Source organism: Artibeus jamaicensis, unplaced genomic scaffold (genome assembly GCF_021234435.1).
Source record: "Artibeus jamaicensis isolate MK-2021 breed Jamaican fruit bat unplaced genomic scaffold, CSHL_Jam_final scaffold_3222, whole genome shotgun sequence".
In the NCBI taxonomy this organism is placed as follows: Eukaryota; Metazoa; Chordata; class Mammalia; order Chiroptera; family Phyllostomidae; genus Artibeus; species Artibeus jamaicensis.
This window is the reverse complement of record NW_026522038.1, coordinates 2,994,551-3,116,446: the sequence shown is the minus strand read 5'-3', so window position 1 is coordinate 3,116,446 and position 121,896 is coordinate 2,994,551. Positions and strand designations below refer to the sequence as shown.

The following is a 121,896-nucleotide window of genomic DNA, read 5'->3' as shown; positions in this document are numbered from 1 at the left end:
TTCCATGTAGTATCAGAGCCTCTCTGTCTCCATGTGGCCTCTCCATGTAGTTCTTTTGGCAAGATAACCAGACTCCTTGTCAGTCTTGAGCCTGGAACTGATACACAGTCCCTTCTGTCACATTTTGTACAGTGTCTGGATTCGGTGTGGTGAGAACTACACAAGAGTGTGAATACCAGGGCGTGAGTCATCAGGGCAGAGGATGCACCTGGAAGCCAGTGGAAGCTACTACAGTGTAAAGATTCACTGCCTGGATCTTAAATTGTAAAATCCAGTGTTTCTCAGGATATATTTTTTGTGTAATCTGGGTGTCTTGCAGCCTATCAAGGCCTGGCAGGTTCACTCTGGATTCAGGCAGACAAGTTGTGGAGCCATGGGGAAGCTGGACATGCTTTGATTCAGGGGTGGGCAATCCAAACATGCTGCAAGCTGTGTGTTCCCAGGGGGAAGCCCTTTCCCCTTTGTGGACCGCTCTGCCTGGTTTCAGGAATTGTAACTCTACCCCCCGTGGCTAAGGATGAGTGAGTGACCTCTGGAATGCGAGCCACAGGAGATGAAGTTTGTTGCTGGTAGCAAATGCTGCCTCAGTTTCCTGCCTGCCCCCAAAGCTTGGTTGGAAGTCAATGATGGGTAAGTCTCCTCACAGCAGGAAGCAACCTAAGCCAGACTCCACCACTTGAGAGACCATCATGAAAGGACTGGGGGTCTGCAAGAAAGAGAGAGCAATGGACTCATGCCTCCTGGCTGTGTGAGATAGCCCGAGTTCCCATGTTCTCTGGGAGAAGCGCTTCCTGGCTCTAATCCCCTGAAACCTGAACACCTGATGGGGAGGGGTGCCTTGGGGATGAGGGGAATCTGGCATCACAGAGAATTCCTGAAAAACCTGTGAAATCTGCTCTGCTAAGAGTGCTTTCATTCATGTTAAGGGTTTGAGCAAGAAACCCTAAAACTCTGTTCCTGACAGATTCTGATTCATACTAAACCATCAGATTTCTTTGAAATGTTATCAACAGTTTGATCCTTGCCACCCTGTATTCCTGTGTATTACAACTCAATAAAAGTCCTTGGGGGAAGGGGCTCAACGCCTTTTTCCCCTGAGAAACTGGCCACCTCTCCTCCCCAAGCAGATCACAGCACGTCTCTGTCATGTTTACTTCATCCGTGGACTGGGGGTCGTGAGGGAAAAGTTGCTCCCACACCTCCTTATATACTAAATGCATACAAAGCCAGCAGGGTGCCAGAATACATTGTATAACACAGCGAGATCCTGCACGTGTGAGCCCACTCAATATTAAGGGAATCGTTTATCAGACCCAGTCTCAAGACTATGAGAACACAGCTTATCTTAGTTCCCTAGACATCTGGGTGAGGGAGCCAGACTGCCTCTGTTTACCCTACACTTAGGCTTAAGAAATACTTTTCAGAAAAAGAGCACTGATTTAATGTATTTGGGAGATAGTGCAAACCATAGCCCTTTACTTGAGCTTAAAAAAAATAAGGATTTTGCAGTATAAAATCTATTTACTTTGCTTGACCCAGCATTTCCCAAACATTTAAATGCACAGAAGCCCTGGCTGGTGTGGCTCTGTGGATTAAGTGCCAGCCTGAGAACCAAAGGGTCGCTGGTTCCATTCCCAGTCTAGGGCACATGCTTGGGCTGTGGGCCATGTCCCCAGTAGAAGGCATTTGAGAGGCAATCACACATTGATGTTTCTCTCCCTCCCTTCCCCTGTCTAAAAATAAATAAATAAAAATCTAAAAAAGATAAATGTATAGAACTGTGCCTGTCATTTCTTTTATAAATATTTTTTTAAATTTAATTTATTTATCTTTAGAGGGGAAGGGAAGGAGAGAGGGAGAGAAATATCAATGTAGGGTTGCCTCTTATGTGTCCCCTGCTGGGAACTGACCTGCAACCCGGGCATGTGCCCTGACTGGGAATCGAACTGCGATACTCTGGTTCGCAGGCCCGCGCTCAATCCACTGAGCTATACCAGCCAGGGCTCTTTTATAAATATTTATTGAATGAAATTTATCACAGGACCATTTTCCCACAAAACACCCATGGATATAAAAAAATGTTTCCAATGGAAAGAACTTTGGGAAGAACAGGTTTATTCTGTAAGAGAGTAGTGTACAATTCCAGTTTCTTTTTGACCTACGACCCCCATGTAGGTGCTTCCTAATGAATTAATTATTGTACTTTAGGTTACATAACCCTACTTCCTGGTCACAAGTGACTAGATTCTAGTTGGTCACATGACACAAAGGTAGCTATCTATAGGTTGGCCAGTAACTTAAAAGATATCCTGGCACAAGGGCTTCTAAGGTAGCCTAACTTGGATCGTGATAGGTGGACCAATGTAGAACCTGTCACTGAAGTAGTCGGAATGTGAGGACACCAGTCAGTTCATTGGGAGAGGTAGAAGCTGAAGAAGCAGAAGCTGATACTCAATGAATTCCCATTCGTTGGAGCCCCAGGTACTAGTTCTTCATTATCCCGTGGTGTGGCTGCGGAAAACACTTCCTCTTTCCCTCTCTTCCCCATCTCTAGGGGAAAACCTCACTCACCGAGGTTGCCCATCTGTACCTCCGTTTCTTACTATTTGAAAAAGTCTAATTACTACATGGCGTCAAGGAGAGAGGCCTAATGTTCCCATATTCAGAGTGAGAACACACTCTATGACTTGTCTAGTCAGGGAAGAAGGGCCACGATGACACACTCCTTCTCAAGCTTGCAACGCCAGAGGGAATTCTCACGAGGGAGTTCATGGTCGGTGGGACAGGGGAGGGCAGGTTGGCAAACCAGCCGCTCAGCCAGTGGTTTCAGCTGTCGTAGGAAATTCTTTGGTCAATATCTGCAAAAGAAACTGGCTACAGGTGAGAATTCTTCTTTAAAACAGTTGTCAGAAATATATGCTGAAAGGTTTACTTCTGGACATGTTATTTCCCCTCATTGACTAGCAGAAAGGAATAAGAAGAAAGTTAATTGTAGAAGAAAGGGGTCGGGTGGAAGGAGAGAGCGCATGCACAGCAGCGCAGCTGAAACTGTTGCACCCAATTTGGCCAGTTCTGGTTTCTTTTAGTATAAAGCAGAGCTGGCCTAGGGAATAATGGGAAACCAGCAGAAAGGTGTGCAGGCTGCTGGCCTAAGTCTGCGGCGGGGAGGTGAAAATGGAATCACTCCCTAGGGGATTTATTATGAAACATTTTTTAAAATCTCAAGGAGACTATTTTAAGGAGTCTCCTTGGGAAACAGAACCAAGAAAATGCAGTTTAAGTCCACAGAAATGCCAGGTCTAGAATGTCGGTGAGAAGAGACAAAAGACTGACATGTGAACACCAAATCAATCAGTGGGTGCAGTGGCAATTTTCATGAGGTAAAAGAGATTAAGTTGAGATGCCAGGAGCAAACAGAACTTGCCTGCTATTGTCTGGACAGACTCACTGTAGGCTGAACATTTGGGGATTTATCACAAGAGAGAAAGATGTTTGCTTTCAGGTGTCAGGATTCTTTTAAAAAATACTCTTTATTGCCCCTGGCTCATTAGTGGAGAAGTGAAGTTCTAGCAATGCCGTTGCAGGCCAGTTCAGGGGGGGCAACTGATATTCTCTCCCACTCTTTCTCCTTCCCTTCCCCTCTCTCAAAAAATAAATACATAAAATATTTAAAAAATACTCTTTATTTTTTAGAACAGTTTTGTATTTACAGAAAAACCGAGCAGGTGCAGAGGCCCATGAAGATGGTAAAGAGACTCCCCGTAAGCACCACATTCACTCCCCCTACTGTTATGTTTCACCTTAGTATGGGGCTGTTTACATTTTATGAACCAACAGTGACGCATTGCTATGAACAAGAGTCCTCAGTTTCCTTAGTTTTTACCTAATTTCTTGTCGTCCTCCAGGATCCCAGCCAGGCTGCCGCATGACACTTAGTTGTCATGTTTCCTCAGGCTCCTTTTGGCTGTGCCAATTTCTCAGACTTTCCTTGTTTTTGATGACCTCGGCGGTCTTGAGGAGGGCTGGTCAGGTATTTTGTGGGTCATGCCTCTATTGGGCTTTGTTTTATGTTTTCCTCATGATTCACCTGGGGTAATAGGTTTTTGGAGGAAGATCAAAGAGGTAAAGTGTATCTTCATTATGTCACATCAAGACTACGTATTATCGTGATTCATCACTGTTGATGTGGATCATGATTACCTGGCCGAGGTAGTGTTTGTCCAGTTTCTTCACCGTGACAACACTCTCTTCCTCTCCATTTCCGTACTACTATGTAGAAGGAAGTGTGCATAGTCCGTAGTTAGAGAGTAAGGATGATGCTCCCTCTTACTGAGAGTCAAGCGTCTCTATAAATTATTCGGAATGCTTCTGCGCGGGAGATGGTTTCTTCTCCCCATTTATTTATTTATTTTTTCAATCATTCATTTAATATCAATATGCACTCAGACGTTTATTTTATATTTGTGATAATCCAATGCTGCTTTATTCATTTTGTTGCTCGTTATTCCAGCTTTGGCCACTGGGAGCTCTCTCATTGGGCTCCTGAGTTCCTTTGACAGACTTCATGAATCGCCACAAGAATGTGGTGATTTTTTTTGTTTGTTTCGCTTTTGTTTTTTGTACTTCCTTACTTTCTGACATTCCAAGATATTCTAGGTTTCCCTTGTATATATTTTTTTGTTAATTCTAGAATAAGCTATTTCTCCAAGAAATCCTAGTTCCTTCTATTGGAAATGGTATTAGAAACCAAGAGCTGGGAATGAAGTGTACTCATTGCTACTGGGGTGTTTGTTCTTTTGAAACATCTCATCTGGCAGAGCAAACACATATACAGGTATATATTGTGTATATACACACACACCTATAAATATTTTTATATATAATCATCTTGATCTATATTAAACTAAACACGAGTTATTACTATTGTTTCCAATGCTTATCTGGTACCAGATGAATCATTCTAGCCTCCTTCCAACTCACACCCTTTGCTTACCTGAATCCTATTGCAACAATTGAGAAACTTGGCTTCCACGTTGTGCCATCTATTTACTTAACTATTTGATTCCATCACGAATGTACAGCAGCATCAGAACTGTTCACCTGTACCCTCATGGGGGATGACTTTACCAGTAAGAGTCCTGTGCCTATCCGCAGTTCCTTTTGCCTTCAGTTTTACAGGCTCCACTCGGTTCCACATTTACTTAGGTCAGTGCCCCACTTCCCTGTAGTGACACTGTAAGAGAATTAAAAGAGTGGAGGAGTAAATTTATAGGTTGAAATAGTTTTAAAGACGTATCATATGTTTTAATTTGTTACAACTAAATTACACTGTCTTGTCATATACATTTAAAGGGTGAAACTTAAAAAAAAAGCAAAGAAGTTTTTACATAGAAGTAACTTCATAAAAAAACAACTTCTTCTGAGCAGAAAAAATATCAGAGTGGATGTACTATCCCACTAAAAACAGCTAACAAAAAACCAATAAAATATATATAACACAATGGTTTTCAGACGTTGGAAACCAGGCCGTACATGACAGTGATCCCTGAGAAACGGGGATGTAAATGAGATAAGCCCTGCAGTCGCCTTAGCTTACTACCTGAAGAGAGTTTCCAGGCTACGATGCAGGGTGGGGGAACCCAGGCAGGGGACAGTGCTATCTTGAATTAAGAAGCTGGAGCTGGGAGGCTTGAAGACAGGGTAGAGGACTCTAGAGGAGAGAGTGACCACAGAGAAAGCTCCAGATATGGCAGGAAGTCCACCTGGCAAAAGGCAGTGAGAAAACAAATGCGGGGCAGAGACACAGCATGCACAAGGAGCAGGGGGAAAATGCCCGCAGCTCACAACTGGCGGTGGTTAGACTTCGTTCCCGCTAGCGAGTGTGGAAAACGTTGGTACGGAGCAAAGTACTCAAAACGGTGTTCTGCGTGGTGGGACACGATTAGTCATGGACTAGCAGCTGCTCAGATACTGCCTAATGATGCCAAAAACAAGCCTTGAAAGGACTGAACTGTTTCCAAATAACTTAACTGTGACCCAGAATGAAGCTCCAGACTATAAATAGAGGGATATAAAAACATGCAGCGTTTAACAAAGTAAAATTTACAACATCAGGGTCTGATAAAGAGGAGGAAGGGAAGATGTGATCCATAATGAAAAAATGAATCTATACAATGAGATGTAAACACAGGTAATAGAATTAGTAGATAAAGACATTAAAACAGTTATGTTACATTCATATATTCAAAAATATTTGAATTTATTCAAAATATTTTGAATATTAAAATATTAAAAACATTCAACAGATATTAAAATATTGAATATAACTGACATTTCAACAGTTAAATATTGAATATAATTGTTCAACAATTATATTAAAATATTTTGATATTAAAAATAATTTCATATGAAATGAAGCATAGAAATATATTTTTTTATTTTAAATATATTTTATTAATTATGTCTTTACAGTTGTTCTATTCCCCCCTTATTCCCCTCCACCCTGCACACCCCCTCCCCACCATCCCCCCTTTAGTTTATGTCCATGTGTCTCAAGTTCTTTAGATTCTATATTTCCCATACTATTCTTGCCCTCCCCCCTGTCTATTTTCTACCTACTGTCTATGCTACTTATTTTCTGTACCTTCTCCTTCTCCCACTCCCCTGTTGCTAACCCTCCATGTGATCTCCATTTCTATGGTTCTGCTCCTGATCTAGCTGTCCTCTTAGTTTGCTTTTGTTTTAGGTGTGGTTGTTAGTAACTGTGAGTTTGCTGTCCTTTCACTGTTCATCTTTTTTATCTTCTTTTTCTTAGATAAGTCCCTTTAATGTTTCATATAATAAGGGCTTGGTGATGATGAACTCCTTGAATTTGATCTTATCTGCAAAGCACTTTATCTGCCCTTCCATTCTAAATGAAAGCTTTGCTGGATAGAGCAATCTTGGATGTAGGTCTTTGGATTTCATGACTTGGAATACTTCTTTCCAGCCCCTTCTTGCCTGGAAGGTCTCTTTTGAGAAATCCGCTGACAGTCTGATGGGAACTCCTTTGTAGGTGACTGTCCCCTTATCTCTGGCTGCTTCTAGCATTCTCTCCTTCATTTTAATCTTGGCTAATGTAATAATGATGTGCCTTGGTGTGTTCCTCCTTGGGTCCAACTTCTTTGGGACTCTCTGAGCTTCCTGGATTTCCTGGAAGTCTATTTCCTTTGCCAGATTGGGGAAATTCTCCTTTATTATTTGTTCAAATAAGTTTTCTACTCATGGCTGTTCCTCTTCCCCTTCTGGTACCCCTATAATTCGGATGTTGGATCGTTTAAAGGTGTCCTGAAGGTTCCTAAGCCTCTCCTCATTTTTTTGAATTCTTGTTTCTTTATCCTTTTCTGTTTGGTCATTTATTCTCTTCTTCTGGTCCACTCCTTTGATTTGAGTCCCAGTTTCCTTTCCATTACTATTGGTTTCCTGCGCACTTCCATTCATTTCAATTTGTTTAGCCTTCATATGTCCCTCTAATTTGTGACTAAAATCAACCAGTTCTGTGAGGATCCTAATCACCAGTGTTTTGAACTGTGCATCCGGAAGTTTGGCTATTTCTTCATTGCTTAGATTTATTGGCTCTGGGGCTGTGAGTTGTTCTTGAGCCATGTTTTGATCTATTCGTACCTGTTACGTATGAGGAGCAGAGCCTTAGTTGTTCACCAGGGCGGGGCCACCGGGGTCCCTGTTTTGTGACGCTGTCTGTGGGGGCAGGGTCAGGGAGGGGCAATGGCGGTTCCCTCTGCCGCTTCCTGCTGTTGGGGCCTGCGCGGTCCATCTCACTGCTCGCTCCTTCACTGGTTTATCTGCCCATGAATGTGTGACCGTGATCAGCCCTAAGTGAGTCCACCGCCTTGCGCCCTCAGTGGGTCCGCCTGCTACTCCACACCTGGGATCTGCCCACAGCTGCCGGCGCACCCGGGTCTGTCCAATGGATCTTTCCTGCCCGACCCCACTGTGCTGCTGGCTCTGCCCCTCTTACCAGTTTGGCTGAAGGGTTCGTTGTTGTCAGACTTCAGTGTAGTTCAATTTTCTGTGGTTTGGCTGCGTTTTTGTTGCTCAAACTGTTGTTTTTAAACTTGGTTGTGCAAGAAGGTGCAGTGCTTCCACCTACACCTCCATCTTGGCGGAAGTCTAATATATATATATTTTAAAAAGACCCACATTGACCTTCTAGAAATGAAAAATAAAAGGTTCGACTTGAGACATACAGACAATTTTCACAGCTCGGGAGCCAACCAGCAGCCGTCCCTTGACACAGTTGGGATGGATGAGATGCATCTGCAAAGTAGAGGCAACTGTGGCTAGATTTCCTGTCTATCTCTCCTTGAATGCTTGTTTTTTCGATTAGTAGGTGGTGGGATTTTTAGACACTTGCATTTTAGGCCCAATTATCCACATAATTCCAATGAAGTTGTACAAAATAGTTTCTTGGCCAGAGAACCAACTCCCCCCTAATGAAGTAGCCCCTGAATATCTAAAAGTTGTTAGAGTAACACCCCCTCCTCTACCTTGGACAGGAGTAGAATTACACAGATAAGAAAAGCAGGACATCAAAAGCTCTATTTATACAGCTATCTCTAATTGTCTGACTAATGACTCTCAGTCAAAATAACCTTTGTTTAACATAACTTCAGGCCATGCACCTGCTCCTTTAATGTTATGTATCAATCTCTATAAAAAAATAAAGCTTAAATGAAACTCTGAGAGTTCAGTCAGTCCCACAGAGGCTGGCTGTTCTCTGGCATCCAACTGGGTGTCTGACTCTTCATTCATTGCCTGCGCTGTCCATCCTTTGGGGACTCTGAACCCTGCCAAGGCTGGACCCTGGAACAGTAATAAGAGAACAAATTAGAAAGTGGACAAAGGATCTGATCAGACACTTAATCAAAGAAGATACATAGATAGGCACAAGGCACATGAAAAGATATTTAATGTTGCAATCTTTAGGGAAGGGCAAATTAGAACCACAGTGAGGCACCACTGCATACCACTGCAGTGACTAAAATGGAAAAGACCAGCCGCACCGTGTTGGCAAGGATACGCAACCACCACAACTCTCTCGCACTGCTGTCAGGAATGTAAAATTATAGGACCATTTTGGAAAATGATTTTGGCAGTTTTCAAAGAATTAAACATATGCCTAGCATAAGGCCCAGCCATTACCCTCCTAGGTACATACCCCAGGGAAAGGAAAGCATATGTCTGTACATACACTAGTATGGAAACGTTCACGGCAGCTTTATTTGCAATCGCCCCAAACTGAAATTACCCAAATATCCTTCAACAGATGAGAAAACAAATTATGGTATATCCATATGTTAGGAGTTCAGTTCAGCCTCTCAATGGTGTCACTGCTTTGGCGTCTGTTCTCTTTGGCCAAGTGTCTGTGGGATCCTTAAACTGACACTAGCCCCCTTGTACAGCTGCACACTGTAGGTCAGTGATTTTCAGCTGGTGTGCTGTGAGAGGCACCCTGGTATGCCACAAGAATTTTTAAAACAGGTGACACCTGACTATTTAGTCAGGGGCACAACTTCTTTTCTCTTAGGTTGGCAAATAAGAAAATGACAGCAGCCAACACAACAATAACCATTTGGTATGAATGAATCAAAATTATACCTATTTTTTATTTGATCAGTAAAAAATGTATTTTAATGGTGAGCTGCAGAATTTTAGTAATTAGTTTATGTGTGCCGTGAGATGAAAAAAGTTGAAAATCGCTGTTCTAGATAATAGCTTGCAGAGTCACAAGCAAATGTAAGTTCCCGATATGACTTCCCCAATGGCCCTTGTGGTCAAGTCTCCCCTGCCTGCAAGACTTCCTCTTTGCATGTGTTTTAGATAGAGAAGCCCATGGAGCTTATCAAAAAATCTGCTCTTTTTAGCTCGAATTGGCCAATCTGTTCCTAGCTTGGGATACCCACAGCACTCCACTACCAGACTCTACTAAAGGCATGTGCTCCAGGCTTTACCACTCGGTCTGCACCCTGCCTTGGCCCCACCCAAGTAACCGCCTGAGGTGTGTTTGTGTACCTCTACCAGCACTGTGACTAATAAATGTCTGTATTTTGATTTCTCTTGTGGTCTGTTGTTGAATAGCAAACCACTATCCAGCACTCCGTGCTCTGCTTAAACATGTTAATTTAACAAAATCATGACATGGTACAATGGAATACTAATCATCAATAAAATGGAATGAACTATTGATATGTACAGCAACATAGATAAATATCATCATAATTATGGTGAAAAAATCTAGGAAAAGGCAGGGTGCAGACAGAGAGAGTGGTTTGGATGTTGTGTTTGGTGCTGCTTCCCATTAGTTATTACTCATTTATTTTAACATGTCAAAAAGATTTAACAGAACATTTTACATATAGCAGGAACTTAAAATAACTCTTGTCTTAAATAAGTTATTATTTTCATGTAAAAGTGCCATCTAAATTAAGAACCTAGAATAGTTTTACCACTGAAAAAATCCTTTAAGATAAATGTACCCAACAGATCAACACCCTCAGAAGTTACATGTTTCCCTGAGGTCATGTAATTAGTAGCAAACCTAGAATTTGAGCAAGTAATTTCCACTCTGAAGATCGCCTTTGAATTATGGACAAACCATAATTAAAAAATATAGCAATTTTTAGTAACTGGTCTTATGAAATTCACCATTTGGAAGATTTTTTTCTAAGCAAAAAAGTGACAACGATAACCACAGGAAATGCATGAGATGAAATTTGGTAAGCGATGTCCCAGGGCTTCTTTTGGCCCTATTTCTCTTATTTTACTTTTTATTCACTCAAATGCCTCAGTGGGGAAGACATGCCTTTGCAAAATTTCATATATCTTCTCCACCTATGCAAAATGTGGAGCAATGGTACTGCCCTGACTAGGGGGTTAGTTTTCCCTACAAACTGACAGGTCCCAGAGATTTAAAGTGAGTAGGAGAAAATAAATTTTCCTGAATCTGTAGTGATTCCTTCTAGAAGGAAATTCCTGTCTGTTTCCAAGTCATCACACCAGGTTCTCAGCTGCTGCAGATTTAACAACAGGGAGTATAGAGGGTGAATGACCATTTACCTCTCTGGCTTATGTGACATTTAAAAAACTCTATTGGTCCCAGACTAACTTCTGACACAGATGCTCTGATAATACCAAGGTAAATAAATGGCTTACGATATTATCAAGCTTATTTACTTACTTATAAATAAGTAAATACCTGTGTATCTGAAGGGTTAAAATATATTTTGCTCTGGATTTCCTAATTTTCATAGCTTCTCAGTTTAGCTTAAACTATTTAATTTGCTCTTTTCAATTTTGATGGCTTTTGTAGTATACAGTTAAATAATCAGGGAAAAGATCTCAGTGCCTAAGCTGATTTGGTTCTAGGTATTTGGGAATGCCCATTTGTTGTTTAGAACAGTAGCTCTGAAAGTATGGTCCTTTCTCACTAATGGCCCTGCTTCATACCTAAGTGAGTAAGTGAAAATCCTCAGTGGAAAGTCCCCATCGTCCCACCAGCTATACCCATCAGCTACCCTCTGTGCCGATCTCCTTTCACTTTATTTTGCAAGAGTTACCTTCCTCCTTGCAAAGGTCCATCTTCACTTGTGCTCTGGATTCCAACCCTCAAGAACCTCCATCTATCTGTTACCCTCTTGTGCCTTGTTGGGTCACTGTCACCGGCATACAATTTGTTTTAGCTTCTCCTTTCTTTTTAAAACATCTTGTCTTAATTCTTTATTTTCTTGCAGCTATGTCTCATTTCTCTGCTCCATTTTGAAGCCAAATACCGTAAGGATTGTTCTCACATGCTCACTTCATTTGACATCTAGTTCCCTCTAAGAAGTGTGTGCTTGTGTGTGTCGAAATTATATATCTGAATAATTCTATAAGGAATTTAAAGACAGATAGCAAAGCCCTAGTCATCTTTCCCTTCCGCCCTAATTTTTCTTCCATACGGGCAACCACTCTGAGGTCTATTAGCTAATTTGCTTGATATGTGTTTCCGTATCTTGAAATAGTGAGTATATGGCTATTTTTGTTCTTAATGTTTTAGGCAGTATCTGTTGGTTTCTCACTATGGAAAATGGGGATTTTATCCCTCTTTCCTCTCCTACCACCATCACACACACACACACACACACACACACACACACACACTCTCTCTCTCTCTCTCTCTCTCTCTCTCTCTCCATCCCCTTAACCTCTCTGTCTAGCCATGCTACAGTTTTATGATTTATATTCATAGTTTCTAGTGTTATGACTAAATATTTGTGATTGAGAGCTGAGCCCTGTAGTTAAACTATTATCATTCTTTCTTTCCAGCAAAATAGTTTCCCTCTGGAGATGGTTTCTTTTCCTTCCTTCCTTCCTTTTATGTGGGTTTGTTGTGGTTTTCATCATGGAATTCTTTCTTTTTTTCACTTCTTAAAAAAAGGTACTCTCTTCCATAAAAAGGAAAGAGTACAGAAATATATCACTGCTTTTCATATTCTAAAGGATACTTCATAAATGGTTAAGCAAACATGTCTGGTTCCCCATTCATATCCTTTCATTCCTTACTGTTGAGAAGTATGCCATTTCTGTCACCTGTGAGTATACCTCTATCGGTTTCTTTGGGACCAGCATCCTCTCTACCTATGTGCATTGCCACCCAAAGTACCAGGGATGAACACCGCTGGGAGTAGTCCTTAAATAATGACTAAAGGAAGTTGTATAAATACCCCAGCTCTGTGGTCTCAGGTAATATACTCTGAAGGACATGTTTGACACTTTCCCAGAGCTCCCAGGTAGGATTAAGCTCTAGTTGCCCACAGTGCTGCCTGATAACACACTCTTTATTGACTTCCTGTTCCTGTACTGATTTCACATTCCATTAATGGTGCTTTCGGATCACCTCCCAAATAAATGACTTGTACTTGAACCCTTCTTCCAAGCCTGCTTCTGGAACAAACCAAATGAAGTCAATTAGTGGTGAGTATTTCTAATGATATCACACTTTAAGGTACATAATACCTGGTGTCCCAGTTTTCTGATTGTCCTGATTAAACTAAGATTGATCAGTGGATGCAGGTAATCTCAGCCTGATGCCTCCATCATAAAATTCCCTTTTCTACCTGTATTAGTCAGGATTCTCAGGAGAAATAGAACCAATAAACTAGATAGAGATTTATTATAAGGAATTGGCTCATAGGATTATGGACATTTAGAAGTTTCAAGAGCTGTTGTCAGCAAGCTGGAGACCCAGGAAAGCTTATAGTGCACTTCCATTCTGAGTCCATAGGCCTGAGAACCAGGAGACCTGATGGCTGAAGTTCTAAACGGAAAGCCAGTACACTTGAGACCAAAGGGCCAGCATTTCAGTTTGAGTCTGAAGGCAAAAAACAAACCTAACAACAACAACAACAACAAACCCACCCAACCGACCAGCCAAACAAATAAAAACTAATGCCTCAGCTCTAGTCAGTAAGATAGGAGTAGTTTTCTCTTACTTGCCAAATAATTATTATTTTTTTTGTTCTACTCAGGCCTTCAATGGGGAGCAGGCCTGCTTGGATGAGGAGCACCCACACTAATGAGGACAATCTGCTTTACTCACTCTCATAATTTAAATGTTAATCTCATCTTGAAACACCCTCACAGACACAGCCAGAATAATTTTCAACCAAGTAGCTGGGCACCCTGTGGCCCAGTGAAGTTAACACATAAAATTAACTATCTTGCTATCTTTTACCTAATACATCTAGCAGCTGCTAATGATGACCTCATCAGTAGATCAATCATTAAAATGGTGATTTTTAAATGCCAATATTCCTTCTGCATTCATTAACCTAAAATTCTGTCACTATGAAATTTACCCCATCAGCTATTTGATTACCTTGAATACAATTTGTTCAGAATGGGTACGATAAATGTGTCCTTTGTGATGACGTCATTTTCTGAGTCGTTGCCATTGATTTGATTCCACACTCTGTCAGTTGTCCAGATCATTTTCAATATGGTCATTCCCATCAGATGCTTTATAAATTTCATCTTCCTAAGCATGTTCTCCAAAGACCTTCTGACCTCTTGCAAAGGCATCTAATTATTCTCTAGACCTGGTACATAGCACTCATCCTGGGATCTCCCTTCACCAAATCTGAGAATTCCCTTTGGTTGTCTCGTGTGCAGAAACTCCTGTTTCCTGGATGCCATGGTTTTTTCTTTCCATTTTGGTAAAGCATGTCCTCCAATATTTCCTTGAGAAAGGGTGTATGGTAATTTCAAATTCTAAGTTGGAAATACTTTTCTTTCAGACCTCTGAAGATATTGTTCAATTTTAATGTCTTCTGGCTCTAAATGTTTTTTTTCTTTTAAAGATTTTATTTATTTTTAGACAGAGGTGAAGGGAGGGAGACAGAGAGGGAGAGAAACATCAATGTGTGGTTGCCGCTTTTACACACTCTACTGGGGACTTGGCCTGCAACCCAGGCATGTGCCCTGACTGGGAATCACTCCAGTGACCTTTGGCTCTCAATGTTTCTATTGAGAGCTTCAATTCATTTTTATTTCTGTTTTTTTTGTGAACTCTCCTTCTCTTTGGAAGCTTGCAGTATTTCCAAACAATTTCAGAATGCTGGGGAACAGTGTTGTAAAATTTCATAGTGCTGTGCTTTGTGTTTGCTTTTTATCTGTTGAGCTGGATATTCAGGGAAGGACTCAAGGCCTTCAATGCTAGGGCATTTTTTGGGGAATAATTTCCTTGGTTATTTCCTCCTGTGAGTTTTCTCTTTATGGAACTCCTAACATTTGGATGTTAAATTTCTTGGACTGGGTTTTCTTTTAAAATTTTTTCTTATCTTTGGGATTTTTACTCTGCATTCTAGGGTATATCTTTACTTTCTTTTTCCCATTCTTGTTATCTTGTTTTTAATTTCCGAGATACCTATTTTCTTTCCTGAATATTATGGACTTGCCATTTTGTTGATAAATCTTTTATTATGTATCTCTAAATTTAATCCTTTAAGAATATAGTAACAATACTATTATCTATCATGCCAAAACATAAAAAATTTTATTATCAAGAATCTAGAGAGTCTTTAAATTTTTCCTATTTCTACATATATTTTTAAGATTTTTTGTTTGAATCAGTGTTCAAATAAATTCCATATATTTCAACTGCTTGATATTTCTCTTAAATTTTATTTTAGTCTTTAGTTCTTTCTCATTTCTTTTTTCCTATCATTAAATTATTAAAGAATCAGATCATTTATGATATAGCATTTTTCGGTTTGGATTTGGCTGTTTGCATTTGTGGTCATTTTACATCTTCCTCTTTCCTCTGTATTAACTGTAAACTGATAGTTAAACCTGAAGGCTTAATTAGAATTAGATTAGACTTTTTTGTCATTACTACTTCATCAGGAGGAAAAAAGTTCTGATGTTTTTTATTTCCATATTAGTAGCCACTAAAGATCTTTTTTAAATCCACTACTTTATTAGAAGTTGTAAAATGGTGATATTATAATTCTACATTTTTCTTCTTTATTTTATTTGTACTTCTACAAAGAGAAACTTCCCCTCATTAACTTTTCTATTACCTGCATACAGTTAGTGCAGGGAATGCAGAGTAAGTGCTTAATCATTTCCCTCTATCAGTTTCCAAAATAATAAGTTGGTTCACTAACATCTTCTAAGGGTGAGAATAAGTTATTTTTAAAATACCATTATTTTGAAAACCTAGATTTAAAAATATTTGATTTGTTTTAATGTCTTTTAATTATTACCCCTTAGTGCTCTAATTATACCATTTTCGACATGGGAAAGCCTCTTTGAGTTGACTCTTGAGTCCTTTTGACATAATTCTAGTACTTCTTGATAATTTCCTTGTTTCTGGTTTGACAAGGTGTTTCGGGTTCATTTGCATGACACATGTCTGCCTGGAATCATGAATTTGAATTGATAATATCAATGTAAACTAATGATATAATTTACTTTAAAAGTCTTTCATTAAAAAGACTAGAAATGAAGACTAAGTCATAAGCAAATGAGCACTCCTAGAGTGCAGACTGTGATAACTAACTACCATTTCCTTCTAACAAGAACCAGGACTCGTTGGAGAAATGGCTGATTCCAAGTATGGTAGTGTGTTTTAATCTGAAGCTTGTTCCTGTCATTGGAAGAATTCAGAATTTCCCGCAATTCAATTATGTATACAGACCTCTGACTAAGAATCCTCTAGAAAAAGCTGCAGGGAACCACTGACATTTTATCTGGTTTAACAAGACAGAATTTCAATTTTAGGAATACCACTCTGACACAAGTTGCAAGAATGTTGTGGGTGGCAGGTGTGTAGAGAGCAGCTGCACAGGTGGGAGGATATTTAGTTTAGGGGCTTAGTTGTCATTCAAGCTGGATATGGAAAAGGCCTTATTTGAGACAGTAGCAGTCTGGTAAATAAGTTGGGGACTTATTTGCTAGCTATCAAGAGGTAGCAGCTTCAGGTCTTAGAGAGCGTGTGTGTGTGTGTGTGTGTGTTGAAGGGCGAGGGTGTTGGGTTATGGAAGAACAGACCTTCTAACAACTGTCTTGATGCCAGGGGCAAGCTGTGGAGAAGCACTTACAGTAATGGCAATAGGAGAGGTGATAATGTGTGGAGAAAACTCCCTAATATCCTCCAGCTCATCCTCCTGTGAATTAGCCCTGGAATAATTGGGTGAATTTGAAAATGTCCTCCACAGGTGGGCATTCTGCTCTATGGCAATCAGCAGCCCTCTTAAGCCTAAATTTCAGTCCTCTAAGGATTTTCTGAGGAGCTAATAATACAGAGGCCCTCTTTCAGCCTAGTCCATGAGAATCACTGGACAGGAATTTCCTGATGTGCAGAGAGGTTTCCATGTGGGTGTTAACCAAAGAAGAGGTTCAGACTGCATCAAAGAAAAGGCATTTATTGGAGCAAAAGTTTTGCAATCTGAGACACTCAGATCTAGACAGCAACCAAACTGCTCTGGAAAGCACAAAGAAGGGAGAGGTTTGTAAAGGCAAAAACCAGTGCAATTCTTCCACGCAAATGAAGGATAGTTTCACAGGGATTGGTTAGTTCCACCATGTAAATGAAAGCAGGAAAAACTACAAGGAAGAAAGCGAAGTGCACCTATTGCCAGGCAGCAGATGCTCTTCTAGAATGTTTATGGCTCCACCTTGAGCTCAGTTTAGCAACAGGTTGGTGACTTACTAGCAGCTCTGAAAACTGAGGCAGATGTTCATAGGCCCCACTTCCTTAATATCTAGCCTCCTATTTTAAGTGACTGTCTTAGCAATACTTATTCCATTACATTTCCCCATAGGGAGGCACTTTGTAAACCCAGTCGAGGTATTAATTTTTGATGTCCAGAGATGAGGCATTGATTTTGGTAAAAAAAATTTTGTTGAGCAGAATTTTAAAGCGAAGAGAAACTTGTGGAAAATAAGTTCAGGGAATCAGTTCTTCCCTGTGCAAGTTTGTCTCGAAAATCCAGTTTTAAATGTGGCAACAGAGACTGTTGGCTGGGTTTATGAAGGAAAGGACGGAAGGGCGGGAATCCACGTGAGGTTTTCTCCCAAGGAGCACAGTCACCGGGAACCACGAGCTACTCTCCCTTCCCGGAGGCCTGTGGCTTGGACAGCCCAATTTCCGCGCATGCGCAGCTGACAGGCAGCTGTCTGGGCGTTCCAAAATTACCCATCCAGGCCCTGTCCCTCCCTCAGAATTCAGATGGAATAGCACCGTGGGTCTTCCAAGTCCTGCCCTCATTCTGCCTTTGGCTCTGCACTTCCGCTTCGCTCTCACAACACAGATCTGCCCTGGATTTAAGCCTGAGAAGCCCCTGACACGCCGCAGTCTGGAGCTCAAGCGTACGTCCACGCGCGTCCGCATGCGCGAGGAGACCCCGCCTCCCGCACAGCCCCGCCCCCGCCGGCCCTCCCAGCTTCGGTTGGCCTGCGGATCCCGAGAACCTCGGTACCCGCTCACGTTCTGCAGCCATGGAGGTTCCTGGGAGCCTGTGCAAGAAAGTGAAGCTGAGCAACGAGGCGCAGAACTGGGTGAGTGGGAACAGTGTAGGCCGGGAGCCTCCGCTGCAGCTGGTTCTGGAACTGCCGTCTCCCTTCCGCCTCCTCTGCATCTTCTGGAGCTCGGGGAATAGGTACCGGAGGCCACGGTGCCTTCCAGCCCGGTTGGTGGGTGGTGCGTGGTGGAGGTGGCGCGGCGGGGGTCTAGGGTTGGGCGCTGGTGCCTTCCGACCCACCCTCAGTTTGTCGGCTCAGAGGAGACCTGGAGTTAGTCTTTCCGGAGAGAGCTGGCGGCTGCTGAAACCTGCATCCTCGGCTGGGGAGCTGCTGGTGTCTCCTAAACTGCGAGGTCTGCAGAGGAGGTGGAGGCGGGCGTGTTTCGTGTGTTGCTCGTTTTTCTTGGCTCTGCCAGTGCAGTTAGCCCAGGTTTGGGTCCATTTCCAAGTCTTTCCATTTCTGCGTTTCAGTGTGAAGGGAGAGTACCCAACAATGTAGGCATTCATGAGTTGAGACTGCTCTGAACTGAGGTTTCTTTGTGGCTTGGTGTTAAATTCGAACGTCTAATACATAACAGGAATTTTAAGACTCGATTCCTGGAGACAGTAAGGTGTGGGAGGATTAATGGTTTATAACATTTAGCAAAGACAGCTAGTTGGCTTTGCTGGTGTCAGATGTCGTGTCCTCATTTAGGTTGCTTCCTTCCTGATTGTTAGATAACCAACAGTTTTAATCTAAGATTGTCAATACCCGGCATGGTGGGGATGTGATGTTCAATTTGGCAGTCTGGAAAGGCGCTGTGCTTGTAGGTTTAGGTGGACATTTTCATTAAACAGTACAACAAAATCATGAGGTTTAAATGCAGCCCTGCCAATCATTACCCTTGATGAGACAAGGGAAAAAGAAATAGAAGCCATATCAGGCAAATGTCTATTTGCAGTCATTCATTTACCTTATCTGCTGTTGCTAAGGATTCTCACCTTTTTTCTTCTTTTTGTAACTACCTCTTCCTTAGGTTTTAAGGGAGGGGAACTAAAAGGTGTGTTAGGACATTGGAAAGGGCACTAGATTACTGGCCTGGTCTCTGGTACCAGCTTTGCCATTTACTAATGTGTGATTTTGAGGAAAATACTTCTTTAAATGTCAGCTGACTAAAGAAGAGTATAATAGTGTGCACTTCTGTACTTCACAGAGTAAAGAAGATAATGAATTTCAAAGTGCAATGAAGCCACTGCCATGAAACTAATTGATATGGCTTCTGTTACCTTGAGTGTTTCCTAGTTAGGGAAATAAGGGACTAAATTAAGGTGTTTAAAGGTAATTTCAGTTACACCATCTCTTGCTCATTTATTTACTATTCCATTTGCCAAATAAAGTGTGCATTCATTGTAGAGATCTGTGGTAGAGGTGGAAAAGATGAAAAATGAAGGACCCAGGGTTTGCTGTCTGGTTGCTCCTGGCCTGATTAGGCTTGTAAATGACTGCCTGGTGATGAGTTCATCATTGTGACCACAGTGATGGTGTAAGACAAAAAAATTTTTTTTCAATTTAGAGGAGAGATTAATTTAGAAGGGCTGACAATAAGAATTATTATTCTTTTTGTATTCCAGCATCAACTGAGAGTAACTACTCTGGAGGGTTTTTGTTGAGAACTGGAGCTAAAATTCAATAAGGTGGGCTAGATTATGCAGTTGTCAATGTTTGCCTGCAGAGATAAGACTTGATTCTGTGGCAAATTTTTGATGAGGCTAGAATTTTAATTTTCTGGGCCTTGTAACTTTTTCTTTGCCTCAATAGGGAACACCTACCATTTTTCCCTCTCACATACTTAAATAAGTAGGTATACACATATGTGAAGAACCCATATACCTTTAATGTTCCCATTACATAATAAAACTGGTATTCCAGGAAGACTGGTTGCTGGAGAAATTAGACATTGTTCCAGATGTGGAAGCCCTGGAAAACAGACAGGGTTATAGAGAGATTTAAATGAATTACAGGTATACCTCATTGTATTGTGCTTCACGGATACCGTGTTTTCATCAACGTTGAGGTAAGACCCTCCTCCAGCAAAAAGATTACTACTCACTGAAGGCTCAAGTGATGGTTAGCATTTTTAGCAATAATGTATTTTTTAATTAAGTTGTGTACATTATTTAGACATAATGCTATTGCATACTTACTAGACTATATAGTACAGTGTAAACATAATTTTTATGTGCACTGGCAAACCAGAAATATCTGTGACTCCCTTTATTTTGGAGATCTGGATCCGAACCCGCAGTATCTCTGAGGTATGCCTGTAATAGAGTTGAAGCATACCCAGTACATGATTTTGTTCCACGTGTTAGGGATATAGGTGGTAACAACAACAACAAAACAAACAGACAAAACAGAAAGGGGTTCTGTTTTTATGGATCAGATATTTTACCAGGGAGAGAGTTACTTAAAAAAAAAACAAGTAAATGAATGAGATAATTTTCCCTTTTACCAGTTCTACCTTTTCTGAACAATTTGTCTCTTATACTGGTAGATGTCTTTCTTAGAAGGCCAGCTGCTCATTCTGGATTTTGGGGAAGACCGAGGTGGTACAAAAAAATGAAACAAGAATGCAGAAATGGAATACACAGCACATTAAAGGTCAAGCAAGATAGGAGCATTGGCCTGGCTATTGTCATGGACAGGTGCTGATGATCTTGCCCTAGAAGCCAGGGAGATGTTGCTGGAATAATTGCCCAAAGAGGAAAAGCTAGACTTTTACCAAGAATGTAATCTTAATGCTGACTAACAATAGTAATAAGAAGAATGATAGCAAGCTATAGATCTGCATTGTCCACTCTGGTAGCTGCTAGCCACCTGTGGCAACTTAAATTTAGTTAGAAATTAAATAAAATTAAAATTTCTGTTCTGTAGTCACATTTCAAGTTCTGTATTGCCCCATGTAGCTAGTGGCCACTGTATTGGACAGAGAAGTGCGGAACATTTGCATCATCTCGGAACAAAGTTCTGTTGGACAGAGCAGGTCTAGATAGTCACTTTGCGGTGGATGCCAGCATTTTTCAACTTATCTATGCATTTTTGTGTTCGTGGTTTTTATTTTTACTTTCTTTCTAGGACACGGAAATTTCAAGAGGTAGTGGCCACTGTCATGGTTTTAGGCAGTTCTGAGCCCTGGCTTTTGGCAGGGTGCCCAGCAGTGTTAGCTTCTGCACAGCATGGTTGCTTCTCTCAATTTGAAATGTGAAATAAGCTTCCCCAGTCTGGCTCTGTCTCATTGAATTTTGAGGAGTAGTTTTCTGCTTCAGTGGTTCTCAACCAGGTAAAATTTTGCCACCCCAAGGGGGCATTTGGCAATATCTGGAGACATTTTTGGTTGGTACAAGTTTGTGTATGCGTGTGTATGTTACTTCGGGCATCTCGTGGGTAGAGGCCATTGATGCTGCTAAACACCCTGCAGTACAGAGATGATCTGGTCCAGAAAGTTATTGTTTCTGAAGTTGAGGAATCCTCTTGTTCTCTTGGCTTTGAATTAGAAAAAGGGGGAAAAGTTATGCAAATCTGAAATGCCGAAATAGTATTCAAGAATTTAAAATAAAATCCAATTAATAGTAGAATATTCTCTTCCACCAGCCTGGAAATTACCATCTCTTGCTCTGAGATGGATAATTACCCATAGCATACCAACAACAGAACTACAACCCTGAATTGTTTTAAAAACACGTTACTAAGTAATTAGTTCAAATGAAGAGAATAATGGTTTTTTTTTAAATGTTTACCCAAGTGGTAATCACTTTAGTGAAATATCCTTTCCTAAGGACACAGTTCTTTACCAAATAAGTTGTGAGTAAAAATAGTGGAAATATTAGATATTATTTTATAGAAGTTCATTTTCTAAGTTTAGATGAATGCAGCCATTATTCAGGTTCTTTTCACTTATTCTCTCTAGTTTCTTTGATGTTTGCATTCCTTCTCTTTGTCTTTATTTCTCTTTTTTGGTAAGTGTGCAATTCAGTGTGGTTTTGCAACCATCAACCGGAGTTGTGCAGCCATCACCAATGTCTAATTTGAGAACATTTGCATCACCTCCACCAGAAACCCTGCAACCCACTAGCAGTTATTCTTTGTCATCCCTGCGTCTCTGCCTCCAGCCCCTGACAACCAGTGATAAGCTTTACATCTTTGGATGTCCTTATTCTAGACTCCTATAAGTGGAATCATACAGTATGTGCATTTTGTGTGTGTCTTTCATTTAACATGTTTTCAAGGTTAATTCAAGTTGTGACATGTATCAATACCTCATTCCTTTACGTAGTTGATTCATATTCCATTGTGTGAATATACCACCTTTTGTTCATTCATCAGCTGATGGACATTTGAGTTGTTTCTAGTTTTTGGCTATTACAAATAATCCTGCTGTGAGCATTCATGTACAAGTTTTTCTGTACAACTTGTACACAAGTTTCTCTCATAGTTATAAGAGTTAATTTCAACCTTTGGGGTAGACGTTCATGTAATTTTGGCTGCCCAGCCTTGGAACTCCCTTCGTATGTGTGAGAACTGCCCTGCTGTCACCATGGCCAAGGCAGGGGCCTGTCGCAGGGGGATGATTTCTTTATCTGTTTGCAGTCCGTGTCCTTCCCTGAAACGTCTTGTTGTCTTTTATCCCCAGTGTCTAGAAAGGAAAAGTCAACAACATTGAATGAATGAACAGGTACTTCCAGACTCATTTCTGACTTCTAGGCGTCTCTTTGGGCTGGGCTCCCCACCTGGAGGTTGTCCAGGGGACCTTCCATTGAAGTATTGCTATTTTAAAAATCTATGAAGTAAATATTTAAATATACTTTAATCTTTAAAACAGAGTAGCTGTGGAGACAAAATATGTGTGCAGAGCGTGCGTGACAGTTGATAGCGATCAGATAAGCAGGCTGCTAACTTAGTTCTTATTCAGGAGGTTTGGGGTAGGGCCCAGTTTGCTTCCTGCCACGCAGTGTTGCTACTCATGCTTTGTAGTCGAAATATTTAAGTGTAGCCATCTCAAGTTGTTTTCTCAACCTCAAGGAATGTATTATGGTATTCACTTATGCTGTTTGGCTTGTTAATGTTCAAAAGATTGATTTCAGTTATCAGTAATTGAACTAAAGGCTTCAGTTATCAATAGCTCTGTGTATTAAGTATTTCTTCTCATTGCGCATTTCCATCTCTTCAGTTTTATCCAAATTATGTTTTGGGACACGAAAGTAGTGTGCCAGTTACCAATTGAGGGCTTCTCTTTGGAGGGAGACACTGTTCAGCAGTCAGTTTAAGGTAGATTGTGGGATGGGTGATAGAGGTGGAAGTCCAGAGTTATGCTTGGTATTTGGTATGCCTCTGTGCCTTTACCAATTTCACGTAAAAATACAGAGTTCTTTATAAAATAGTAATCAACTCACAAAGAATGAAATTTTCTAAATGGCATCATAGGGAAAGTTAATTTGCCCCGTAGGAAAGTGGGTAAATGAACCAAACATCTCTCATGGAAATTAAGGTGGGTCAGAAAGGAGCACAGGGCCACATGTGTGGTTGATGAGGACAGAAGTTTGTAGAATGTGTAGGAAATGTAGTCCCAAATGTGGAAAGGGAGTGCATTCTTTTGAAATGAATTGTCCCAGTTCTCCTAGACTTAAGACTACTGAACGCCAGTCATTATTTCATTTGCACATTATACAGAAAACAAGTCATGCTTCAAAAGAAATGCCTTGTATCTAATTTTTAGTGAGCACTGGCTAGGCAAGTAACAGTAGGTGTTGTGGAAAAAACAACTCAGAGTGCTTGACCTGCCTTCCGAGCAAGTCAAAATGTATATGCACAAAAGACTCATAAAAGTACAGTATAAACAGTTCATAAATAATAAATGATATGGGTAGTAAATGTTACAGTGTCTATAATCTGTAACATATCACTAAACTGTTCAAGGCAGAGAATAGGGATGTAGACTCAGAAGGAAATACTAACTTAACTCTTGTTCTTTAGTGAGTCACTCATGTTATATTTTCCCGGCAGAGTTATAGGAAGGATCGTCTCCAGTGGGTGGAAAAGGAAAAGAACGGGTAAGGGGAGAGAGAAGAAGATTGCATGTGGAAATGGCCTTTAGATGCTTCATGAAGGTCAGGCATATTTCTACCACCTTGCAATTCCAGTCATTTTAGAAAGTGTTTTTTTATTTACTCTGAAAAACTGGGAGGAAGGAGAATGTGGCATATCCTTTTTATTTATTAATAATATCTTGAAATTTATTATTTTGTTTGAAAAATATCAAATGGCATACATAATAAGCCTCCTTATACCCAGACTGCCATATTTGTTGCCAGAATATTTTTTAATGTAGGAGTATTCTTTTCTAGTGATTAAAACAAAAGATCTCTGCTTGCCTATATTTGCTCTCAGCCATATTCTCAGTAGTTTATAGTTTGTCAGATAATTTTTATATACTCTACTCAATTTACTAAGAAAAGCAGAACACATGTTATAGGGTTAAAATGAATTAAAATTCATGAGAGACATGTTTCTTCTTGCCCCAAAGCAGAATAACATGGAGAAAAATATTCTCAAACAAAATGACCCAGTCAAACCTTTTGTGCAACTGTGGGAAACTAACTTATAAGCACCCTCCTTGTTGCTCCCCCCATTTCCCTTCTCCTCAGGCAGCCTGTCTGGGAGTTACAATGGGGGGAGGTGCCTCAGCCTCTCAAGAAATGCAGATGTTTGTGTTTGACATTAAGATTTTTTTGTGTAAGGTTTTGGAAACACAGCTGGAAAGTTATGTTTGCTTTATCAGGTTACTGGAAAGAAATGGGTCAGAGACCCTTTATTAGCATAAGTGATTGTTAAACATATAAATGCATACTGTATTTTTGCCTTGTATGATGCACTCCTGTGTGTAATGTGTTTGTGCTCATTATACGTGGGATTACTATTCCCATGGTATGTAAACATTATGCCTATGTATGATGCACATCCTTGTTTTTCCCCAAAACATTTGAGCAAAAAAGTATGCATTATACTTTATGGAAAAATGCAGTAATTTTACTGGAAGTACACATTAATGAGGTGATTAGTGGAGTGGTAGAGGTTAGATTTTGTGGTGTGCGTATTAAAAGAATTTTCCAGCCGTGCCTTTGTTCCCAGAGGATGTTCCCCATGAGGATACTGAGTGATAGTAAGACTCAGGTGACAGAGATGCCTTTCTCCTGTGCACTGCAGGGGGAGGGGTACAGTGAAGGAGGAGTGTGGAAAGAGATCCGGAACCTTAGGCATCTCTCAGGCAGACTCTTAGAAAAGACTACCTCCGGAAGTCTTATTACTGCATGGAAATGTGTTCCTTTACAACGTCCATGCTTACATATGTACAAGGGTGTTTGATCCCCATTTTGAAACCCTTTGTGCCAAACCACAGCCCTGGCTGGATTTGTCTCTGAATGTTCCATGCCTCAACCTGTGGCTTCTGGAAATACAGTCCTGGAGACTGGTCTTGCTTTGAGTTTATGGTTGTTGACTTCACGTGAGCCCTTCAGGCTGCCCAGAACACTCTAGATTCTCTAGGCACTTTTCTACTTTGTGCTTAATGATCCTTCTGAAAGGTGCCTCCTACAGGGGTCATCAAAGTCTTAAATGCCCTTTTTTGTTTGTTTGTTTTATAATGAGACAAAGACAGTCTCTTCAATAAACTGTGATGGGGAAACTGGACAAATACATGCAAAAAAATGAAACCTGACCAGCTTCCTACACCACACAGGAAAACAAATCCCACATAGATCAAAGATCCCAATGTAAGACCTAAAACTGTAAAACTCCCGGAAGAAAACATAGGCAGCAAACTCTTTGGCATTGCTCCCAAGTATATTTTTTGGGTACATTCTTTCAGGAGGGAAATAAAAGAAAAAATAAACAAATGGAACGATATCAAAGTAAAAGCTTTTGTACACCAAAGGAAACCATCAACAACATGAAAAGACAAGCCACTGAATGGGGGAAGACATCCACCAATGGTACATCCCATAGGGGGTCTGTAACCAAAACATATAGAGACACATACAACTTAACACCAAAACACCGAATGATCTAATAAAAAAATATGCAGAGGACCTGAATAGACACCCCTCTAAAGAGGATGCATAGATGGCCAACAGACACACAAAGAGATGCTCAACGTTACCAGTCATCAGGGAAAAGCTAATTGAAACCACAATGGGATACTGCCTCACACCTGCCAAAATGGCCACCATCAACAAATGAATAAACAAGTGTTTGTGAGCATGTCAAGAAGAGGGAAGCCCCATGCATTGCTGGTAGGAAAGCTGACTGGCACAGCCACCATGGAAAATAGCATGGAATTCTCCAGAAAATTAAAAATAGAACTACTGTGTGACCCAATAATTCCACCTCTGCGTAGCCACCTGAAGAAATCAAAAACACTAATTCAAAAAGATACGCACACCACGATGCTCATTGTAGCATCATCCACAGTAGACAAGATATGGAAGCAACCCAATTGCCCATCCGTAGACAAGTAGACAAGGAAGATGTGGTGCATACGCACAGTGGAACACCCCTCAGCTACAAAAAGGAAGGAAATCCCGCCTTTTGTGACAACACAGGCAGACCCGGACGGTACTGCGCTAAGTGAAATAAGCCAGACAAGGACAGACAAATTCCACATGATCTCACCTAAACATGGAATATGGAAAACAAACACAACAGAAATGAACTCATAGATACGGAGAATAAACTGATGGTCACCAGGTGGGAGGGGGTTGGGGAAATGGGTGAAAATGGAGAAAGGGACCGAGAAGTACAATATTCCAGTTATAACCATAGTCGTGGGGATGCAAAGCACTGCATAGGGAGTACAGTCAGCAGTATCGCATCAACTGTGTATGGTGTCGGGTGTGTACTGGACCCGTCTGAGAGGTCACTTTGCAAGGTATACCATTGTCCAATCACTGAAACTAGTACAGTATTACCTGCCAACTGTAATTAGAAAATGAAATTAGAAACCTAAAAAATATGTAGGTAACAGTTAATAACAATCCATTGTAATTGTTATTAATAATTATTACAGTGATATATAAAAATAATAATTATTAATACTAGTAATTAAAAATGTCCACACTCACTATAGGTGAAGGGATTCTCCTATCACTTTGCCCTATTGTGAAATCTAAAGAAAGCAGTGCTCAGCTACAGCATAGGAAGTGAACATACACAGTAATGCTTCTCTCTGCTGGTCTAATTACCATAATGATTTGGGTAGTTTCCATAATGATTAGCTTAGTCCATTCGAGCTGCTATAATGAATTGCCATAGGCTAGATGGCTTGGAAACAGTAGGAATTTATTTCTCCCAGTCCTGGAGGCTGCGTTGTCCAACATCAAGGTACCGGCGGACTGCGTGTCTAGTGAGGGTGTGCTTGTGGCTTGTGGATTACTGCGTTCTCCTTGTGTCCTCACATTGTATGAAGGGTGAGAGCACTTTTTGTTGTTATCACCTTTTTCATGTTATGTATTTACTTTTTACTTTAAATTATTTTTTATTTCTCAATTATAGTTGACATACAACATTACACCAGCTTCAGGTGTACAACCCAGTGACCAGACACTGTATAAATTCACTAAGTGATCAATCCTGGTAACTCCTATACCCACCTGACACCATACCCAGGTACCATAAGACTGTCGACTATACTTGCCACGTTGTTCTCCACATCCATGCGACTCTTCTGCAGTGACCATGTGTATAGATTTTATGTGGACATGCTTTCACTTCTTGTGAGTCTCTAGAAGTGGAATTGTTTGATCATGTGGTAACGGTCTCTTTAACATTTTGTAGAGCTGCTGTTTTCCAAAGTGTCTGTAGTGTTTTACATTAACATCAGTGAATGTATGCATAGGTTTCCAATGTCTATCTTCACCAGCACTAGTTACTGTCTGTCTTTTTGCTTATAGCCATTCTAGTGGGTGTGTAGTGGTATCTCATCGTGGTTTTGATTTGCGTTTCTCTGATGACGGCTAATGATGTTCTACATCTATTAGCGTGCTCATTTGCCATTTGTATTTTTTCTTTGGAGAAATGTCTGTTCAGATCCTTTGAGGCCTATCTAATTTTATGCCCTTTTTGCTTAAGAAGGAAATTTGGGAGAACAATTGCTTTTCACTTCGTTTGTGGAATTAGCACAAGTTATAACCAGTGTGTGCCCCTTCTCCCATTATGCGTTCGTGGTAGCTGCAGACCAGGCCTTCCGCACTTTATCCCGGAGGCTACTCAGATGCCAGCCTGGCAGAGGCCTTTCTTGATAATCGAGTCTGAAGGGGGATTATCACGCACTGTCTCTCTTTCTAGTTTTACCCTGTTTTGTTTTTCTACAGTGCACTTGTCACTCTCTGATACTAAGTTTTGTTGGTTTGTCTCTCCCAGTGGAATATAAGCTCAGTGAGGGTTCACACCCTGTTTTGTTCACGTAGTGTATTGTTCGGGCCTCGGTAAGTACTGGTTGAAGCAGTGAGTGAATGAGTGGACTACAGGCTGGGCTCCGTAGTCCACTGGCTTTGCGAACTTGGGCAAGTTATTTAACTTCTCAGGTTTAACATCTTCATCTGTAAAACCTCAGTAGTAAGAGTTTTTGTGTTTTGGGTGTCTGTAAGGATTACATTGATTGAGAATGTAAAAAACTAAACGCTACCAGGTACTGCAAAGAAAAAAGCTGTTAGTTTTCATCTTTTTCCTTGCTTTTGACGTTTCATAGGCTAGTGACTACAAGTGTGCAAGAAATATGTGTTTACCTCTTTTAAAAGATTCAAGTGAACAAGAATTCTTTCTTTCCCCCCCATTTTCCAGGGAATGCAGAGAGCAACTAATGTCACCTATCAAGCGCATCACGTCAGCAGGAACAAGAGAGGTCAGGTGGTGGGGACCAGAGGCGGCTTTCGTGGTTGCACAGTTTGGCTAACAGGTACAGTCAAAGAGAGATAAATTAGCTTATTTCAAAAGCATTGTTATAAACATCCTTGAACCTAGGAGTAAGCATATTTAAATTTGAGCTCAGTTCTTTTATCTGGAGTGTCGTAACATGTGACCAACAGAGTTGCTTAATAACACATTTCCTTTTGGTAATTGTTTTTGGTTTTATAGAATTGCTGTTAAAATAAAGGGATGCCTCTAAAAACTGCCTTCTAGTCGATAACTGTGTTACCTTCTGTAGACTTTTGCATGAAAATAAGACTTGTATTCTGCCTTCAAGATGCTAATAATGTAAACCATATGAAGACAAATAGTGATGATCTGTTTCTGTCATTTAGCTTTTGTCTCTGATTGGTTCTTGTGTTGGTTTTCTCAGTCTTTGGGCTTAGTCACAGCAGACTAGGGAGAGCATAAATTCATGCAGACTTAAGAACAATAGATACTTTCACTTCTAGGAATTGTGTATTTAATAATGTGTGTTTAAAATTTAGATACATCTCACCAAATTGCCAACTTAAATTTTATACTTATTTATTCTCCTACCAATAGTGTGGGAAGAGGGTCCATTTTCCAAAGTCTTCGTCAACATTAGATACTACTAACCCTTAAAATTGTGGCTGATCATTAAAAACATTTCAGTTTTGGTTTTAATATCAGATAGTTCTGTTTGTATGTATGAAGGAAGACAGTACTCTTACATCTTCCTATCTCATTCTCTAAAATTTTTTTTCTAGTGATTTCAGAGAGAAGGAGGAAGGGAGGGGAAATCTTGGGGTGTGGGAGAGAAAAAGAGAGAGAGAGAAACACCAGTTTTGTTCCCCTTATTTCTGCATTCATTTGTTGACCCCTTTATGTGCCCTGACCAGGGACTGCACTCTAACCAACTGTGCTACCCTGCCAGGTCCCATCTCCTCATTCTTTTTTTTTTTTTTTTTAAATATTTTATTTACTTATTTTTCAAGAGAGGGGAAGGAAAGGAGAAAGAGTGGGAGAGAAATATCAATGTATGGTTGCCTTTTATGCGTCCCCTGCTGGGAACTGGCCTGCAACCCAGGCATGTGCCCTGACTGGGAATCGAACCGCGATACTCTGGTTTGCAGGCCTGCGCTCAATCCACTGAGCTATGGCAGCAGGGCCCCCATCTCCTCATTCTTAAGATGACATTGTTAACTTGTTACTTTTTCATTGTCCAGGTTTGTAATGCATAACATTCTGTTCTCAGATCTTAGATTTCACAGTTTTTTGTATGTGAATTCTGTAAGTAAATTGATTTAATACTCACCTCACCATTATTTCTTTTTTATGGCATACCCACTCATGCACTCTTTCTTTGAGTCAAATTTTAATTTCCAGCATTTCATTGTTAAGTAGTTTTGTAAGATAGTTTTCTGCTGGGTTCTGAATTCCCTGAGTTTTTATTTTTGAGAATGACTATCTGTTATGACTTTTTTGTAAAATATATATTTGGTTCACACTCACTTCGTCTGGAATTCTTAAAACAGTACTCCATTGTCTTCTAGTCTTAAATGCTCTGTGAGGCCAATCTGATTTTCTTCCCATTATTTTAGGAGCTTTGCTTCTTTATCTGGATGCCTGAAGAATTTTCCTGTATTTTCTTTTTGCAGTTTGGTTTTCTCCTTTAGGCCCTTCCCCCACCTGCAGTTGGGTTCTGGGCGTAGCGCGAGGGAGGGATCCGTTTGTATTTTCCACACGATAGTCAGTTGTCCCAAGAGCGTGACTGATGAGGGTGTGCGGTGCTGCCTGTCATCAGGTGTCCGCTCTTTGTTTCTGGACTCTCTGGTCCATTCCACTGCTGTGCTTGTCGATTCCTCTATTACTACCACACTGTCTTCATTATTATGTTTTTGTAAGTCTCGAAATCCAGGAGGAGTAAGTCCTCTTACCTTATTCTTCATCAGGAATAAGATTTTTTTCCTCTATGCATTATTGTATAAAATTTTTAATCAGTTTAACCAATTCCTCCGAAACCCTGCTAGGATTTTGATTGGGATTACAGTATATGTAAAGTTCAATTTGGTGGAAAATTGATCTCTAGAATATTGGATATTGGGCATTCCTTTTCTTCAACATGGTATATTCCATTTAATTTACACTAGTGATGCTTATAAATACTGTTTGTCTGATTTTTTTGGTACTTATGTGCCTGTATGTATTCAGTTTTCATAAATGTGTATTTGAAAAGAACATGTATTACCCTGATATGTACAATATTTACATTGTTCATTAGATGAAGCTTGTTAGTTGTTGAACCTTCTATAGCCTTCACTGATTTTTTTGTTGTTGTTGATAATGTTGGAAGTAGAGGTCAAGATTGCTTTCTTTTTCTGCACATCAGTAATTTAACTGGGATCTGTCAGTGTATTGGGTAGTTTGTGTGCCATCCTCCTGGAGCATGGTTTGCTTTTTCTCAGATTTTATTTCAGATAAATTTTCTTGTTTTGTATCTTTACATTGGTTGGTATAATAGTATCTCAGGACTGCTTGAAGCCAATCTCTACAGAGCGGGTGGCTATAAACAATAGAAATGTACCCTCTCATAGTTCTGGAGGCCAGAAGTCTGAGGTCAAGGTGATGACAGGGATGGTTCCTTCTGAGGGAGAATCTGTTCTGTGCCTCTCTCCTTGCTTCTGGAGTTTGCTGGCAATCGTTGGAGTTCCTTAGCTTGTACTAGATACATTATTTTAACCTCTGTCTGTCTTTGCAGCACCTTCTTCTCTCTATGCCTTCATATATCTGCCTTATAAGGATACCAGTCATTGAATTTAAGGTCCACCCTAATCCTGTATGACTTCATTTTAATTTAACTAATTGCATCCATAGAGACCCTATTTCCATATAGGGTAACATTCTGAGATTCCATGTAGGCAGGAATTTGGGAGGACATTATTTAGCCCAGGACAGTTGATTTCTCTTTTATCATGTATGTCATTCCTTAGTTTTGGGTTATCTGTCTTGTTTCATCTGTCATTTTTCTGTAACTACTTTAATTTCTTCACATTTCTGTTCATGGTCACTACTCATCTCAGTAAAACCTGTGGCAGTAATTCAGTTTTCAGCAGTGTCAACTCTTACTTTGTTTCAAATTAAATATATGCATAAAATATATGTAAATATATGTGTTTATAAATAGGCACCTTTATTGTAATTAAGGTTGTCTTTACTGTGTAACAAGTTAGGATTTTCAGGTTTCAGTTTTTTTGGCTTCGATACTTGTTCAACTGGTAGTTAATAGCAACAACAAAAACCAAGAACCTGCTCACCTTCAGCCTCCAGCTCTTTATTTCTGTTTTATTGCTGTCTCACAAAGTATCCGAAACCCAGTGGTGTAAAACAATCATTTTAATTTGTTTACCATTTCATGGGCAAGGAATCCAGAAGGGCTCGGCAGAGCAGTTTTCGCTTAAGTCTTGCTTGGTGGCAGTCACGCTGGTGTGGGCTGCTGTCATCTGAGGGCTCAGCTGGGCTGGGTGTGTGCAGTGACTCAGTTGATGATGCCTGTCAGCTGGGATTGTAGCTGGCGGAGGCCATTGCCTGGAACATCTGCTTGTGATCTCAGGGTATTTAATAGCCAAATTAAGCATGCAAAGAGAAGCTGCATCGCCTTTTCTGATCCAGTCAAGGAAGTCACACATTGTCATTGTCAGTACATTTTTTTTTTTCATTCTGGAATGGAATGGTCTTTTTCTTTTGCAAGTCCAGTGAATCACCATGGTTTATTTAACAAGGTGGTGCTCTGAGCAGGAAGCAAACCCACAACCTTTTGGTGTACCAGACGGCACGCCAACCAACCGAGCCCCCTGTGCAGGGCTGCAAAGCTCTTTTTAATTAAGGTGTAGTTGATGTACAATTTTATATTAGTTTCAGGTGTACAGTATAGATTTGATGCTTATATACCTTACAAAGTGATCACCATGAGAAGTCTAGTAACTGTGTATGACCGTACAAAGTTATTGTGATATTTACTGTATTCCCTGTGCTGTACTTTACATCCTCATGACTTATTTATGTTATAATTGTAAGTTTGTATCCCTTAATCCCTTTTACCTTTTTGTCCATGCTCCTACCACCCAAGCATCTGGCAACTGTCAATCAGTTTGTTCTCTGTATCTTTGAGTTTGTTTGTTTTGTTTCACTTGTTTAAAAGTTCCATTCACTGTATTTTTTCAGACCATAAGATGCACCTAGGTTTTAGAGGAGGAAAATAGAAAAAAAATTGGAGGCAAAAAATGTGGTAAAATATTTAATAACATAAATAACATAATATTTCACCAACATAATGTAAACAGAATTCAACAGCAGCTTTAACAACCATTATTCCTCCCAAATTGGGGGCAGGGTGAGGGTCTTATAGTCTGAAAAATACGGTACTTTAAATAGCCATTCTGACAGCTGTGAGGTGATAGCTCATTGTTTTCAGCACGTTCTTTTTGGCCACAGGTGAATCCTAAGGCCAGACCCGATTCAAGAGCAGGGACTGAGGCTATACCTGTTGATGCGGCAGGAGCAAAGTTACATTGTAGAAGAGCTTGCAGGATGGGAAATAACTGCTGTGGCCATGTTTGGAAAATATAACATGCTATACTCATATTAATAAAGTATTTATTTATTTTTAGAGAGAGGGAAGGGAGAGAGAAAGGGAGAGAAACATCAATGTGTAGTTGCCTCTTGTGCATCCCCTACTGGGGACCTGGCCCACAACCCAGGCTTGTGCCCTGACTGGGAATTGAAACCGACCCTTGATTCACAGGCTGGCACTCAATCCACTGAGCCACACCAGCCAGGGCTAATACAAGTTTTTAATGTATGAAGCAATTCACACTGTATTGGTCCTCTCAACATATCCTCCTATTTTTTTTAGTTAGCCTTCCATACGACCAGGACGTCTTTCAAGAGCATCAGTACATTAGACTTCAATGCTCTATCTCTTGCCTCATAGCTACCTCAGTTACGAATTCTGTACTTACACACTTACCAAGGTGGCAACTAATATTGCATAAATGTGGTCTTGCCTTTTGCTTTTCTTTCCTTTCGTTTAGTGACTCAACATCATTGGTAGAGGAAAGTGAGTTGAAATGAGGTTAGTTTTTCAAGGTTAATTATATTAGAAATTGGATTCCCAGATCCTTTTAACTATGAGAGATGATGACCCAGGGATATACAGGGTGCTTAATAATACTTGTGTCCTTTTTCTTTTGTTATGAGTAATTTGGGCTCATAACTTTGTTTTAAAATTGTTACGCAGCTTTGGAATACTAGTAACAAGAAGACAGTGAATATCCACCCAACTTTGTCTAATATTAAAATTGATTAAGCTCTTTGAAGTTTATCAGTGACTTCTGGATACCTTTGGTCATAGATAGGAATTATTAAACACATAAATGCTTATTATGCTTTAAATATAGATGTTTTCCTACCTTAGAGGTAAATCTTACAGAGAAATATTTGTAAGATCGTTACTGAGAGACGATTATGCTGTGCATAATGAATGTAATTAAGCCTGTATTAAAATTCGTTATTACTGAGTAGTTATCCTTTAACTTGATGTCTGGATTCTGTGTGGACCGTGTTATTTTAGGCTTATCTGGAGCTGGGAAGACCACAGTGAGCATGGCCCTGGAGGAGTTCTTGGTCTGCCACGGTATTCCATGCTATACTTTGGATGGTGACAACATTCGTCAAGGTCTCAATAAAAATCTTGGCTTTAGTCCTGAAGACAGAGAAGAGAATGTGCGACGCATTGCAGAAGTTGCTAAGCTGTTTGCAGATGCTGGCTTAGTATGCATCACCAGTTTCATATCGCCTTACACTCAGGTATGTGTCCTTGTGCTGATTGTGTTTATTGGGAATATGGTATTAGGAAAAGCAAATAGTTTAAGCGTTAACATGTGCTTTGAGGCTAAATCCAAATCAGAATAATTAAACCACAACATTTTTATACCACAACTTTCTGAATAAACTCATTTTTAATAAAATCTGTAAACCCCCTCTCCTGCAAAGTGGAACCAAAGTTCTTGGCCTTAAGCCAGGGGCCAAATTATTTTAAGCTGACTGTTCTATTTAATATGTTTATAGAAAATATTCAACAGGTATCAGATACCAGGGAAAATCCTGTTTCTTACCATGTGTCCTACCATGTTAGCTTCTTTGCTTAACATTCTGGAGTCTCAACTTTCATCATACTCCTCTCATTTCAGAGACCATAGCAGCATCAATTCGCTTTTTTGCGTTTCCTTGAGAAAGTGTTTCTCACCACAAAATTTTGTTTCCCCCAACTGAAGGGCGCTCTCCTTCCTGCTCCCCCCCTTTTCTCAGCCTCTTTTAGTCCTGTTCATGCTTTCAGACTCCATTAGTACTTCCTCGTCCTGAATGCCTTCCCTTCCTCGAAACCTCAGGCTTTGTCGGGCACCTCTCTTTGCCGTCCTTAGCACATTGTTTTGTACCTTAGCACATTGTTTTGTTATAAATACCAGTTCTTTGGTTGATGGTGGTAATGGCAGCAGTCGTAAAAATAATAGAGATAGAAGTAGCTAATATTTATCGAACATTTACTTTATACTGGTGACCATTGTAAAGTGCTTTTATGTGAATTAACCCATTTAGTTCTTGTCACCCAGTGAGGAAGGTGCAGGTGAGGAAACCGTGTAAGTGACCAAGGCCACACACTGTGGGTGGAGGAGCAAGGATGTGCACCTAGACAGTGTCCCTGGAAGCCATGCTCTTGCCTGCAGTCCTTTGCTGCGCCTTTAGGGCCGGAACTGCATCTTATTTATCTTTGTAATCTTGATGCCAAGCCCTGCTCCAGGAACATAGTAGATATTTAATGTTTGTTAAACGATAGCATAACCCTTAGGATGCCCAGATATTAGGGAATAGGGAAGTTGGTTCAGTGGTTAATGATAGGTGCTTTGGAGTCAGACACCATGGGCTGAAATCTCAGCTCTGCCCACGACTTATGACTGTGGCCAGTTCCCTTCAGCTTCCTAGGCTCAGATAATGCCTGTCTCAAAGGGTCGCTCTGAAGATTGCATTCAGCAAGTGGCCTGGTGTGTAATAAGTATTGAGTAGGTATAATAAATACTACAACTCTAGTACTGTCATTAATGAATTTGGATGGTGACGTAGACCTTAAAAAACAAACAACAAAATTTGAGCTGTAACAAATTTGAGATTTATAGATAAGTGTCAGGTTGAGTGTGAATCTTAAAGGTTCACTTTGCCTTGGCTGGTGTAGCTCAGTGGATTGAACGTGGGCCTGCGAACCAAAGGATTGTGGTTTGATTCCCAGTCAAACATGCCTGGGTTGCAGGCCAGTTCCCAGCAGGGGATGCACCAGAGGCAACCACACATTGATATTTCTCTCCCTCTCTCCTTCCCTTCCCCTCTAAAGATAAATAAATAAAATCTTTAAAAAAAAGGTTCACTTAATTGAACCATGTCCAGAGTCCTAAAAGATTTCGTGAGGAGTAGCCGCTTTTCTTTTTGAAATGTTGGCTTCTGTGTCAATGTATCAGTTTAAAGTATATTGATAATGAAGTGTATAAGCAGAATGAGAGTTGTTTAGAGTTCCTGAATCCTTGGATATGTACAGAATATGTAGTTACAAAATAACAGTGCTAGTTGTACACCTTCTGGGAATCTTTGCGAGAGTTGGAAATGGAGAAAGTCGGTGACACCCGACCTGGAGAGCCCGGTGTCTGAAAGGGTACGCGGGTCTGAGTTTCGGCCCCTGTCGCCTGAGTGTGGGGCAAAGCTTTTATCGATCTCATCTTTCAGAGCACTAAGAATGAAGTTTGGATTATGGTTAGGGCGTATCAGTATCTATGATAGTATTTGGATTGAATCATAATATAGGATGTGTGCATTTTTCCATGTCACCCCTGAACTTGAGCATCTTGGTTTTGAAATAAATCCAATCATTTCTCTTCATAGGAGTTGGTATGGGGGTAGTGTGGTAGGGACATCAGATGTGAACAGTTAATCTTGAGGCAAGTGATTAGGTAAGTGTCTATAAACGGTGCTGTGGAAGATTCACAGAGGGGATGCTGGGAATGAGTCACGAAGGATGAATCGGATTATACCATGTACCAGACTGGAGGGAGAAAGCTCTTTTGGACAGAGCAGAGAGCACAGTATTTACAGAAGCATGAACGTGCGAGGGCATTTGGTGTCTGGGGGCCTCTAGGTGGTTTGGTCAAACTGCTGTGCAGGGTGAATGTGAGGGCGGTGAAGCTAGAGCCATTTGCAGAGGTCTGCTGCTGAACCCTGGTCCGTGCTGGCCCCACAGGTAGTTAACAGTTTGAGATTGTACCTGGGAGTGTTGTCACTGAGTCTGCCCCTTAGTGGGGTCAGCCTGGAAGCCTGGAATGGGAATGACCTAGAGGTAAAAGGCTGGTTAGGGGGCTTTTGGAGTGAATTTGAACAGCGGCCTTGGGAATAGGAAAGATGGGGACGTATTGAAGGGCCATTGAGCAGTAGCAGCAGAGGACCTGGTGCCTGGGTGAGTATTGCTTTTTTGGGGGGTAGGGTGTGAAAGATGGTGCTTTCTGAGGAAAGATGGTATGATTGAGTTAGAAAACACCGGTTAGGAAAGGAGAGGTTGACTATTTCACTGTAGGTGGGTTAGAATTGAAGTGCTAATGGAACGTCAAAGTAGATTGCTGAGTCATTGAAAAATTGGTTCTGGAGCTCAGGAAAGTAGATTTGGATACAGCTTGAGGAATCATTAACTCCACTGGCTGACACCTGGATGAAGCTGAGTGTACAGAAGAGTGTGGAGTGAGAGGAGCGCCACTGACGGAAGCTCAGGAACACCTTCATTTAGGAAAAGGACAGCCGCAGCAGTGAGGTCACAGCTTAATAATCACTCTGCCAGGCGCTGTGGTTATAAAGCTAGTGAAATGATTTCAGTACATCAGAGTAAGGTCTCTGACAGAGGTATGTGGTGGGGACTCTGAGAACCCAGAGAAAGCAGGGGCCCTCGGTCAGTCTGGGCATGCACCTTGGAGATGTGCCGGGAGGGAGCAGCTTGCTTTAGCTCAAAGAGTGCTGGGGGCGGGGAGGATGTTTCTTCTAGGGAGATGGCAAAGATGTAAGCCCGAACACCCAGGCAGAGATGAGGGGTTTGTGTTTCTCAGAATTCTGAATGGACCTCGTGTAGCGTGAAGTTGCGTTCGTGCCCCCTCAGGCTGAGGTTGAGCGTTACCAGGGAGTGGCCCGATGACACCTGCGTTCGAGCTGGACTCTGGCTCAGGTTCCTCATAAAATCGGAGGGGAAGTTTTTATGGGGCATCCATTGTTTTCCTTCTTATTGGAATTCCCCCCAGTAGCTCCGATGTTAAGAATTGTATGCCTTTAAAAATTGTTATGAAGAATGGGTATGTTATCTTAATAGTTTCTTGGATATTTTTGTTTACATTTTAAAAACAAATATTATCTAATACTTTATTTTAACTGGTCCTTGATATTTACATGGTACCTTTGATTTGTATAAGCACTTTTTATTGTTTCTGTACCTGTCTTTTTTTCTAAGGATCGCAACAATGCAAGGCAGATTCATGAGGGGGCAAGTTTACCTTTCTTTGAAGTATTTGTTGATGCTCCTCTGCATGTTTGTGAACAGAGGGATGTCAAAGGACTCTATAAAAAAGCACGGGCTGGAGAAATTAAAGGTAAGTAATGTTTTTTCCCAGTTTCTCTTGGCTTAGGTATTTTATCTTACCTTATCTGAGATTGATAACCTCTCCTAAGAGCCTTGGGAGTATTCAAATGACTTGGAGCTCCTGGAGATGAGAAAGTGGGTCTTATTCCACTGTTGTGGCTCTTGGGCCTAGCAGCAGTACCCGGCACCGTATGTACATAGTGACTGTCACTGATCACGTTGGACTCCTAATCAGAAGACAGCATTTTAGAGGGTTGGGACTTTGGGGGCTGGTGGACACCTACTTGATAAAATTAGGTGGCAGCATTAGATGGAATATCAGTGGCTAGTTGTTGCCCAGAAGTTCTGTTATTAACAGAAGCAGGGCCTGCCAATGTTAAAAAAAAAACCAAAGATAGATTACTCAGTCAGACTTGTTTAGAAATCAGTGATTCATGCAGGTAACTTTTGTTTACCTTTCCAAATGGGAGTGTGAACTCCTAGGAGTTTCAGGAGCTCTGCGAATTGAAGATGTTGGCATTCAGCTTCTGGCCCTGAAAAGAAACGGTGGAATGGGAAGGAAAATGCTTGTTATTCTGGGCTCTTTTGTGTTTTGAACATGGGAAGGCTTTTGCAGTTGGGTCAAATTCCACCTGCTGTTGGAAGCCTGGTTCCTTGGCCAAGGCTGATATCCACCAATCGTGCCACCATGGAGACTCAGATTCTCTGATTAAGCTGGTACTTTCTTGAGAGGACAGGCTGCAAAGCCTGAATAATTTATGACAAGTGGGAAACCATTTAAATTCTTTATCTTCTCTATCACCCTCTCTCTTTTGATGGTCAATTTTCACTTCAGTTTGTTGTAAGTGAGCTTTGGCAAAGAGAAGCCATAATCCAGGATTATGAGAAGTAGCCCGTGCTTATACTTATTTTAAATCTTTTACTTATTTTAATTGTAGTTGGTTTTGTTATTTTTGCAAAGATGGATCGTTGAGGGAGGTAGATTCTTCTGCCCAGCTGGAGTAAAACTACTTGTGAGCAGGGACAATACCTTGAACATTTTTATATCATTAGAATTTAGTGCCTGGCCCAAGTAAATTATGCTTGTTGGATGTCTTAGAAGAGAAGTGCACATCAGATGCTCAGCACACATTTATCAGCACTTTCTCTTTGCAAGGTATAAATTGGTGCTTGGGATGCAAAGATAAATAGTACGGCATTCAAAATACCCTGAGTCGCTTGCAATGTGCATTCTGTGTCTGGGCGTGTGTTTGTATTAGTTTAGTTTTCTTTGTATTACTTGTTTAATTTCCGGAGAGTTTCTCAATTCCTCTGTTTAGACACTGATATAATGCTCCTTAGGTCAAAATATATATATGTGGGCATATGCACACACCCTTATTTTAGGTTTGCCCCAGTGCTAGAGTTCCTGATTGTAGAGTTGTTTGCTTTTAAAAATTAGTCGTTAGATGACATTTTAAAAATTCCTTATCAGTGCTGTTTCTGAGCCTTGATGGTAAACATTCAGGACAGATGAGATTGTATACATTCAGCAAACCTCAGGATTTTGTAGGTCTTTAGATATTGCTCTGTCAGGCATTCAAATACCCAGATTATTTTCATGATTATTGTTCAAGTACTTATTCTCTACTTAAATATAAATGTTTTCCTTACAGCGTACATGAATTATAATCACTAATGGGATAGATTAGCTGGGAAGACAGTTCCTTGACTTTTAAAATGTTAAGCCAGGTTGTCTAGACCGATAGTCACGCTTTGCTGCACATTAGCATTACCTGGGGACCTTTTAAAAATCCAGGGCTCAGGCTGTCCCCAGACCAGCGAAATCAGAATCTCATGGGAGTGGGACCCAGTGGTTCCATTGTGTAGCTACATTTGAGAATTAGAGCTTAAGAACTAGTATTTTTAGAGGGGAAGGAAGGGAGAGAGAGAGAGAGAGAAATATCAATGTATGATTGCCTCTAGTGCGTCCCCTGCTGGGATCTGGCCTGCAACCCAGGCATGTGCCCTGACTAGGAACTGAACTGAGATCCTTTGGTTCACAGGCCCGCACTCAATCCACTGAGCCACACCAGCCAGGGCAAGAACTAGTGTTTTAACCAGAATTAGTTTTTCCCCAGCTATTTTATTGTGACTCACCACTAAGTACTGATGAGGATATTAGTAAAGCAGAGGGTTCTTCCTGGGTTTAGGATTTCATGTGGTACTTAAAAATAGGAAATAGAAAAAATGAAATAAGAGGGCTGTAGACTTGTAGTAAGTAATTTAGAACTCTTAGGAGAACTGGTGCTCTTAGTAGTAATGATTCTAAATTCATGTTTACCCTTTCAATCCAAGGATCACCTAAGCATTCCAGGGCAGACAGACCTTGGGTGACTTAGGTGTGGGTGGGGTCAGAATTATACGATGGGAATAGCATATCTCTAGCTCAGCCCATTCCTGGGAAATATTTGAATTCTTTCTTTTTTTGGGGGTAGTTAGGTAGGAAAATCTAAATAGTAGTTACTACTAAATTGAGTATATTTGACTGTGGAATATATTTTGTGATATAACAAAGTTGCCTTCCTCATTTGTGTTTTGCTTATGCTAATAGTAGTTTCTGTCTTCCCTCAACATGTAATCTGGTAGCAGAAGAAGCCTGCAGAGCTTGAGTGTGGCTGGAGGTAATCTTTGTGAATAAACTAGGCTGATGTGGGGCAGGTCTGCATTGAGAGAAACAACCTTGTGGATTTCAGTGTTTGTGCCCAGCGTTTGGGCCTGTTTCTGCATTCCTGTGGAGCAGTGAGGTGCTCCGGGTCGCTCGGTGTTCATTCCTGCGTCTTCCAGGCAGTTGAGGCACTGCAAGGTGCCAGACATACAGTTGATCCTCATTAATGGAAGATTCCGTATTTTCAGATTGGCTACTGACTTCAACATAGCAGACGCTTGCACTGATTAAACAAATGTAACTTATTTTTAGTTCGCACCCTCTTTTATTACCTGGTACCTTTTTACAGGTTTCACTGGGATTGATTCTGAGTATGAAAAACCAGAGGCCCCTGAATTGGTGCTGAAAACAGACTCCTGTGATGTCAATGACTGTGTCCAGCAAGTGGTGGAACTTCTGCAGGAGCGGGTAAGAGGTCACAGAGGGAATCACCAGGGACTAATTCTCTCTGTTGTGTAACCATGTCCTTGGAAAAAAAGTGGTGGTACTGTGGAGGAATATCTGTCTTTTAAATTCTTTGTACTGCTCTCATGTCTCTGTGTTAGGTGTTGGGGGACACTGTGCATGTACAACATATGAATGTCACATCAGCGTGACCCACAGGAGCCTTGACAGGCAGTAATGTTTTATTTTACCAGTGATTTCACCACACAAGTACCTAACATAAAATTGTGCTTTGATTTAGTCACCTTTACAACTTGGCATTGTTATATTTTTTTTCACTTAAGGTACATAAGGTAGTACCCATGGTAGCCAACCTCTCCTTGAACCTGGGAGGCCTTGGAGAGGGAATTTTCTGCATCAGCAGGTCCCTGGTTTGCACCAGTTCAGGATCCTGGGCCAAGAGTTTTCTCCACCTCCCTCCGTTTGGCAGGCAATATATAAATTCATTAATTTTTTTCTTTTATAACTATGTGGAATTTAAAAATACTGTTGAAGGAAGACTACACACACACATGTACATGACTACTTCTGTTCAGGAATGTGTCCTCCATTGATTTTCTCCGCACAGTTGAATCTTGAATGAGGATTAGGGCCCGTGGGAAACCTGTGAATGAATACCTGACATTCAGCTGAGAGTTTATGGTTCGTTGGTGGTCAAGGAGTATGTTTGCCTGCTGCACCCTTACTGCAAGGGGACTCAATATAATGTGCGTTTTCCATACCAGACGACTTCTCCTTGGTGATCGGGGGGTAGCAAATGCAGTTCAGCATCACAAAGGCGTTTGTGAGTTTTCTAAAGGTAAGCTCACACGCAGAGTTTAAATATAGATTAGGAGGTGAAGGGGTTGAATGCGTGGAGCGCAGTGGTGTTTTAAAGCAGGGGAGGATGACCAGAGCATCGTAGCTTTATCGTGTGTGAAGATTACAGCTTCTGCATCGCCCCTGTTGTGTGGGAGAAGAGCAGTGTGTGAGCTCGGAGCAAATGTCGGTGGCAGAGGCGGAAACCATCAACTGTAGGTCCCCCAAGTTGAGTTCTTACCATGGACAAAGCCCTGTTACAGGCACTTCAATAGCAGCATTGTGTTCAGTTTGTATTAACACTCTGGGAAGTACAATGGTTATAATTATCCTCATTTTACCAGTAAGGAAACAGGTTCAGGGAGGTGAAGTTGTTCCTCCCAGGGCAGTTCATTCGGCAGAGTAGGGTTTGAACACAGTCTGATCGATGCTACAGCCCACACCCTTGTCTTTCTACTACACTGCTTTCCTAATAGCTAGATGCTTTCAATTTCTTGCTTATTTCTGAAATACGAATTTTTTAAAACTCTCTTTTACATTTTTTGTCCATTTGTTCTCTAAGTGTAGTTGGAATTAAGAAACTGAGAAGAATGGGCATTTCATTAACTTAATATTTTTTAGAAGACTTTTAAAACTACTTCAGAGCAGGTCAAGATGACACCGTCTGGGCTGGAAAGAATGTTTACCATGTAAAGAAAGAAGCTGCTGTGCCTGTCCTTGGTTAGCGTGGAATGTTTGTTCTCTAGTGTGAAATAAGAAAAGTGTTTGAGGGTCATCTAATTTACCTTGGGAAGCTGAGACACATTTTACCAGATGAACGATGATCTTGGGTCCCAAAACCCAAACTAAGTGGTTAATGAGTTGACTTGGGTTTATGCCAGTATAACAAAAACTTCATTTCTAAAGCAGTCGAGCTAATGAAATTATCTCCTCTTCAGGGTCAGTTTGTTAGACTTCGAGGGTGTTTCCTCACACCAGGCAATTCTGTTTCTCTGGCAGCAGTGGGCACAATTCATCTCCGTTCTGACACGACGTATCCAGAGTTGGCCAGACCCCACAGACCTCGCAACGGTTGCCTCTACTTCAGCTGTCACTGGGGTGCCCAGGCCGCCTACGTTTCTGCCCTGCTGACTGCAGATTTCAGGGTGCCCAGGATGCTTGCCCCAGCTTCAGTAATTCCACTGGAAGAACGTGGGGCAGCACTTGACTTTCTATTACCAGCTTGTCATAAAGCGTACAGCTCAGGAGCTGCAGACTAGAACGGATGCACTGGGCAAGGGATGGGGTGGAAGGGGCGTGGGGCTTCCATGCTCTCTGGGCACGCTACCCTCAGTGTGTACTGCAGCCCGGCCCTCTGCATCTGTCTTTTTTAAAAAGATTTTATTTATTTTTAGGGGAAAGGAGGGACAAAGAGAGGGAAAGAAACATCAGTGTGTGGTTGCCTCTCATGCCCGTCCCCCCTGCAATGGAGACCTGGCCCCCAGTCTAGGCGTGTGCCCTGACTGGGAATCGAACCAGTGACCCTTTGGTTCACAGGCCAGCACTCAGTCCACTGAGCCCCACCAGCCAGGCCTGCATCTGTCCTGTAGGGGTTCTTATACAGGTTTTATCATGCAGGGATGACTGATTAAGTCTTTGGTTATTGGTGGTTAAACTCAATCTCCAGTCTCCCAGCCACAGTCACCTAGGATTGGAGCTGAAATCCTATAATGACTTGGTTTTCTGGACTGAGCCCCTCAGCCCACAGCAGCCATTTTCAGCCTTTTTCATTTCATGGTACATGTAAACTAATTACTAAAATTCTGTGCGCACCGAAAAATGTTATATTTTGTTTGTCTGACAAAAATATAGGTATCATTTTGATTCATTTACAGCGGAGGGCTGTTTTTGTGTTGGTTGTTGTTGTTTTCTTATTTGACAAACTCAGGGAAGAGAGAGGTTCAGTGCCCTCCACTTACATAGTCAGGGATCGCATGTTTTAAACATCTGTGCTGCACACTGGTTGGAAATTGCTGGCCTTGAGCCATCTCATTCTTCTACCAAAGACACTGTTACCACTCAGGACATTCCAGGGTTTCCAGAGCCCTATGCCTGGCCCCAGATGGTGTGGCTCGGTGGGTTGAGCGCTGGCCTGCCAACCGGAAGGTTGCAGGTTTGGTTCCTGGTCAGGGCACGTGCCTGAGTCATGGGCCAGGTCTCCAGTCGGGGGCGTGTGAGAGGCAACTGATTGAGGTTTCCCTCACAGATTGATGTTTCTCTCCCTCTGTTTTTCCCTCGCTTCCCCTCTCTGTAAAAATAAATGAATAAAAGCTTTTTTAAAAAAAGAGCTCTATGCCAGAACATGGAGATAAAGACCAAATATATATTTCCCATTGTACCACCATTTTTTAATAAAAGCAAAGCAAGTGGTATGTTTTGGGACTTAGAGAGAACGCAGGTGTTTGAGAAGTGCTTTCTCCGTGGTGGTAAATGGAAGTTTTTCTATGTGTTTGGTATTGCTTTGCAGAGACTCTTCTGAAGTGAATTCTGCCAGGAACTGTGTTGTTCATCTTCTTTACTAAGAAATGGCATTGGTTTCACTGTCCAAGAAAAATATGTTTTTAGTGTGCTGTGCAGTGGATGGGTGTTTTAGGAGGATGGGTATTTCGTTTAGCATAGTATCCTCCACCGTCTCTGGATCATCTTGTCTTTCATTCTGGCCTATGTGATGTCACGGGTGGGTTAATGTGGTCATTCACATAAAGACTGCATTTCTCAGTATTTTGTCATAGCATGTTTATTTCTTCATGTGCTTTAGGTGGCATATATTTATTCAAGAAAATGGAAGACACTGAAAAATACTGAGGATTTGGGATGAAAACTTTTCTCCTAAGCCCTGACTGGTCACTAGATGGCCTGCTAGGATTGTGTTCTAACTTGATGCGTTATGACATGAGGAAGTAGGCTTCTTACTGCTCATTTTAATCTAAAGTAGTATTTTAAATACTGTTTTTAAACCTACCAGGAACTCTAGGTTTACTATTGCTATAAATTATTTAAAGGTTTGTCTTTTTAAAAAATGGTGGGTTAGAGCTCTAAATGGATTTTATTCTGCACATAAAAAACCCAGACTTTGCAGCTCTGTTTTAAAGGGTTAGCAGAATATTGTTTGTGTTCATGCTTTGGATGCATGTAGTTTAGAGAATAGAAATTTAATATGTACCTAAAACTATGCATGAGCTCTAACATTTAAATCTGTGGAACAGGTTTGGCTGAAGAAGAAAATGGCACAAAATACTTAAAACTTAAAATATGGAATCACTGTTTATTAACATGTTCAGAGTTCTTCAGGAAGTTTCAAAAGAGAGGGCAAGAGCTACTATGTATTTTCAGGTAGTGAATGTAGTGAGTATTGTTTTTTGGCCTTCCATTTTCCAGATAAAAACCAACGGTTGTCTGTTTGAAGAAAGATGTGGATACATACACCACATGTTAGATGTTGGGTTGCATTTAGTCAAGCAAAACACATTTTGAGTACTCATGTTACATTTTTAAATTAATATTTAAACATTCATAATACCTAACCCACCTCACTGGAGCATGCAAATTGTTTCCTGACCCTGTAGTCGGGGGACTTGCAGGGTTGCCCCTGGACCTTCTTTACGGTGACGGTGGAGCTCTGTAGATTAGAAAAGGGGTTTAGCTATGAAAACACTCACTCCTGGACTGGCTCATGATCTGTTTTTGTTTTAAAGTAAATTCCCCGAAGTAAAAGTTTTTATATGTACAATTTGAAGAACATACTGTTTTTAATAGCCGACTGTGTCTCTGGAAGTCCTAATGAATCCTCCCCAAAATGGGAAGTTCACGCAGCAGGGATGCTGTATTCTTGTCTCATGCTGAGGGGGTTTTGCTCCTGTTAGACGTTTAGTAGTGGTTTTGGAAACTAAAGAGATTGGTTGCCACTGGAATGTGCCAGAAACCGGCGGTGTCTGCATTTAAAAAATTCTTTTTGTATTCTTGGTAGTTCTCTTCTCTCTACACTTAGAATCTGCCTAGAACTTGCTTTCTCTGAGCAAATGTTCCATGTTTGTCTGGATTCATGCTGTTATGTTTGTGTTAGTTACAAAAATATTCACTTTATGAATCTCTTTAGAAGAGAGAAACCTTTGGAACTTTTATTTGGTGTTGGTTATCAGAAGAATTTGGTATCTAAGTTGTGAGACTAAAATTCACTTAAAAATATTTTTGGATGTGAATTTTGAAAAATGAATTTTGTGAAATGCTTGTAATGAAAAATTATTTTTACTCAGAAATAGGAAAACATTTTCTTGAAAACAACGTCACTCTAGCATCTATTCATACAAAGCTGTACGTTACTAAAAAATGCATTCATAGTAAAGCTATGGCTTTTTAGTGCACGAAACATTAAAAAATAATTTGGTTGGGCTAATAGTATAAATTAGTATAAATGCTGCCCTTCCTGTTCAAAGTAATTCTCTTGGAGACACCCAGATTTGCTCACAAACTGTTTATACCTTTGTTTTTTTAAGCTCTGGGTGTGCTTGCAAGGACACTCTACCCACACTGTGTAGAAACATTGGCTAGTTCCCAGTTCCTGCTTTGAACATCTCTTCAGAGGGAACTGATTCACTTACTGAGTGTCCCCTCCTGTGCTGTGGCGTTCTGGAGAGGGCTGACCCCGGGGCGGAGGCAGGGGGCACAGACCCAGCCACCTGGGGCGTTGCAGGGACCAGTGTGCTGCTGCTGCTCTCGTCAGTGTTGATGGACTGACTGTGGGGGTGCTGGTTTAGGAAACCAGCTGAAGGTGGCCTGGCATCCAACGAAGACCAAGATTACTTTGTTGGATGCTGCCCTCTGACCTTCCAAGCTTGTTGACAGTTATCAGTGGTAAATGTTGGGGAGGGAAGGAGTACTCAGCCTCCAGCAGCACATAAGAAAGGTGTTCTAATGCAGGTTTCAGAGACGGCAAAAAATGCTTTATGCAGTTGTCATCTTGTTGAAGTTGAGAATGAAATCCTTCTCTTCCCCGGAGTCCCTGTGTCATTCGTTCCCGGATTGGGTTCTGGTTCCAAATTTCTAAGAAGTCTGGAGTGGTGGAAGTGACGGGATTTAAAAGCGTTGGTTGAAAATTGTTCACATGGAAATGCTTAGGCCCACCTGAAGTGTTGGGTGTCTTTACTTTTTGTCAAGGAGTTTATCAGCACAGAAATATCACATGCTGACTAGAAATCCTGGGAATTATCAATGTTTAATAAGCTCTTGAAAGTCAACTAAGAACAACTTGTATGACAAAATTTTTCATAACTTAGTTTTCATAGCTGAAACAGTAAAGGGTTTTTTTGTTTGTTTTTGGAGGAGAATAGTATTGAGATCTCAGTTCCAACACTTACCAATTAATGGTACACCTTGGAAAATAACCTACTTTCTGTGGCTTCACTTCTGTGTCCTGTCAAATGGGAAACAATACTAGTGCCTGCCTGCCTCAGAACTGTGCTGACGACTCTAGGAGTTCATGTGTCCAGGCTGAGAAATGTTCCTGGCATGCAGTAAGCAAACTGGAATTACTGTTTAGTGAGTATTTATTGTGTGCTAACTACAGTGGAAGACAGTCTAGGAGGGATTTGAGACAAGTTAATAACCATTCTCCTGGGCCTCAGTGTCCTCATCTGTAAAAGGAGACTAGCAAATGATTTCTGATGCCTTCATAGGTAGAACTGATGGTGTGTCCCTAAAGTTTTGTGATTAATGTAAATATTTAAGTTTAAGTCTGTTTTGTCATACCCTTTCTCACAAGAGTCCTAATGAACGTCGGACTTTTTGTCTGGAGAATTTTAATTCTTTATTTTGCAGCTGGGAAAATGTGTATGTCAGTGTTACAGATTCAAGAGGCTAATTGAACATACAGGGTAAGGGTGCAGTTCACTGAATGCACATTACATTATGGTTCCAGGAAAAGTTGATTCTGAATTTTTATTTTCTAGTCGATGAAGTTATAGGCTTTGTACAGACTGCTGAAGCTATTAATTTCTCTGTAACGTGCCTGTGGGTGAAAAACAGTTGGAAGGGAATATACAAAAATGATAATAACTGTATATAGGGTGATTTGTTTTTCTCATTTCCTAATTCTCTTTACTGCTATTGTCTACTTTAAAAGTCTATTAAATGTACAAAAACACATGTATTAATGTATTAAATATAATGTATTAAAATAGTTCCTAGAGCTAGAAGACACAGAATGGGCTGCGTTAAGTTAGTCTATTTCTCGTGTTAGATATAAAGAAGAGTCTTTTTTATATGCGATTTTCTCTTCACATGCACAGTGAAATCAAGTATAAATTGGATATATTTGCTTATCACTTCTTTGGCATCCCCTCTACCTTCAGCAAAAATGGAAGGCATGTCCTCTTTAACTTGGGTTCATGGGGATGATCTGCTTCAGTCACACAAAGTTGTGGAGTATCTGTGCCCATCAAGAGAAGACAGAGCTGGTGGACGCTGTCCTTCCTTCGCCGTTTTTCTCTGACGCCCTGATGTAGTCTTTACCATTGACAAATACCTTCGGCTGTGGGTGACTTCCAGACACTTAATTGCAAGAGATGGTCTGGAAGGTTTATGAAGTGTCCTGTGCTGCGTGGGATTTTTGCGTCACACACATACGTTTCCACTCTCCTCCTGTGAGCAGCGGGGTGGGCACCGAAGGGACACTAAGGGGCCTCCAGAAAGTGCCCTTCATATCTGTGCTCCAGGAGCAACCTGACTGACTGACCTTGATACGGCTGTAAGCAGTGTTTCCTCATTTCTTTTCTGTCTTTTAACTTCATTATTTCTTTTCTTTTGGTTTTCCTTAATGTTTATTCTCCTTTTGGATACTTGGGTTTAGGATGAAAATATCAGAGGCCTTAAATTTACGAGTAGGATGAGCCTGTTTTTGGCCCATGATTTAGCCAGTGTGGAACTGTCTCTCTTGTTCCTCTGTTGAGGGAACAGAGTGTTGGAGAAATGTGGAATAATCGTTCCCAGGTTCTCAGAACCACAGGGACTGCTTAAGCAATGGCACTGCACCTTTCATGAGATCATCCAGCTTTGATGTGCTCGTCTGGCTCTGCTTTCGTTCCTCTGCTGAAGATGTTAATGTAAGACCAAATACAAGTTGAAGTTTCTTTCCAAACTTACTCCTCAGGAAAAATAGTAGGGAGTGTCCTTAAAAACCCGGTTCTTCCATGAATACTTATTTTGAATAACCTTTTTTTGTTTTGTATTTTTTTACTGGACTTCATGGAGCAGTTTTAGGTTCACAGCACAGCCGAGTGGCAAGTACGGAGAATGAATTTACACACGTGCCCTGCTCCCCTGCCCACCATGCACGCCTCCCTGGCTGTCAACATCTGCCACCAGGCTGGCACACGTTAAAGTTGATGAGCCTCATTGACATGTCTTTGTCACCCATAATTTATAATTTACATCAGGATTGTACATTCTCTGGGTTCTTGACAAACATGTCCACCCTTATAGTATCATACAGAATAGTTTTATTGCCCTAGAAAATCCTCAGTACTCTGTCTATTCATCTCACCCTCACCCCCAAGCCTGGCAACCATTCCTTTTCTACTATCTCTGTAGTTTTGCCTTTTCCAGAATGTCATGTTGATAGAATTGTATAATATGTAGCCTTTTCAGATTGGCTTCTTTTTTTTTCAATGTCTTTTCATGGCTTCCTATCTCATTTCTAGTCTGCATTGCATGAAATCCCATTGTCTAGATGTACCACAGGTTATTCATTCGTCTGCTGAAGGACTTCCCAGTTGTTTCAAGTTTTGACAAACATGAGTAAGGCTGCTATCAATATCTGTGTACAGGTTTTTGGGTGAATATAAGTTTTCAACTTACTTTGGTAAATACCAAGGAGCATGATCGTGGGATTATGTGGTAAGAGTTGATTTGGTTTGTAAGGAACCACCAAATTGTCTTCCCAAGTTTCTGCACCATTTTGCATTCCAACCAACAAGGAGAGTTTTTGTTGCTCTGCATTTTCATAGTTTTTGGTATTGTCATTGTTTTTTGATTTTCATCATTCTAATAGGTCTCTAGTGGTTTTAAATTGCATTTCCCTGATGACATGTGATGTAGGGTGTTGTTCTATATGCTTATTTGTAATCTGTCTTCTTTTGTGAGGTGTTTACTCTGATCTTTGGCCCATTTTGTAATCAGGTTTTCTTATTGTTGAGTTTTAAGAGTTCCTTGTATATTTTGGATAACAGCCCTTTTTTAGATATGCATTTTGCAAATATTTTGTCCTAGCACGTGGCTTGTCGATTCTCATTCTCTTGAGAATTACTTTATTTTGAATAACAAAGTATTGCTTGGATGAGATACACGTATGAAAAGCTGTTAATCAGTGCTGGTTTTATATGCTTATCAAGATTACTTATTAGATTTGGCTTTAAAAATTTAAAGCAATTAAATACACTTAGTAATTAGCCCTAGGAGTATGACAGATGAGAGCAAGCCTTGCAACAGTTACCCCATGAGCAGCGTGTGAGTGCCTGTATCGTGGTAATTACAAATAGATTCTTGAAGGATAAATGAGGATGAACCCTGTCCCAGTGTTATGTAAGTGAGTACTTGCAGTTTGCATGAACTTTCCAGGCTACATTTCATCTGGGATCCAAAGTGCGGTTTCTCAAACCTGCCGTGGTGGGAGTGTGGCTGGCGTGCTCGGGAGCAGCGTGTTGCATCCGGAAAAGGTGGCTTAAGTGATTGGTTTTCTCACATGTTGAAGATAATGATTATGTTTAGAGCTGTTATTTTTTGGTGGGGGGGCTTGTTTACAAATTCTTTTTATCATTACCTCTTCAAGGTCATGTCTTCTCTGCAGTTGCCTGATTTAGACATATATGGTACATTCTAGGAATTTCTTTCTCACTGGATAATGAGACATTATAAGTAATGACTTCTTGTACGGGGGATTCTATTTGCTTGAAAGTGGGCCACCCGACATTCGGAAAATTGGGCAGGGACAGCATTCAGATCCCTCTTTTATTCTTATTTTTTAGGTCTTACTTTGAAATTTGAATTTTCTTTATTAAGATACCTTCTGAAGAACTGTACATTGTTAAATCAAATGTTTAATTGTACTTTCATTTTTATATAGGACATTGTACCTGTAGATGCCTCTTATGAAGTAAAAGAACTGTATGTGCCAGAAAATAAACTTCATTTGGCAAAAACAGATGCAGAAACATTACCAGCATTGAAAATTAATAAAGTAAGTACTTTGTTGCTTTTCGTAACAAACAATTTAGCCTTATATTCAGTCGGTACTCTATAAAAGTTGTAGTTTTGTTGTTGTGTTTGAGGGCGTGGTTAGCTGTGGTGTGCGTCACAATTTCCAGGGTAGGAAATGTGTCTGATTTGTAAGATCATATTCCCAACATACCATGGCTTTAATTTTCTTTTAGTCATAACATTTTATTTTTAAATATCAAAGAACAAAGATGGTACAAGATTTTTAGGCTTATCAGAACACCTGGGTTCTAAAAGGTTGAGAAATACTAATCTGTAATAATTAATTGAAAGCAATTTAAAAGTGAACCTTTTTTTGCTTTAAACATATATTCTTATTCCCCTGCCAAAACCCTCACTCTCCCTTTCTTATATTATTAAGAATATTTCTGTTGTATATCTCAGCTCTGATGATGTCACTAGGTATTTTCCCAGTAAAAAAACAGCTTAAACTAGAATGACAACAGTGGAAATGATCATTTATATTTTAAACCTTAGAGAACTTTAAGTCATCATTAGGTTGACTCTAAAAACAGACAGGCATGAGACCCTGGACTAGAAGAAGAATGACTGTGAGTGAATATGAATCCAGTGAACTTTCCTTCATTACAGTGGTTTATTCTTTGCAACAGGAGTATGATAAATAACTAATTAAAAACTTCATGGTAAGTCAGGTAATGTTATTAGCTTGGGCTGCCATAACAAATACCACAGACTAAATGGCATAAACAGTAGAAATTTGGTTTGTCACAGTTCTGGAGGTTGCGAAGGCCAAGGCCTAGGTGCTGGCAGACTTGGTTTCTCGCGAGGCTCTGTCATGGTGTGAGGATGTCTGCCTTCCCACCGTATCCCCACAGGGTAGAGAGGGAGCTCCAGCTTCTCTTCCTCTTCTTATTGGGGAGCTGGCCTGTTGCATTACGACCCACCTTTACAACCTCATTTAACCATTATCACTTCCTCATAGGCCCTACCTCCAAATACACTCACATTGGGGGTTAGGACTTGGACGTGATTTTTGGGGGACACAAACATTCAGTCTCTAATAGATACCGTCTTGAATTGTATTCTAATATAGACAAATAGTGGCTATGGTCAAAGGTGGAAGAGAAAACTAAAATGAAAACTCAACATGGATTGACTAGGTGCATGAGTATAATTTTTCCTATGCATTGAAGTAGGGGAATTTGATTTTTCAGCCTCTTTGGAAATAAGTAGTAAGCAACACTTCACCACGCACCACTTGGCCAGGTGCTTCATCTTTTCTCATTTGGGAACCACTGTTACATGTATACAGTACCTAGTTAAAAATGAGCATGCCCTGCTTACATTTATGATCCACAGATCATCATCTCTTTAACATTCCAATGGGACAGACTAGACATCTTAAAGTTCAAGTACAGTCTTTGTAAATGAAGGGTACTCTGTCCTTGGGGAGGGACCAATTTTGGTATTTTTAAGTGAAGTTTAGTTTAGGACAGTGGTTGTCAAAGTGTAGTTTTCAGACCATCATCATTAGTATTTTTTGAGAACCTGCTCAAAATACAAAATCTTGGACCCTACAGCAAACTGACTGAACCAGAAACTGGGAGGTGGAGGTGGAGCAGTCTTGATTTTAACAAATGTTCCAGTAGTTTCTTATACCTATTAATGTTGGAGAACCACTGTCTTGGGAGATGCTGTCCTTATTAGAAATGCTCGCAAGCCTAATGTTATTTAAACTTATTAAGAGACGTGTATTTTTCTAGTGCCCTTATTCTTTATTAGATTTGTGTAGTCTGCAGTCATTCTTGAGATGTTTCCATCACTTCCAACATTAAATTCCTGAAGGCCAGTACTGCTTTTGTTCACGTACACGACAAGTACATGACAGAAGATTTTCTTTTCTCCTTTACTAGGTGGATATGCAGTGGGTGCAGGTTTTGGCAGAAGGCTGGGCCACCCCACTGAACGGCTTTATGAGAGAGAGGGAGTACTTGCAGTGTCTTCATTTTGATTGTCTCCTGGATGGTAAGACATTTTACATTTGATACTACATTGAGTGCGGAAGAGATATTGCACGGTTGCAGGGACTCTTCACTATTTATGTAGAGTAGTGGTGCCATTTTAGTAAAGGTAGCATTTTAAGACTAAGTTATAGCAATACTAGACATTTTACATGGATAGTGAGATCTGTGCTCCACTTTCTGCTTCTCCAGTTGTGATTTATTGCAGGGGGAGAAGGAAAACCCGAGGAGTGAAAATGAATTTTAAAAGCAATAGTTCTCCTGTGCATTTCTACCTGATCATCTTCGTCTCCCTGAAAAGTGCACGTACTTTCTCAGTTTTGCTCTGCTGAAGCCTGAGCAGGCTTGAGCCAGACATTCTAATAGGGAGGCAGGGAGTCAAGTTAAGGAATCCTGAAGTCGGTGGTTAAAAGGATGGTTCTTCCTATTCTTTTAAAACACTAAAAAAAAGTGCCAAAGAAATGGACGTTCAGTATATTGTAATTCCAATCTAGCTACCTTACACTCTGTATACTGTTAGTAGGATTAGTTTGCCACCTTAAAGAAAATATTGTTAAATGTCACAGAACCCTAGTAAATTCCTACCATGTCCTATTGTATTATGACTTTTTAAAACTGGGGAGTGAAATACATATTGGAAAGTGTAATTTCTAATCATTCTCAAGAAATTTTATCACAAGAACATAAGGATTAAATACTGCTTTTTGATTTTCTTATTTGGGACTCATGGTATTGTCTTTGTGGACTGCATCCTGGATAATAATTTATCTTGGATTTGGTGCAAATCTACCTACTAATTTTCTACTTTGAACTGTACAAGTGGTGGTAATTTAAAAATAGCCAAGCAGTTATCAAAGACGTTAACACCATGATTTCCCCAAAAAGTATGGTTTGTATTTGGTATGTAAATAAGATCCACATAGGAATTTGAAGTGCATTTTATTTTTCTAATCTCTGCATGATGAATAGAAAAAAAAACTTTTAGAGCTTGAAAGGTTGGGAACTGAGAATGTGCCTTGAGTCTCAGTGGAACACATTTTTTTTAAAAGGAGCACTGATTACTTACTGCCTTTGTTTCTCGGCCAGCTGACATTGGTTCAGTTCTGATTAAAAACTAAGAAAAAAAACTTTTTGGATGTTTTTGTCTTCCTTTCTTAAGAATACCCTAGTATACATGATCAACTTGCCACTCAAAAGGTAGTTATCAGCAAGGATTTAAATTTTTCCTGAAAAATTTCTGAACCATAGTTCTTTGTCTTATTCATGTATTGGAGATGTTCAGTATGTGTTTGATGATGTTAGGCTTAACTAGTTGATTTTTCCTTGTTAAACGTTTTTTTTTTTTACTTTTCTGATTCTGTACCATAGTTTTTCCCCCAAAAGACAGTTTCATGAATTGTTATGAGGATTGCTACGCACATGGCTGATTTTCTTAATATTTGCTTTTTTTTTAACCTCTGTTGCTTGTTCTGTCTCCTGACTTTCCGTGCCAGGCACCAGCTGGACACTGGCAGTGTCCCCTGAAGTGAAAGGTAGGTATGTAAGGCCTGCCGAGTAATCCAAACTGTGTGCTCTTCTGTGCCCTGCAGGGGGTGTCATTAACCTGTCAGTGCCTATAGTTCTGTCAGCTACTCAGGAAGATAAAGAGAGGCTGGACGGCTGCACGGCGTTTGCTCTGATGTATGAGGGCCGCCGCGTGGCTATTCTGCGCAATCCAGAGTTTTTTGAGCACAGGAAGGAGGAACGTTGTGCCCGCCAGTGGGGAACGACATGCAAGAACCACCCCTACATCAAGGTCCTGTACAAACATTGCTGCATTTTCTCTTGATTTACAGATAATGTGTGTGCTGAAAGTGTGGGCATTACCTATGGGCTATTCCATTGGAACTGTCAATATTTTGCAGAATTCAGACTGGACCTTAGATGAGGGTGATAAGAATTTGGTGTCATTTGATCCAGATAAATATCTGTTCAACAACTGTTTAAGCGTCTTCTGTACACTGGCCACTGGGCACTGAGCTAGATACTGGTGCTGGGAACATGGGGCGGTGGGTGTGGCAAACACAGTCTTTACACTCTTGGAGCCTCTTACCTTAGGTGGTGGGCAGACGTTGAGCAGTCGTGCACTTACAGCAGGACCTGAGGTCAGGGCGCTGTGGGAGCCCTTGGCAGGGGGGCTTGTCTGGTCTGGGTTTCTAACTGCATATTGTGTTTCTGGAGTGAAAGCTGTGAAATACAATTAGTCTCCCCCAAGTGCCTTACAGAGTATTTTATATACTATATATGAAATGTTGTCATTGAAGTCAAATCTCTGTCAGTAGGTGTTTGAGCATGAAAAGAAATGGAGTGAAATTGTAGTCGCTTTATCAAGAACATTTCTGTAACATCTGTTTAGATCATGGCAATGTGCTGAGTCTCATTTTTCTTGAAGGACAAAAAAGTGATAACTTTTTACCATAGGGGATATATTTTTTTAGAAAATAAGGATGTTGAACTTGTGATGGTGTTGGGCATTCATGGCAGACAGAACTATTGGTATATTTGGAGTTTCATATACCTACTGTGTAGCCTGTATCATTGCAGGATACTCTTCATATGAATTTGGTGGACGAGACATTTATTTTCTGATCACTGAACAAATGTCAGTGCTGTTGTTACTTTGTCCCATTTTTCAAAGAGTGCTCTGTGGGACTTCTCTGTATTAGTCGGTACCTGGTGGCTGCCCGAGGCACCGGGAGGATGTGGGTTGGAGGGAGCTTCGTGAGGACTGTGGCTCTCCAGGCTTGCGGAGCAGGAGGAGCAGGGACTGGGCGTCTTTCAGAAACAGCTGGTTGTTGAGTGAGAGAAGGGGCCTTGAAAAGATGGTGGGCTTACCATTCTACACTAAAATGTTAAGACTTTGTTCAGTCATAATACCAATTTACATGTAGTTATGCTTGTCAAACCACATTTCAGGATTTTGGTCCTTACAGGGATCCTTGGAGGCAGACAAAGTGTGCCTGCAGACAGTGTTTCTTTACACTGAAGAATCTTAGTGTGGGTTCCACTTGCCCAGAGCTGCAGAGGCACCCGTTAGGAGTCAGGACTAGAGTCCGGACTAGAGTCCGACCTAGGTCCTTTACTATGTTGCATGCTGATTGGGAATGAAGAGGTCACGGGCAGGTTCGGAGCATGAGAGGATTACCAAGTAGAACTTTGAGGACCTCTTAGCCTGGTTGTCTGTGCAGGACGCCCACGTTGCACCTTCCCTCCCACCAGGACCGTCCAAGCTCTCCAGTTTTTAGGCTGGACTCTTGCAGTCATCTGCTGGCTGGAATCCTGCTTCATCTCTTACCCACTACCCTCCGTTCTCCTCAGAGCGACCAGAGCGGGTCGTCTAAAAGTATAAATCGGAGCATATCACTCTACTCTTTAAAACTCTCCAGTAAGCCGCTCATTGTAATTAGAATAAGACCCAGATGCCTGACTGTGACGTAGCGTGATCCAGCCCCGGTCTTACTCCTCATCTCTCTTACTCTACCTCTGCTCCTGTCCTTGCCTTAACCCTTTCTGATTCTCTAGCCACATTCACTTCTTTCTGTTCAAAGACTAAAGCCCAATGCTGCTCTAGGACCTTGTACTTCCTGCCCCTCTGCCTAAAATACTTTCCCTCCATGACTGGTTCCTTTTCATCATTTCAGGTTAAATGGCACCCTTCTCGAAGAGGCCTTCACTGCCTCCTTTTCCTAAAATGTATGCACTGGGCACTGCTTATTTTCTCTGTAACATTTGGCACTAGCTGATATTTCTCTGGTTTCTCTCCCGTCTCCCTTGCTGTAGTGTAAGCACCATTGGAGAAAGATCTTTCTCTCTCTTGTTTTCTGCTGCATTTTCCAATACCTACTGTAGGCCCTGGCACATAGCAGTTACTCAGTAAATGTTTATCGAATAAGTCGTTTGATGGATGGGGTGGACCTTCTGGGTAGGAGGACCGGGCAGGAAGTGACTGCAGCAGTTCAGGTACACTGTTAGCACAGAAGCCGAAGCAGTCGTAAGAAAAGGGTGAGTTGAGCTGCTCTGTGAGGGCGGATACGTCCCAGAAAACAATATCTCCTCTTCCCAGATTCAGGGAAAGAGGATGAGAGACGTAGGAAATTTAAGGTGGCTTGAAGATTGGAAGGCATGGCTTTGCATGCAACTCTATCATCATTACTTTGATTGCTCAAAAGTTTAGGATGGGAGAACGCAAAATAGGGAGTGGCCCAGGGTTACAGATTTTTCTGTTAATCAACATACAACAACAATGGAAAGAATGTTTTTGTTACTTAAAAAGTCATAATTATTCATGTTGGTTTTGTTTGCCTTTTTTTGGTAAATGTAATATTTGTTCCACAAGTCCTTTGAGAAATTATAAATATATTCTAATTCTGTATCATTTCCCATCTTGGCTCATTTGTTAAGCTAAATAGATTTACCATTAACCTTGGGATGAAAGAAAAAGTTTACAGGTGTAGTTGGCTTGTATGAGAGAACTCTTTTCTACTTATGTTCTCTTGGTTTCTGTTGAAAACAGTTATTTTCTTTTTCTTTCTATTAGATGGTTATGGAACAAGGAGACTGGCTGATTGGAGGAGATCTGCAAGTCTTGGACCGAATTTATTGGAATGATGGTCTCGATCAGTACCGTCTCACTCCTGCCGAGCTGAAGCAGAAGTTTAAAGATATGAATGCCGGTACGACGAGGGCCTGGTTATCGGACGCAGGACTATTGGGGTTTCTGCTTGACAGGGAAAGTTATAGAAGACCTTTTCCATTACTTAATGGTGTAAAACAGAATAATGAGTAAAGGTAAATGTAGCAACTGGAGTATGTAAGGAAAGGTGTCATTTGATTTCACATTATTTTATTATGTGGAAGATGGATGGTAGTAACAAATGGATCTTTTACTTGTTTATTATAAAACTCACCTGTTAAAGCCAAACAGAACTATAGAAGAGAAATTTTAAAAATTTTAATGTATTGATTTTAGACAGAGAGAGAGAAAGGAAGGTGGGCAGAGAGAGAGAGGAAGACAAACATCAATTTGCTGTTACACCTATTTATGTGTTCTTGGTTGATTCTTGTATGTGCCCTGACCGGGGATCGAACCCACAACCTTAGCGTATAGGGATGATGCTCTAACCAACTGACACCTGGCCAGGGCTCAAAGAGAAAGAATTTGAAGAGCTCACTCATACCAGTGTGCTTTCTGTCTTCAGAATATCTTATATGACTGGAATGTATCACTGCAGAAACTATTAGAACAACAGAAATTTTCTTGCGTTTGCTATTAACTCAGCAAATTTTTGTTGTTCATCTTTATAGGCCAGAGTACCAAGTGCTGAGATCCAGGAGCTTACTCTGGAAAAGGGGAAGACATTAAACAAATAGAAGAAAAGATTGTTGCAGAGTAGGTTAATAATGATTTTAAGTTTCTGGATTAGGATGAAATAGAACAGTAAGAGCAGGGTCTGTGGATGCGGTGCTTTATCATACTGCCTTATATATTATGAAGTACTCCAGGACAGACTTTTTATATCAGATATCTGCTATTCTCAGGTCTTTTCCACAGAGGTAGGGAAATGATGTTTACACTAGTGACCCATTCTCTTTTTCTCTCTACTCTCACGAGTTCCCGGTGCCATGTGAGGCAACAGCATTTATTGTAGATTTTAGGAGGCTGTTTTAAGATCTGAATAATTTGACACATCTTAGAATTATGCTATTAATTAATTCTCACCCTCTACAGAAATGTTTAAGCCCTGAGCTTTAGTGCTGCTTTTTAAATATATATATATATATATATTTTCTGTGTAGAAATCAGGCAGGGAGGGCTGAGAAAAGTCAGGTGAATGTGGTTGCTTTAGGAAATAGCTGGCCATTAAGCCGTATTTGTTCACCAGAAGCTTCCCTCCCAAGTGACTCTAGGAACCCGGGCAAGCGCGCTCATTCTGTCCGCATGCTCAGCTTCTGTGAGCCCCAGATCCTGGCAGTCAGTCACTCGGAGTCCTGTACAGCATCCCCCTGCCTCGTCGCCTAGTAGTTAACGGCTGTAGGAAATTGCTTTCATTTCTGAGGCTCACTTCCCTCAGTTGTAAAAGTGAGGACAATGATGGTGGTTCATTGTAAGGCATAGGATTTTATTTTAAAAAGTGAAGATGCTTAAGGCACTGTAAACAGTACCTGGCACATAGTAAGAAGTTAAGGTCATAATTTCTGTTACGTGAGTCTGAAGCTAGACTTAAGTGTGTTTGTGGAAAGGTTAGGAAGAGAATATCTGTTTCTTTTTAAGCTTTACTGTAGTGTACTGGTATTTGACATGCTAAGATCAAGGACTGGAGGCTGCCCGTTCGTCAGAGCCCCACAGTTCCCACCCAGCCTGCCTCCTTCATTCACATTTCCTGCTTGGTTCCTGTAGGGTATTTGAGTTGTAGGATTTCTCACTCTTTCCCTTGGAATTTGCAGCAAATATCTGGCTTAAACTACTTGTGCAGGAATTTCTTTGAATGCTTCCTTGGTGCTTGCCTATGCAGCAGCTCATTTATCCTTTCTCGCTAACATTTTTTTGGTCCAGTCACAGGGAATACATCATTCTTTATGTAAGTCGGTGATGCACCTCACTCTCCTGTCAGTGCAGGACAAGAAACTGCCTTAGGGCGAGAAGTCATCTCCTCCCAGCCTTTGTTCGAGGCAGGAAGAGCCTTAGATGCTGTCATGTAAAGGTACAGTGTCTGGAGCCCTGGCAGTCCTTTCGTATTCATGAGAATGGGATATCATTTGAGTTTCTGGTCCAGCGCTGGGCTCTTCTGTCCTTGGATTTCTTACTCAAAGACCTAATACATGTTTGAATAATTTAAGGCTCTTCTGATTTGGTCTTCTATTTGCATCCAGAAGCATCCAATAGATTTTTTTTCTGATGAATAGGAAGATGTTTAATGGAGGACTTGCTGAGACAACCTCAATTTACTTTAAATTTTTTGCCAAATTTGAACTCATACTTAAAAATTTATGTTAGTAAATTAAGCATTGGCATTGTTGAAGAGTCTTATCAGGGAATTACCATTCATAATTAGAGATTTTACTATTATATCTGTTTTACACTCTGAGTGGGCCAAACATTTTAAATCAGTTAGAGAATTCATTGCATAATGAGTGATTGCAACTTTGTTTAAAGTAGCTAAGAGCCAGTTATTAGCTTTATATTAGACAAAGATTGTGGAGTGTTATTTTATTTACTTTTCTATTTTAGACCCAGGCAAATAAGCAACAGACTGAGGTATTTTCTTTGTAGTTCTTGTCCACTCTTAGGAAGGCAATAATAAGTCATCTGTAGATGTGTATGAAACATAGTTCAAGGGAGAGAAAAGAGGGAATATTTTTTCTTTTACCTAGAGTTTTCTTTTCCTTAACTCTCTCCTTTCCTGGTGTTAGAAGGAGAACTGTGGTTACCACTTACTACATTGGTACCACATTGATAGGAGCAGTTTGGCAGCTCTGACTATTCTGTAGCAGCAGAATTGAGAGGCCTTTCGTACTAAGACCAGTGGCTGCAAGGTGACACAGTTCCAGGTGGCAGGTTCTGTCAGTCACTGGTGGTTGATCACTAATTTGGAGAGAAAGAATGAATCTCACCGAAGCCAAGTAAGAGCCAGTTAGCATTTATCACATACAGAACACTGGTGTCCTGCCAGGTTACAAAGGGAAAAACTGACATCATTTCTTTCAAGCCTAGTCTGTGGTAGCACAGTGTTGAATAAATCTAAGAGAGTGTTTAGAGTTGTTGAAGTAAAAAGTAGATTTTAAAAGAATGGATAGAGACATTAGATGACTGTCTTTAGCAAAGTTGGGAGTGACACAATAGAAAGCTGAGGCCGGAGCAGATAGTTTGCCCATGAAGGCATGAGGCGTTCTTACTGCAGGGTCACTGAGCTGGGGACAGTGTGATCTGTGACTGGGCGAGGAGGGACTGTCAGTGAAGTCAGAGCACACCCAGATGAGGCTCTGAACATAGTTGAACAAAGTAAGTGCTTCAGGGAGGGGTGGCCACGGTGCAGGGAGCCCTCAGGAATGTTGCCGCATCCGGGGAGGAGTGGTTTTGGGCAGTGTTACCACTCCTGACAGGGCACAGGAAGGAAACTGTTTCTGGAGCCTGGTAACAGGAGCTGAGGCTGTGAGGGGGGCTGCAGGACAGAGCTAGTGGTGGGGAATGCAGGCACGACCAGAGCCACACACCGAGGCAGCATGTGGGTGGTGCACGGGCCCCTGCGGATTCGGTGTCCTCTGTCTTCTGGCTGCCTGCTGAAGTCTCCCATCTTGGAGGCAGGATAGGGCGCCCCGCTCTCAGGTGTGCTCACGGACGCACACGCAGGCACAGCCAGAGTTGGTGGGAAGCAGCACAGAGCCCAGCTGGCAAAAAGCTTTATATTCCATATTTATAAATTTTAATTTGAAAGCATTTCTAGTCTTGAGAATGAAAGGCATTTCAGTGCTGCATGCTTTGGATTGTAAGAGTACCTGTTGTGAAGAATTCTAATTAATATGTTCGTATATACTCAAGTGGCCTATCTTTGTCTTACTGAGTTTTTTTCTCTCATAAGCATTTTAAATTAAAGAAACACTAGTAATTTATGCCAGTCCAGAGAGAGGCAAGGAGATCAAAGTCTTTCCTCCATTCTCCCCAGAAACCTCCCACAAAAACAAACATTACATGTGCACATGCTTACACGCACCCCTCCCTAACTCTAGAATTATTGTCAGTGCTCTCTGGTTTAGCTACTATATTGATTTAGGGAAAGCAGAGATGCCTGTTCTTAGAGCTTTGGGGTAGAAAATGTGGCAGATATTAAAGCTTGAGTAGGACTGGAAGAATAGACTTACTAATTACTGCTGTATGGAGGACAGTTTTACAGAGAAGAAGTTGAAAGCAGGGAAGCAGGAAGATGTTGTAATTCTGGGGTTTGTGGTTGGGATGCATACCAGGGCTCTGACTGTGGGCTGGGGAGCTAAGCACAGTTCTGAGAAATCTGGGGGAAGGGTGACTCAGAGTTAGGAGCCCTTTCTTGCTCATCATCCTATTTCTTGCTCAAAACAATTTTGCCTAGAGTACTGAAGTTGTCCTTGGGCACTCAGCTGAGAAATTGCAGAGCAGTGGTCCAACCCAGATTCGCTGCACAGTGCCCTGTAGTGTTTGATGCTATGATATTAGATTGGACGACCCATGTCCTACACTGTCCAGGGAGTGGGTGCCCACCCTCTCCCCATCATCAGGAGATGCTAGTGACCACTGTCGGCTGGCCCTGTTGCACACCAGCACTTGCTCAGAAGAACCTTTTCCACTTTCTTCTTCCCCTTCCACCTGCTGGAAGGAAAGCATCAGATCGTGCTTGTTTCCATAATGTGTTGCCTTCTAGTCTAGATGGTGTCCAAGCCGGAGGGAAAAGGGAGAACGTGTACTATGCCTTTATGTAGACATGAAGTATAGCGAAAGGAATGGGTTTGGGGGGCTAGACCTGTGTTGGCTTGAGATGTGACAGTAATAATGAAGGTGGAAGAAATGAGGGGATGCAGGGCAGTAATGAGCAGTATACATTGAAATGTTTTCAGTAATGTCTCTAAACTGCTGAATTGGAAGGTCAGGACTTAGAGATGCAGCTAACAGGAGCCATCTGTATGCGCAGAGTAATTGGATCCAGGTGAAGGAAGGGTGCGTTTCCTGAATGCGTATGTAGAGGAAGAATTTCACAGACCCAGCAGTGAACCCTGTTGCTCTGAGAGGGACTACGAGATGTCAGGAACAGGCGATCACACCAGCACGGACAGCAGAATAGAAACCGTCATACACACTCGATTAGAACTGTGTAGAAATGTACGCAGAGGAAAACAACTAGACTGTGCAGAAATCCAAAAACAGCCGTATTAGCGTAGTGCACTTGTGGGTGATATTTTACCAGATTTTCTTCAGTGTTTCATGGCTTTTATTTTTTTTAAAAAGGGCAGAGGCAGATGACAGAAAAGGTTGGTGCCATGGTTAGCAGGCCTTGAGACTGTGAGGACAGCGGGGCATTATTATTTTTTTAATGTCAGAAGCAGCAGAGAGGAATATTTAAAACAGGAAAATGCCTTTGGGTCTGGCTGGAGTGTTATACCATGTGTTGGAGTAGGAAGGCATTGGTGGAATGAATGAATCCAATCCTGTTCTGTTCTTCCATCATTTCATCCTTCACGCTGTCACCAGACTTGTCTTCTGAAAACAGAGGTATAAGTATATCCTGTCACAGTTGAAGGAAGTACAGCATTGCTTTGCACATGAATTTATTTTCTAGTTAGTGAATGTTTGCTTCTCTTCCTCCGACCAGATTGTAAGCTCCAGGGGGCAGGACCAGTTTCGCTGCAGCCTCAGGACAGCATATCTAAAATGGAATTTTCCTCCTGTCCCAGACTGGTTTCTTCCCTGCCCCTGCCTGCTGTGGCTGCTGCGTGGAGGCTGGACATGGGGAGGAAGACCAGTTGGTGGACACGTCTGGAGAAGAGGTGGTGAAGGGCTGCTGTTGCACTGATAGTGAAGAAAGTAGATTTGGTGAGATCTAGGGAAGATGATTCCTTGCCTGTGGAGGATGAGGGCACGGAAGGGCTCTGGGCTCTGGGATGAGTGATGGTGCTGTGCTCCCCGAGAATGGGGAGGAGGACCACTGGCGTGCAGGGAGGCTGGGAGGAGTCCACTCCCAGGTGTCCGTGGGGCACTGAGAGGTGTCTGGAGAGATGGTCTGGAGCGTAGGGGAAGGTTTGGTCAGCAGACGAAGATTTACTGGTCACTAACTGAGCCTCGCTTAGTGATGTCTAGAACAGGAGGGGATAGGCAGTGCCTGTCTTTACTCTGGTCACAGTGTGACCCCACTGACCAGAGTGTGGGTGCAGTCTGTCAGATGACCCTGTACTAGTCCTGGGGGAGGAATACATTTCATGGGTGGAGAGAGGGGAAGAGTTGGTGGAAGTTTTATTTAAATTGAAGTGCGGGAACATGTTCTTCATCGATGGTCATCTTCTCATTTTGCTGTCTCTTCACTCTACCCACCTACCCACTCTACCCACCTACGCTCTGCTCCCCCCATCCCCACATCAGTCCTGCACAGCCCTAGTGGACTAGTTTTCTGTAGCACACTACTGAATGCAGCTCTGTTGAGCACCCTGGCACCTGTCCCTGCCCTCTTCCTCCAGGTGTGTTTTCCTGGCCTCTCCCTCTCTCCTAAGCCCTAAGGGCCTGTCTTTGCCTCTGTAACTTGTTCCCTGAGCCCACGCAGCCCAGCTGGCTCACTTTTCCCACCTCTGTGACTTTCTAAATAAACTTTTGCTTGAAAAAAAGAGAAGAAACTACTGGTTAACTCACAAACCTTGTTAGGTACACCGTGTCCTTTCCAACCTGGCATTTGCTATTCTACGTGCTCATCTTGTGCCAGGTTTTATATCCATCTTTGACAGAATGAATGGTCCTGTTTTCCTCAGACACATCTCTGCTTTTCTGCATCCACATTTTTGCTCATGTCAGCTGGCTTGCTTAGAATGCTGATTTTACTTCTATCAGCCACATTTCATTTGTCTTCTCAGAGGTTCGTACACTATAGCCTGCAAGCCAAATCTGGCCCACTGCTAGGTTTGTAAATAAAGTTTTATTGGAAGACTGCCACGTTCACTTGTTTATGCATTGCCTGTGACTGTTTTTGCAATGCTGTAGGCTGCAGAAACCCATTGCCTGCAAAGCCTACACTGTTCCCTCTGGCTCTTGAAGGAAAAAGTTTGCTTTTATTCATGGTATCAGCAGCTTTGCACTGCAGTTACTATCCGTCAAAATTACAGAATGCCTGGTCCTTTCCCAGGAACAGGAGTACAGAGGGCTAGGAAGAAATGGAAATCGTAAATGTTAATATTGAATTTCAGTCATCTTGTAGGTCACCTCCTGTTTTCAAACACAGTTGAAACTGGTGATCTTAGGTAAAGCAGTCTTATACGAAGTCATAAAAAATTAGAAATGAAAAGGCAAATACTTTACTGTGATTATAGTGTGACAGTGGGGGAAATCACTGTTTTTTAGAAAATGGGATGAGAATGCGAGGTGTGAATGAAAGTTGTTTGTAAGTATCTGTGGCCCCAGGTTCATAGTGGTCCATTATTCTTTTATTCTTGATGGAAGAAAATTTAATAGTTATGCATATTGATTGGGTTCTGTTAGTTAGGACTGTACCCTGGGAATGTAGTTTCCAGTAGATTGGATATTCCTATTATATTGTTCATTCATGGAGGTTCTCTAGTGGAGAAACCAGGGGATAGGGATGAAAATACAGCCTGGAACTACAGATAGTTAAAGCCATTTGTGTAATTCATTGATAAATCAGTACAAGGAATTGAAAAGACTGGAAGTTGGAGAAAGACCTGGTTCCGTTGGCGAGAAAAAAACTGGGCAAACAGATCAAATGGTCATTGGACTTTTTAGTGCAACTGGTAGTAAGGAAAGAATTCTTCCTGGAAGAAATCTTGGCAGTGAAATCCTTTATATATTTCTAAGGTGAACTTTTAATAAGTCATCCATCTTAACTTTATCTGTTAAATGTCCAATGTGGAGCTAGATTAATTCTTTTTGGTAAGAAAACCTAGGCAGATACATTATTAGAACCTGTGAAATATGTGTATTTGAGACAGGATTTATCTTTTATGTTTCCTTTTGCATATCCTGTCTTATAAATAATCCTGCTAAATGGAGATCTTACAGAATCAGATTTGACCTGATGAAGTCTGGGAATGTAGTCATCATACACCTGAGATGCATTAACCAGGGATCGTATTCAGAGGTGGACCCCTGTTCCCTGTTAAACAGGACACAGGTGTGTGTCCAGCACAGCGCTCACACACCCTCACCCTGGAAACACTCACCAGGAGTACAGTTCACACGGCAGTGGACCTTGAGTCACCAGTGGAACAGTGGGTTTAATTTCCTGCCAGGAACTTTGTGGGGGGTGTGCGTGAGTGTGTGTTTAAAGAATGAACTGTGTTAAGGAACTTCATTTTATTGAGTGCACTGTGCATCTAACTGTGCTGTGTGCTAGATATTTTATCTTCCCAATAGTAACCTTAGTATCATTCCCCTTCAAAGATGCAGGAAGTGAAGATGGCTAGCGTAGTAGTCCAATGATAGGAACCCAGGAGTATTCTTTCCCAAAGCAGTGCTTCTTCTGGTACCCTACATATGTCTGCTCTTTTGAAACGTGTTACTATGGAAAATTTCAAACATCTACTACTTTCGTTGGTGAGTAGAGATAATAGAGTAATGACTCGCTGTGCACCTCCATGCCAGCGTCAGCAGTCACCGACTCCTGACTGCTTCTGTCACCCGGACCCCCGCCCCGCCTGCATGTGACTCTGAAGCGTATCTCCAACCCCATGTCACTTCATCTGAATGTTTCAGTACATAGTCTTAAGTGTAAAGACTTTAACAAGCACAGCTATGATACCACTGCTGCACCCACATAAAAATAATAGTTCCTTAATATTAGCCAGTAACCAGTGTTCAGATTTCTAATAATTTTATGACAGTCACATTTTTTTTAGTAGGTTTGAATCAGGATCTAAATAACAGCTGTACATAATAATTGGTTCATATATCTCATGTCATAATTTTTTACTTTTTTAACTTTTTATTTTGAAATTTATTCTTTTTTAAATTCTTTTTTTATTATAGTTCAAGTACTGTTGTCTCCCCCCCCCCCCACCGCTCCTCCCTGCCGCACTCATCGCCACCTCCCTCGGTCAGTCCTGCCCGTGCCTGTGGCTTTGTCCGTGTGTCCTTTATACATGTTCCTTGATGCCCTTCCACTTTTCCCCCGTTACCCCTCCCTTCTGGTTACTGTCTGTTTTTTATTTCAATGTCTCTGGTTATATTTTGAAATAATTTTAAATTGCAAGAAAAATTGCAAGAAAAAGTACCAAGAACCCCCTTATATTTTTAACTTAGATTCCATAATTTTTTTTAAGAGAGGAGAAGGGAGGGAGAAAGAGAGGGAGAGAAACATTGATGTGAGAGGGGGCGCTGATAGTTTGCCTCTCGTACACACCCCAACCTGAGACTGAACCCACATCCTAGGCACGTGCCCTGACGGGGGATTGAAGTGGACGGTGGCTTTTAGGTTTGCAGGCTGATGCCCAACTAAGTCATGCCGGACAGGGCATGATTATTAACATTACATTTTATTTGCTTTTTCAGCCTGTTTGAAAGGTAAAGACATGATCCTTCATTACCCCTTCATATTTCCTAAAAGTAAGGACAATCTTCTCTCTAACCCCACTATGCTCATCAAATTCAGGAAAATAATACTGAAGTGCTGTTTGTTTTGAATAGTCCATTCAAATTATGTGGTTGTCCTAATAATGCCCTTTATACAAAAACCAGTAGCAACAATAAAGTCTTCTGTAAGCCCCTTTTTCTTTCTGGTTCAGGATCTCATTGTCTTTCAGTCTCGAATAGTCACGTAGTCGTTGTGGTGCCTTTTATAAGTCATTTACTTTGTTGAATGTCTCAATTTGGCTCAGGTTACACGTAGGAAGCACTGCTGAGTTCTCAGTGCGCTGCGTGGGGGCTCACAGTTCTGACTGGTCCTGTTACAGATGAGGGTAACCTTTTTTTAAGTTAACTTTTATCACTTAAGATTGTGTTTGCCAGGTTTTTCTGCTGTAGAGTTAGCAAATTATTTTGTACTTACTAACAGGTAAATACAGATACTGCCAAATGGTGAATTTCTAACTTCATCATTCCTTTTACATTTATTAGCTGACTTTCCACCATAAGGTAGAATTTCTACTTTCCCCATTGGTTTATTCATCTGCTTTATTCTTCAGGGACTCACAGATTTCGGTTTTGCTCAGGGGGTGTCACGATCCATTACTCTTGCTTACTTTGATGTTTAGCTTGTTCTGGGTTCCCAAACTGGTTGCTATGTCCTTTTGACATATACCCATCATTCTCTGAGCACTTTCTTTCTTGTCACACAAAAGATGTTTCAGCAGCTCTTCAAATAACTTCAGTGTTGTTTCATTATAATGATGAGATGTCGTAGGAACTTAATTCTTAATTAAATCAATTAGCCTGTGGTATCCTGATACGTCATTTCATGGAAAGTTGCAGAACCTGTTAATGACATTAAGTGGGGACGTACTGTCCTCCCCTTGCCTTAGCCCGAGAGTCAGCCGTTTTGCTAAGGAGCCCCGATGTATGTAAGTGGGGGTTGGTAAGTACCATTCTAAATAGAATGTAAAATTGGGGATTTAGTTTTGCTCATTGCCGCTGTCTAGTTGTTGCTTGTAGGACCTTTCAGTGGACGGAGCTAAGAAATATCATTTGTACATATATTCATAAACTCACACATACTTACATCTGTCTCTATATCTGTCCATCCAAGTAGCTGAAAACCATGAGGTTACAGTATTTTCAATTATAACCCAATAATGCGTAGTTTGTTCTAGGCTTTCTTCTTTCGGTGTTTATGCCTTCCTTCTCCTATAGTAAGAATCCTGGCTCCCATTATTTGCAATATATTTACTTATTTGCTATACCTCCCTGTATGTAAGCAGTCTGCCAATCAGACGGGCTCTCTTCTAGGCCCCGGCCTGTTGGCCCGAACCGTGCAGACGTCTGCTTGGTCCTGGTGCTGCTGGTCTGTGGCAGGCCAGTGTTTTGCTTCTTCCCCATGGTATTGCGTGAGCTTGGGCCCTCCCCCAAACCTTCCCAGCAGTGCCGCAACTCACAGCAACCCAGGAGGAGGATTCATTAATGCTTAGTAAGTGTCTCTGTTGAGATTCAAGGCAGTTTATAAAGAACGGGCAGCATGAAGTGAAGGGAGGAGAGGTGTGAGAAGGATCTGAGTGGGTGATGAGATTTAGGCCAGGATCATTATGGCAGGTCAGGCAGTAACCCCCTAAATGGAGGAATATTAGTATTCGTATTAATGTCAGGAGAGTGTCATAAGAATATCGTTCTTCATCTGTTCTGTTTTGAAGAACCATAGTACAATAGAGTCACAAAGTAAAATTACTTCTTGATCTTGGGGAGAGGAGTTCTAGAGTTCTACTTGATGGTCAGGAAGGATGTTTTAGAATCTCTTTATATCATATAGAAAACAAAATTGATGTGAATTCAGAAGGAAAGAAAAACTTTCAGGTCTGTACCTCTCTTCCCATTTCCTAAAAGCAGAAATGCTCATATATTTGTATCAAGACTTTCTTTTTCTTTGTACCTTATGTCATATCAGTTATGTGTTGGGTGAAAACCGGCCTTGTTCATGTATAAAAGGTAACCTGAGACACTTCAAAGCATAATGCTGTAAATATTAGAATATCGGAGGATGCAGTGACCAAAAAATCCTGGTCACACAGGGTGCCAGGAGGACAAAAAGGTCCTCTGGGCCTTTTGTCATGGGATAGAAAAGGGCTACAAGGGAGAACAGGTTGGAGAAGATGTACCGTTTGTCTTAAAATTATCAGGGGAGGGGAAGACGCTCCTCTCTCTGCGACAAGCATGGATTAACAGGGCGTGGCGCTGTACCAGATCCTGTGAAGGCAGAATAACGCGGGGCTGGGTTGTCACTCGGCTCTGTGAAATTGGGGTTTCTGTGACCCCAAAGAACCATGCCTTCTAAGAAAGGTCTCCTAATTGCAAGCCCCACATAGGAATGAAGCCAGGGCTGTAAGCTGGAGATAGGGAGTTAATCAGTCTAATTAATCTAGTGGTTTTCTTTTTTTGGGTAATAGCAGTGGCCCTCCTAAGGGATACTGGTGTTGCCCAGCTGTCATTCAGAGTCCCAACCTGGCATCACAGCGCCAGGTGGGGTTCCAATCACGCAGAGTGATCAGTATAAATGAACACTATCTAAATATAGTGAGTACACCTTCTGCATTATATTTCTTTAGCTTACTGTCTTCTTTTAATGAAGAAGTATCTTAAGTGCTGTGGAAGGATTAACTGGATGGGTAGTTAAGGCATTGACCAAGAATTTACATCCATGCAGGCAGCTGAACCAGGATGTTAGGAGCCGGAAGTCTGATTGTTAATTCTTAAGTTTCCCATGAATGCAGAAGGTGATTGTTGTAAACCCGTGGCTGTTACATTACACATTCTCAAGCCTGTAAGATTTGTGAAGTAAAAATAGAGTAGAAGTATAAGGTCATGTTGGCAGGGTCAAAGCAGTACATGTTTGTTTGTTTTTTTTTACCAGTTTCTGATTCTGAGAATGCATGTTTGCTTAATCCTAAGCATCAAACTTCAGGAATTGTTGAACCTTTGCAAGGTAATCTGTTAGACACATGCTACTCTTAACTCTGGAAATTCTCTTTTCAGATGCCGTCTTTGCATTTCAGTTACGCAACCCGGTGCACAACGGACATGCTCTCTTAATGCAGGATACCCATAAACAACTCCTGGAGAGGGGCTACCGGCGCCCCGTCCTTCTCCTTCACCCTCTCGGTGGCTGGACCAAGGATGACGACGTTCCTTTGATGTGGCGTATGAAGCAGCACGCCGCGGTGCTGGAGGAGGGCGTCCTGAACCCGGAAACCACAGTGGTGGCGATCTTCCCGTCTCCCATGATGTACGCGGGACCTACTGAGGTAGATCGCTTTTCAGATTTTCACAACTAGTGTCAGCGACAGTCTCTGATCGGCAGGTCTGTCGGAAACATTCCGTGTGCCTGGAGCACTGCCCCAAGGTGCAGCCTTCTTGGGAAAGGGCAGGCAGGGGGAGGCATGCTCCTCTTGCTCTTATTGCCCTTCTTGGTCCTGGTTGGGGAGCAAGTCTCTAGACGGAGGGCTTGGTGGGCTCGGTGGGCTTGGGAAGGTGTGACACAGGCGCCTCTTGTGGCCGTTGGTCACATTACAGACACAGCTCTGACAGCACTGATCTTATCCCTTCGCAAAGTCTGAAGTCACTCCTCCCAGGAAGCACATATGGTCTGATTTTTTCTTCTGAATTTAGGAGAGGCCACAGGTATTTCAGGAGGAAGAAAATGATGTTATCTTAAAGACATTCAGGGGATATTCCTCATCTTTTCAGAGCATAGTAGAGTCAGGAAGTAAAATTGCTCCTTGGAATTGGGTGAGTGAGGGTTCTCGAGTTCTGCTTAGGGGTCAGAACAGATAGTTTGTGATCTTTTCAAAACTGTGTATAAAGAGGACTTTCATTAAGTTTTGCTTTAAGACAGAGTAGGCTTTCAAAAATATTTGTCGAATGAATGAATAAATCGGTGAAAGACCTAAAAAATAGTGTGAGAAATTTCTAGGGAGCTTCTTACTCAGTGTTCCAAGGTAAAGAATGGAAAGCATGCCAGTATCGATGCTTCGTCATCTCCACTTTGAAGGGCATGAACTTACTTAGTTACATTGATCTGGGAGGCAAACCCTTTTTGAAATGATTAAATACCTTTGCTGAATATACTCTATGATGTCTTCCTAAAAAAAAAACCACACCAAACCAAAACCCAAAATAAAACAAACAAACAAACAAACAAACAACTTAAAGGGAATCCAAGCATGTTTGGCTATTCACTGGGGTCAGTCCTAAAAATTTTTATTGGAGGTTAGTTGTGGGGTTGTATACTTTGATACCTTTTTCCAAGAAAAACACATAAAAAAACCACAGTCATAAGAAGCTGAAAGATTAAAATGTATTTAACTCTTCTCTTGGATCCCTCCAAAGTAATGCAGTTTACATTCCTCATACTCTTCCTTCTTGGTTGGTGTAAAATGTTCCTAAGAATTGGGTAGTGATAGACCTCTGAGTTTCTAGAAACTACTGTGACCTTTAGCTTTTACATCTCGAAGAGGAACAAAATTGTTTTGGAAATGAAGTAGCTATTTTGTTATAATAATTTCTCACCCTCTCCTTTGGGGCTGTCTCTATCATCATCATCATCATCGTCATCTACAGGGATTCGTTTGGTCTGAAGTTCTCCACAATTATAGGATGAATGGTTCTCAATGGGAACATGATCCAAGTGAGTCTAGTGTCAGGAGTGGATGGATGTGTGATCATAACCTTATTACGGGTCAGATAGGAGAGTGAAGCAATGTACCTTCCCCGTTTAGGGCATATTTGGTCCTCTTTGTATTTCTTATTCTCTTATCTAAAAGGGGAAGAGATAGGACATTTTATTAACTACATAAACTAAAAACTGCTTCTTAAAAGGTGAAATGGGGGAATAGATAGATGATAAATACAGCCAGCTGTAATAAATAAGTATCTTTTCTTGAGAGGACATCACAAAGGGTCATACATGCTGTTTTGTCTACATTAGAAAGATTTTTGTCTTCCGATTTCACAGCAGGGCATGTTTCTAAAGGAAGATTCAAAAGTGGAGATACCTAAAGGTTCCTGTGGGGTGCTTCTGTTTCGGCTTATCTTAGTCTTCCTCTGTGCAAGGCAAAGCTGACGACTCGCTGGCCAGCTGGTTTCAGGAGGCCTCACCCCGACCCCGCTGTTGCCCAGGACAGCATGGTCTGACCGTTGTCAGGAGGTCAGGGTGTGGGCCCGGTGTGGGCCCCGTGTGCCCCCAGCTGGGTCCGGACCTTGGGCTGGACTTCTCCGGGCTGTGTGAAGTGCCCAGTAGTTGGTTATTGAAGGGATGTGCAGGACGTGGGACTGAAAGTTTTCTAAGGTTCTGTCCCATTCTGATCATTTTCTGTTTTGTTTCATTTTCTTTTCACTTCATATTGAAGTATAATGACCATCAGAGAAAGCACACACTTCATAGGTATGCAATACAATGGATTTTTCCCATTTGATCATAGTCATACAACCAGCACCCAAAGTTTTTTTTTTTTTAAAGATTTTATTTATTTATCTTTAGAGAGGGAGAGAAGGAGAGAAACATCAGTGTGTGCTTGCCTCTTGTGAGTCCCCTGCTGGGAACTGGCCCGCAACACAGGCATGTGCCCTGACTGGGAATTGAACCTGGATCATGTGGTTCACAGGCCCATGCTCAATCCACTGAGCCTTGCCAGCCAGGGCCCAAAGTTTTTTTCAAAGACTGTTACACACCCCAGAAAGCTCTTCTTTCTCTCCCATTCATTCCCTGCCCTCCCCGCAGTAGTTTTCACTATCCTCCCTTCTCACATCATGAATACAGTTTGTTGGGTTGTGGTTTGGATACTGTGGGAAGCAGACTCAGCGAGATCAGGGTTCAGGAAATTCCTTAGGGAGAGCTCTTGGGGTCAGTGTTTGTGGGAGGGAAGGAATGGGAAGGGAGCAGGATGGGGCAGAGGGAGGAGCTGACTTGCCATGAAGTCTCATGGAAGCCTAGTTGATCCCGCGTGGAGTTCTGGGAGGGCCTTCGGAGATGTTGCACGTTGCACAGGAAATAGGCATTTCTGCCCTGTGTTGACTGGTGACTGGCCACCTGGGGGCGGGGCATGCTGCTCTTTTAGAGGCAGTTCCTAAGGAGGGTGACAGCTGCTGGGCGTGTGCGGGCAGCACTCCTGGCCGCAGGGGACCCGAGCGTCACCTCACGGCATCCAGTGCTGCCTGCTGTAAGGCTTGTTACAACTGGAATTACATACTCTCGCGTGTCTGACTTCTTTCACTTTACATTTGGTTTGTGAAACTTGCCTTTATTGTTGTGTGGAGTTAGTTGCATGCAGGTTAGTCCTCAGTACCGTGGAGTGTTCCACGTGTGATGGCGTCCAGCCTGTTGTTAGGTTTCCCGGCGGTTTCCAGCTTTTTGCTGCTAAGAATAGTGCTGGTGTGAAGGTATTAGTGCTTACCTTTTCGTGAACATTTCTGTTGGTGAGCCTGGGAGTGGAATTGCTGGGTCCTGAGGCGTGCATTTGCTCAGCATGACTGATTTTCCTCACCCAACAACTTTTTTTTCATTGCTTTTTTTTTTAAAGAGAGAGGAAGGGAGAGAGAGAAACATTGATATGAGAGAGGAACATTGGACTGGTTTTCTCCTGTTTGCACCCGGACCGGGAATTGAATGCACCTGGACTGGGGATCGAACCCGCTACCCAAGCATGTACTGTGATTGGGAATTGAACCCACAACCTTTTGGTTGTGGGACAACACTCCAGCCAGCAGGGCCCCATGGGCCAGGGCTGCTGTCCCTTATTAGATGCTGTCTGTCAGTTTTCCAGGGGGTGACTATCTTACACTTCCATGAGCAGTGTGTTTCTTCACCTGTATTTTATCATTTTAGCTGCTTGATGCTTTAGCCCTGACTGTTTATTTAGCCAAACATTTTGAAATAGTTTTGCTATTTCTGAACCAACCTCAGAAATGTTTTTATTGACCTGGTTTCACTGACGAGGAAATGGAGCATTGTAAATGGGTTGTATTTAGGTAAGATCATTGAGAGGTGGGATATAATAATAGCCCATTTTTATTGTGCTCTTACTGGATTTGTCAGGCAATATTTCAGGTGCTTTACATGAATTGGCCACCTTAACCCTCAGAACAGCAGCACTGAGGGGAGGTGCTATTGCTTTTCTCAATTTAAAGGTGAGGAAACTGAGATAGTTAAAAAGTTGTTGAGGGTCACAGAGTAGTCTGGCCCCAGAGCCGTGTATTTAACTCCCACAGAATATTTTTTATCTTACTATATAATAGTAAAACATTTAAAAAATACGTGGTCATGTGTTTTTTGAAAAGAGCCTGGAAACAAATTCTTCAGCTATCCTGCAGGTGTCCAGGATGGAGAGTGAGGATGGCCCTGGCTGACATTCGTTAGAGGCGGGATCTCTGTCCAGTGGTGTTCACTTATTTTTTGATGATCATAGCCTAGAGTTGTGGGTAATGATATTCTTTATGTCACCGGGACGGCGTACCTCAGAGGTGTCGCTGGTTCAGTTACAGAGTTCTGCAAGTTAGTGTCTCGGTAAAGCGCATCACATAGATTTTTTGTTCCCTGGTGCATATAAAAGTTATGTTTATGCTATACTGTAGTTTATTAAATGTGCAATAGTCTAAAACATGTACATTCCTTAATTAGAAAGTATTTTATTACTAAAGATGCTGTCATCTTGGCCTCCAAGAAGTTGGAAGATGACACTGAGACTTGTTCACACCAGGGTGGTCACAGACATTCAATTAGTAAAAAAAAACACCACATGATGTCTGCGCAACATAGTGAAGAAAAGTGCAGTAAAACGAGCTGTGCCTGTACTGATGCTTTTTCTACTCTTATGATGGCTGCCTCATGGTATTAGTAAGAGCTCACTGTGTTTTTGTTGCTGTGGGAAGTGGATGGGATAATGTAAATCCTTTAACACCAGCTAGCTCCTGTTAGTACATGGCGATATCATCAGCCACCTTAAAAACAATAACAAAGTACTTTGCTGCAAGTTCTCAGCCATCCTAGGATCCCGTCGCACGTCAAAGGAGCTGCCTGCACCTCATCGCTGCCTGTCAACCAGGGTGAAGTCCTAGCATTTGGGTTATGACAGAGAGCCTGGAATGGCCTCCTCCCTAACAAACTACTTGTCAGAGCAGACACCCTCTGACTTGGAATGTCCTTTGGTGTTGGTTAGTATATAAAAAAATATGGAAATCAACAGTACATAATGAAAGGAAAATGAAAATAACTAGGTTTCGAGTGCCTGTGTACGTGTCATGCATGGAACAGATGCTTCGCATACATTATATGCCCTCATCCTCACAGCAACTCAGTGAGAGAGGCTTCATTCCATTTACAGCTGAGGTTAGTGAGGCTTAGAGAGGCCAATTCATTGTGGTCTGTCCGAGAAAATCAGAGCGGGGCAGTAGTTAGAATGGTAAAAGATTTTACTCAGGAACTGTTGTAATTACTAGAGGAAAAGAGACCGCAGGCTGGAGCTGGGCTTGATTCTGAATATGGCGTGGGCAGACAACTGGGGGTAATTATGGCCAAGGAGGGGTGCGGTACGGATGGAAAACTAGTAAGCGGAAATGTCAGAAATAAGTCAAGGGATGATTCTGGTTAAACAGACCTAGCAGGGCTTCTTGCTGAAAGCGGCCAGTCTGAGCAAGTATCACTCGGGGGGATGGCTGGGGGTGAAGAATTGGATCAGAAATGGAGGATGGGGAATTCCCAATAAACTGACTTAGCAAGACTCTTGCCACAGCTGGGCAGGATAGAGCCTGCAGGGCTGCACACTGCAGGTCGAGGCTTACAGGGCTTCAGAGAGCCTGAGTAGAGTCTGTCTGGTCGAGGAGAGGGTCTGCGTCAGATCCTACAACCAGCAGGATGCAGAGGTGGGTCTGGAACTCAGGATGTGTGGTCTTCTCCCCAGTGCTCCTTGCTGTTTCCAAGCCTCAAAGGGGTCTGTGCCTTGGTGGTCAGTGGAAGGGGAAAGAAGTTAGGTGCCCACCCAGAGCTCCCAGGTTTGCTATAAAGGTATAAAGGCACCTTACAGTTGTAGCTGTCTGTCTCTGGAGGGTCGGCCATGAGCTTAGGGGTGCGGTTCTTATCAGGAAGATCAGATCAGATCTGATACACAAGCAAAAGGCATTATTTAATTTCTGAACTTACAAAGACAAACTTTAGAAATTCTGGTAAACCTCCTCGTATTTTAAACCATTAAGTATAATAATGTTTATGACCTGGCAGGATTTAAACTCTGAGATTGAGTGGTTTATAAAAACTGTCCATTTCTTTTTCTCAAGTGCCTCACTTGTTTGACTTATTTGGCTTATTCACAGCCTTAAGTGAATTTTTTTTTGTAATTAAAAAAATAACACACTCATTTTTGTAGCTTTTCCAGTGACATCAGGAAGAAGTCTGCCGGTAATGCTTATTTGCCAACTAATAATAATAAAATAAAAACAATGACTCTTCCTTTAATCATTTTCTGTGGGTCATTTAGAAGGCATTGGTACCAGATTTGTTTCCCCAGCACAAATGCTTTTCAGAACAATGAGCAGCTGTCCAGGCTGTTTGGTTATCAACAGGATGTCCCTGGCTTTCTAGTCTGTAAGGATTTAATGGCTGGACTCCTAAATTCCATTTTAGGAATTGGGTGGGTGGGGCAGCATGCGGACAGAGGGTTGCTTTTCTAATGCTGAAAAGGTGTGACACATGTGCATTTATATTCTTTTGAGACACTGACTGTAGAAGTTGTGTTTGTCCCCTCTCACCGAATACCAAAGGACAAATAATGCTTCCTAAGACCTGTTACATGAAAATAAGATGTATTTTGGAATGTGGATATGTACAGCTAACAGCTGGACCCTGGTTTAAAACGTTCAAATGAGAATTGCCAGTTGAATTTTGGAGAAAACACAGTATTGGGGTAGGAATTCCTTGTCATGAAAGGAATTGTGCACAGATAAGTGGCTCCCTAATAGAGACTGATTCTGCGGAAGTGAGCACACACCCTTAAACAGGGGTGGTGGAAACAGACAGTAGGGTAAGGGACCAGCCCCCGTCATCCTTGGGGTATATGTTCCAGGGCTCCCAGTGGATGCCTGAAACCATGAATAGTACTGAGCCCTCTATGTATATAATGCTTTTTCTTGTACATACATGCCTTTCCACTTAAAGGAATCACCTTCTGTTTGACATATCCGATTTGCCAGCATCACTACACATATTTTGCAGCCATCATTAATAAAATATGTAATTTTACTTTGTTACTCGAGCACCACACTGTGATTCCAATAGAGCCAGCCACTAAATGGCTAAGGGATTTATGTCCTTGGTGGGACGGAGTGGGAGAGGATGAGGTTTCTTCATGCTAGTCAGAATGTAATAGAAAATGCCAAAGTATTTATTTCTGGAAGTTTCCATTTAACATTTTCAGATCCTGGTTGACCACAAGTAACTGAAACCATGGAAGTGAAAGCCGCAGATAAGGAGGGGACTACTGTGTTGCCACTGGGTACCAATATATCCATTTAATTAATCCAGCTTTTCTCTAGTATCTGTGTGGAGCAGAAAATAGAATGTCTCTTAAGATATAAATCTGTTGCTCCCTATAAACACTTGCAAAAGTTCTGGTCACCTAAAGGGATATTGTTTCTTGAGATCTGAGCCTAATTATGGGAGCCGCAGACTCCCAAGTTTTCATGGTAACTTTTGACCCACTCTTGGGCCCTTGATAATTTTGTCTTCTACTCACTTATTTTATTCATTTTTGTGAAATAGTGTGACACAGATTCACAGTCTGTTATCCAAAATCTTTGGGGTCATGTATTACTTAATTCTGCCAGTGGGTCCGGGACATACAGAACATAGAAATTTCTATAGCAGAGTGAATGATTTTTCATACTAAGTAGGATCAGTAAAACCCATAAATAACTTCATCAGTTTTGATCATGGTTTGCTACTAAATTAGTTTAAAAACTAGGTTTTGGAAGTTTTTGAATTTCAGATGGGTATGTTAACTAATCTTATTGTGGTAATCATAATACACACACACATATCAAATCATCACATTTTAATGCCATAAGTTTACAGAGCGTTTGTTATATGTTAATTATATCAATAAAACTGGAAAATGGTGGATTTCAGATTTGGGGATAAGCAGTTTGGGGTCAGCACCACAAAAACATTTTAGATCTGTTGATCTGTTTTGAAAGTAATTATTGAGGTCTGTATAGTCTGATATCTTATGTCCTTTTAGCTTATATAGTATCTTGAGAACTGAAATAACTAATGTAATTTATAGACATTAGATTTTACAAGTCCATTTCATCTAGGGTGTTGTTTAATGCCTCAATATCTTTGTTGATATTTTGTTTGGAAGATCTGTCCATTTTTGATAGTGGGGTGTTAAAATCCCCTACTATAATTGTGTTGCTGTCTATATCTTTCTTGAAGTCCTCTAAGATTTTCTTAATATTTTGGGTGCCCCTGTGTTTGGTGCATATATATATTTACAATGTTAATGTCTTCTTGGTGGATTCTTCCCTTGAGTATAATGAAGTGACCTTCTGGGTCTCTCCTTATGGCCCTTTTTTTGAAGTCTATTTTGTCTGATATGAGAATTGCTACCCCAGCTTTTTTTTCTTGTTTGCTTGCTTGGAAAACTTGTTTCCAGCCTTTCACTTTTAGTCTGTGAAGGTCTTTTGTCCTGAGGTGGGTCTCTTGTAGGCAGCATATGTGTGGGTCATGCTTTCTTATCCATTCAGCTATTCTGTGTCTTTTGATTGGAGCATTTAATCCATTTACGTTTAAGGTTATTATTGATAGGTACTTATTCATTGCCATTTTTGTACCTGTGTCCCTCTCTGTCTCCCTCTTTTCCTTCCTTTCCTTAAAGCAGTCCTTTTAGTATTTCTTGCAGAGCTGGTTTGGTGGAGGTGTACTCTTTTAGACTTCTTTTGTCTTGGAAGCTCTTTATTTGGCCTTCTATCTTGATTGAGAGCCTTGCTGGGTAAAGTATCCTCAGTTGTAGGCCTCTGGTTCTCATTACTTGACATATTTCTTGCCATTCTCTTCTTGCTTGGAGTGTTTCCATTGAGAAGTCAGTAGCTAACCTTATTGGGGCTCCCTTGTATGTTACTTCTTTTTTCTCCCTTGCTGCCTTTAAGATTCTCTCTTTGTCTTGGAATTTTGCCATTTTGATGATGATGTGTCTTGAAGTGGGCCTCCTTGGGTTCCTCTTGATTGGGACTCTCTGTGATTCCTGGATTTGTGTGACTTTTTCTCTCATCAAATTAGGGAAATTTTCTCTCATTACTCTTTCAAATATGTTTTCTATCCCTTGTTCTTCTTCTTCTCCTTCTGGTATTTCTATTATTCGGATATTATTACGTTTCATATTGTCTTGCATTTCTCTTAATCCCTCTTCATTCTTTCTGAGCCTCTTTCATTTTCTTGCTTTTTCTGTGAGATGCTTTCTACTTTGTCCTCCAACTCGCTAATCTGATCCTCTGCCTCATCTATCCTACTTTTGAAACTTTCTACTGTGTTCTTCAATTCAGAAATTGTAGTCTTCATTTCCTCTTGTCTCTTGCTGATATTTTCTATTTCCTTTTTCATGGTGATGTAGTTTGCAAAGAGATCATTGTAGTTCCCCTGTAGTTTCTGATAGCTCGTTGTGAGCTCTTTGAACTTCATAATAACCAGTGCTTTGAATTCACTATCTGATAGTTGATTAGCCTCTATTTCATCTAACATTCTTTCTGAAGTTTCTGCTTTTTCTTTCATTTGGGGATTGTTTCTTTGTCTTCCCATTGTTTGAGACTCTTCTTGGTAGTCTCAGCTTCTAAAATTGATCTGTTCTGACTCCCTGGGTTTATGGTGTGAACTTCTGTGATATGATACCTGTGATGTTCAGTGGTGCAGACTCCTTCAGGTATCTTGATGTTCTCCGTCTCCACCTACTCTCACGCTGGTCCTCTCGCTGCTCCCTGCGCTGGTCACCTACCACTGCTGAGTGTCCCAGCTCCTGTAGCCGACTCCTCCAGCACCCAGGCCCGTCACAGGGGCCTTGAGTGTCCGGGCTCCCTTACCTGACTCCGCGGCGTCCAGTCCCGTTGCTATGGTAGCGGCACAGGGCCCTAGGCTGCTGATCTGATCCCTCGTTGGGGCTTGCACACAGTTCAGGAGGCAGCTGATGGGTGATTTTTCTTTGTTTCTCTCTCTCTCTCTTCTTCTCATTCTGGGGTCAAATGAAAGAGTCCCTAAACCATCAAAAGCTGTCTCCAGTGTTCAGCTGGGAGATCTGAGCGGTGCGGGCGCTGGCTCCTCTGCGGTATGGCTGCCGGACCTCACTTTTTGTTTTTAACAATGATCTTTTAGGGGGCATATTATCTTTTTCAGACAATGAATAGTTTTCCTTAGTGAAGAAATCATCACTCACAAAAAGTCTTTCCTGTTAAAGAGGTGTATTCAAGTTTGAGGCAAGGATGTTTAGTTTAGTTTAGTTAAGACACAAAAGGAAAGGAAAAAATAAAACATTTTAAGTAAAACTTTAAAAATATAGTCAGAGTGTTGTGGAAATATTAGGTCTTATGAATTTTTTGGTAAAGTTTAGACATCCTTTAATTGTCTTCCAGCTTGTGTGATGAATACAAAATCTCGTGGTTTGTGTAATTTGAAACACATTTAAACAGTGTGAGTTAGGAACTCTATGAACCAGATTAGGTAATCATTTGAGTTGCATTTTAAGAAATGTGCTTTCTTTTTTTAGGTTTATTTTAAATGATGCGTGGGCCCCCTATCTACTTCATTTTTGTTGGGAAATGGGAACTTTAATAAAGTTTTCCACCATTTACTTTGAAAAAGTAAAATGTGGTGAGAGTATAAATTAATATTGCTTTGTAAACAGTCTTGCATGGACTTCGGATGCTCAGAATTAGAATAATCGTAATTTGTGGCACATGGTGCACTGTCGTCCTGGGTCCATAAGCTGATGTTGTAAATTTTCATTGCTTCTAGATATGTTATTGAGTGAACAGCTGTGAATTACCTCCGACTTGAGAAGCATGACTTGCTCTCCCAGGTTCTCCTACCAGTCCCATCTGGAATTAGTATTGCTTAGGTTTTTGACATTTATCGACATGCCTTTCAGAAATTTTATACCAGTTGGCATTCACATAAGCAGAGTAAGAGAGTGTAATATTTAAGCAAGTGATCACTGTGCACGTAAATATCTGCCTTGTTGCTGACCGTGCCTCTACGGAACCCACGGAAGGTCTTTGTGGCTGCCACTGGAAACAGAGCAGCTTGTTTGCTGAGCCAGCTTTTTTCTTTGTGAGCCTGTGGCTTAAGTCCTAGAAACACCATGGTTTCAAATTACTCTCCTGCTGTTTTCCTCCAGCTCCAGGTGATCACAGTCTTGAATTTTGTATTTTTTATTTTCTTACCTTTACACATATAGATACACATTTTCATCACATGTACATATTATGTGATATTAGCTTTATTTTCCAACTTTATTAAAAGGGTCTAATACTTTATATAGTCTTTGGAGACTTGATTTTCTGTTGCTATGTTACTGCACTTAGGGGTGCCCTTATGTTACTAAAATTCTCCCATGTCATTGTGCATGTCGCTGTACTTGAGCCATTTCACATGTATGATGTAGTTCATTATTAGAATATACCATAATTTATGTTTTTCTCATACGCAATGTTCATACTTTTGCTGCATGTGTTCTGTTTTGTTTTATATTACTCTTTGCTGTTGTGAATGGAGCTACTACTGTAATTTTGGGGGGTGTGTCTCATGCATGTGTGCAGGAGTGTCTCCCAGAAGTGGAGTTTCTGAGTCCAGTGAAACGCACATATCCAACTTGAAATGGTAATGCAACTTTTTTTCAAAGTGGTTATATCAGTTTACATTCTCACACTGTCAGTGCCAAATAATCCACAAGTAGTTCAACTGGGATAACTTTTTGGGGAAGTGATTTGATAGTTGAAGTCTTAAAATTGCATAGTTTTTGGCTCGTCTTTTCTTTCTTAAGGAAACAATCAGATCTCTTAATTTCTTTACATCTCAGTCCCCACTTTTCCTTTCCTCTCTGCCCACCCATGTAAGTCCCTATGGTGGTCTCACCCAGCTCCCTGCTTTAGATACCTTGATGCTGATGATGCTGGGACATCTATCTGTAATTTACATCTTTTCTGAACTCCAAACCCATTATCCAAGCACCGTGAGTGTCTAAACTACAGCTCAAGTTTAACATGTCTGAGATGTTAATTGCCTCCGTTTACCCCTCCACATCTGCTTTATCGTTAGCTTCCCCGCTCAGTTAATCACAGTTCCTTCTGAAACCTTGGAATCATCATTGTCTCTCAAAATCCATGCCTGGTTTGTCTACAAAAAGGCTTTTCCTTTCACTTTCAAAATATATGTAGACTTTCACTTCTGGCCATGATGGAGTAATGGATACGGGACTTGCCCTCTTGCTGAAAACAACTATAAAATTGATTAAGTATGTGAAACACCTGTTTGGAGCATTGGACAACAGGCAGTGCACAGGAATGAAATCCCAAGAGATGGGAAGCACTCACAGTGAACCCTGTGTTTACCCTGGTTCTGTGCCTGGGGGTAATTTCCTGACCACAGCACAGACTGTGGGAATCTGGGTGGAACACGGTGGTCCGTTGAGCTGGGGAGGCAGAGACTGGATTGGGGGCCTGCTGGAGCAGCTGAGAGCTGCAGAGCACTTGGACAAGACTCTGCAAGGACTGATGGAAAGTGGCTGGAGTGAGGATGCTAGAGGTTGGGTTACATAGTGTTGGAAGATGACATTCCAGCCCAGCTCACGTGGAGAGAACTCGGTAACATCCTAGGCATAGAGCTGAGGCACCAGGAAAACATGCCTTGAGAGTAGGGACCTCCCTTTACCCTGGACAGTGGATTTGTCTGGGTCCCAATAGGAGGTGGAAATCACACAGACTTTTAATACAGGCAGTTTAAAGAGTTACTAAACTTTAATAGGAAAGTAACTGTAAAAATGTGACATGAACTCTAATGGGTACCCTAGGGTTGAGGGAGATTACCAAAGGAAGGACAAACTTGTAAAAGGGATCACCCCCTGAGGGTGGGCTCTGGACCTCACTGGAAAAGGCATGGTTTCATCCCAGGGGAAGGTGGAGAAATTCAGTGGATTGCCTGGACCACCACTGGTTCACAGGAGCCAAAAAGCAGAAAACAGCCCTCTGGTGCACAGGCTAACTGAGGCGGACAGACTGATGCCCACAATGGCTCGGGGTGCCTGGGAGCCCTCTTGCTGCCAGAGAGGCACACAGTGTGTGATACCTGAGCTGAAAGGGGTGCAGGAAACAGTCCTCTGGGCAGTGAGCTTAGGCTGAGCTCTGCAGATGGGCAACAGAAAGGAGGAGTCAGGGAGCCCCCGCTGGTGGGGCCCTTGGGTGCACAGGCATCTGCATTTGGAGGGCTGCTGCGAGGTGGTCTCCGGGTTCAGGCTCGTGCTCTAAGGTTGTGAAGGGTTATGTACTTTGGGTGTGCTCTTGGACCAGAATGCCACCACTTAATCCGGAACACAGGTACCAGCGACACCCCTTTCCTCCTCCTCCAGTGTCCCTATGATGTCCTCTATTGATAAAGCGAACCATTATACTTGCTGTTGAAAGACAGATACTTTAGGAGTCCAATCCAATATGTCAAGTACTGCAGGGTAAATTTGGAGTTGATAGTTGGCATAAAAAGCTAGACCGGGCCTGCCCAACAAGGTTCACAGCCACGCCTCAGAAAGATAAGAAGAGGTGCCAGTCGTTACCTGTCTGCTAGTATGAAGCTCAACGCTCTGAAGAAAAAAAACACAACTGAGACTCCAGAGAGCAGTCGCGCACAACTCCAGCCTACAGCACAGGTTACTGGAAGTGTGAAGAAACAGGAAAATGTGACTTACAATGCAGAGTAAAAGCTGCCACTAGAAATATACCTTGAGCTGACGCCAGTGTTAGACTTAGCAAATAAAAGCATTTAAAGCTTTTTAAAGGAAAATATGGTCTATGGATGGGGAATCTCAGAAAAAAGAAAATGGAAACTAAGAAAAATCAAGTGCAAAGTCAAGGACTAAAAAAAGTATAGTGCCTGAAATGAAAACACTTATTGGATAGACTTAAAACTAGACTAGAGTTGGTGGTAGAAAAGGTCAGTGAGCTAGAAGTTAGGTTAATAGAAATTATTTGGAAAAAAATTGATGGGGAAAAGGCAGAGCCTCAGTGACTGTAGACAGTATTAAGCCATCTAGCACGTGTATAATTGGAATAATGAAAGGAGGAGAGAGATGATGTAGGCAGAGAAAGGTTTTGAGAAAATGGTGGTTGAAAGTTTTCTGAAATTGGTGAAAAGCATTCACCTAAAAATTCAAGAAGTCTACAATCTTAGAAAAACAAATTCAAAGAAAACCATACTTAGGCACATAGTAGTCAGTCTGCTGAAAATGCATGATGTAAAGAGGAACCTTAAATGCAGAGTGGTGGAGGGAGGGAGAGATGAAGAGGGAACACTGGGGAGAGAATGGAAATGATGCCTGACTTCTCAGGAGCGATGGGAACTGGAAGCAGTGGATAAACACCATTAAGAAAGACAAGCAAAAAATTTCAGAAGTAAGCCTGGTAATTTAGAACTCTGTTTTCCAGCCAAAATAAAGGTGAAGTTAAGGCATTTCAGAGAAACGAGAATTGAGAATTCTATTAGGGAAGAAAAGCTTTTCAGAAAACCTCCAGCAAGCTTTCTGTGAGGGCCCATCACCTGCACCCTGTGTGGCAGTGTGGTGAGGAAGATGGGGAAGTGGGCGGGGGCAGGGTGGGCCTGCCCTTCGCGTCCTCATGGAACGGGGAGATCAGGGCAAAGGGATATCAGTCACGTGTGGGCATCCAGCAGTATTTGCCAAATATGAATTAAATTGCTTTTACAATCAGAACAAAAAGTGGCAAAGCTATTTGTTATTTGGCACACACATGCAAGTAAAGCAGAAAAAGTCATTTGTAGTTAGCCTGGCTCTCTACCGGTTCTTGGAAGGCTTTATAGAAAGACTTTAGACATCACCTTGTACTTGTTCGGCGTACATTGAGTGTTCCAAGCATCTTGCGAGCCGCTGGGCACAAAGAGGTAAATTATGCATCCTGACCTCAGTCTGCTGGAGAGATGAACAGGCAGCTCTTACTGGTTTTTAGCGACCATCTTCCAAGCAGTGTGTCATCTTTTTCATCGAGCAAGTGGATTTTATTTAGAAACACTGGTTAGGGAGCAATTCAGTTGGGATTGCCAGGGAATGTTTTACAGAATAATAGTAACTGGAGCAATGTTTGTCCTTCCTCGAGGGCCAGGTGCTGTCCTTCATGCTTTCAAATCTCCCACCCATCCTACTGTGTTAAGTGTTAACCTCATTTTTGCCTAAGGGCACTCAGCCAGGGGCAGAGTCCGGATACACATCTAAGACAGCCTGATCTAAAGCCTGTGTGCTTAACCAGGCACAGCAGTGGCTCTGGACTGACTTGAATTCTCTTGATTAAAGCATACTACCTTTTCAACAGGGTCGAAGTTAACTCACAACAGGTATTCTCGGAAGAGTTACATGTGTTTTGTTTATTCTCTTTTGTTACAGTTTAAAAGTATTCTCATAAAGAAACCATTCACTAAAATGTAAATTAACACACTTCAGGTCATCTGCAGGAGAATGTTGACTGCTTGTTCGGTGTGTTTGCCTGTAGTTTACTATGTAACCTCTAGAAGTCCAAGAGCAATTTCATTGACTGGTAATTTTTACAAGACAATGAGAACTGGCTACTGCCACCCACCATGTGCTTTGTGACCTACATGTTGCTAATTTTTCTCAGCTTCAGTTTCCTCTTGTTTTCAGAGGGTGGAGGTGGTTGGAGCACATCATCTGAGCTTCCTTAAATATTAAAATTAAGCCATGTATCCCCAGTTTATGGACGTTTTGGTCCTTGAATGATTTAAATGTCTAGGCATACATACTTAATAAGCAAAGTAAGTTCACCTAAATTCAGAGAACTGCCTTTTGGGTTTAGTGCTGTGTAAGCAGCCAGTAATTCACATGAGGCAGAAGAGATTTTTTTCACTGAAGTAGCGTTGTACAGTAGTTAATTGGTGATAAAATTCTGACCTCTTGATAAAAATTCTGAGTCTGAACTAGCAGAGGTCTTTGTGTGACAGTTGTGAAGGGGCAGAGGGGAGTGAGCAGAGCTTTCCGATGGGGCTGGATCCGAGGGTGGGCAGGGAAAGAGGCGGCATCTAGGGGAACGAAGGCCTCTTAGTGTCATGCTCTGCCATTGTGTTCAGACAGAACTATTGCAGCTCAATGCACGCAGAATTAACACTAAAGCGGAAAAAGATGTAGTCATAGGACCTTGGGGTCTTCTCTATTCAGCTGGCAACTGGGGAGACAAGAATTAAGGTAGTACTCAGGAGGCTTTTTAATGTTCCGGTTGGAAGTGGCACACATCACTTGGGCTCATCCTTTGGGGGGAACTTAGCTACCTGGCTACACTGCAAGGGAGGCTGGGAATTATATTAAACTATGTGTTCAGGAAGAAGGATAGTACAAGGTATGTAGGCATAGAAGTATATGGAAACTAGAGTGAAAGAAAATCTAAACAATTATTAACTCTAGGAAAAACAAACAGTTGTACAAGGAGGAGAATAAAGCTAATAACAGCTAACGTTTTGCTTTGTACCAGTATAGCACTGAGATGCAAAGGCAGCAAATGCATCTGGGAAATGTTGGGCTTTCTGCCTAATTCTCTGTAGCCCCAGGCTTAGCTGACCACCCAGAAGACTGGCATGTCTCCCAAAGATAAACACCATGCACCCAGGAAGAGGTTAACGAATGTATAGGGTGTGGATACTGCCTGGTGTTCTACGTTAGCTGAGGGATGCATTGTTCTTTCTGGTGGTGTTTGTGACTGCCCACCATTTGGTTTTACGCTAACCCCCTATAAAAGGGACCCTGTCCTGGGAGGGCTGTAGATTTTCCACGGCCAGTGACTACTGGGAGCAGCTGCTTTGCCCACATATATAAGTTTCTTCCATTAAAGCTCTTAGGAATTTGAATAAGGCTACATGTCAGTTTTTTTTTAATCAATCCTGAATTCAGACTTTTGGGGCTTTCCTCCAACAACCAGGTACTGTTCTATGTCTTCACATGTTTCATATGTTAGTTTACTTAAAACTTCTATTTTTACAGGTGAATGTTGATTTCACAAAAATTACAGTTATTTATTTATTGGGTATAAATGGGATAAGGAATGAGAGCGGTGTAAAAGCCAAACCTCATCTTTTATAGTAGGAAAAATGATGCGGAAATAATGTGTACATTTTATAATATCTGAAATCAATCAGCCAAGACACAGGAGTGTATGGATGTCACTTGGGAATACGGGGTTAATATCAGGGAACACAACTGAAAACCAGACTCCTTGGGGTGGCCGGCTCAGGCGCGGGGGAGGAGGCGGCCCTGGTGCTACCGCACTTTCCAAACGTGTTGGTCGAGACACAGGTACCTGTTTCAGGGGAGAGAAGATGGGAATGATGTGTAGTGTTCATTATGTAGGTGGGCCTTATTTCCATGTGGAAAAGAGATGGTTTTGTAAAAATCACTAAATAAATGGAACTTTACATAGAAAGGGAGCTAAAAACAGATTTCTAGACCTGGGTTTGTGCTTTATTGGCCAAGTCGCCTAAACTTTGGGTTTTATTTCAACTTTTAATGAGAATGATGATTTCTTACAGTTACTTTAACTTATAAATTCTAGATGTTGGATAATTTTTGTTTTTAAATGAGGTCTTTACGTGAAAGTTTAGGCTTCAGAGGTGCTTTTCATTGCAGGGAAATGCCTTGTTTAGCTCTTACTTAATATCTTGGGTTGTTGTCACTGAGGTTCATGATTTCCTCAGTACCAGTTTATATAAGTCTCCAAATAATTTAAGTCATTTTCATTCAGTGTTTTTTAAAAATTTATTTTAATTGTTGTTCAAGTACAGTTTTCTGACTTTTAGTCCCATCCCAGCCCACCCATCCATAGTGGGTTTTTTAACCTATTAAAGTACAACACAGAAAGTGCATGAGTCACAGTGTACGTGCACCTTACTGAATTTCCACAGCGAGCACAGGCTGCTTGTCAGCACCGGCTTCTGGGTCAGGAAACAGAATATGACCAGGGACTCCTAGAACTGACCTCAGAGTGTATTAGGTACTAGCTCCTACTTCCAGAATTGGTCAAATGGCACAAACTTTTGGTTAAAAATGAATAAATTCTGAGGATTTAATGTACAGTCAGGTGAGCGGAGATAATAACACTGTGTCGTGTACTTGAAGTTCGCTGAGAGAGTAGATTCTGTGTTCCCACCACACGCAGAAAGGCTATGTGAGGTAATAGATGTGTTAATTAATTGATATGCTAAATATTTCATGGTGCATACACTTACCCAGTCATCATGTTGTATTCTTTAATATACATAATTTTATTTGTCCATTTACCTGTCAAAAAAGCTACAAAAGAACATCAGAACATAACCATTACCAGTTCCCAGAAGCACCTTCCAGTTGCTTCTCTTAAGGGGTCAACCCCTACCCTGACTTCTAACCTCCAGGACTAGATTTTGAGCTATATATAAATGATATCTAGTAGTTGTGTAGAATCATACATGTAGACACACATGTGCTCACATATTTCCTATAAGTATAAAATATATATGTAAACACTCATACACATTTATACTTTTAGATTTTTTTTGAGGGGGAGGGGTTGCTAATTGTGTTTCTGGCTTCCCACGTTATTCATTTAAATTTGTTGAGGTTTCCTCCTGATAGAAATGCATTGTGTAGGAAGTACATGCATTTATTACTCATTTACTACTTGTAAGGACCGGTCATAAAAGCACAGTTATCTAACGTGGAAGCCTTCGTTCCAGGTCCAGTGGCATTGCAGAGCACGCATGGTTGCAGGAGCCAACTTCTACATTGTCGGACGAGACCCGGCCGGCATGCCTCACCCGGAAACGGGGAAGGATCTGTACGAGCCGACTCACGGCGCCAAGGTGCTGACCATGGCCCCCGGCCTCATCACTTTGGAAATAGTTCCCTTCCGCGTCGCTGCGTACAACAAAAAAAAGAAGCGTATGGACTACTATGACGCAGATCAGTAAGTTTTACGTTCGCTGCCCAAATCTGTGAAAACCTTGTGTTTTAAGCTGCTTCCAGGGCTTTAACGTGTTGGCTCATTTTAAAACAACGTTGCCGACAACAAATTTTGTTGTACCCATTTAAGAGAAAGATAAATGAAGGAAACGAATTTCTTCATACTCCAGAAGGTAGAAGTAAAAATTGAATCTGGTCACATGGTTCATGATTACAGGAATTTTGTTGTGAAGTGTTTAAGGGCAGTATTGACATTGCTGGGTCTGCTGTATCTGTTGTATTTTACTGAGCATACAGAATGTCCAAGGACTCAGTGATGATTATTACTCCGCTAAAGCCCACAGCGCCTGTGCAGTGAGAGCTTAATATTCTCGCAATCACTGTGTGACAGGCCCTCTCCTAATTATTTTACAGATGTAATTTAATTATTCCCTGTAACCCTATAACAATCTTAAGAGGTAGGTGCTGATATTATCCCCATTATGTAGACCAGAAGTAAGCTGAGGCATTCAAAGGTTAAATAATTGTAAAAGGTCACAGAGCCAGTAAGTGGCAGCCCAGCAGTGGAACCCAAGCCCGGGGAGCCCACAGCTGGTGCTCCGGAACACTATAGAGTGCAGCTTCTTTCTTCAGAGATCTTAGGGGGAGCCACACACTGACACGCTTTTAGTACAAATTATTGGTAGCATTGAGAATGCATTTATCTCCCTTTGACTGACCAAATTGTATTTCTGTCTGTAGATGATACCAGTAGGTACTGCACTCTATGATTTGGAGTGGCCTGGTGAGGCTTTAGGATCAGAAATCATGGGTTTTAATTGTTCTTCCTGGGTAGCTCAGTTGGTTAGAGCCTTGTCCCAAAGGGCCAGTGTTGTGGGTTTGATCCCCGGTCAGGGCACATACAGGAAGCAACCAATAAATGCATAAGTGGGACAACAAATCAATGTTTCTCTCTCTCTCTCTTCCCCTCCTTTCTCTCTAAAATCAGTAAATTTTAGAAAGGGAGGGGAAAGGAGGGGGAAATCACAGGTTCTGGCTTGTCCTTGCCATGTAACTTGAGAGTCCTGTGTGATCTCTGGCCCCGTTCCTTCATCTCTAGAATGATGGCCGTGGACAAGATGATTCCCTCCTGGTTCAAAATCTGTCATTCTTCCCATGATCTGTAGTACCTTGTGATTTTTATGTCTTAGTAGGTACTTGTACATGTGAGTTGGTTTTTTTGATTGATGCTGTTTAGTATAATTACATCCGCTTATTTAGTGTATTTACTTCTTTAGTATAGATTATAATGCATGTTCGGCAAATAGAACCAATAATTATTTTTATTTATGTTTTATCGATGTCACCTGTATTGACAGGTACAAATTAAAAATTGTCCATAATAACCTTTAATCTAAGAGCTCTCAGTCTTTTTTCCGTGGTAGTTGACAGTTGACTGTGTGCTGAGGAATGATCTTGACCCGACCTTGACCCTGGGTCTTCTTTTCTTGTGAGTCATTTTGTAATGGTGGGGACAAGACAGCAAGAGAAACCTTATTAAAAATTAAAATATTCTCCTGTTTCTAAATGGGGCATAAATGTGTCATTTAATTTCTTTGAAGTAAATGGAATTTGTCTAGGTAAAGAGAAGACTATTATCAGAGGAATTTGTTGGCTTCTCATTTAATGACAAATAATTCTGGAAAAAGTACAATTTTAGATGATAGAAGGCTTCTCTGAGTGATGAACTATAGCTAAAATGCAGGAAAATCCTGATGATTCAATGAAGAGAAAAGGCCTACGTAACCGGTGCAGGCGAGCATGAAAGAGCTAAGTGTTCCCTATGGCCTGGGTGTGGAATTCAAGAGTGGAGCAATTCTAGACAAATATTTTCCTGAACATCTGAAACATGGCCCATATTCCAGTATACTTCTGAACCACACCATGAGACACATTTGCAATTAACCACAACATTTTTTACCCTTATACAAAATCAGGGTTTGCCAGCATCTAGAAATAGTTTTGAATCATGGCATGTTTTGTTGTGACCTAAAAATGTGTGTGTGCATGCCTGTGTATATATTATATATACATAGGGTGGGGCAAAATCAGGTTTACTGTTGTTTGTATGGAAAATAATGCAATAATTAATAACTAATGCAAGAATAAACTGTTTCATATACTCACAATGGTAAACCTACTTTTGTCTACCCTGTGTACACTCATGTATGTACACGCATACACTACAATTTCACTGTCAAAAACATACAGCTATAAAAGTGATGTGCTAAGAGTTGTAAATAGACTATTTCTACCAAAGAGATGCCTTAGAAGCTTTTAAAAATGAATTTTAAGAAAAATATGGTAAACCTTGAATCATATTACCAGAAAAGTTGATTGAAAGTGAAAATATAAATTAAATATTAGGGAAAGTGGAAAAGTTTCGGATATAGTTTTGTCCTTTTGTGGCGGGTACAGTTGTGTAGGGTCGCCCACAGAGAGTCTAACTCAGAATGAGTAATCCCCCCGTAACTGCAGTTTCACTTTCCGCCGTTTTGGCTACCTTGCTGTCACCTCTGGCCCGGAATCATTAAAGGTAAAATTTCAGTAATAAACGGTTCACAGGTTTTAAAGTGCGTGCCATCCTGACGAGTGTGATGGAAGCACACCACCGCCTCTGTCCTGCCCGGGCACGTGAGCCATACTTTGGTCCCACGTATCTGCGCTCTATATGTTCCCTGCCTTTTGGTCACTCGGTAGCCGTCTTAGTTATCGGATTGACTGTCACAGAATCACAGTGATGTGTTCAGGGAACGCTTATTTTACTTACAATGGCTCCCGAGTGTGAGACCAGTGATGCCGGCCGTCCTGATGGGCCAGAGAGAAGCCGTCAGGTGCTTCCTTTGAATGAAAATGTGAGTGAAGTAACTAATAATATAGTTTGCAAGAGAACACATTTGCATAGCCTTTAGTACAGAATATTATTCTAGGTGTTCTATTTTATTATTAGCTATTGTTAATCTCTTACTGAGCCTAATTTATAAATTAAATTTTGTCATAGGTATGCATGTACAGGAAAAAACATCGTATACAAGGTCTGTCCAGAAGGTATCCAGCCTTGTAATATGAAAAATAGAGACATTTACTGCAGAAGATAAAAAATATAGAAAAAAATAGTACATAGGACAATGATGCCTCAGTCCCTTTCAAAGTAGTCACCTTGGGACCTCACACAGTTCTCCCACCCGCCATCAGCTGCCCCTTTGTATTTTCCTGGATCTCATCAGTGGTCTGAAATCTCTTCCCTTTCAAAGGTACTTTTAGTTTTGGGAAAAGCCAGAAGTTGCAGGGCAGTAAATCTGGGCTGTAGGGGGTGCTGAGTCACCTGGGTGATTTGATGTTTTGCCAAAAACCCTGCACAAGGCGTGAGGCATGAGCAGCCATGTTATTGCGATGAAGCTGCCAGTCTCCAGTCGCCCACAGCTGCAGCCTTCTGAATCATCCTAGTAGTTTCTACAGAGGAATGTTCAAGCTTAACACAAAATTGGATGCAGATTCATCGCTCTACTTGCTCAATCATTTTGAATGCGATGGCCACACAGTACACATGCTCACTCAACAGTGTCTACCGCCCGCACTGACTAGTATAATGAAGTTGTCATTGTTCATGCATGTGCATTCCAGTCCATTCTCCTTGGCTGACAGGTTACATTGATATCATGCAAACCATTCTCATTATGTTAACAATGGCTGGACTTTTTCCAGAGAGACCTCATATATAGGCTCCTGTACTACCTGAGGTTTCAGGCACGCACTGTAGGTCTTAGAATGTATACCCCTCAGATAAGGGGGAAGCTACTGTGCTTAGTCTGTGGAGAAGCCTGCTTTGGATATTCCTTTGAAAGCGCCCAGCCTCACCTTTCTATAGGTTTATAAACCTTAGTGTCCGAGATGGAATGCTGGGCCAGGCAGCTCTTTGCTTCTCACCTAGCATGCAATTTATTTGTTTAATTGTGTACAAGATGTTTTGAAAGTAATGATCAGTCACAAATAGAGTGAGGAGAGAAAAACAATTATTCAATTAGTGGCCAAATATTTAAAACTTAGGTGAGTTTCCGTTATTATGAGTTAAGGAAACCAAACTAAACCGTTGGAGCTTTTCTTTTACATGTTCCTTATGCCAACATGTTCCGTCACTGCAGCTTCTTTGCACGATCAGCTGACTTAGCCACACGCGGGGCGCTGGGACCCATCTGTATGTACTTAGTCGATTGATGTGCTGGGAGGCCCTTGATAACTTTCATGTTTTCTGTGTAGTATTGCTTTAAGTCTCTCTTTTAATCATTCAAAAGCTAAATAATGACATCAGTTTTCATAAGATTTTCCAATGATGAATTCTATATTAGTTGCATAAGTGGCTCATTTTCTTGGAATTTTTTTGAGTTAGCAGATCTTAATAAATTGTAACTTGGGAAGCTTTAAAACTGACTTAGTTTTCTAAATTTTTTATATTGTGTTCAAATACAATTAAGTTGATGGGAATATGTTGGAAAGTGATTAAAATTTTATGGAAAGGCGATAGTCTTTGATGTGGTGAGAAAACAGTTATTAATTATGCACATGTGAGGTTGTCTTACATTTGATTAATGGCTGTTATTCAATGCCAACTTTTATGCAATTGATGATTTTGTAGCTTTTGATTTGACTAAATACCAGTGTAAGACAAGGCTGAGGGACAAAGAACCAGCTTCATAAAAATTTCAGGCAAGATATTGTTGATAGGAATGATGACAAAAATCATCTGTTTATACTTAGGAAGTTAAGTAGGTTCATATTCGCTATAATAGTGACTCAGGGAGATTGTTGTAGGACCACAAGCTCTCAAAGCCCATTCTTTCAGATATTACAAACTGTTAGAGATCCTTTTTTTGTAATATTTTTCTCATAATTCTTCTTTGTAGTTGGGTAAGTGCAGGATTAGGGCTCCCATTTAAACAGCAACTAACAAAAAGCGAGCACACCCGTGAGAGGGCCTCGTGGGACTGGATGAATGCAGGGCCGGTGGGTGCAAGAGTCTGCCTGTGCCACCTCGTGTCCCCCCTCCCCACCCTTTCCCTTGCAACCACGGCGTCACTCTTCTGTACCTGTGCCTTCAAATGTGGCTCTGTGGAGATCCAGCTGTGATCTTTTAGGGCTTTGCTTTAGCCACAGGCACTGGTATTGCTTACTGTGAAGAGTTCTAGGAGGAAATAGTCACAATTATATGTCTCATGCATTGGTTTTTTCCCTTCTGTTATGCCACTTAGCAGAGCCTTGGCTCTGTTGATATGGAGTCACATAATTCTTTGTTATGGGGGCCCGTGCTGTCCACTGTAACAGAGGTCCCCAGCCTCTGGACCCTGGACTGGTACTGGTCCGGACCGGTTAGGAACTGGGCTGCACAGCAGGAAGTGAGCTTGAGTGTAATGTGCTTGAATCATCCTGAATTCATCCCCCCTACCTTGGTTTATGGAAAAACTGTCTTCTACGAAACAGGTCCCTGGTGCTGAAAAGGTTGGGGTCCATTGCTGTATACGATGCTGGCCCTGGGAAAGGGGAGAGGGGATAAGGCAGCAAACTCACCTCTGTGGAGAACCAGTGGCTTGTAACAGCAGTGACGTATTTGGGTGCCTTATGCTCTTCTTCACCATTTCATCATTATTGACAAATCAAAAACAGGCATTCCTCCCTTTTTCTGCAGAGGCTGAAAGGAAAACCTTTCATATTGGATCTATGCATGTTGAGAGGACTAGAAGTCCTCGCTCCTAAATAAATGGGATAGTCACATGAGACACAAAGTAGAAAGCAAATAACAGAACAAAGAAATCCTGGTGACAGATAGGAAGGGAATTGTTTAATATAGTTAGATCAGTGCTAAAATACAGTTATCTAAAATGTAGTACTTTGATTCACTTAATTTTTCTGGTTAACTTGTAAATAATTAAGCTGTTTGGGCTACAACTTTTTAAAAACCCTTTGAACAAGTATTATTTCTGTCTGTATAACCTCCTGTCTTAGATGCAGACCTTACACAGGAAGCCGTGTCCAGGGATGTCAGTGTGCTGCTCAGAACAGTCCAGGACAGTCTGCTGAGCATCCAGACAGTGTTATTTGGTGATGGACAACTGAGAGCTATTAGGATTAGTTTCTTGAAAACTGGGATCCTCTCTTGAGTAACCGGAGGCTGGTTAGAGAAGCAGATGAAAAGCGATGTACCCTTTTCTAGCAGAGAGCACGGAAACCCAACATTCTGCCCATGGAGATCTGTGTGGATTCTTTAGAAACCTGTCCATTGGCACTCAGTCAAACCCCTGTTCTCAAGCTCAGAGATACTAGAGAACAAATGGGCAGTTGCTGGACTGGGGTTGGGGTGGGCATGGGGGAATGGGTGAAGTTAGTCAAAAGGTACAAACTTCCAGTTATAAAATAAATAAGTCATGGGAATGTCATGTACAGCCTGGTGACTATAGCTAATAATAATAATAATAATAATAATAGTAATACTGCATTCCATATTTGAAAGTTGCTGAGCAAGAAGTCCTTAAGTTTTCATCATAAGACAAAAAGTGTGTTTTTGGTAAGAGTGTATGATGACAGATGTTAACTAGACGTATTGTGGTGGTCATTTCCCACTACAGATATCCAATCATTATGTTATACACCTGAAACTAATATAGTGGTACATATTAATTATACCTCAATAAAAAACAAAAAGCAAACAAAAATTGCTGTCTTTCTGAACTGCAGTGCATCATAGACTCCATCACCCTTTATAGTAAAGAAAATGGAGCTGCCTGTGGTGACTTCAGGAGTTTGATATTTGACTGAACATCTGATTGAAGCTGTTCTCTAATCTTATTCATAAGCATTGGGTGCTGGGAGGAAAATATGATGAATTAAGGATTTGGGTTAATTAATCTCTGGTAATGTTTTGTGTATTTCAGTTGGTCTTTGGTTTGGAAATAAAAGTCATTAAATTTGTCATGTATGATGTCACCATTGCGTTTTAGTTTCTGGAAAGTTGAAAATAGCTATTTATGCGTTTAAAAAAGATTTTTTTACCTCATTTCTAAGAATTTGTAGGTTTTCGATATACACTGTATTATGTATAAGTTGCTTTTAAGTTGAATGAAAAGTTAAATAGATCCCAAATAGTTCATTAGATTCACATATGCATTACCATCAGTATTTTTAGTTATATTAGTGAAGAAATTCTCCTTCTCTTGTCATGTAGTTAGTCTTTTTTTAAAGTTGGCCTAATTGAATGTGACCGGTCAGAAGATACACGTGAAGGGCTGTCTGCCTAGCCCAGGCTCGTCAGCCTGAGCAGCCGGGGCTGGTGGCCCTGACGGCTGCCTGTGCGGGCCCAGACGGAGGCGGCTGTGAAGATTTAAAGTCTCCAGCAAGCAGCCAAGAGTTACGGCACGTTGGAGTTAGTTAAGATGCTGGCGACATGAGGTGTGTCCCACATGGGACAAGATGCCATGGGTCCCACAGGGTCCCACACAGTCTGCTGGATGGTCTGGTTTTTCCCCTTTCTGCCGTTTGAATTCCCTCCCCCACCCATCCTGTTTTAAGAGCAGGCGTTCTTTCAGCTGTGGATTATAAGAACGTGTGGCCAAGTGGTTTTGAGAAAGGAAAAAAGAAAACAGAACATACTTGCGTTTCTTTTTTCAGGTGCCATGGGAGATTGGTTAACTAGTAAAATTAGATGGTTTAATTAGAGTTGCTTTGTAGTCAAAGCCTGATGTCCTTTTTTCAGTAGCCTTTTCTGCTTCTAGCAGATTCCTGATTACTCACAGGTGAAGTTCAGAGCTAATTTCAGATCGTTCCTGGAATGCCCCAGTTTTGTTTAATTATTTCTATAAAAAGATAGCCATTTAAATATGTCATTGTTAACACTGTGTTTTGATTATAGATAGTAGTTCTTGTGTCAAGTCCTTGCACCTGACTTCTGATAAAAAGCAAACTCCTTATGTGACAGAAGTACAGGGATGAGGCAAAGGGAAGTAACCATGTTTTTCGTGGCTGGGGTGGAGTAGAGCCACTGCCATGTGGAAGCAGAGACTCCAGTCTCATGTGATGAAGAAATGCTTGTGGCGTGTGGGGCAGATGGAGTGTGAAATAGCGTCAGGGAAAGAGGTACCCAGGGCCCTTGGCTTTAAAATGCAATTTCAGAAGGAATGCAAGCAGACTTCTGGGTTTCAGACAGCTTGGCATTCTGGGGCAAGGAAGGACTTCAGTTACTCTGGCTTTCTTCCTTTAATCAAAAAGTCAAGACAGAATCATTCAGCAGCTGCTGCGCTCTTGCATCTTTCTCATTGCCATCAGTGACAAGTACTTTAACCACGTGACACAGGCTTTCTTTTTTGAAGTCAGAATTTAAAATTTATGTGGTCAGAAAGCTCCAGGTTCCTATTTGTCCTCAATGAAGCTTATTTAGGGAGCTGGTAAGTGAAGCCCCAAAAGAACTGAAACATTCCATCGATGTTTTATCAAATGATTCTCAGCTAAAGTAACACTGGGACAGATCTCTGGACCCTGCAGCTCCCTTGACTTTGTGTAGGCTCGGCCTTGCTGACCCTACCTGGGGTAACCTCTCTGGCCTGGAGAGAAGTTGGTTGTGTCGATGGATTCTACAGTGTTATCAGTTCATTCCCACACAGCTTCTTGTTACCCTCGGAAGTCAACCTTATGTCTCTGCAGAAACAGTAACTGCCTCCCCCTCTTCTATGTATGACTTCAAATCATCACTGTTTCTTCTTTTCTTCATTCTTGACCCTCCTCTTTGTCAAAGCTCCTTTCCCCGTGTTCTTTATTCCAGGCCGTCTCCATTTTTCATTTCTCTCCTGCTTCCTCCCTCCTGGCTTTCGTCCTTTGTTTTTCATTCTTGCCGTTTGTTTTCTTCTGCCCATACACTTACTAAGACCTTCCTTTTTCTAGGAGAAAAACACAGCTTTTCCCCACTGTTTGTCTCTGCCATTTTATCATTTCATGTTTTTCTCCATCCACTGAAACTCTTAGATTCAAGAAAATTTGAATTCTGATTTGTAAATCCAGTGTTTTGTGTTTTTTTCCTTCCCTCTTGCTCATCTTCCTTAGCTCCTGTTTGTCCTTAAAATTTTTAAATTCTCCCATGACGTTCATATAATCATCCTGGTTTTCTTGCTTTTCCTTTGACAAATACTTCTTCTGTTGAGTTTATGTGTTTTCTCAAATTCAGTTTTTACTTTGGGGTCGATAAACTTACAAATTATGTTTCTAACCCAGTCTTCTCTGAATTTTTGAGAAATCTCTCATATTCTTCTTTTCTGGGCCCAGCCCACACGCGGCCGTTTCCTTTTTCTCACATTATGTCGCAGTCACTTCTGTCGTCATTCTCGTGAGAGAAACGGTCGCTCCCGTCGTGTGTCAGCTGTGGAGACCTGCCCGTGTGCACATGGGCCGTAGGAGTGGGATGCCCTCCAGATTTAAACTGGATCCAGCCTGCGTTACAGCATTGCCCGTTAACCCTTCCCTTCTCATCAGTCATCTTTGAAAATCTGTACAGACCTTTTAAAAGGCGTTTCACCTAAGAAAACGGGAGCTGCTGAAAACCGAGTTGAATGTGCCTGTGATGGATGTGTGTGTGTGTGCATCTTCCTGCCTTTACGTAGCGCCGTGAACAGGAGGAGCGGAAAAAGGGTGACTGGGGGAAGATGCCACATGTCTGCATGAAAGTAGTGCCTTCTGCTTGATATCGAGAGAGAGAGCATTAATGTGGATATTCCAGTGACTGGTTAAATGTGTGACATGAATTTATATTCATATCCTATATGTGTAGCATTCCAGGATAAAACTTTCAGACATCTTTTAGAGGCATCTGGTCTTCATTAATGACCGGGTACCTCACTGTGGGGTTAGAAAGGTTATAATTGGAACCAGCGGTGAATCTAGGAGGTAGAACTAGATCCAGGACCAAGAGTCAAGGTGATTTTAGGAACTAATGGTAGTGTCAGGTCTAGGGCAGGCCAAGGGCAGGAGGTGTGTAGAGGCTGGTGGTAACAGAACCAGGTCTGAGGCTCAGAAGCTCAGCCAGCCAGGCCTGTCATTGAGCATATGGACAGTGAAAATCAGAAAAGCAAGAGAAACCAGAGTCTAGTACAGACTGTGGGTGAGGAAATCACAGCACTTCTTTATTTCTTGGTCTGGAGCCCAGTGGTGTGGAGTCGATAGCCCAAGAGCTCACATGGACTAAATGAAGCAGGTTAGGAAAATGGAGTGTGGGTCCCCTGACTAGAGGAGGTGAGCGGGGTCAGAAAGAAGGCGGGTGTGATTATTGAAGAGATCACAAAGGGCATGCAGAAATTTCTAGTGTGAATAATCCAGGCTTAGAAAGAAAGGGATGTGCAGGCTGCTCAGATTAGTCACAAATCCCATGTCCCCATGTTTTGCCAGAGGATGGAGAATAATAACTCATTTAAATCTATGAATGGTCCTGTGTTGAACCACTAACATTCTTCTATACATACACCTTTTCATTTTTTCATGTTATTGATTGAGTTCCTAATTAGAAGCATTTATTGGGTTCCTAATTAGAAAGCTAGTCGATCACTGGTCAGTAAGTATTTACTGACTGTGTTCTGCGTCCGTGGCTTTGTTCAGAGGTACTCTTTACTGCCTGTGTCTGCACTGGAGTGTGAATTAATAGCCGTTATCACTACGTGGGGCCAGAATAGGAGGCTTAAGGCTGCGGCAGCCCGCTGTTTGTCTGTGCTCACTGGGGGATGTTCCAGGTGACTGACTGAGGTTTCAGGTTAATGAAAGGTTACACTATTTAAAATTATTTCAGTTTGCTTTGGATAGGGATTTTTAAAATAAGCCTTTATTACAACAGTTGTTATTGATAATTTATTTTATTTGATATTGATCATTGATAAAAATCATTATTATAGAAAGTTGCGGAAACCATGCTGAACAAAATCAAAAGCACCTATGACACCACTTCGTAGAACTAACTACCGTTAACACTTGGGTGTATTTCTTTATAGCCTCCCCTGCCCCATCCCTTGTATTTGACCAAAATTGCAGTGTTTCTCTGTGTGAAGTTTTGTATTCTGATCATTTTGGTTACTATTAATTACATCTGAACGTCTTTCCCCACCCTTAGCTGTACTTTAATAATCATGTAATTCAACTCAGGGCTGTCCCATCATTTATTTAGAACCTTAAACTTTTAGATTATTTATAATATTTGACTATCATAAGACAACTTTCATATAGGTATCTTTCTGCAAAATGTTTCTCTGCATCTCTAATTATTTCCTTAATGTAGATGCCTAGAAATGTAGTTATTAGCTGAAACATACCTAGTGTACCACTAGAAGGAAGGGCCAGTTGGCAGTTTATGATTTCAGTGGATCCCCAGGTTGAATCCACAGGTAATGAAGTGGGGAGGGAACATACGGATTCTAACAAGGAGTCAACACGGCTTGTGATCTGGTGACTTCAGTGACTCAGAACTAATGCTGGGTGCCGGTCTGCTACCTAGTTGGTTCCCTGGTTTGAGGGAAGAGGATGAAAATGCTAGTAGACAAGTATGTGTTCTAGCCATAGGGCCCATGTGCTTAATAGTGTAAGGGCTTTTGTGTGTTTTTGTATTGTGAAGATGAGAACTAACACTGCCTTTGTGGTATCTTACCAATGCAATAAGAGCAATTATTGCTACCTGCTCACTGTTGCTATAGTGAAATTCCAGTTTTCCTCTTAATGTTCCAGTATGCATTTAGCCTTTTAGAGTCATTCTAAAATGTTTTGAGTCTGCACTAGCTAAATTAGATATAATTCTCTTTTCTCAGTTTCTAGTTCTAAACTAGCAGTTGCCAGGGGCTGGAGAGCAGGGAGTGAGATGCGTGCCGTTCTAGAAGGGTGACTGAAGGGATTGCCATGGTTATAGAACTGTTTTGTGTCTTAACTGTGGTGCATAAATGAACCTGCACAGGTGATAACATTGCACAGAGCTAAATAAACATGCTAGAAAATGAGCACAAATAAAATTGGGGTCACGGGAATAAGATAGGTAGATTGTTTCTGTGCTGATATTCTGATGGTGATATGCTGCTGTAGTTTTGCAAGATGTTACCGTTGGGGAAGACTGGCCACAAGGATATGTGGGATCTTGCTGTGTGTGTCCTTACAATGGCATACGAATCTACAATGGTCTCATAAAAATGTCACTTAAAATATTTTTGCCAGTTCTGAAATTGGGTAATTTTGAACAGTGAGTGGTATATTTGCTTAATGACAAGTTTGAAATCAGCTTGCTATTCACAAGTACATTTTATCCGTTTTTTCAATAACTTTGTCTACTGTGAACAGAAGGAACATATGCTTTTAAATATTTTCCTATAAACAAGTTTTTAAAAATGCGAAATAATTTTCCTTTTCTCTTTCAGCCATGAAGACTTTGAGTTTATTTCAGGAACACGAATGCGCAAACTCGCCCGGGATGGCCAGAAACCCCCCGACGGCTTCATGGCTCCCAAGGCCTGGACGGTGCTGCTGCAGTACTACAAATCCCTGGAGAAGGCCTAAGCTGCTCACCAGCCCCTCCACCTCTGACACCTCGTGGAGTAACCAGAGGGGACCACGTGGTTCTGTCGGCATCTCTTTGTGGTGCTGTCTGTCTGCACACGCTTCCTGAAAACAGACCGTTCTCCCTAACTAGCGTCAGTTTTGGTCTGCCTGTGAGTTCTGTTCTGAACTAGTGTAACACGTTGCTGGTTTTAGTGTATCTTTTCCACTGATTATAGTTAATATTCCTATAATACAATTTTAAAATCTTGTGCTTTTATATTATATTTATGCTTCTGTCTCATGATTTCTGTAAGTTGTTATATTAGTTGTAACCAATAGTATACACATAGAATCTCATTTTTCATCCCTTGACAAAGGGAAAAAATCTACTGAACAATAAATTCAGCTAGACCTTGTTTTGGGGATTTTACAAGATGTGTAGCGATTAGATTTCTTTTCTACATTGAAAACATAAACTGCTTTCTTCCCTCCCTTTGATCAGCTGTTGATTTATTATCCATTATAATCTAAAGTATTCCTGTGATCTGTGTAAACCCTGAATGAGCTTTCTTTATTCAATAAAATTAAACCTGTTGACTTCTTATTTATGTGATGCCTTTATTGTCTGGTTTACAAAGGTTTTTTTTTGAAGTTTCTGATGGAGGAGGGAAAATATAGGTGCTTTTTATTACTGGAATCTAATAATTAGTTTTTAACACTGTGTTTCAAGTGAATTTTTAAGTTGGAAAATAATAATGTATTTTTAGCCTATCCCAAAACTTACTACCCTAAATATTTCTCTGATCTTCTCAAACACCTAAGTCAGTGGTTCCAGTAAATAGATTGATGGAGGGAAGTTGGGGCATGTCAGTCAGTCCGTTTTGGAGGGGGTGACATACCACGTATGCTCTTGTAGCATATCCTCAAGTTCAATATTTTAGTGAAGATGATTACTTAGAAGCTGGGTATACAGTTTTGGTTGAGATGCTAGCTCTTTTGATTTGCAATCATACTTTCTATAATGACATAATTGTGCATGATTTGGCCTTAAAAATTCAACATTGCAAAGTGATGGCAGATTATACACGGGTATAGTGTGTTGTCATTCATGCAGGAGGGAATAAGATATTACTAGGTAAAGAAACAGGAAAAATACAAAAAAGGTAAGAATGAGGGAACCAATAGTGAGAAAGTTGATAAATAGAAAAGAAGTAGAGATGATAAATAAATATTTCTAGTAGATAGATATGTTCATGTGGATACTGAATAAAGCATTAGCAGGTGATTTAGAAGATATATGGATGGATATGTTGTTGGGAAAAATTAGAGGTGATCATTGAGGTTAACTTTTCTTGGCACCACGTTGTCTAGACTCTTTATTTAGGGAATAGCTCCTTTATATAAGTCTACAGAGGTCAAGGGCACCATGGATTCTCCCTCTTCAACCACAGACAGCTGCGGTGTGATGGCACCTCAGCTAATTCGGAAACTGCCACCTGCAGTGTTGATGTGCAGGAGGTGATGCAGAGGTGAGGAGATAGAATAGATCATGGTTGGTGGTAGCAGTGATAGAGTCAAGGTCCTGGGGGCCATGAGTGTCCAGTGAGGTGGCAGCCGTGGCAGTTGGGTCTCCTGTGCAGAAGTAGTATGTTATTTGGAGTAGTCCGATGTCATGACCTTGGCTGAGTCCTCTGCCACCGACCTTTCATTCCTGACCACTTTCTAAGCTGCATTCTCTTAACATTTTCCATGAATTCTGTAACATACCCAACAGGCTTCCCTTCCTTTTGTTACCTAAATTATCTGGGGTTGCTATTGTTTGCTACCAAGTACCCTGATTTCATTACAGGTGAGATGTGAAAACAAAAGTGTTTCACACATGAAAATGTACTACTGCTAAGTTGCAAGATTTTTTACAGTCGGCACGAAAAGTTTAAAATACAGAATTTTAAAATTTTTTAAAAAACTTGGCACTCAGAAAATGTAATGTCCTTTTAAAACTATCAAAATATATTCATGAGATCAAGATTAACAGCCTTTGGGTGCAATCTGATCTAAGAAGTAACTTTGTGTTCTATCATGGAATTGTCCTTTGTGAGTCTAGTCCCCACTGTGTCCCCTCTGGCCTCCAAACCACCAGAGAGGAACATGATGAAAACCTGATTCTAGGATGTTGTGCCCTAGGCATTGGCCCTCCACTGGTGTCTTCCTGAGAGATGGGAAGCAAAGGCAAGCACTCGGTGACTGCCACCAGCCCCACGGGTTGGTATGTGTGACTTTAATCTGCAAATCTGGTCTATGCAGAAATTGTTTTTCCTCTTCCCAGTTCATTAAAATGCACCCGAACCAATCTTTAAAACATTCAACCCTTACACCAAACCTGTCCTGCCAAGTGGTCTTGGAAATCTCAGTACCCCTTTAATCTATCCATCAGCTGGAAAAGTGAATGGAAAAATAATTTTTTTTGAAGGAAGGAGGAAAAAAGAAAGTGCAATAATCTTGGCAGAAATACAGTGTTTTAAAGCTGTCAGATCTTTGCTATGATAATCAAGACCACATATTTGAATTTCTAAGGGAGGAGCAATTGCGTCTGTCTGTTGGGAGTCAGCATTGAATTACTTTATCAGGGAAAATTCAGAAGTCATGCTCCTCACATATGGTGTATTTTTATTAGCACATGTGTAGTCAGGGATGTGTTGGCGTACAAAGTGAGAGAGTATTTGCCCAGTGGGACCTTTATGTGTGGGGTATATTTCTTAGAGGGCCCACAATCCTCTTTGCTTCTATTTCTCCAGGATTCCATTTCTTATTGCACACAGTCTCATCCCGAATGTAATTACATATTGTGTAAGGTGTGCAAAAAACACCCTGTACCTAAGTCCCAGTCTTTTCTGGACCCAGAGAAAAGCTGGCCTGACCAGAGACACATGCGTACTTGAGGGCTGTAATTGAGCGGAGGTGTGGGGAGACTGAAGACTTCTTATCCTAATGTCCTGTTTTCCTAGATTGTCAAGGAACATGGCACCAGGATTTAGGGCCTAGATTTGAAGAACTCAGGAAAAGTGGCCCTTTATCTCTGGACCTGCCTCAGCACTGAGCACCCATGGTGATCTGCCTTTGTTAGGAAAAGGAAAACACCTCCCCTGAAATGAACCAGAACACGGCCGGCTCTCTGCTCTCCCTCCAACAGCTCTAGCTTATCCTTGAGAAGTGTTTGGTATCTCCAAGAGTGTAACTACTCCAATTGTCCAGGAGAACTTACGCATCTGTTAAAAGCAAACAGTGCTGGGGCCTTGCTGCACAATCCATTTCTGAAGAAAAAACAGCCACGTGTGAGTGATCGAAAAGAAATCCTGAGTTATGTCTGAAACAGCTGGATCCACTGCCTGCTCGTGTCCTAAATGGCTTTCAACTTCACTGTGTGGCTGTGCTGTTTTGTGCCAACTAAGGGCATATATATTCTGTATAGATTCATATGTAGGAATTTGACTTGAGATGTGGGAAAATTCCAATGGGAAGTCAATAAAGAGTTTTGAGTAAAAATGAAAAGTTTACTTATCCAGAGGTTTTGGCTTCAGCAGGGGCACAAACTTAAGGGAGAGTATAGTTTTGAGCTTAAGTATTCAGATTCTGAAGTCAAACTGGACCAATTCCTTGTTGGTTGTGTGACCTTCAGCTTCATGAGGCCTTGATGCTCTTACCTGGATTGAAGGTTATAGTCAGGAATTCGTGTAGAATGCTGCTCTAGTGTGTTTATTATTATTATTATTTTATTGAGGGGGATAGTCTATTGACTAAGAAACACAGTGATACCAACATATATGAGACTAGGCTTTGTAATCTCTGCTTCATAATAGCATTTCCAGCCCCCTGAGCAAAGTAACTGAGCAGATACACGTTAGTTACAAATCTAAAGGCATTCAAAGGACGGTATTCAGCCACAAATTTATTGTTCAGCCACATTTTTTTCTTGTGTCCAACTTCTCTGTTTCTTAGATTTAAAAAAAGTATGTTTTGCCCTGGCTGGTGTAGCTCAGTGGATTGAGTGTGGGCTGCGAACTGAAGTGTCACTGGTTCGATTCCCAGTCAGGGCACATGCCTGGGTTGCAGGCCAAGTCTCCACTTGGGGGCACATGAGAGGCAACCACACACTGATGTTTCTCTCCTTCCCTTCCTCCCTCTCTAAATATAAATAAAAATAAAATCTTTTAAAAAGTATGTTTTTACAAAGGAAAAAAAAATACACAAAACAATATGTACATTTGCCAAAAAGCAAGCATAGACAATTCAAGTGCAAGAGGAAAATTACTGAAAAAAATGATAGCACTTTGGGAAAGTGGAATCAACTGGAATATGTACCTTAACATATGAGGAGTGGAAGATAGGGATATGAAAGAATTTATTCTCAACACTAAGTTTAATGAGGAAGATCTACTTTAATTAATGTGGTCATTAGTTATGTTAAAGCTTAATTTTTACAAGTTACACTTTTTATATAAAAGCTGAGTTCAGTTTGTTGATACTGCTGATCAAAGCATAAAATCTTAAATGTATTTATTCTTAGAATTGGAACTATAAGTGGTACTTCATGTACTAGCAGATTATTTGTATTTTCTGTGAATACAATAAGTACTAAGGCATTAGGAATATGAAATATAAAATTGTATGTTTTGCAGAGTTTTCCACACAGGTTTTTCTGTTTTCTGTTCATAGAGTCAAAGGATCTCATAGGAAAGAGTAGAATGATCAGTAAAGAATAGCATAAATTTATCGTGAATAAATATAATCAAAATCTTAATAATAGCTAACATTTACTGAGTGCTTACTATTTTATTTGCTAGACACCATGCTAAGTGTTTAATGATTATCACAATAACTGGCACAGTAAGGAATATTAAGAAAGGAGGAAAAAACAAGATTTTAAAATAAGAATTGAAATAAAAACTAGGAGTATAACTTTTTAGAAGAGAAGTTAAAATTAAATGTGTGTGTGTGTATACATACATTTTCAACTTATTTGGGTTGCAAGGAGCACTATTGCTGTATAGTATAGTAAGAGTATGTTTAATTTTGTAAGAAACTGCCAAGCTACCCTCTAAAGTGACTGTACCATTTTTGCATTTCCATAAGCAGTAAATGTCAGACAGTTCCTATTGCTCTACATGTCTTGTCAGCATTTGTAGTTGTCAGTGTTCTGGATTTAGCCATTTTAATGGATGTGTGATGCTATTAAGGATTTCCCATTTGAGTTGTTTCTCTATGGCCCAGTTGTCCTCTCAAATGCTCTGGAGGGAGGCCAGGCAGGGTTAGTGTTCATAATGTGGCTCTCACCAAATAGTGGCTCTCTTGTAGAGATTTCAAAGAACATTCAGTAAAGACTGATGATGCAATATCATGTGTCTATCTTTTCCAATTTGAAAAGCCACTCTCATCCCTTGGTTTTTGGCCCCTCTTCTATCTCTGAAGCCAGCAACATTGCGTTTCTCTGACCGTTTCTCTGTAGTCACATTCCCCACTGACCAAAATTAAACTTTGATAAAGAGGTTGAGTATAAGATAAATGTGCAAAACCCCAAGTCTCTGTATTAATAATGACTGACTGCAAATGAAAATGTCTGTCAGAGGAGGTCATTGAGAGGATGTGACCACCAGTTGACCTGTGAGCTGGACCTGGGCAATTAGAGGCTCTTTGACCACCCACCCCTAGACCATCTGTCCTTAGAATGTACACTCTACCTCCCAGCACCCTGTCATTCCCACACGGGGAGCCATTGCAAGGACACAGCCTTGAGAGAGCACTGTGTTCATCAGCTCATGTGGACAGTATATGTGGCCGAACCACATTAAGGCCCCCATATAAATTTTTAAGATTCTGGTACGTGGGTGTGGAGATCTGCTTGTTTTTGGCACCCAGGACAAGCCTCGTATCTAAGTCCCCTTATTTTTTAAACTGCCGCTTAATAATCTGGAATGGCCTGCCTCTGTCTTCCGCCTGTCATTGCCCCCTGTGTGCAAGGGCTGGCTTCAGATTGTAGCTGCAATCAGAAGAAATTTCTGAAATCTGGAAACCTCCAAGTTATGCCTAGTAATGATGGTCACACAAACTGTAAAATACTAAGGAATAAAATTGAGAAGAAAAGAAGTGGGGTTTGCTTTAATACAACAATAAAACTTTATAAAAGAACATAAATCAAGGTCTAAAAAAAACTGGAACAGTACACATGGTCCTAGGGGAAAAGACTTGATATCATATAAATGTCAATCTCTCTAAAATTCATAAATGTTTGAGACCATTAAAACCTAAATGCATGTTTTTTTGGGGGGAGGAAATTTGGACAAGATAATATTTATCAGTTCATTTGGAATAATAAACACCAAGAATAAGCAAGAAAATTATGAGAAAAGCAAAGGGAGACAACTCACCATCTGATCCAGACTCCTAAAAAAGTAAGTAGCTCTTCTATTTTTCATTTTATTTATTTTTAATTTCTAATTACCTTTTAAAAATATATTTTATTGATTATGCTATTACAGTTGTCTCATTTCCCTCCCTTTTTTGCCCCTCTGCTCTGCACCCTGCCTTCCACCAGCATCCCTGCCCCCTTTGTTCATGTCCCTGGTCAAACATATAAGTTATTTTGCTTCTCTATTTCCTATACTGTACTTAAGCTCATCCTGTCTATTTTGTACCTGCATTTATGCTTCTTGTTCCCTGTACCTTTTCCTCCATTCTCCCCCCACCCTCTCCCTGCTGATAACCCTCCATATGATCTCCATTTCTGTGATTCTGTCCCTGTTCTAGCTTGTTTTTGTTTTTTTAGGTTCAGTTGTTGATAGCTGTGATTTTGTTGTCATTTTGCTGTTCATAGTTTGATCATCTTCTTTTTCTTAGATAAGTGCCTTTAACATTTCATAGAATAAGGGCTTGGTGATGATGAACTCCTTTAACTTGATCTTATCTGAGAAGTACTTTATCTGCCCTTCCATTCTAAATGATAGCTTTGCTGGATAGAGGTCCTTGGATTTAGGTCCTTGCCTTTCATGACTTGGAATACTTCTTCCCAGCCCCTTCTCGCCTGCAAAGTTTCTTTTGAGAAGTCAGCTGATAGTTTTGTGGGAACTTCCCTGTACGTAACTGTCTCCTTTTCTTTTGCTCTTTTTAAAAGTCTCTCCTTATTTTTAACTTTGGCTAATGTAATTATGATGTGCCTTGGTGTGTGCTTCCTTGGGTCCAAGTTCTTTGGGACTCTCTGAACTTCTTGGGCTTCCTGGAAGTCTATTTCTTTTGCCAGATTGGGAGAGTTCTCCTTCCTTATTTTTTCAAATAAATTTTTCATTTCTTGCTCTTCCTCTTTTCCTTCTGGCATCCCTATGATTCAGATGTTGGAATGTTTAAAGCTGTCCCAGAGGTTCCTAAGCCTCTCCTCATTTTTTAAAACTCTTGTTTCTTCATTCTTTTCTAGTTGGATGTTTATTTCTTCCTTCTGCTCCAGGTCATTGATTTGAATCCCAGTTTTCTTCCCTTCAGTGTTGACTCCCTGTATATTTTTCCTTTGTTTCACTTAGTATGCCCTTCACTTTTTCCTCTATTTTGTAACCATACTCAACCATTTCTGTGAGCAACCTGATTGATTACCAGTGTTTTGAACTGTGCATCTCATAGGTTGTGTATCTCTTCACCACTGAGTTCTATTTGGGGAGCTTTTATCTGTTCTTTCATTTGGGCCATATTTTTTTGTCTTGGCACAGCTGTTATGTTGTAAGGGGCAGAGATTTCGGTATTCACCAGGGTGGGGAAACCCACAGTTGCTGGGTTGTGGCACTGTATGTGGAAGGAGTGGTTAGAGAGGGAACAATGTTGCTTCGTTGGCTCTCAGCTTGCTTTCAGTCACTTCCTCTACTACCCAGAAGCAAATTGGGCCCTTCTGGTGCTGATTCCCGGTGGGTGGATTTGTGCACATTCTAGGACCCTGTGGTTCTCTCCAGCAAACTCTCCTGTGAGGCTGGGAGTTTCTCCTGATGCCATAATACCCACAGGAGTTTACTGCCAGAGGTTTTGAGGCTTTATTTCCCCACAGTGGAACCCTAGGTTGTGTGGTTTGTCTCATTCTCTATTTGTTCTTTCTGGTTATCTACATGCAAATGTGGAACCACCTGGTCTGCCAGCCACTGCCTTGCTACGTGTCCTGTCTACCCCAGCTGCCCATATCTGCCACTCCTACCTGTCTGAATGAATGTTTCTTCTTTAACTCCTTGGTTGTTGGACTTCCATACAGTTTGATTTTTCTGGCAATTCTGGTTATTTTTTGTTTTTAAATTTGTTGTTATCCTTCTTTTGGTTGTGTGAGAAGGCAAAGTATATCTATGTACTCTATCTTGGGTGGAAGATCCTAATTATCTCCTTTTAAAAATGATTTTGTTTACTTTTGGAGAGAGGGGAAGGAAGAGAGAAAGAGAGGGAGAGAAACACCTGGGAACCTGGCCCACAACCCAGGCATGTGCCCTGACCAGGAATCAAACCAGTAACCTTTTAGTTCAGGAGCCAGCACTCAATCCACTGAGTCACACCAGCCAGGGAAGTAGTTGTTATTTTAAACCATTGAGCTTTGGGGTGCTTTGCTATACAGTGATAACTAATACAGGGATTACAGCTCATGTATCCTAACTCAGATATACTCAGCAGATGATGGCTGGGGAAATTTGGCTGTGGGAAATGTAAAGGAAAACTAAGGAATCTGGAGTAGGAGCTAGAAGCTTTGTGATTAAAGGAGCAATGCTAGAATCAATCAGGACAGTAGTGGCAAGATATGAAACACAATTAGGCAAAAGTGTATATTAAAAATACAGTATGCATGCATTTGGATTTATGGCAGGCCCATCCTGGGTTTCTCATAGTGCCCCTCACTAGAGCAAACTGTGTCCTTGAACCATTGCTGGCCTTTGCTCGTAAGCTTTAGGAACGGAAGCAGATTATAAAGTGAAAAAGAGGAAGTGTTGAGGTACTGAAGTATAAGACAGCATATATCCTTGATAAAATAAGAAAAGGAGCAGATAAAAACAATTCTGTAGACCAGGAGCTGGCAACTGTGACCTGGCCTGCTGCCCGTTTTTGTGAATAAGTTGTACTGAAACATAGCCACACGCATTTTTCTAGGTACTGTCTATGGCTGTTTTTGTGTCCGACAGCAAAGTTGAGTGGTTCAGACAGAGACCCCGTGACCTGAAAAGCTGAAAATATTTACTAACTGGCCCTTTCTAGGAAAAGTGAAAATGTGTTGACCCTTGCTCTAGACCAACAATTCTCAAACTTTTCATCTCATGGCACACCTAAACTAATGATTAAATTCCGTGTCACACCAAAAATATATTTTTTGCCATTCTGACAAAAAGAAAAGGTATAATTTTGACTCCTTCTCTTTGATTTCCTTTGATAGCCACACTGAATGGCTATCGTGTTGGCTTTTGTCATTTCTTTATTTGAAAATCTGAGAGAACAGAGGTCAGTGCCCCTGACTGGTTGAAAGTCGCTGCTCTAGATTGACAATGTCTCCCTCAGTGTGGGGTTTCCATGTCAGAGTTACAACTACGAGGAAGGGACAGGACTGGGGAATGGAGCAAAGCACACAACATTTAGTCTGCATATCTCATCGATCTATTTCCTTCTCCAACTTGGAAGGGTGGTGGGGGTGGGGAGGGGGAGATAACAGAAGTGAAGGGATCCCGAAACTTCAGTGAATTTAACCCCATGGAGTCAAAGATCAAGGTGGTACATGATCAATTGCCTGCTATCAGGAGAGCAAGATTGAATGTCCCAATAATTCATTTGTGCCAGCCACCCATTCTGACTTGATCTGGGGCTATGTTGACTGAAGTGTTTACTGAATAGATCAGAGTTTTTAGCATCATGTTGATCCAGCAACATTTCTTCTGGTAATGGAAACTAAAAATTTGTGAATACACATAATTATACTTTTAAGAAGATAAATGCAGAGAATAAAAATAAATATGAATAAGCAGTAATTCCAATAGTAATTTTTTTCACTTCTACACTTATAGTTAGTGTCCAGGAAATTACAGCTTCACAAAGAAAGGCTGGCGACCTGGAATGTCAGGTTTATCAGCAGAAACACCAAAGCTGTAGTGCTGCTGACAGACCACCGTGCATGTGGTCAGGGTACATGAGATAAGGTTCCTATGAGAATTTTCACCTTTGCATTTCCTGAATGTCATATTTTAATTTTAATCTGCACATTTTATTAAGCATTTTTCTTTGCATATACTTTTCTTTAAAAAACTGAGAACAAAAAGAAAATTTTAATCTCCCAATCTCTCACGGCAATCACCATATACCACAGAATAGCTACATGGGGGGTCTTAATTTTTTTAATCTTCAGAATAATAGGGAAGGGATTTGGTTCCTTTTATTCATATCTCTAGTAGATTAAAAGTATTATGCCCCATTTGCATAAAAATTTCTCTTACTGCCAAAAATAAACAAAAGAGTACAAAGAACCTCAATAAAGAAAATAAAATATAATATGGCTAGGAGACAAACTTTAAAACTCACTTTTGAGTAACTAAAATTACATTAAATGGAAACTTTTAAAAGACAATCTTTTCGAAAGGGGTCTGGAGTGATGACTTCTGTGATAACTCTGAAAGAGATCAGAGGGAATGTGGTAAAAGCAAGGAGTTCTGTTTACTCCAGAGTTGGGAGTATTATGTTAAATGAGAATCTTTAAAAATGTGAAAGAACTTGTTTCAAAACTTTCCATACAGTAGATATTCAGTTTATGTTTGCCTCCTTCCCTTTTGAGGTAGCAGTATGATTGTCTAGTCTTTATTCCACCTTGTTTTTAGACAGGGTCCTGTTCCCAGTTTTCCCGGCCTCCCTTGCAGCTATCATTGGCCATTAGACCAACCTAGGCCAAGAGGACCTCAGAGGAATTCTTTTAGGGTGGAGGCTTTGCTTTCCTCCTAAAGGAGAGGGGACATAGCTAGCCACGAGACAGTGGTAGGAAGACTTAACAATGCTTCCTTGACAAGCTCTGTAACAGATATAATGAGTGGTATTTAGCAATCATTTAAAAAAAATTAAGTCTAAAGAAATGTTTTTCAAACCATGGTCTTGACCCATCTGTATTAAAGCCACCTGGGTTGCTATCTCTGTGTTGAAGCCAGGAATATTCATTTTAAATATATGCTTAAAAAATAAAAAAATAAAAAAAATAAATATATGCTTGATGCTATTTATTCTTATGCACCCTGAAGTTTGACATTTGGTGGCCAAAAAGCTGAGATGGATCGTTCTTTTGAATAGGTTTGTTTATAAGTTGTAATATGTTCTGATTTGGATATGCATTCCACTTAAAGACTTTAATAAACTTTGGACTTGAGTATCTGCTCCTTGGACATTTCAAGAAATATTTTAGTTGAGAGTAACTGCTATGTGTTCAGCTAGAGCCAAAGAGGAAACAAGGATGATCTTCTCCTGAACTCGCTTTTATGTCTTTTCTCCTTTGCTAAAAATGTTAAAACATATTTGGTTTTCCATAAATAATTCTCAGAGATTCCTGAAATACTAAGGACCCATATAATGTTTTAAAGGAACAAAACGACCACCACTAACAGTAAAAATAAGAACATTTTTAATGTTTTTTGTTTTTTAGATCCTGGGTTACCCTTTCAGGTGTCTTCACTTTGACTCCATCTCCACGAATTGACAAGGTCCCTTGACTGAAAGGCTTGTGGTAAATTAGATGAGATTTTAACTTCAAAAAGGAAAAGTTAACAGGTATTATGAGGTATCTGTAGACGCCTTAGGTGGAACCTCTTAGGCAGGATCCTCCAACAGTAGGGAAATAAAATGACACAGCCCATGTGGTGTAAAGCTTCCTGTCGCCTGACCTCTCAGTGGCGTTAGGGACACAACACAGGTATTTTCTCTCAAGGCCAACCAAGCTGTCTCCCCTTCCCTCAGGATTCCCTTCTCTCCTTCTCCATGGCAATCCTACCACACTGGAAAGATTATAAACCATGAGAAGAAACACTTCAGTCTCAGGAAAAATGCTCATACCAGAGGCATCTAAGGCAAGTTTTTCAATGCTTATGGTTCTTTTCTTTTTGTTTTTCTTCAGTTTTCTTCATGCTCTGAGAAATGCAAGGCAACTCTTGTCGCATTTCATGGAGTCTAGGTATCTGCTTACCATTATGGACTAAGCTAGCTTGTGGATATTCTCACCCTCCAATCCTGAAGTAAGCCACGGGCCATAATGATGGGAAGTCAGAAGTCAGAATCTGTCCAAGCAAGTGACTGTTTACAATAACCAGGGCCTCCCGTTCTGGGAGCTGCCCTAAAAATGGAATAGATTTAAAAGTTTCAGAGAAAATATTGTCATAAAAATAAGAAAAAAACATAACCAATGAAAATTACAAAACAGGGAAAATGTACAACTATACTAGATTTATTATTATTACCAATTAAACAAGTCAAAAGGTCTTGTTTTATTTGGGCTAGAGTGCAATGAAATTAGATGTAACATGTGATGGTGCGGGGAAATTCACTGATTCCAAGCCATCTAATTTGAGTTACCAAATGTTCAGGAGAGCATCACTCTCCCCCCACCTCTGACAGCAAGGGGACTGCTCCTGTTCTTAGTGAGAGGAATTTTATGCATGTGGAGGGGTGAAACCTACTATAGTAAGAATGAAGAATTAAATCGGGCCCAATAGGAGCAGCCACTGGAAGTTTTTATGCAGGGGTGTGACGTGAGGCAAGCAGGATTTTAGGTAAGTCACTTTGGCCATGGTGTGCTGAGTGGGGAGAGCAACTGAAGAGCAAGATGCAGAGGGACCAGTTAAAAGGGCTGCACTTTTTCAGACAGGGGGCCAGGAGAGCCTGGCTTAGGTCTCAAAAGAGGTAGTAGAGAAGGTACAATGCATTTACCAGCTTCCCAAATAACTCCCTGGGCCCCATACCCCTGATCTGTTCCTTGGTGGCCTCATATGGTTTAGTTCATTCTTTATTCACAGGTGAGCTTTTGACCAACTCACATTGGTTTAGTGTGAGTCCAACAAAACCAATTTGCTCCTCTTGTATCAGCTCCAAAAATCAGATAGGTCTGCATGTACCTGTTGCACAGATGCATACACTAATAAATGATGGGACAGGCCCAAGGTTTGACTGATTTGCAGACCCTAACTATGTGAGAGATAGAGTTTCCATTAAGAGATTCAGAGGTATTCAGAAATGTAAATTAGCCCTTTGAGAAGAGTAAGTACTTAAAGATAATCATGTACTAATAAGTGTAACAAATATTTGAACATCTACCAGGTTCTGTGTTAAGTGCTCTACACAAATATCTCATTTCATTCTTGCCATAGACTTAAGATCTAGATAAAATTACTGTATTATAAATAGAAAAACTGGAGCTCAGAGAGGTTAGGGGAATTATCCAAGATCCCTTTACAAAGCTATCCAAGATCTCCTTTACAAAGCTAGTAAAATGTAAAGTCAAGACTAGACTCAAACATAGGAATTCTGCAAAGGTGGCCCACATTTCAGGCCATGAATAAACACTAGTTTGTATATATTTTCTGATTCTTTTATTAGGCTTGAAGTTAAGGTTGCTCCTTTGTCTAGACTCACAGGGTTTTCTGAAATGTCATCTAAAGACTTCCTGATTTAGAGGTGCTTCTCATGCTGTGTAAAAATGTGGATCCTTGGACCAATGAATCCAATTCTTTGGAAGAGAAACCTAGGGATCTGTATGTCTAAGAAGCCCCTGCTTGATCACTCAGTGGCCAAGTTTCAAGAACATGATTTGAAACTCGAGTCACGAGGACTTACAGCCAAGATGGAGGTGTAGGTAGATATGTTTTGCCTCCTCGCACAACCAAAAGAACAGGGCAATGAAAAGGACAACAACAAATTTAAAAACAAAAAATAACCATAATTGCCAGAAATGCAAACTATATGGAAGTCTGACAACCAAGGAGTTAAAGAAGAAATATTCATTTATATTGGTAGGAGGGGCAAATATGGGCAGCCAGCGTAGAGAGGACATGTGTGGCAAGGAAGTGGATGGAGGACTGGGCAGTCCCACATTTGCATACAGATATACCGGGAGGTACATCTGGGGACCTTGCAACCCAGGGTTGCAGTTTGGGGAAATAAAGCCTCAAAACCTCTGGCCGTAAAAACCTGTGGGGGTTGCAGTGGCAGGAGAAACTCCTGGCCTCACAGGAGAGTTTGTTGGAGAGATCCGCAAGGTCCTAGAACACAAACACACCCACCTGGGAATCAGCACCAGAAGGGTCAAATTTGCTCGGGGGTCTCCGGGGGAAGTGACTGAAAGCCAGTTGAGAGCCCAACGAGCAGCATTGCTCCCTCTTGGACCCCTCCCCCAACATACAGTGCCACCACTCAGTGATGTGGGAGGCCCCACCCTGGGGAATACCTAAGGCTCTGGCCCTTACAGTGTAACAGGTGCTTCAAGACAAAAATTGGCCCACAGGAAAGAACAGATCAAAGCTCCAAAATTAGAACTAAGCAATGAAGAGATAGACAACCTATGAGATGCACAGTTCAAAATACTGGTAATCAGGGTGCTCACAAAAATGATTGAGCCCTGGCTGGTGTAGCTCAGTGGATTGAGTGCGGGCCTGCGAACCAGACAATCGCGGTTCGATTCCCAGTCAGGGCACATGCCTGGGTTGCAGGCCGATTCCCTGCAGGCCAGTTCCCAGCAGGGGATGCACAAAAGGCAACCCTACATTGATGTTTCTCTCCCTCTCTCCTTCCCTTTCCCTCTAAAAATAAATAAATAAAATCTTTAAAAAAATGATTGAATATGGAGGCAAAATAGAGGAAAAGTGAAGGCCATGCAAAGTGAAATGAAGAGAAATGAACAGGGAACCAACAGTGATGGGAAGGAAGCTGGCACTCAAATCAGTGACTTGGAGCAGAAGGAAGAAAGAAACATTAAGCCAGAACAGAATGGAGAAAGGAGAATTCAAAAATATGAGGAGAGTCTGAGAAACCTCCAGGACAACTAAAAACATTCCAAAATCTGAATCATAGGGGTGCCAGAAGGAAAAGAAGAAAAGCAAGAAATGAAAAACTTATTGAAAAAAATAAGGAAGGAGCACTCTCCCAATCTGGTAAAAGAAATAGACTTCCAGGAAGTCCAGGAAGCCCAGAGAGTCCCCCCAAAGAACTTGGACCCAAGGAAGCACACACCAAGGCACATCATAATTACATTAGATAAGATTAAAGATAAGGAGAGAATTATAAAAGCAGCAAAAGAAAAGGAAAGAGTTGCCTACAAAGAAATTCCCATAAGGTTATCAGCAGATTTCTCAAAAGAAATCTTGCAGGCAAGAAAGGGCTGGGATGTACGTAGTATTCCAAAACATGAAATGCAAGGATCTACATCCAAGATTACTCTATACAGCAAAGCTCATTGATTCCTCCCATTGATCATTTAGAATGGGAGGGCAGATAAAGTGCTTCCCAGATAAGGTCAAGTTAAAGGAATTCATTATCACCAAGCATTTCATTCTATCAAATGTTAAGGGACTTATCTAAGAAAAAGAAGATGATCAAAATTTTGAATAGTAAAATAACAACGAACTCACAACTATCAACAACTGAACCTAAAACAGAAACAAAAACAAATTAAGCAGTCAACTAGAATAGGAATCGAATCACAGAAATGGAGATCACATGGAGGGTTATCAGTGGGGAGGTGGAGTGGGGAAAATGGAGGAAAAGGTACACAGAATAAGAAGCATAAATGGTATTACAAAATAGACAGGATGAGCCTAAGAATAGTATAGGAAACGAAGAAGCCAAAGAACTTACATGTATGACCCATGGACATGAACGGAGTGGGCAGGGATGCTGGTGGAAAACAGGGTGCAGAGCAGAGGGGAATGAAGGGGGGAGGGTAATGGGACAACTGTAGTATTATAATAAGTAAAACATACTTAAAAAAAAAGAAACTTGAGCCATGATGATTCTGCCACACTCTATTTTTCAAAAGAAGTCACAAGGTGGCCCAAATTCAAGGGCAGGGAGTAGTTTTTATCTTTTGATAAGAGCTGCGAAGTCACATTACAAGGTCACATTGCAAAAGCTAGGAGGGAGATCTTGCAGTCATTTTTGCACTTTATTGCATGTGGGAATCCCACCAAGCAGTGCCCTCATTCATTTACTACAATCCCATCCTGAAGTATTGCCTTCCCCATGATACAGAACTTACTGATGTGCTTAGTTTTACAGAAACAAAATAAAATAGGAGATTTTGTAATGAGATGGGAAAAGACTATGGAAATCTTTTGTACCACAGTTTCACAACATTTCTCATGGCAAAATACTGAAGAGTTGTTTGACTTAAAGCTGTATTTTCCATACATATTTAATATTTATTTATTTAAAAATGAAATGTTGGATGGCTACTATGTAATAAATAATGAAAATTATTGGTCTATTTTATTTTATTTGTTTTTTATTTTTGTTCAAGTACAGTTGTCTCCATTTCCATCCCACCATTCCCCCATCCCATCCCTTCCTGCCTCTCACCCTCAATCCTGCCTCCTTTGGCTTTGTCCGTGGGTCCTTTATACAAGTTTTTTGACAATACTTCCTTTATTTCCCCCTGTTATTCCTTTCACCACTCCTTTCTGGTTACTGTCAGTTTGTTCTTTATTTCATTGTTTCTGGTTATATTTTGCTTGCTTGTTTGTTTTGTTACACCATACACAAAAATAAAACTTAAGGTGGATGAAAGACTTAAATATGTCGTGACACATAAAAGTTTTAGTGGAGAGCATAGGGAGGAAAATCTCAGATATCCCACACATCAATATTTTCACTGATATTTTCCTTAGAGCAAGGGACACAAAGGAAAGATAAACAAATGGGACTTCATCAAAATATATAGCTTCTGCACAGCTGAAGCAAACATCAACAAAATGAAAAGGGAACCAACCATATGGGACAATATATTTGCAAATGATACCTCAGACAAGGGTCTGATCTCCAAAATATATGAAGAAGTCCCATGACTCCACTCCAGGAAGACAAACAACCCAATTAAAAAATGGGCAAAGGATGTGAACAGACACTTCTCCAAGGAGGACATACTGAGGGTCCAGAGACATATGAAAGGATGCTCAGCATGACTAGTCACGAGAGAGATGCAAAATAAAATCACGATGCGATGCTACTTCACACCAGTCAGAATAGCCATCATTAAAAAATCAATAAACATAAAGTGCTGAAGAGAATGTGAAGAAAAGGGAACCCTAGTACACTGTTGGTGGAAATGCAGACTGGTACAGCCACTGTGGTAAACAGTATGGAGTTTCCTCAGAAAAGTAAAAATGGAAATATCTTTTGACATGGCAATTGCACTGCTGGGATGATACCCTAAGGTTCCTGAAAGGCCAAATCAAAAGATCCATATATATTTTCAAAGAGACACATGTTCCAAAGTTGCCGTCCTTTTCCGTGATGGCAGGTGGCTATTGCTAGTGTGGCGCAGCAGGTAGTTTTTAAAAACATGAACACATTTTAATGTGTTCAAAGTATTAACTCATCCCCCAAGTGAAAAGTGATGTTTTAATAACGAAGAAGAAAGTTATTGCTTTTGTAAAGAAACTCCTGCTATGTACAAAACATTTTGAAATTTGATACTTTGAGTTCTTTCCATTGTCATGTAATTTTATTGTGAAAAACAAGGTAAATGTGACACATCACATTTTTTCATATCTAGACTGTTAAAAATCGGAAACTAAAATTTTGTTTAAAAAACATTTTTCAAGTATAGTTTTAGTAAATTTTGAAACTACCTGGTGATAAGAAGAAAATGCAATAACTTCTGACTCATTTTTATAAGGGTATAGACTAACGTCAGAAAGATGAAAATTTACTACATGTATTTTAATAAAAATACTGAAAATTTGTAGATAAAATTGAAAAATGAATTCCAGGATTTACAGCCAATGATATAATTTTTCCATGTGGATCCAAATATTTGTGTAAGAAACTTTTCTCTACTGACAAATATTAAAGCTAAGTAACATCATAAAATGTTGAATTAAAATTTAAAAATGTAATAGTGTATACAACATGCATTTAACTACTTTGCGTACACTAAAACTATTAACACTAATGTTAAATTTATAGAGTAAAAACAATGTTCTAAGAAACTTTAATAAATACAATTTAAATTTATTTTAAATATAGATTATATTAACTTTATCTTTCCACATTTAAGTTTTTATTTTTAATTATTTTAAATTTAATGTAATTATTTTATTATAATTATTAAAAACTTTCTGATTGCTGATTGTTTCATAGTTAATAAAGACTATTAATATACAGGCAAATGTATAAAAAGAGATGATCACACCAGTTAGGTATGGCTATTATCAGAAAAATAGAAAATAACAAATGTTGGTTAGGATGGAGAGAATTTTTAGAACCCTGGTAGAGCATTGGTGGGAATGTAAGATGGTGCTTCAAAATAGTATGGATGTTTCAAAAAGTTAAACATAGAATGACCATATGATCCAGCACTCAGCTTCTAGGTAAAGAAGTATCCAAGGAGTGCCCAGAAAAGGTTTGTCCAGAAAGTATCCAGCCACACGCTATGCAAAATACAGACATTTATTGAAGAAGATACAAGATATAAGAACCATTGTACATAGGACAATGACCCCTCAGGCCTTTTCAAAGTAGAC

At 41.0% G+C, this 121,896-nt stretch overlaps 1 protein-coding gene across 1 annotated transcript; it reads left to right on the top strand.

The window, feature by feature from the left end:
* The first annotated feature begins 17,820 nt into the window (after window positions 1-17,820).
* On the top strand, window positions 17,821-103,751 carry PAPSS1 (3'-phosphoadenosine 5'-phosphosulfate synthase 1). The gene is made up of 12 exons (XM_037137952.2): window positions 17,821-18,099; window positions 28,933-29,047; window positions 34,652-34,887; window positions 38,606-38,744; window positions 41,731-41,849; window positions 51,838-51,951; window positions 53,864-53,975; window positions 55,561-55,766; window positions 58,548-58,683; window positions 71,364-71,632; window positions 90,349-90,578; window positions 103,027-103,751. The coding sequence occupies exons 1-12, from the start codon at window positions 18,040-18,042 to the stop codon at window positions 103,163-103,165; spliced, it is 1,875 nt and encodes a 624-aa protein (XP_036993847.2). The 5' UTR covers window positions 17,821-18,039; the 3' UTR covers window positions 103,166-103,751.
* The last annotated feature ends 18,145 nt before the right edge of the window (window positions 103,752-121,896 follow it).

What these genes read in the sequence shown, in the direction of transcription:
- PAPSS1 (XM_037137952.2), top strand. Translation starts at nt 18,040, where the DNA reads ATGGAGGTTCCTGGGAGCCTGTGCAAGAAAGTGAAGCTGAGCAACGAG. An exon ending in CAGCATTGAAAATTAATAAA is followed by an intron (nt 51,952 to 53,863) that starts GTAAGTACTTTG and finishes CTCCTTTACTAG; the next exon opens with GTGGATATGCAGTGGGTGCA. An exon ending in GTTTAAAGATATGAATGCCG is followed by an intron (nt 58,684 to 71,363) that starts GTACGACGAGGG and finishes TTCTCTTTTCAG; the next exon opens with ATGCCGTCTTTGCATTTCAG.